Source organism: Eschrichtius robustus, chromosome 6, assembly GCF_028021215.1.
Source record: "Eschrichtius robustus isolate mEscRob2 chromosome 6, mEscRob2.pri, whole genome shotgun sequence".
Lineage (NCBI taxonomy): Eukaryota > Metazoa > Chordata > Mammalia > Artiodactyla > Eschrichtiidae > Eschrichtius > Eschrichtius robustus.
In genome coordinates, this window is record NC_090829.1 from 30,114,166 (window position 1) to 30,236,061 (window position 121,896).

Below are 121,896 nucleotides of genomic sequence, written 5' to 3' on the forward strand. Positions count from 1 at the left end.
TTAGAGAAAGCCTCAGAGATCAGAAGTGTGCCAGGGCAGAAAAGGAATAAAGGCTAATGACGTGATTCTGTTAAGGGGCCCAAAGGCCGTCCTGCAAATCCTACTGGAGTCTCTGGTGAGTCTCCAGGATCACGGTTCTAGCAAGCAGAAGCAGCAGGCTGGTGCCTAAAGATGAGGTGGGATGAGTTATACCAGCAGTGGGTGGCCACAGAAGATGAATGAAGTCCAAACATAAGCCCCCTAGGGGGTTAGAGAAAGGAGACTGAATGTGAAACCTGAATTTAATTGACTTTAAGTCTTAAAATGACTTAACTACCTGGAAGTGGCTAAATTAAGTTACCTCCCTTTAGGCAAACTGAAAGATTAAGACAAATTAAGTTCAATAAAAAATTATCAAGTTTTGTCCTTGCAAACAGTCAGTAATTGAAATTAATACATGCTATACATCCATATACACACACACATATCTCAATGAATTTAAATCTAGATATTTATAGCAGATACCTCTAGCTGGTTGATAAGGGGATTTACATTTTCTTCTTTTTGCTTATATGAATGTAAAATATTCTCTGTATTTAACATGTATTGCTTTTTTGCTGCAAGAAAATAATAAAAGATACAAACTAAATGTCGTAAAGAAATTATAGTTTTTCGGCTTCCCTGGTGGCGCAGTGGTTGAGAATCTGCCTGCCAATGCAGGGGACACGGGTTCGAGCCCTGGTCTGGGAAGATCCCACATGCCGCAGAGTAACTGGGCCCGTGAGCCACAACTACTGAGCCTGAGCATCTGGAGCCTCTGCTCCGCAACAAGAGAGGCCGCGATAGTGAGAGGCCCGCGCACCGCGATGAAGAGTGGCCCCCACTCGCCGCAACTGGAGAAAGCCCTCGCACAGAAACGAAGACCCAACACAGCCAAAAATAAAAATAATAAATAAATAATAAATTAAAAAATTAAAAAAAAAAAAAATTATAGTTTTTCAACTTTGTTTTAATTCATTTTAGACTTATAGAAAGGTTGCAAAATTAGTACAAAAAGTTACCTCATATCTCTTACCCCATTAATTTTAACATACATAATCACAGTACAATGATCAAAATCAGGAAATTAACATTGGTACAATAATATTTCTGAACCATTTTTTAAAATAAAACAAGGCAGAGGAAATGATAGAAAATAAAATCTTCTGTGACTTAGTTATTTACAACTGAATTTTCTTACACTTAATCAGGACTGCTACAGATTTGGGGGCAGATTCATGGGTAGAACAACAGCTGATGGGGTAGAGGAAGTAATGTAAAATGAATGCCAAGTAAATTATTAATTAAATAATGTAATGAATATCTAGTGCCTGCCTTGAAGTAAGCACTCAATAAATGCCCTTATTATTACTATTATTGTTGTAATAGAGTGATTATCTAATGAGTCTTCCAGCACTTAACAAGGAATATAGTTGATTGTGGCTGATCTCCTGGTGCTCATCAGCAAGTTGTTCCTAAATACCAGAATAACACTGTTTCCAGAAGCCAGTCGTTTTCCGAGGTGCAAGTCCTTGAAACAGGCTGAAATGTTTCATCAAGAACCAGAAGACACTCTGATTCCCAACTCCCACTCTGAGAAATCTGTGGTGTTCCAGATAACAGAGGCCTTTCCCAGGAGATAACTGTTTCCTCCTCCTTTAGGGCCTTGGCTCACTTTGTGCTCCTACGTGTCTGAAGACCAGAGTTGCCGCAGAATTAGGCCTGCCTGGGATCTGTCCCCTCCTTTGCCTCGTGCCCAGGATCTTTGTCTCAGCTTCAGGAAAGCACCACTCTGGACTGTTAAAAAGAAAAACGTAATCCAAAAATGGTGTCACTCATGCTAAAAGCCCATGATACCAAACTTAGTTTTAATACCTGATCTAATGGCAGTTTCAACCTCTCCCAGAAATGTCATCTTAATCCACCCATCTGGAATTTTCTGGTCAAGCACCAGTAAAGTAATCTGTCACTTGGGACCTCTCAATCCCCCAGAGGAAGAAGAGGCAATCTGCATGATAAAACCCTTGCTGTTCCCTACCCTACCCACCCTACCCCACCCCAAAAAAGATGTCCTGGCCTAAAAATAACCTTTTCTTTTGCTACTAGCTCCCTTGCCACCTCACCCTTCTTCCACTCCTTACATTAAACACCATGCAAACAAAAAAATAATAGTCCACATCAGACTAAAAATCTTACTGTAATACAACTGCATAACTAGGATGTTGTTATCCTAGTAGGATTACATAATATATAAATAGCTACCTATTTACCAATATTCCCATTCAAAGAGGAAGGGAAGAATTACACATATTACTGTTTTAGATTTCTATCCTTGAGGTGGTTGGAAGTCCCAAAACAAACACAACAAAATTACACATTTTTCTTCATCATCACTGAGGATTAATTATCCCAAAAGGCCTATAATCTAAATCCTCATTTCCTGATTCCCAGACTAGTGTAATGTTTTCCCCCAGATTACACAATTTAATCTAATAATTGAAAATATACACAAAGAGATTAAAAGCACACGAAAATTAAAAGTTTCTAAAAAATGCCAAAAAAAAAAAAAAAAGGAATTCATAAGTGGCATCACACTACAGACTAAACTTAGCTAAAGACACATAATTGTTTTTCTTAACCTACAGGTATTTGAGAAAGTACTTGAGAAATTAACAGTTTATAAAAATAAGGTAAAAATTTCAGGTGGGAGTAGTGACTGTTCTTAGGCTGAATCACACATGAGGTAAATTTTCAAGCCGTTTCACTTTGCTTTTTTCCTCATGCTGGCTTCAAAGTTATCCCTGGGGGACAAAATTATTCTCAGTTAAGAACCACTACCACCTACACATGACTTTAAATTCTATCTGTATGCTGATCACTCCCAAATGTGTATCTCTAACCGCAGCTTCTTCTATGAGCTCCAGACTCATATGTAACAGACATCTTAAATTTACAGACCTGACACAGGACTCTATTTTTTTTTTTGGTCGCAACAGGCGGCTTGTGGGATCTTAGTTCCCCGACCGGGGATTGAACCCAGGCCTTCAGCAGTGAGAGCACAGAGTCCTAACCACTAGTCCGCCAGGGAATTACCTGAAACAGGACTATTAGTTCCACCTCTCCCCTTCCTCAACGTGCTTATTCTTCTGGTTTCCCCCATTTCAGTAAACAGCATGTAAAAAAACTTGTACTCATCCTTGAATCTTCTCTTGCTCTCACACCACACATTTTATCCCTCCTATTAGATCTATCTCCAAAATATAACACAAATGTACCTAATTCTCTATTATCACCCTATCCAAACCACTATGTTTTCTCACCTGAACTGCAATATTGCCATGGTCTGAATGAACTCCTTCCTACCTTTTGTTTTCCTCATCTAACCCTACTCCTAGTTCCATTCTTCATTCAGCAGCCAGAGAGATCTTTTTATAATGTAAATTATATCATATCATCCTCCTGCTAAAAATGGTCCAATAAATTATCTTTGCCTTAAAATGAAATCCAAATTCTTCCACAGTACATTAGTATCTAGCCCTGCCTCTCTCTTTTTTTATCTCATTTCATTCCACATTTCCCTGGACTCCCGATGTTCTAGGAATACCGGCCCTCTTTCTGTTTTTATGGCATAGGTACTTCCAAGCTTGTTCAGGCCTCCAAGATTGTTCAGGCCTCCAGGCTTCTGAAATTCCTATTCCCTTTGTGTGGACCCTCAGACCTTTCCATGCTGGGCTCTTTCTCATGTTTCAGGTCTCAGCTCAAAAGCCACCTCCTGGGCTTCCCTGGTGACGCAGTGGTTGAGAATCTGCCTGCCAATGCAGGGGACACGGGTTCGAGCCCTGATCTGGGAAGATCCCACATGCCGCGGAGCAACTAAGCCCGTGAGCCACAATTACTGAGCCTGCGCGTCTGGGGCCTGTGCTCCGCAACAAGAGAGGCCGCGATAGTGAGAGGCCTGCGCACCGCGATGAAGAGTGGCCCCCGCTTGCCACAACTAGAGAAAGCCCTCGCACAGAAACGAAGACCCAACACAGCCAAAATAAATAAATTAATTAATTAAAAGAAAAAAAAACCCCACCTCCTCAGAAAGGCCTTCCTTGACTAAATGAGTACTAATGACTAAAATACTCATTGCTCACTTACCCTCTGTCCCAGGGGTTAGCAAACTTTTTCTGTAAAAGGCTAGCGAATAAATATGTTCAGCTTTGTCTACACAACTCTGCTGCAGTAAAAGAAAAGCAACCATGGACAGTACTTAAATGAATGGGAGTGGCTGTGTCCCAATAAAACTTTATTTACAAAATGGACAGCAGGCCATAGTTTGCTTGCCCTTACTCTATCACATTATCCTGCTATATCATCTTCATAGAACTTACAACTAACTGGAATTACCCTGTTCGTTTTCTTGATTACTTCCTGTCTCCTTTCCCTAGATAAGCTCCGCCAAAAAAAGGACCTTATGTTGTTCACAGTTTATATCCTGCAGTACCTAGAAGACAGTCTAGGTGCTCAGTAATTTTGTTGATTGAATCCATGAAGTAAATTAACTTTCCCTGCACTTGATATAATTAATGAAATCACTTAAAAACCAGACTCGATTCTACATAAAAGATGCTTTCTCTTATAGATGCTTACATTAATACAATTGAAAGAAGATAATTGGTAACCCCTAAAAACTTCTCAGAAACTTATCCAAAACTTTTTTTTAGATATCTCAGATAATTTATCCAAATCACTCCTGCTTCCAATCAGATCTTTTTCTCTACTTTTATACAAAATACACCTATATTTTTACTTTTAAAGAAAATAGTCATACAAATCTGACAACCTTGACAAAAGTTACATGTCTAGAGGAGAGCAAGGGAGGTCTCCTTCACCAGAGAACCTTTGAGATAAATCACATCTCCTTCTCATCCCATAACCAATTAGTCTCCCAATTCATATCCTTCTTTCCTTGTCCTCCTTCTGCCATTCCTTAGGCTTTGGCACTTAGAATTTGTACATTTCTTGCATAGACCAACTACAGTCAGCTTTCCGCTCATTCTGTAGTTTTTATGGAGGTGCTACTGATGCTTTTAAGTTTCTTGGGGGCATTTTTAGTCCTCCTCAAAGTGTTCCTCAAAGCGGTCCATGTAACATGGAAATTTTGAATAGAAGATCCCTGCGTAATTAGTGGTTAGTGTTCAGACTTAAAAGTTTCACATTATCTTTTGGGTAGAGGAAGTTGTGAGGTGGTTTTTGGAATTTAGATCTAAAGTTCATTCCACTTGTCTTCCAAATGAAAATTTATACAACTCTTAAAATAGGCATTGAATGTTACTGTATTTTTATCTCCTGAAGCTGGAGGTAGGAAAACCTGAGAATACATGCTATAAGAAATAAGGGCTACACTTAGCCTATTCAAAAAATATTAAGTCAGAGGCATAATGGATGGTTAAAGTATAATTCTTCTAGGATTTGTCAAAATTAGAGAGGTCTCTTCTCTCCAGGCGAGAACATATCTTAATTTCCCCCTCAGGCCTCTCTATTTTATTGCATTAGCTAGGACAGCACTGACTACTGTTTGTATTCAATTTTTCATTTAGTAATTTGAAAAATATTTATTGGTCACCTCCTATGTGACAGAGCCTTCTACTAGACACTGGTGGTGTTAAGTAGCTGACAATCTAGTTTATGTGTGGAGGTCATTGTACCGTCACACTGATTCAATTCCCATCTGCTTGTCACAGGAAAATAGACTGGGCTGCCCTATTGATCAGTCATTGGGAAGAAGAACAGTTTAGAAGAATAAACGTCCTGGGGCCATAAGGGCCTCCCAAGTGTTAGCTATATGGGAGGTTCTGCTGAATGACAACCCCCTCTCCCTCCATTGCCCAATGCAGCCTCTATCTGTCCTTTCCCTGACACCGCCGATACTTGTAAGGAAGCAGCTTGGACCCATTGATAGGTCTGAGAAACAAACAGTAACAAAGGCCGCCTCTATTTGGGAAGATTTCTCCAGGTGTGGAAATCCCTCAGGAACTTAAAAACCTCATACAATCCCTAGAGAAAAACCATCCCTCTACCACCATCTCCTCCAAGCCAATAGGCTAAGGTTTGCCCTGCTATAGGCCCCCTTCAGTTACCTCACATCTGGGAACCAGTCTAGAGGGGGATGGAGACTTAGGGCTTCTTCTGAAATGGAAGTCCCCCGCTCTCTGCTCAACTTGAGGTCTCCTCTGTACTCTTCTGTACTTCTGATGGGAATAAAACCATTAGCCTAGTTTTCACTTCTCTGTCCCTGTGGGTAAACTAGGTCCCTTCTATCTTCCTCCTGCCAAGGACCTGTGTTACAAGCCCTGTGGAGCCTCTCCTCGGCCTGGCCAACAAGAATCTGCCTAACAGGGAAGGCCCTTACCTGCCCTGGCTCAGCCTGGCATTGTCTGTGGCCCCAGCCTGCCTCTGGGAGAGCATGAGAAGAAAACAACTTTTTGGTTTCCCTGTCATTTCCCAGTTTGTCCCCCACCTCCACCCCAAATATGTATGCTGACAGTTCTGTGGTTAGATGGAAGCTGTGTTTGTTAACTTCTTCACCATAACCTCCATCTGGTTAAATCAACACAAATAAATCCTGATCTCCCGCATCCCCACCTCACCACCATACTTGCATTTCCAAATCTTGAAAGATGTGTTATCTCAACCCTTCTTTCCACTTCTCCTTAAACTGTCATACTGGGTTCCTCTCTTCTAAGGAGGCATCTCTTATCTCCAGGTGCCATCATCCATGGACAGACACACTAGAAATCCTTTAGTATTTAAGAGTCATGTTTAAAGTGTCACATCCTCCTTACAAAGTCACTCCCTAAGCAGTTGCCTTTTGGAAGCTAAACCAAGAGAGGTTAAATGACTTGCTCAAGAGCACACGGTGAGGGACTTCCCTGGCGGTCCAGTGGTTAAGAATCCACCTTCCAATGCAGGGAACGTGGGTTCAATCCCTGATTGGGGAACTAAGATCCCACATGCCTCAGGGCAACTAAGCCTGTGCGCTGCAGCTACTGAGTCTGTGCGCTCTGGAACCTGCGTGCCGCAACTACTGAGCCTGCGTGCCGCAACTACTGAGCCTGCGTGCTCTGGAGCCTGCACCACAACTAGAGAGAAGCCCGTGCGCTGCAGCAAAAGATCCCACGGGCCGCAACAAAGATCCTGGGCGCCGCAACTGAGACCCGATGCAGCCAAATAAATTTTTTAAAAAAAGAGAGAAGCACGTGAGGCTAAAGCCAAGTTTCTAAAAAAACAAAAAACAAAAAAAACCAGCACATGGTGAAAAGGAATAGACCCTGCTGTGTGTAAGGGGAGGGGTGAGGAGCTTAGATCCCAGAAAGGGACATAAGTTTGAGTTTTTGTGTCCTCCCTGTTTAACACAACATGTGCATTTGTGTAAATGTTATGTCTGTTTATCAGGAAAATTGTGAGTCCACATACACATGTTGTACAAATGGCTAGGAATCTCCTTTAAGTTTACTTTTACAATGAGATTACTTATAAATAAGGATATCTATGTATAAGAATGTTCTGGTACACGTGTGTGAATTTCCCTATCATGAAACTGGCACCTTGATACCCCACGACGGCCCAAAGGAATCCATCATCCCCCATACATCAATAACCATTCTTTTTCTAGCCCATCTTCTACATATATCTCATTGCCATAATATCATCTATCTATCTCCATTGCTCCTACTCTAGCCCAGACCATTATCATTTCTTCCCATGCATTCCTGACTCCAACTTCAACCCCTCCAATAGGCTTCACAGTGGTGCCCGGTTTTTCTAATATCCGATTCAGAGCAGGTAAGGTCTCTACTTATAGCTCTAATGTCTCCACGCTGCCCTGGGGATAACAGTCAAGTTGCTCAATTCTGCTTTACGTGGTCCTTCTCCCCCCCGCCCCCCCTTACCTTCATCTCTCTCCCTACAAAATGGTGACGTTCTGTTGATCACTTCCGCTCTGTTCTTTGGCCCTCTGGGCGATTCCTCCACCAAGGACCTTGGCCCTGGCTGTAACGGAGCAGGACCCTATGGGGCTTTCCCGGGACAGGCCTTCCCCGGTATCCTCTGCTGTGGCTCCTCTCTAAAAAGCCTAGATAATAGTATTTGATGCACATTTCCTGAGTGGTTTTGCAGACGTGAAACCCCACCACCGCCACCGAATGGAAGAACTACTTGATGACCAAGAGCACAGATCCCCAGGCCTCCTGGAGCCTAAGCACTGATAATGTTAACCCCTGTGACACCACCCTGCTGCCTCACCATCAGCCAATCAGAGAACTGTGCACAAGCTGATCACGTGCCCTGCGACCACCCACCCCTCTCCTGGCCTTTAAAATGCTTTGCCGAAACCCTTCGGGGAGGCTTTTCAGGGCCTGAGCCACCTCTCCTCCTTGCCTGGCCTTGCAATAAACCTTTCTCTGCTCCACACTACGACGTTTCAATTTGTTTGGCCTCACTGTGCGTGGGACACACGAACTTGTGTTAATATGGCCACATGCCTTGCCGAGTTCTTGCCGATCGGGCCTTCAGGTTTCAGGTAGAACCTCAATCGCCCAAGGAAACCTTCCCCACCCACATGCTTCCGCCCAACGCAGCAATTAAAACAGCAATTAAAACGCGTGCTCTTTGACTTACACGGTTTGGTCAGTTTGCCTGTTAGCTCTTTCCAGATTGTGAGCTTTGGAAGGACTAAATCCTAACCTGTAGGAAGGTCAGATAGGGCCTCTGTTAAGAGGCAGAGGGAGGAGCAAGAGCCGCGCATGCCCACCGGCTTGCCTTCAGGCTGCACCAATCCAAGCCTCAGGGGACGACCTCACCGCCTACGGCCAGCGAGATCAAACACCAGGCTCCAAAGTGCAGTGACTCGCAGGAGTTGGGCAGGCTAACCAGAGCCCGAAAACTACTGTTCCCAGAATCCTCTGGGAGTGCATCTTCTTCATCCAGAGTTATATTTCTCGGACTTCCCCGCAGGGTTTCGCTCAGAGTTGAAAGTTCGTTAGGTCATGGTGTATTAGAAGGTCCGGGAAACGGAGATGGGAGAAGGAGTACAAGAGGTGGGGATTGCCACAGCTGCGCCTGAAGCTGCCTGGTGCCTGGCGGAGGCATGGGTAGAAGACCTGGGGTTTTTCTCCAACTCACGCTGGCCTGAAAGGTTTTATTGGTTCCCAAGGGTCCCAGTGCCCTGGGTATCATGCCTTGGTGGCCACTGGGCATCTGTTGCAGCAGGAGAGGTAGAAGCAGTGGCGCTGCTGGCTGTTCTCAGTCTCCAAGGAAGCTACCTGAATGGGGCCCCAGATTCCCCTTCTCCCTTGCACTTGCTCTTCAGTCACAAATTCCACTCCATTTCTGCTTCAGGGACTCAACTCTGCCAGTGTGGGTGCAAGGATCCACCCTACCCCCACCCTCCAGTCCCTAAAGCTTCAGCCTCTACGGATATACTAGCTTCTTCCTTCAGACGCTACGACCCCATACTTTGCCCTTGTACTTACCTCAGCATCACTCCATATTACCTCATAGTGAGAATGTCACACCTCTAGGGTCTCATTAGAGCTGGGGCTCTAATGAGAGATTAGATTAGCCAGGCGTTTTCAGCAGCCTGCCTGGAGAGGACAGTTCTGTACTTGGGCCTCAGTTTCCCCACCTGATATGAAGCCTCTTGGATTCAAGAGAGAGAGAATGGGATGTGTTGAGATGGATGGTCTAGGCAATACATTACGTTGAGCCTTATTCTCTCCATTTGTAAAATGGTTATCCTTAACCAGAAGGCCCAGTCTGTCAGACTTCCCTTGCCAACAGTACAACCTTTGTCTTCTACCCCACAGGAGAAATCAAAACCGTAGGCATAGAAGAGAGAGATCATCACTCCTCTCCAGGCACTTCGGGCTCAGATCAGTTATTTGACTGTGTTTGGCATTTGCAGGAATCAAGGTCATGCTTAGGAGCTAGAAATAGAACTTGGAAACTATTGATGCACACAGGTGGTGCTCATACTGGGAAGTTGTGAAGATGAGACCACTCTGAGGGAGGATGCCCTTGAGAGGAAGGGGAAGTTGGCGGACCAGTCAAGTTTCAGTTCCACAGCTATCAGTGATTCTTGTGTGATCTTGGTCAACTTACTCTCTAGGTCCGTTTCCCCTTCTGGATAATATGTGTATGTGGCAGAGGGGCATGGAGTAGTGGAGACTGGTCACTGACACCTTTTCCCTGTGTTAACAGCATTCCCACAGGGACAAAATTAGATTTTTATTTTAGGTTCTCATCACACCACCAGAGGTCACCATTGACTATTTGTCTGAAAAGCAGTTACGCAGTTCACAATTTGAAGACAGCCCTGGTACTTCAATAGTTTAATACACATTACTTAGAAAAATGAAACAATGTCCCAGGTAAAGGCTTTGATTTATACAGCACCCTAAACACAAAAGGAAAAGGAGTCTGTTAAGACAGTGGTTCCCAAACTTTGTTGCAAACGGAATCTTTAAAAGATACTGATGCCTGGGCTTCCCTAGTGGCGCAGTGGTTGAGAATCTGCCTGCCAATGCAGTGGGACACAGGTTCAAGCCCTGGTCTGGGAGGATCCCACATGCCGCGGAGCAACTAGGTCCGTGAGCCACAACTACTGAGGCTGTGCGTCTGGAGCCTGTGCTCCACAACAAGAGAGGCCGCTCTAGTGAGAGGCCCGCGCACCGCGATGAAGAGTGGCCCCCACTCGCCGCAACTAGAGAAAGCCCTTGCACAGAAACGAAGACCCAACACAGCCATAAATAAATAAATTAATTTTTTAAAAAAAGATACTGATGCCTGTGAAAAGATGCTCAACATCACTAATTGGAGAAATGCAAATCAAAACTACAGTGAGGTACCACCTAATACCTGTCAGAGTGGCCATCAATCAAAAGTCTACAATCATAAATGCTGGAGAGGGTGTGGAGAAAAGGAAACCCTCCTACACTGTTGGTAGGAATGTAAACTGGTGCAGCCACTATGGAGAACAATATGGAGGTTCCTTAAAAATCTAAAAATAGATGTACCATATGATCCAGCAATCCCACTCCTGGGCATATATCCGGAAAAGATGAAAACTCTAATTCAAAAGATACATGCACCCCAATCTTCATAGCAGCACTACTTACAATAGCCAAGACATGGAAGCAAGCTAAATGTCCATCAACAGATGCATGGGGCTTCCCTGGTGGCACAGTGGTTGAGAATCTGCCTGTCAATGCAGGGGACACGGGTTCGAGCCCTGGTCTGGGAGGATCCCACATGCCGCGGAGCGACTAGGCCCGTGAGCCACAATTGCTGAGCCTGCGCGTCTGGAGCTGTGATCCGCAACAAGAGAGGCCGCGATAGTGAGAGGCCCGCGCACCGCGATGAAGAGTGGCCCCCACTCACCGCAACTAGAGAAAGCTCTCGCACAGAAACGAAGACCCAACACAGCCATAAATAAATAAATAAGTAAATAAAATTAAAAAAAAAAACAAAAAAAAAACAGATGCATGGATAAAGAAGATGTGGTATATATATACACACACACACACACACACAAACACACAATATAATGAAATATTACCCAGCCATAAAAAGGAATGAAATAATGCCATTTGCAGCAACATGGATGGACCTGGAGATTATCGCACTAAGTGAAGTAAATCAGACAGAGAGAGACAAATCTCATATATCACTTATATGTGGAATTTAAAATATGATACAAATGAACTTATTTACAAAACAGAAAGAGACTCACAGATATAGAAAACAAATTTATGGTTACCAAAGGAGAAAAGGGGGAGGGATAAGTTTGGAATTTGGGATTAACAGAGACACACTACTATATATAAAATAGATAAACAACAAGGACGTATTGTAGCACAGGGTTGATCAATGATATGGGCATGGTGTGATTTTGAGAGAAACTCTCCATTTCTGTAGAAGTCATCAAACTGACCTAAACAGTAAAAGTAGTAAGATTTACTTGAGTTAGAGTTTAAGATCTTTGAGTCACCTTATTGTCCAAGTGCCAGCCTCTGAATGCCCTAGCTTTGCACATTCTGGGGTCTAAGTGCCAGACCATCAGTGGAGGTGAGGGGTGCCCAGTGAGTCCCTGGCAGTCTTCCAAGATCTCCACAGCCGGAACCCACTTCTGCTTGAGGCCTCTAAAATTCCTATTAATAACAAGGGTTCTATTAAGATAATATGTCTGTAGAGTTTCAGTTGTGATTATTGCTCTTGCTTTCAGCAAACCCATAAAGAAGAAAAGCGGGTCTATATGGCCTCTAGGCTGGCCTCTGCTGAGATGTTTGTCTTCTCAATTGATTTTCCATAGTCAGTCTTCTGCCTGTGACAGCAAGGCTTTCTTCACGTTGTTTCCTTCCTTATTTCCTTCCCCTCCAGTCTAGGACTGTGGGAAACCAAAGGGGCTGAGTATGGCCCTCCCCACCTCCCCACTCTCCTTGGCTGCCCTGGGGTACACAGGGAGGCATGAGGCTGCTCAGAGCCCACTGTCTGTCTATCCTCACCTCAGTACCGCTTCTGCAGGGCATTTGGCATCTCTGCCTGCCAGCTCTTTATTTTGCTTTTGTTGTTGTCTTCTGGTCCTCACCTCTTGGATTCTTTAGAGTTTTTTTTTATTTCATCGTCCCCTGGGCCCCTCTTGTGTGATGGTGGGGAGGCTGGGTTTGGGCAGAGCCAGGACCCCTTCTCAGGGACACATACCTGCTTTTAACTCCTTTGCTTCCCTCAAACTCTCCCTCTCTCACCTCAATTTAGCACACTTTGAACAGTCAATGGTTTGGGAGGCAACTGGTCCCACCTGATGGCATAATTTCCCAAATCTTTTTGTCCTATAAATCCATCTAAACTTCTAAAACTTAAAAGACATGAATTAGATTCTCTGGTTCTGCTCTGTCATCCTTTCCCTGAGGGCGGTGAGTATATAATTTCCTGGTTCCTACTGCCTAAATTGGGGGAAAGAGTCTTGGTCACAGAAATATCATAGAAATAGCAGTTAAGATACCAACATATAAAAGAATAAAGGAATGTGTGAGCCACCTGCCATATGCCGAGCACAGTGCTAAATGCTTTAAATGAATTATCTCATTTAATCCTCTCAACAACTCTTTATGGTAGAAAATGAGGAAACTGAGGCAGTGAGACATTAAATAACTATGAGACCATAAGGGTCCCATTCAACTGGGTCCAAGCTCATTCATTCACCAAATACTTATCAAGCACCTAATGTATGTCAGGCAATATTCTAGGTGTTGGGAATATAGTTGTGAAGAAGATAAAGTCCTACTCCCAATTTGCTTCTTTTCTAGTGAAGGAGAAAGACAAAAAGCAAACATGTTTGTATAATACATATTATATATATGTATAATATGATGCTAGATAGTGATAAAAGGTAAATAAGAATGAGAAAAGTAAGATAGGGTGAGGTGATAATACCAGAAATCTGGGGTGGAAGGTATGTTACATGGACTGTCAGGGAAGTAATATTAGGAAGGACCTAAAAAGAAGCAAGGCAGTAAGTCATGGGAAGGCCTGGGAATAAGTTCTAGGCACAGTGAACAGTAAGTGCTAAGATCCTGAGGTGAGAATGAGCAGGGGACATTCAGGGCACAGAGAGAGGGCATCTGTGTGCAGGGTGCAGTGAAAGAGAGTGGTAGGAAATGGGGTTGAAGAGAGATAATGAGGTTGGACCGATAATGTAGGGTCTTTCAGGCCGAGCTAAGAAATTTTAGTGTTAATCTGAATATCATGGGAAACCATTAAAATGCTTTGAGTATGAAGGTGATACTCTCTCTTTTTTTTTAAATTGAAGTATAGTTGATGTACTATATTATAAGTTACAGGTTTATAGTATAGTGATTCACAATTTTTAAAAGTTATACTCCATTTATAGTTATTATAAAATATTGGCTATATTCCCCCTGCTGTGCAGTATACCCTTGTAGCTTATTTTATACCTAATAGTTTGTACCTCTTAATACCTTACCCCTATATTGCCCCATCATTCTTATTTTGAATGTTTGAAGAAACATTTATGAAGTACCTACTACGTAATTGAGGTTCATACAATGATCTTTACTTTGCCTCTAAGTAGCAGTATGATTTGGGGTAAGTCTCTTAGCCATTATATGTCTTGTGGTCTTTAAAAGAATTCCACATATTCAAAATATACAATCTGATAAGTTATGACATATGTAAACACCCATAAACCCATTACCAAAATCAAGATAATGAGCATATCCATCATTTCCAAAAGTTTACTTGTGCTCCTTTGTAATCTCTCCCTCACATCCCTGCACCCCACTCAGACCCAGGCAACCACTGCTGTCTGTTACTATAGATTAGCTTGTATTTTCTGGAATTTCATATAAATAGAATCATTTATATACATAATAGTAAGTGCTATTTTTGTCTGGCTTCTTTCACTCAGCATAATTATTTTGAGATCTATCCATGTTGCTGTATTTATCAAGAGTTCATTCCTTTTCACTGCTGAGTAGTATTTTCATTGTATGGATAAAACAACCACTGGACCACCAGAGAATTCCTGAGATTAGTACTTTTATGAAAGAGATCCCACAGAGTCCCTAGCCCTTTCCAGCAAATGAGTACAGAGCAAGAAGTAAGCAGTCTGCAAACCTGAAGAGGACCCTCACCCAGCTATTCTGTGCACCTTGATCTCGGACTTCCCAGCCTCCAGACTGTGAGAAATTTCTGTTGTTATAAGCTGCCCAGTTGGTGGTATTTTCTTATCGCAGCCCAAGTGGATTAAGACAGTGGCCATCTGCAAGCTAAGGAGAGAGACCTTAGGAGAAACCAGAACTGCAGACACCTTGATCTTGGACTTCAAGCCTCCAGAACTGTGAAAAAAAAAGTTTGTTTTTTAAGCCATCTATTCTGTGGTATTCTGTTATGACTGCCCTAGCAGACTAACGTAGCTTCCCGTAAGGAAATGATGACACGCCCACTGCTGCCCCTGCATTTGTAACAGGAATAGACAGCTCCTGTTTACAGCTATGGACAAACACGGAAACCAGGCACATTCCCCACCTTCCCTTGACTGGCATGGCTGGCATGTCTAGTCCCTAAGAATCTTAGATGAGCCAGGTGCAGGTGTAAGGGAGAAGTGGCTATCTCTAGAAGGGACTGGTGTTCCAGGCTTTGAGCAAATCTCACTTCTTTCTCCAAAATAGACATTTTTAATGTAGGTGAAATTACAGTAAAATTGTAATTTTAGTCTTGAAATTTTAATTTAGTACTGAAATTGTCATTTTCAGGCTTGAAGCAGAAAATTAATCAAAAGAGGGTCATAAGGCAGGTATTGGTGGAGACGGGGGTATTCATGAGTGTCGTATCTAAGAGAATGAGTTGCGGGCTGTGTTAGGCTGGTTGTTTTCAATAGGAGCCTTCTATGAGTTTTCGGCCCCAGCTGGGGCTGACCAGAGCAACCTCCTTATCCACTTCTTGGCCTCACTGAGTTTGGTGAACTGTTGTCTCCCAGAGAATCCCTATTGGTTGGGTGAAGGAGAGGATATTACTTAGGGTAACTTTATTCATCTAGAGCAGCGGTCCCCAACCTTTTTGGCACCAGGGACCGGTTTCGTGGAAGACAATTTTTCCACGGACTGAGTTGGGGGGGATGGTTCAGGCGGTAATGGGAGCGATGGGGGGCAGCAGATGAAGCTTCGTTCGCTTGCCCGCCACCCACCTCCTGCTGTGCGGCCTGGTTCCTGACAGGTCGGGGACCAGTACCGGTCTGCAGCCTGGGGATAGGGGACCCCTGATCTAGAGGGTTTAGGAAATGGAGGTAGAGTTTAATTGACTTCAATCCAATCGCACCTAATCTGTAAATTCTTAGAAGAAAGAGCTCATGAGGGTGACGAAAGGAAATTTTGCTTTCTCTTTTCAGTTCTCTCCCTGCATGCCAAAAGGAAGACAGCATCCCTCAATCCATACTGTACTTACATTTTTTTCTGGATGAATTGGAAAGAGTAGCTCCAATACCCGCTTCATCTAAATCTGTTTTTTTTTTTTTTTAATTGGAATTTGCAACCAGGAGCTCCACATTGAGATGTCAGGAATAGGTACAGAATACAGATTAGAGGAGAGTTGTAGGAGCACTGGAGTGAGAACCAGTGGATTTCACCCCTAGTGCATCTATCCTCTGGGGCTCGGACTAATCTTCTCAAATATTTGGAGTTCATTAGATGACATCCACAATTCTTCAGCAAATTTTTTTTTGCCAAGCATGTTCTAGGCGTTGCTCTTTCCAACTAAACAATTCTGAAATTTTCAGTACTTTTGAGCAACTCTTCAGTGTGTTTAGCCTGGAGATGAGCTGTGTGCACTCCACTTCAGTTTTTTGGTTTTTTAAAAAATATTTATTTATGTACGGTGCATTGGGTCTTAGTTGTGGCATGCATGTGGGATCTAGTTCCTGACCAGGGATGGAACCCGGGCCGCCTGCATTGGGAGCACGGAGTCTTACCCACTGGACCACCAGGGAAGTCCCTCCACTTCGGTTTTTGCAGCCCTGTTCTCCAGAAGCTCACAGGCTGAAACAAGTACAAAATGGTACAATACACAGATGATCAAGTGTTTAAATGTACTCAAGGGTCTAAACATCTCGCCTGGCCCAAATCAGTAACGTGAAAAGACGAAGGGAAGGACACAGTGACCCCTGTGCCCAGCAACTCCTGGGCGCGGAGGCGTGGTCAGCACTGAGCGGCCTGGTCCAAGGCCAAAGAACTAAGGGCCCGCGGGGCGCCGCGGTGGCCGGGCGGGGCGGGCGCGACCTCGCCTCCGGCTCCACCCTCGCCCGGTAGCGGTCTCTTTAAGAATCCGAGCCGCTAGCGGGCCTCCTGGCACTCACGTGACTCCGCTCAGCTCAATCGCTCGCGGAAGTGGTCCAGCCTCCGCGTCCCGCGAGGGGGTCTCCGGGTACCCCGCGGGGCGGGCTGGCCGGAGCGGGCACTGCCGGGCGGCCCGCAGCAGGTTGCTGCGATGGTGCAATTGTACAATCTGCACCCGTTCGGGTCGCAGCAGGTGGTGCCCTGCAAGTTGGAGCCTGAGCGCTTCTGCGGCGGGGGACGCGATGCGCTGTTCGTGGCGGCCGGTTGCAAGGTGGAGGTGTTCGCAGTCGCCGGCCAGGAGCTATGCCAGCCGAGGTGTGCCTTTTCCACGCTGGGCAGGGTGCTGCGCCTGGCCTACAGTGAGGCCGGTGAGTAGCGGTGAGGTTAGGGGGCGCTTGGGCCCCGGACTGGGGCCTCCTTCGTAGAGGACCGAGCGACGCCTATAGCTCTGGATGGGGAAGTACTTCGTGCTTGCCGGACAGTCTTGCCTGGTCTGGCGGCTGATGGAAGGTGTGCGCTGTGCGGTTGTCCTGGCAACCACAGGTTAGAGCCCGCCTTTGGTGGGCGGGGGACGCTGATTGTTCCTGCTTTTCTGGCGTCCTCGCCGGGAAGTCCGTTGGTTGGGTGGCTGGATTCCACTCAACCCAGACACTTCAAACCAAATAAACTTCTTTTAGTATAGAAAACAAGTACACACAAAAGTAGGGAGAATAGTATCCTGAACCCCCAGTTACTCCCATCTTCAACAGTTATGCCAACTCATGGCCAGTCCTTTATCTACTTCTTGTCGATTTTTGAAAGCTCGCATTACATGCCGATTTTAAAATCTGTATAAATAGAACTCAGGTCTTAGACCCCTTTTTCCCCAAACAGGGTAACAGCATCCAGTACTCTTTTTCCACCAGAAACGTGAAGCAGTGCCAAGGGGGTACTGTTTAGGTGTATCCCTATTTTAGAAAAATCCAACATTTAAATATAGGTACTTCTTAAGATTACAGAAGAATTCCCCATAGGATTCTTTTAACCGCCTGATAATACACTTAAAATTTGAATCCTGCTTTTCAAGAGGGGTGTAAAAGTGTAAATTGCAGTATTTAGGGTGGAAAAGCCTTTGGTTGAGGTACTTTACTAATAAAGTGGAGAACATGAACCTGGAGGATTGGAGATCTCTGCCTAATCGCTACTCTGTCTGCAACTGATTAGGTGTGAGTTTATAGAAACTTTTGGGTCTCAGTTTCTGTTTAAAAAAAAAAAAAGTAATTTGAATGCTAGATCAGTGACTTCCAGACATTGGAATTTTGTGGATCAGCAAAGAATTGTGGGGCTACCATACACAGTATCTGACTGTTCATTTTGTCAAGTAAAGATATATATTTAAAAAAATGAAAAGCCCTACTGTTTACCGTCATCGTTATTCATACTGATAATAGGAGAAACACTTAGCTCCAAACACTGGATGTCTTTCTTTATGAGCAACTTACTACACTGTTATTATTTTTTCTTTTTGATTAGTGAAGACATCAATAGGGGCCTGCAGGCCCATAGAACAGTTTGAAAACCACTTATTAGATCTGTAAGTTCTCTTTCAGCAGAAGATTCTGATTTTGGTATTTTTTATGATATTATTCTCCTAATCATTTCACAGTATTAGTAGTTTTCCCCATCCCACCTCCTTTTTAGACCTAGGAGTTCTCATCTTCAAAGCTCTGCTGAGTGGCAAACTCACCAGTTTCAACATTAGTATGTGTGTGTCTGCTCGTGAGGGAGAGACAGACAGACACTGTTTACATGATTTGTACCATTTGTCTTCCAAATGGACATTTAATCTAGAATTGGAAGTGGCAGGCATTATGTAAACCTCTAGCTTTCTTGCCTGTCAGTAGTGGTGATTCTGGGGAATCCTTTGATTCCGCTACTTGTGTATAAGAATCACCTGGGGGAATTTTAAAAAACCCAATTCCTGAACCACAACCTCAGAGAAAGTGTCAGTTTCCTGGGGTGTGGCCCAGCATTGGGTGAGTCTGGTGTTTAGTCAGGATTGAGAATCACTGACCTAGAGCCTTACTGGCTCCTGTAGGCAGTGAGTAGTATGGTACTGAAGCCTTGAAAAACAAAGATATTTTTGTAATTCAGTTGGCTGTCTTAAAAAACTTCAGGAGTCCTGTGGTATGGCATTAGCATGTCAGATAGCTCAAGGGTAACTTTCAGCTTGAACTTAATGCCTGGGTACAGCTTCTATCAATCCACAGGTAGCGGACTCCTAGCTATGCTGATATCCAGATAACTCGTCTTACACTTCTCAGCTTTTTCTTTTTGGTCTCTGTCCTTTCACTCACAGTAACGTGGACATGGGGATTCCTGCTCTAAGCCCAGGGTCTCCTCCAGCCCCCACCCTGTCAAAAACAAAGTGAATCTTGATCAGGGATTTATATTTACTGTAAATGCTTTGCAGGTCTCTTATCCAAACAGAAAACATTTTCAGTTTTTTTTTTTTTTCCATTTCTAATTATCAGGATGCCAGTCTTCTTTCATAAATTTTGGGGGTATTAGAATGTAGGTCAAAAATTTGAAGGATGGGCCCTAAATATCATCATCAGTAATGGAAATTTAATATAGGTTTTGTGTGCGAAGGGAGGAAGAGGAGATGTGAGAACTCGCTCTCGAGGGAGAAAGACCTGGTGGCCAGGGTTGAGTGCTGTGTGGGGAGCCCTGGTGCTGGACACTTGCTTATGGGGTGTCTGGAGGTGGTGAGGCAGAGAGGACAAGACCTCATGGCCCTCATTGCCTGTCCTTTAGCACAAGTGCATTAAAGAGCCCTGGAATGTCTATTATCTCCCCCCAAGCCCTACCCTCCCTCAATTTTTTTAAAGTCATAAAACATATTTTCATACATTGTATGTTATTTCTGCCTTCTGTTATCCATTTTTTCATAGGAGTGCAGCCTTTTCCTTAATCTGGTATTAGTGTTAACCAGGTTTATGATCTTGCTGCATAAAAGGAAAAGTTTACTTATTTTTTTAAAAAATCAATGACTCTCAGCTTAAGGATAAATATAAGAATGATTTCTTGATTTACTTAATGAAGACAGGCTGTTGTAAAATAAGTAAAATAAAGCCCTGGGCACATAATACCTTAAAAAGTTTAATTCCTTTCTCTTATAAAGGGCTATAACCTCCACAGAATCCTCTAGACTTATATTTCCTTTCGAACATTTTGAGAGACAGCGTGGAATGAACATTGGCTTTTGAGCCAACTAGATCAAGGTTTAAACCCCAGTGCCATCCGTTTGTTGGCTGTGTTGCCTTAGGCAGGTTACTCAGCTTATCTGAGTCTCAGATTCCTGATCTATAAAATGGAGAAAGGGATAATGTCTTGAAGAGTTGTGAGGATTAACTGAGAGAACTCTAAAGCTCTGTTCAAAAGGCTTACCAGGTAGACACAGCAAGTTCTAGTTCATCATTTATAAAACAAGTTATTAATTTGAAAACATATTAATACAAGACAGGATAGGCACTATCTATAGTTTGCAAATTATATATAAAACAGTTGATATATAGACTTTACCAATGAAATAAGCATATATTTATAGACATACGATAAAAAGCTTTTATTATAACTAAACAAATATTCTTAGTTTTAAAATTCATTTAGTAACTTGAATATGACACCAAAGCACTGACAAGAGAAAAAATAGAAAAATTGGATGTCATCAAAATTAAAAAGTTTTGTGCATCAAAGGACACTATCAACAGATTGAAAAGGCAATCCACAGAATGGGAGAAAATATTTGCAAAGCATACACTCGATAAGGGATTAATATTCAGAATATATAAAGAACTCCTATAACTCAACAGCAAAACAACCCAATTCAAAAGTGGGCCAAGGATTTGAATAGACGTTTCTCCAGGTGGCCAACCAGCACATGAAAAGATGCTCAGCATCACTAATCATCATGGAAATGCAAATCAAAACCACAATGAGATACCACTTCATACCCATTAGGTTGGCCATTATCAAAACAAATAGAAAATAACAAGTGTTGATGAGGATGTGGAGAAATTGGAACCCTTGTGCATTGGTGGTAGGAGTGTAAAGTGATAGAGCTGCTGTAGAAAACAGTATGATGGTTCCTCAAAAAATTCATAGAATTACCATATGATCCAGCAGTTTCACTTCTGGGTATATACACAGAATAATTGAAAGCAGGGACTTGTGCAGATATTCGTACACCAGTGTTCATAGCATTTTTCACTAGAGCCAAGAGGTGGAAGCAGCCCAAATGTTCATTGACAGATAAATAAAATGTACGATATCCATACAGCCTTAAAAAGGGATGAAATTCAGACACAAGCCACAACACAAATGAACCTTGAAGACATTTTGCTAAGTGAAATAAGCCTGACACAAAAAGACAAATATTGTATGATTCAATTTATGAATTCAGAGAGACAAAGTGGAATGTTGGTTGTCAGAGTCTGTGTACTCGAGGCACTACTTCTGATTTATAGCAGTGTTCAGTCCTAGTTTTCTGTTTTATTCTTTTTTTTTTTTAACATCGTTATTGGAGTATAATTGCTTTACAATACTGTGTTAGTTTCTGCTGTATAACAAAGTGGATCAGCTATATGCATACATATTACCCTTTTGCGTCTCCCTCCCACCCTCCCTATCCCACCCCTCTAAGTGGTCACAAAGCACCAAGGTAATCTCCCTGTGCTATGCTGCTGCTTCCCACTAGCTATCTATTTTACATTTGGTAGTGTGTATATGTCAGTGCTACTCTCTCACTTCGTCCCAGCTTACCCTTCCCCCTCCCCATGTCCTCAAGTCCATTCTCTACCTCTGTGTCTTTATTCCTGTCCTGCCCCTAGGTTCATCAGAACCATTTTTTTTAGATTCCATATATATGTGTTAGCATATGGTATTTGTTTTTCTCTTTCTGACTTACTTCACTCTATATGACAGACTCTAGATCCATCCACCTCACTACAAATAACTCAATTTTGTTTCTTTTTATGGCTGAATAATATTCCATTGTATATATGTGCCACATCTTCTTTATCCATTCATCTGTTGATGGACACTTAGGTTGCTTCCATGTCCTGGCTATTGTATATAGTGCTGCAGTGAACATTGTGGTACATGACTGTTTTTGAATTGTAGTTTTCTCAGGGTATATGCCCAGTAGTGGGATGGCTGGGTCATATGGTAGTTCTATTTTTAGTTTTTTAAGGAACCTCCATACTGTTCTCCATAGTGACTGAATCAATTTACATTCCCAACCAATTTACGTTCCCTTTTTGCCACACCCTCTCCAGCATTTATTGTTTGTAGATTTTTTGATGATGGCCATTCTAACCAGTGTGAGGTGATACCTCATCGTAGTTTTTTTTTTTTTAATAAATTGATTTATTTTATTTATTTATGTTTGGCTGTAGTGGGTCTTCCTTGCTGTGCGTGAGCTTTCTCTAGTTGCTGTGAGCAGGGGCTACTCTACGTTGCAGTGGCTTCTCTTGTTGTGGAGCACGGGCTCTAGGCATGCAGGCTCAGTAGTTGTGGCTCGCCGGCTCCAGAGCGCAGGCTCAATAGTTGTGGCTCATGGGCTTAGCTGCTCTGCAGCATGTGGGATCTTCCTGGGCCAGGGATTGAACCCATGTACCCTGCATTGGCAGGCGGATTCTTAACCACTGCACCACCAGGGAAGTCCCCCCTCATTGTAGTTTTGAGTTGCATTTCTCTAATGATTAGTGATGTTGAGCATCCTTTCATGTGTTTGTTGGCAATCTGTATATCTTCTTTGGAGAAATGTCTATTTAGGTCTTCTGCCCATTTTTGGATTGGGTTGTTTCTTTTTGTGATATTGAGCTGCATGAGCTGCTTGTATATTTTGGAGATTAATCCTTGGTCAGTTGCTTCCTTTGCAAAGATTTTCTCCCATTCCTGAGGGTTGTCTTTTCATCTTATTTATGGTTTCCTTTGTTGTGCAAAAGCTTTTAAGTTTCATTAGGTCCCATTAGTTTATTTTTGTTTTTATTTCCATTTCTCTAGGAGGTGGGTCAAAAAAGGATCTTGCTGTGATTTATGTCATCGAGTGTTCTACCTATGTTTTCCTCTAAGAGTTTTATAGTGTCTGGCCTTACGTTTAGGTCTTTAATCAATTTTCAGTTTATTTTTGTATATGGTGTTAGGGAGTGTTCTAATTTCATGCTTTTCCATGTAGCTGTCCAGTTTTCCCAGCACCACTTACTGAAGAGGCTGTCTTTTCTCCATCGTATACTCTTGCCTCCTTTATCAAAGATAAGGTAACCGTATGTGCATGGGTTTATCTCTGAGCTTTCTACCCTGTTCCATTGATCTATATTTCTGTTTTTGTGCCAGTACCATATTGTCTTGATTACTGTAGCTTTGTAGTATAGTCTGAAATCAGGGAGCCTGATTCCGCCAGCTCCGTTTTTCTTTCCCAAGATTGCTTTGGCTATTCGGGGTCTTCTGTGTTTCCATACAAATTGTGAAAGTTTTTGCTCTAGTTCTGTGAAAAATTCCATTGGTAGTGTGATAGGGATTGCACTGAATCTGTAGGTTGCTTGGGTAGTATAGTCATTTTCACAATGTTGATTCTTCCAATCCAAGAACATGGTGTATCCCTCCATCTGTTTGTATCATCTTTAATTTCCTTCATTAGTGTCTCATAGTTTTCTACATACAGGTGTTTTGTCTCCTTAGGTAGGTTTATTCCTAGGTATTTTATTCTTTTTGTTGCAATGGTAAATGGGAGTGTTTCCTTAATTTCTCTTTCAGATTTTTCATCATTAGTGTATAGGAATGCAAGAGATTTCTGTGCATTAATTTTGTATCCTGCTACTCTTCCAAATTCATTGATTAGGTCTAGCAGTTTTCTGGTAGCATCTTTAGGATTCTCTATGTATAGTATCATGTCATCTTCAGTGACAGTTTTACTTCTTCTTTTCCGATTTGGATTCCTTTTATTTCTTTTTCTTCTCTGATTGCTGTGGTTAAAACTTCCAAAACTTTGCTGAATAATAGTGGTGAGACTGCGCAACCTTTTCTTCTTCCTGATCTTAGAGGAAATGGTTTCAGTTTTTCCCCATTGAGAATGATGTTGGATGTGGATTTGTCATATATGGCCTTTAGTATGTTGAGGTAGGTCCCCTCTATGCCCACTTTCTGGAGAGTTTTTGTCATAAATGGGTGCTGAATTTTGTCTGAAGCTTTTTCTGCATCTATTGAGATTATCATATGGTTTTTATCTTTCAGTTTGTTAATATGGTGTATCACATTGATTGATTTGCATATATTGAAGAATCCTTGCATTCCTGGGATAAATCCCACTTGATCATGGTGTATGATCCTTTTAATGTGCTGTTGGATTCTGTTTGCTAGTATTTTGTTGAGGATTTTTGCATCTATGTTCATCAGTGATATTGGGCTGTAGTTTTCTTTTTTTGTGACACCTCTGTCAGGTTTTGGTATCAGGGTGATGGTGGCCTCGTAGAATGAGTTTGGGAGTGTTCCTCCCTCTGCTATATTTGGAAGGGTTTGAGAAGGATAGGTGTTACCTCTTCTATAAATGTTTGATAGAATTTGCCTGTGAAGCCATCTGGTCACAGGCTTTTGTGTTTTGGAAGATTATTGATCACAGTTTCAATTTCAGTGCTTGTGATTAGTCCGTTTATATTTTCTATTTCTTCCTGGTTCAGTCTCAGAAGGTTGTACTTTTCTAAGAATTTGTCCATTTCTTCCAGGTTGTCCATTTTATTGGTATATAGTTGCTTGTAGTAATCTCTCATGATCCTTTGTATTTCTGCAGTGTCAGTTGTTACTTCTCCTTTTTCATTTGTAATTTTGTTGATTTGAGTCTTCTCCCTTTTTTTCTTGATGAGTCTGGCTAATGGTTTATCAATTTTGTTTATCTTCTCAAAGAACCAGCTTTTAGTTTTATTGATCTTTGCTATTGTTGCCTTCATTTCTTTTTCATTTATTTCTGATCTGATCTTTATGATTTCTTTCTTTCTGCTACCTTTGGTGTTTTTTTGTCCTTCTTTCTCTAATTGCTTTAGGTGTAAGGTTAGGTTGTTGATTTGAGATTTTTCTTGTTTCTTGAGTTAGGATTGTATTGCTATAAACTTCCCTCTTAGAACTGCTTTTGCTGCATCCCATTGGTTTTGGGTCATCGTGTTTTCATTGTTATTTGTTTCTTGGTATTTTTTGATTTCCTCTTTGATATCTTCAGTGATCTCTTGGTTATTTAGTAGCATATTGTTCAGCCTCCATGTATTTGTATTTTTTACAGATTTTTTCTTGTAATTGATATCTAGTCTCTTAGCGTTGTGGTCGGAAAAGATACTTGACACAATTTCAATTTTCTTAAATTTACCAAGGCTTGATTTGTGACCCACAATATGGTCTACCCTGGAGAATATTCCATAAGCACTTGAGAAGAAAGTGTATTCTGCTGTTTTTGGATGGAATGTCCTATAAATATCAATTAAGTCTATCTTTTTTAATATGTCATTTAAAGCTTGTGTTTCCTTATTCATTTTCATTTTGGATGATCTGTCCATTGGTGAAAGTGGGGTGTTAAAGTCACCTACTATGACTGTGTTACTGTCGATTTCCCCTTTTATGGCTGTTAGCATTTGCCTTATGTACTGAGGCGCTCCTATGTTGGGTGCATAAATACTTACCATTGTTATATCTTCTTCTTGGATTGATCCCTTGATCATTATGTAGTGTCCTTCTTTGTCTCTTGTAATGGTCTTTATTTTAAAGTCTATTCTGTCCGATATGAGAATTGCTACTCCAGCTTTCTTTCGATTTCCATTTGCATGGAATATCTTTTTCTGTCCCCTCACTTTCAGTCTGTATGTGTCCCTAGGTCTGAAGTGGGTCTCTTGCAGACAGCATATATATGGGTCTTGTTTTTGTATCCATTCAGCCAGTCTGTGTCTTTTGATTGGAGTATTTAATCCATTTACATTTAAGGTAATTATTGATATGTTTTTTCCTATTACCACTTTCTTAATTATTTTGGGTTTGTTTTTGTAGGTCCTTTTCTTCTCTTGTGTTTCACACTTAGAGAAGTTCCTTTAGCATTTGTTGTAAAGCTGCTTTGGTGGTGCTGAATTCTCTTAGCTTTTGCTTGTCTGTAAAGGTTTTAATTTCCCTGTGGAATCTGAATGAGATCCTTGCTGTGTAGAGTAATCTTGGTTGTAGGTTTTTCCCTTTCATCACTTTAAGTATGTCCTGCCACTCCCTTCTGGCTTACAGAGTTTCTGCTGAAAGATCAGCTGTTAACCTTATGGGGATTCCCTTGTATGTTATGTGTTTTTTTTCCCTTCCTGCTTTTAATATTTTTTCTTTGTATTTAATTTTTGATAGTTTGATTAATATGTGTCTCGGCATGTTTCTCTTAGGGTTTATACTGTATGGGACTCTCTGTGCTTCCTGGACTTGATTGACTATTTCCTTTCCCATGTTAGGGAAGTTTTCAACTATAAGCTCTTCAAATATTTTCTCAGTCCCTTTCTTTTTCTCTTTCTCTTCTGAGACCCCTGTAATTTGAATGTTGCTGTGTTTAATGGTGTCCCAGAGGTCTCTGAGACTGTCCTCAATTCTTTTCATTATTTTTTCTTTATTTTGCTCCCTGGCAGTTATTTCCACCATTTTATCTTCCAGCTCACTTATCCATTCTTCTGCCTCAGTTATTCTGCTATTGATTCCTTCTAGAGTATTTTTAATTTCACTTATTGTGTTGTTCATCACTGTTTATTTGCCCCTTAGTTCTTCTAGATCCTTGTTTAATGTTTCTTCTGTTTTCTCCATTCTGTTTTTGAGATTTTGGATCATCTTTACTATCACTACTGTGAATTCTTTTTCAGGTAGGTTGCCTATTTCATCTTCATTTATTTGGTCTTATAGGTTTTTACCTTGTGCTTTCGTCTGTAACATATTTTTTTGTCATTTCATTTTTTTTTGATGGGTGGGGCTGTATTCCTGTCCTACAGGTTGTTTGGCCTGAGGCATCCAGCACTGGAGTTTGCAGGGAGTTGGACAGAGCTGGGTCTTGGTGCTGAGATTAGGACCTCTGGGAGGCCTCACTCTGATTGATATTCGCTGGGGTCTGAGGTTTTCTGTTAGCCCAGTGTTTCGGACTCGGAGCTCCCACCACAGGAGCTGGGGCCCAACCTCAGGTCTGGGAACCAAATCCCACAGGCTTTGTGTTGTGGCAAAAAAAAAAAAAAAAAGAAAAAGTGATATACTTTTCGATAGTACTGCTACAATATTGAAGAATAAAAAACAAAATAAAATTAGAAAGATAAAAAATAGATTAGGAAAAATAAAAATACAATTGAAACAACTGCAACAAGGTAAAATAAAACCACAACAGAAAAAAGAAAAACAAGGGGAGGGGGGGGAACAAGCCAAAAGTAGAGAACAATAACAAAGTATAAAGAATAAAATAAAATTAGAAAAATAAAAGATTTATTAGGAAAAATAAAAATATAAATGAACCAACAATAATGAATCAGCAAGGTAAAACAGAACCCCAATGTTAAAGAGGAAAGAAGAAAAAAAAAAGCCTTGGCTATGGGGGCGGAGTTTAGGCAGGGGTGGAACTTAGGCAGTGGCAGGGTTTAGGGTGGGGCAGGACCTAGGCGGGTGGGGGGGTGATGTTTTAGCATGGGGCGGGGCCTAGGCTCAGGACCCGGTCGCTGGTGGTTCCTCCTGTCCCCTTAGGTATCTGTGATCCCCCACCGGTGCCAGGTAGGTGCCTTGGTCGTGCGGAGACGCGAATTCCATGTTCTCCTAGTCCTCCATCTTGACTCCACCCCCTCACTTTTATTCTTTTTTTTGTTAAGTACGCTTTATTTTTATTTTATTTTTATTTTTTTTAATTCAAGGGCAAACTTTATTTATTTATTTATTTTTGGCTGTGTTGGGTCTTCGTTTCTGTGCGAGGGCTTTCTCTAGTTGTGGCAAGTGGGGACCACTCTTCATCGCGATGCGCGGGCCTCTCACTATCGCGGCCTCTCTTGTTGAGGAGCACAGGCTCCAGACGTGCAAGCTCAGTAATTGTGGCTCACGGGCCCAGCTGCTCCGCGGCATGTGGGATCTTCCCAGACCAGGGCTCGAACCCGTGTCCCCTGCATTGGCAGGCAGATTCTCAACCACTGTGCCACCAGTGAAGCCCTCACTTTTATTCTTAACGCACTTAGTTTTGCTTTCAATTTTATGTACCTTAGTTCTGAGTTAAATCTGCAGATGTGTACAAATAGTTCATATTTATGTATTGCACATAATCATGCTGTTCAGCATTGATGCTATACTGTATTATGTAAGTAATAAAAGCCATGTACAGAGGGTAGGAATGGGGAGTTATTGTTTAATGGAGTCAGAGTTTTGGGAAGATGAAAAAGTTTTGGAGATGGTGGTAATAGCTGCATAACAGTGTGAATGTACTTAAAGTCGTTGAATTGTACACTTAAAAATGGTGAAAATGGTAAGTTTTATGTATATTTTACCACAGTAAAAATTTTTGTTTAATGTATTTACTGAGGGAATTCAAGGAAGATGGAGACCACAAGGCATCTTTTGCCCCCAACTCCATCAGACTGCTTCTCTGGAACAGAGTGAGCAAATGTATGGGGCCTGCAGGGTATATTTAGGCATTCCACCAAGATCTCCGGGGAGAGAACAGGTACAGGCTCCACCTCTGTGACATCAAAGGAACCAGCACAGGAGAAGGTTTGCTTCTGTTGAAGGCTGGTTCATTCTGGAGGAGGAGGGGCTTGGCCAGCCCACTTGGTGTTTGCAGAAAGGGGCTGCCCCTGCTTGCTTGCTGCATCTGTATATGGGAAGTTCGTGTGCTAACAGCAGCATTTCAGTTTCAGTTCATTGGAAAAGAGCTTGTTTACCTAATAATGTTTAGCATATAGTAAGTTTTCTTTTTAGAATAACACTGACTTATCCCCTCTGACCCACAAAGTTCTAAAGATTAAAAATTTAAATGAGGACTTCCCTGGTGGCGCAGGGTTAAGAATCCGCCCTCCAATGCAGGGGACCCAGGTTCGATCCCTGGTCCAGGAAGATCCCACATGCTGTGGAGCAACCAAGCCCATGCACCACAACTACTGAGCCTGCGCTCTAGAGCCCGTGAGCCACAACTGCTGAGCCTGCGTGCCACAACCACGGAAGCTTGCATGCCTAGAGCCCATGCTCCACAACAAGAGAAGCTACCACAATGAGAAGCCCGTGCACCGCAATGAAGAGTAGCCCCTGCTTGCTGCAACTAGAGAAAGCCCTCACGCAGCAACGAAGACCCAATGCAGCCAAAAAATAAAAATAAAAAAAATAAAAAAATAAAAAAACCACTAAAATAGAATACGTAAGTGTGTGTTTATGTAACTGGAGGACGTAAGAGACTGTTTAAGCAAGTTAGGAAACACAGAAGCCAAGAAGGAAAAGATACATAGCTGGTTACATATTGTAAAAGATGCCATACAAAGTCAAACCATAACAAAGTCAAAAGTCAAACTATAGACTACCAAAAATGATTTGCTATTGATGGCCAATGAAGGATTAATTATCACTTTTACCCAGAGAGCTGCTGCTCTTCTTCGATAAGAAAAATCAACCTAATAAAATAGTAGATAACTTGCAGAAGAGAAGTTATACATGGCTGAATAAACATAGGATAAGATGGCCAGCTTTATAAGTGGTCTGGAAAATATAAATTATAATAACCATTAGAGTCCATGTTTCCCCCATCACATGGAGTCAGTCCTAGTGAAGATGTGGGGAAATAGGCCTGTTTAAACAGCGCTGGTGACAACATGAATCTCTATTACATAATTGTGATTGTAATCTGGCAATATGTGTTAAAATTAAAAATGTACCTGCCCTTTGACCTAATAGTCTTACTTTTGAGAATCTATGCCATTGAAACTTACCACCCACTAAATAAATATATAGGTATAGGCCTATTTATTACAGTATAAAGTATAGTAGCAAAAAAAACCTGGAAATACTTGAATGTATTGTTGAATTGTTGAATAAATTATGGCACATGTACATACAGGATATTTTGCAGATATTGAAAAGGATGTTAGATATCCATGTATCTAACCTGGAGGGAAAGATATTTGGTAATCTTTTGGTAATACATTGGTAATTTTTTAAAGTTGCAGATTATTAAATATATTTAGTGTGATTCCATTTTGGTAAAAACAAAAACGACAAACTACCACCCTATGATCTAGGTTTATGTGAAAGAAAGGTTTAGAAGGACACGGGTTTAGGCTATGTGTGTTAACATTGTCTCCTCATGGATCGGACTGCCGGGGAGAGATCATTATGCTTTTCATTTTGCACCTCTTTATCACTTTGACTTCTCACGACAAAGAGTAATTCCAAAATTACTTTGTAATTTAAAAAAATCTAAGAAAATCAACAATTAAGGGAAAATTAACTTGGATTGAAATTTTATTTAATATGTATGGCTTTATCCTATTTCTCAGAGTTGACATGAAGATATGACTTTTGTGGGAAGGGGAAGAGTTGTAGTATAAGTTCTGCTAACCTCTTCAGAGTTCCTGAATTTATACCTAATTTTAACATCACACTAGTACGAAACTCTTTATGTCAGGAGAACTTTGTTAGAGCTGTAGATTCAGAGCTACAATAACACTTAGAGCTATCATAGGAATAAATCGTAGAATTTCTCTGTAAACTTCATGAGTAATTAATGGATTATCTTAAGACATTAAAATGGGGGGAAATTGTATTTCAGAATCTAAATGTCTGTTAGTTAAAAATACACCTAAGATCCTGTTACTTAGAGTTTCGTTCTAGTCAATCTTTAATTCAAACATTCACATTAGATTCAGTTATAGTTCCTTTTCATGGTGCCAGGTACGTGGTGGTTTCTAATTACAAATTCTAAAGATAATCTTATTTCTTTCTCAGGAGACTATTTGGTAGCAATTGAAGAGAAAAACAAAGCTACGTTTCTACGTGCTTATGTGAACTGGAGAAGTAAAAGGACTGAAAGCTCCCGAGTGTGTATCCGAATGGTCGGACATGACGTGGAGGCACCCTTCAGTGAAACCTTCAGAGACCAGATGTCTATTGTGGAAATGCCACTTTCTGAGGCTCCCCTGTGCATTTCCTGTTGCCCTGTGAAAGGAGACCTTCTTGTTGGCTGCACAAATAAGTTAGTTTTATTTAGTTTGAAGTATCAGATCATTAATGAAGAATTCTCAATATTGGACTTTGAACGTTCTTTAATTATCCATATAGATAATATCACCCCTGTTGAAATTTCTTTTTGTATTGGATATGTCGCTGTCATGTCAGACTTAGAAGTTTTAATCCTAAAACTGGAGTCAGACCCCAAAAATGGAGAGAGTGTTAACCACCATCCACGTAAGACCAACAATCCAGTGAAACTGTCAGAAGGTAAATAATGAATTTAGCTTACTTTCCTGTTTTGGGTGCAGAGAAAACCCTTATTTCTGGCAATGTCTGAAAGGCTCTAGTATGTATATTGCAAGCCACATTATTTATGATGTAGTTGTTCCTAATACATGGGATTTGGATTTATGATCTGGCTGCCCATATCTTATTCTGTAGCATGTAAATGTGTTTCAACATATATTTGTCATGAGAAATAATGAAACAGCTGCTGCTGGATGAGGAGTTTCTAGTCCCAGCCCTCATATTTACTAGCTGAATGACCTTGGGTTAGGAATACCATCTCTGAGTTTCAATTTCCTCATGTGTAAAATGGGGATGATGATAATATCCCATTGTACTTTATCAGTTGTGAGGGATAAATGAGCAAGTGCTGAGACTTTTCAGAATCATAGTGCTTTATAAATATGTGAGATGTGTGTGCCTCAATTATTACTATGTCTGTTTAATTGGTGGGGGGATATTGTGAAATCTAATTTGCATTGGAGGGGTACTTGGAGTTATTAAATAATTTTCTTCAATTTTATTTTTTAAGACATCAGTAATGAAACTTTGCAGCTTGAGTCAGATGATTTTGTTATCTGCCAAAAGCCCATGGAACTTCTTGGTGAAAAAAGCCAACAGTCTGGAGTATCTGTTACGCTGGAGTCAACAGGATTAGCTGATGAAAAAATAAAATATTTCCACGTTCAGCACCTGCTCTACAGGTATTAGAAAGCTTTTTATTCACCAGCATTTAATATATATTTACCTACTTAAAGTACATGGAAATTAGATCTCTCCCCCCTCTCTCTCTTTAAACTCACAGACGTTTTGCTCCTGATATTTCATCCTATGTCTTGTCGGATGACATCAAGTTGCATTCACTTCAGCTGCTACCCATTTACCAAACAGGTAAGTATGGGAGGGGAGCCCGGTGTGAGAAATAGATTAGGTTCTTCTACTGAGGCTCCCTGTGGCCTTGGGCAGGTTCCTTAGCAAATAACAGTGAGTGCTAGAAAGGGAAGTCGTGACTCCTAGGAGAAGCCATGGAGAGGACGTGACTGGCAGAACCCATTTCCCTTTTTGAAATGGTCACTAGTCCCAAAAGGGAAATGGAAGCCCTGTTATAGCTGAGGTTCATCTGGGTCCAGCTGGGTCATTTGCCAGAGCTGCTTATGATGGCCTTGTGAGCCAGGTGGGAGAATGTGGACTGAATGGAAATCCATTTAGAGCGGTGGTTTTCAACCTTACTGCACATTGGCCTTACTTGGATGCTTTTCAAGATACTGTTGCCCAGTCTTTACGTGTTGGAGATTCTGACTTAATTGGTCAGCTATGCAGCCTGGGCATCAGTATTTTTTAAAACCTCCCCAGCAATATGATGGGCAACCGAGATTAAGAATCACTATTAAGTTTCGTACTTAGTCCTGGCCTGCTTAATATCTTTGGGAGTTGCCTAGGGAAAGATATGAATATTTTTCTGATTAAATGTGTTTATAACCTTCATTATTTTTTTCTTTCTTTTAGTAAACATTTACTGAGTACCTACTATGTCGGGTATTGTGCTGAATACTAGGGAACCAATAATGAGCAAAAAGTAGGCAAAGTACTTGTATGCAGGGAGCCTGTTGTCTTGCGGGGGGGAGGCAGACATGAATGGAATGATCACAGGAAGGAGTACACAATTACACTCTGACCTGAGTGCTCTGTGAGAGAGGAACCCTGCCTTGAGAGTGTGTAACCAAAGATCCTGACCTCCTCCTGGGGTCAGGGAAGGCTTCCTGAGAAAGAGGACCTGCATAGGGGCTGATTTGGGGATAGGGTTGGTACAGAGGAAGCAGTACAGTTGGTACAGTGAAGGCCTTGTGGCCGAGGGAGAATCTTTGCTTGCGGAACTGAGAGAAGCAGGGGAGAGGGAGGTGTAACACGAGGCAGGAGACCAGAGGGCACACAGCCACCTTAGAGGGTTAGCTCTTTATCCAGGGGTTTCCCACAGCACCTGGAACAAAAGCCCAGATCCTTTTCATGGCCTCCATGACCCTGACTCGGAGCTCTTCTTGTCCCACTCACCCTCTTACAATTCTCCATCCATGTGGCTTTTCTCTGTTCCTCAGATACACCGAGCACACTCTTATCTAAGACCTGTTAACTTACTCTTCCAGTGCTCAGAAGGAACCTCCCTCAGAGCTTGCGTTACTTGGTGTCTTCCAGTTCTTCACTTCACAGCTCAAGTATCACCTCGCCACAGAGAACTTCTCTGACTTCTCTATTTAAACTGTTCCCTCTCCACATACTGCAGAGTTTGTTCATTCTCCACCCCACTCCCCCTCACTAGAATGAATGCAGTTACTTTGTCTTGTGCACTGTGGTATACCCAGAACTTGGAACAGTGGCACGTAGTAGGTGTCTGAGGTGTCTGATGGATGTTTACTTAGTGGACAAATGAGGAGATGGGTAGTACACGTATGAGCTGGGCCCTGATGGATGAGTAAAATTTTTAGAAGTTGGACATTTTGGTAAGGTATTACATAAAGGGAACCAACACGTGCAAGGTGTAAAACCACCATGTGTGTTTGGAGATGAGCAAGCAGCTCTGTCTAACTAGAGCACAGATGTGTGTAGGAAAGAAGAGGAAGTAGAAACTGGATCAGTTGCTTTGGGCCAATTGTGGAAAGTGCCGTAATTGAACTTTCTTCTGTTATTGATGGGTGTCCTTGAAGGGTATCAATCAGAGCATATGTTTTTTTTAAACACTTTGATTATGAAAAATTTCAAGCATACAGATGTAGAGAAAATAGTACAGTGACCCCTATGTACCCATCACACAGCTTCAACAGTGTAGCCTCATAACCACACCCCACCCCATGCCAGATTATTTTTATGCAAATCCAAGAGTTTATACCTTTTCATCTCTAAATATTTCAGCATGTGTTTCTAAAAGAAAAGGATTCTTTTATTTAAACAAACCCCAAATGTAATTTCACATTTTAAAAAAATGGCTTGATATCATCAAATACCCGTCAGTTGTTCAAATTTCCCTGATTGTCTAAAAAAATTTTTTCTGCAATTTACTTGTTTGAATCAGATTCCAAGTAAGGTTCATACGTTGCAATTGGTTCCGATGTCTTCTACGTCTCTTTTAATATGTAGGCTCTGCCTTCCCCTCTCTTTTTTCTTTGCAATTTAGTTAGCAAGAAACTGGACTATTACTGCAGAATTTCCCACAATCTGGATTTTGCTGATTGACTCCCCACAGTGTCATTTAACATTTTCCTGTATCCCCTGTATTTCCCTCTGATCTAAAACTGCATTGTTCAGTATGGTAGCCATTAGTCACATGCTGCAATTGAGCACTTTGAAATGTGACTAGTCTAAATTAAGATATGCTGTAAATGTAAAATTAACACTAGGTCTTAAAGATTTAGTACAACAAAAAAGAATATAAAAATCTCAATTTTTTATTGATTGCTTATTGGAATGATAATATTTTGGATGTGTTGGATTAATACAATATATTTTTAAAATTTGGCCTGCTTTTTATTTTTTAAAAAGTGACTACTAGAAAACTTCAAATTACATATATAACTCACATTATATTTCTATTGATGGTGTTCTAGACAGGCTTGATCAGATGATGGTGATGATCATGATTTTTTTTTTGGTAACACAAGTAGTGTTGAGTTCTCTTGGAAGGTACATAGTATTAGGTTGGCTCTTTTTGTTAACAACCATTGGTTAATCAATGGTTAACAACCATTGATGGTGATCACCTAGATCTGTTAATTTATTAGGTTTCAAATGGTGATATTATATCACTCCTTTTTCTTTTTTTACTGGCATTCTTATATAAAGAGCAACTTCCCCTAAGCAACTCTTTGGTTCTCCATTGATAGACTTTTTTGCATAGAAAAGTCAAAATATTGGTTCCCTTTATTTACTGGTTTCATGGTTGGTTTGTTTTTTTGTTTGTTTTTTTCATGCAGGGTCTCTTACTTCTGAGAGAAAAAATTCATCTCAGGAAAAAGAGTTGCTGAGCCTGTTTTGTTTTTTCTCATTACCTCATGTGGGCTATCTGTACATGGTTGTCAAATCTGTTGAATTAATGTCAGTCTACCAGTATCCTGAGAAGTCTCAGCAGGCGGTGCTCACACCACAATTTTTGCATGTCATCACGAGGTATGTTCCAGTCACTTGCTGGCTTTTGCGTCACTTATTTCTCTGTAAATTCTTGAGGTGCTTTCTAAATCCTTAAATGAGAATTATGTGCACCGGTGTATAGCACTGTAAATTAATGATATACATCTGGGGTTTTTTTTTGTTCTTTTTCTAATGGCCCATACCTGCCTTTTCAATGTCAGAGATGTAGATTCCGGTTTTGCCTTTGTTTTATTTTCTTAGACTGGATGGGGATCTTTCTAAGGAAGTATAAAGTTCTTCATGAGGGAAGATTTTCATAGGGAATTCTAATGAAAAGTCAGTGGGGCCAGTCAGGGCATCTCTTTAGACTTTGTTTTAGATTTCCTAATTTTTTTTTCACTGCTGTCCTATCTTTTCCGTATGAGTTGAGTTAATTGATAATGGTGTAGGACTGTCCAGAGGCCAGAAAGACTACCTGATTCTACCCTCTGAGTAGTGTAGATGGGGAAAGAAACCAGAGGTTGGGGGTGGTCAAGGTCACGTGGCTAACTGGTGGTGGACGTCTTCTGAGTTGCCTTACCCTAGTAATCTGGCATGTAAACTGGGTTCCTGAGCAGGGCTTTAATGTCATTTCCTTTTATCTCAGCAGTAAGTGATGCTTATGGTTTTATTTCCTGTTTTTTGTCAGTTTAGATTATAGTCAAGGCACTGCATTAAGCCCTCTGGCCAACCACCTGTGAATAAGGCACACCATCTGCTTTCTGAAGCAACAACATAAGAGAGGGCTAGAGACAAGGGACACATACACTAGGAGATTAGTGGAAAATGTCTTAAGACTTCGTGAAAGGGGCGTAGGCTGTGGGAGGAGGGAAATTACTTCTGGCTGAGTCACACAGGTAAGGTTTTTGTGTTTGAAGTGAAGCCCGAAAGCTAGTTAGAATTTGACAGATAGAGATTGGAAGAGAAAGACATTCTAGATAGAGGGAAAGCTATAAACAAAGCTATGTCCAGGTTTGCAGGAGTGTCCAATAATTAATCGCATAGGACAGTGATTTTTTTTTTTTTTTCAACTGAGTGGTAATATCAGAATCTCCAGCGGGTGCTGGAGTGTATTTCACACAGCACAGGACCCACCTGGAGATTCTGACACCCACTCCTAGCGGAGGTACTCCCCTGTCTTCTCACTCTCTGGTGTAGGGAGAAATGCTATTGTGTGTTCCTTAAACGAACAGTGTGGAGGTAGCTAGTCTTTTTAATTTCCAAAGTGTTGTGTAGTTATGTCCTTTAAACGTAAAGGAGCTGAAACAGAGAGAAATGGGGAAAACAGTGCTTGAGAGAGAACTCAGGGCTTTGGAAATTAAGGAATTTTTTGAGATTTTGACCAAAGAAAGGGATGTGAATAGAGCATTGCTTTAGGAAAATGAGTGGTGGCCACTGTGGAGGATGGTTTGAACATAGATAATGAGCTATTGGGATGGTTCAGTAAGGATAATGAGGGATTGCATTTGGGCAGGGCAGTAGCAGTGAGAAGAGAAGAAAGCATGGATGGGAGAGAATTACAAGACTTGATGTCTAGTGGGATACTGGGTATGGAGAAGACATGAGAAAACCCACCAGTTTTGAGCCTGCTTTTATGAAAGAATGGAGGCTGCTATGGCATGGGGTGAAAGAAGAGTTTGGTTTAGACATTGGAGTTTGAGGTGCTTAGGGAATACCAAGAGGAAATGTTGATAGGTTTTTGGACACATAGGACTGAAGATTAGGGAAAAGGGAAAGCTGAGATATTTTTATTACCAACAAAAAAGAGCTCATTATCAAAGTAGTGATCATGACCCCAAGAATGTGTAGACAGAGGAAAGTAGTTGGAGAACTAAATTGGTGAAAGTCATGTTTAGAAAGCGAGGGGAAAAAGAGAAGGGTCTGTAAAGATGCTGAAGAATCCAGAAAACTATAGCTTCTCAGAAACCAAGGAAAAATTAGAGGGAGAAAGAAGGAAGAAAATATTTATTTCTGCCCCCAAATATTTATACAACAGACTATCTTTTATCCATCTGATTGCATAAATGTACAGGACACTGAGAATTTAGTGAGTGGACCCTCTAAATGCCCCTCCACCCAAAGTATAAGTCATGAACTAGTTTGGAATATAGAGTCCTGAAAACATAGTATAGTGAGGGCTTGAAGAGACTTAAAATCTGTGGGCTTTGCCTGCTTCCAGGTGGGAAATTATTGAAGCTTTTCTCAATATTAGCACCAAAAGATACTCTGACATCATTAACCTGACTATGGAAGCATTAGACATTAGAATAGCAGTTGTTATATGTAAATTCAGATTCTTAATAAAGATTCCCCACCCCTATATTTAAAATCCTATATTGTTGAACTAATTTTTACATATTTTTTATTTTACCCAATAGATATGTATTTTAGAAATATCTTGATCCATAAGTTTGCCTTGAAAAGTTTCTTGAATAGTGATGTGTTTATATACCCTAAAAAAAAAGCAATAAAATATTTTTTAAAAGACTCTAAGAACAATATAAAATTATGTAATAAAATGTTATCCTTGTAGACATACATGAATCGGAAGGCCTCCCATAATCTGCCTTCTCAGAGTCAACCTTGTCAACACTTGGTCTATATTCATCCAACTTTTTTTTTTAAAAAAGAATACGTACACAGCTATGGTTTGTTTTTTACAGAAGTGGATCATATGATGTCCACTTTTCAGCACCTTTCTGCTTCGCTTAGCAGCGTATCCTGGTCGTCTTTCCAGGCCAGCACACTTCAGTTCACTTTGTTCTTCTCTTATACTTCTGCTTAGTATTCCAGCGATAGCTAATAGCTGGATTAATGTTGCTGGAGGTGAGTCGGAGGATGCAGCCTTTTTATCTCTAGAACCTAAAGGTCATCTTTGTGGTCATAGCTACTCTGACCCCACTGCAGGTACTTCTTTTGGTTCCCAGTATCTCAAAGTCCCTTCTGTTCAGTTTCCTTCGTGAGGGCACCCTCTACCCCAGATTTCTAAGCGGTGGGGCTGCCATCCCAGCTATTGTCATGACGCCAGAGGTCACATCCTAGATCTCTCTGGACATGGACACAGTTGACAGTGGGCTGAGACCAAAGTGGAAGCCCCAGCAAACAGATGGAGAGTCCTGACTGATGCCTCTACATCGTGCCAAGTCTTGCAACTGTGAAAATGTCAGAACGATTCTCTTGTTAAAGAAGTATTTCTTCTATTTTAAGGTTATTGTTAGATTTGTTTTAGTCCTTCATTTTTTTATTTCAGTAGAGTTCATCTTTACTTCTCTCACTTTCTGATTTTTAAAAAATTTTATTTATTTTTTTGGCTACGTCGTTGGGTCTTTGTTGCTGCACACGGGCTTTCTCTAGTTGTAGTGAGCAGGGGCTACTCTTTGTTGCAGTGCGTGGGCTTCTCATTGCCGTGGCTTCTCTTGTTGCGGAGCACAGGCTCTAGGCGCATGGGCTTCAGTAGTTGTGGCTCGTGGGCTCAGTAGTTGTGGTGCACGGACTTAGTTGCATGTGGGATCTTCCCGGACCAGGGCTTGAACCCGTGTCCCCTGCATTGGCAGGCGGATTCTTAACCACTGCGCCACCCGGGAAGCCCTCTGATTTGTTTTTAAAAATCATTCCTGGGAACCCACGACAAGATGGGTTTCGTAACAATTTCTAAGTTAACCATTGATGGTTTTCAATGTCAGTGTTGGAGGGTTGACTTGTAAGTCTCCAAGCACTTACTGTGGGGTCTCCAGGTTGCTTTGCTGTGCAGACATAGCCTGGGGTTGTGGAAAGAGCTAGAGGAGTGTGAAGAGTGAGGAGACCTGGGGTCTAATTTAACTCCGTTCTCCAGAGAGGACTTGGACCAATCATGTACCTTGCAGGCCCTAATCTTTAAAAACAAGCTGCTGGACTAGGTAATTCTGAAGTTTCCTTCAGACAGTCTCTGATTTTCTCTTCTACCGTTGGATTGGGTTTGCATAATATAAGTCTGTCGCCCAGCATAATCCAGGCTCCATTACATCCTGAGATAATAATCAGTAAACTTGGGTTCTAACCTTGGCTTTAATAGTCACCTCTCTGTACTTCGGGCAGATCCCAGGGGCATGATTTTGTCTATAAGATGAGGGTATTGACCCAGATCCATGGTTCTTAACTAGGAGTGTACGTCATACGAGGAGCTTTGTAGAAATATACGTGTCTAGATTCAGCCCCTAAGAGATTATGATTTGGGTCGGAGTGAGGTGGGGACCAGTCACATATTTAAAAAGACACTCCATAGGGTTTCTGAGGTACTCTCCTTGTTAAGAAGTAGCCTAACTTGTCAGCATCTGACAAATACTTGGGTCTTCCCCCACCCCTGCCATTGCTCTGTGCTCCTGTGAAATCCTCCCAACAGTGGGCACATTGGTTCCTGGCCTCCACTTTGTTCAGTGGCATCTCTCCTCTTCCTCAGTAACAACCTGCAGTGTTACACAGTGCGGTGCAGTGCGGCGGCCGCTCGGGAGGAGGACCCGTATGTGGACACCACCCTGAAGGTTAGAGCTGGCTTATGACAGTGCAACCTAAAGATCACAGTATGAGTGCTTGCAAATTTGCTCTTTGTGTCTAAGCTTGGCAAACATTAAAGTCTTGTTTTTTCAATTAGAACGTTGGAATGTAAAATGATAAGCATTTTGCGATTTGTGGTTTAGATGGTAATTTTTAAGATTACTTTGAAAACATTTTACTCAGAATTTAGATATAATGCATAGTTTTAAAAATTTGGTAAAGAATATATATATAGTGCAACTTCAGAGAGAGCACTTCACAACTATGGTATACTACAATTTTATTCATTTAATAGAAGTATTGGTGGCAATTGTATAGAGCTGTTAACAAAACAGTACAGAAATCAGTATATTCAAGAGCACAAAAGTGAATACAGAGCATTCAGATGATTTATTTATACTGTTATCAGATATGCCTTTAATTCTTTAATCGTTTTACAAAGCCTTCCACAACTTTTCTGTAGTTTTGTAGTTTTGATCTAGTGTAAATGGATATTCTAGATCAGTAACCTCGTTTTTAGTGAGTAGTAATACGCTTAGTCTCTGAAAAGCTCTTGACCGCCAAATAAACAGAGGCAGTTTTATGATGAAATTCTCTATTTTCTGACCTTGAATTTCTGTTCTCAGAAATCATTTGCATCATATTCCTCATGTGCAGTTTTACCTCTGGAGCATAAGCTATTTGAATGGGTGTTTGCTGTGCATATCCGTGCTGTAGGGAACCCCCAAGTTATGATGGCCTCTATTTCACATGTTAACGTCCATCTGGCAGCTGGAACGCCTTTTCCTGGAAAAATGAGTGTTCAGTGATGATGGTGTGTAGTACTTAATGTGTCTGAGGCACTCTTCCATTATCCCTGTCACCCAAATTGTGATATGCACTGGCGTTTTCTGGAAATTGTGTCTGAGTTCTTTTTTGCTATGGGCTGCCTATCGCTTTCTGCTGCTGACCAGGCTTACTGCCTACCTTCAGCCTCTTGGGAAATCAGAATCATAGCTTTCCCATGCCTTTCTGTCTGTGTTTAAGATATACACATAGCCTTTTCAGGAGATTATTTTAAAAATAAATGTTATGTCTCTAGTAAGAATGGAAAGGTGACAGATTCTTTGTCTCTTGCTTCCTCTCTCCGCACCCCATCTTGCCTTGTTTTTTGTTTTAAACCTCAGAGAGACATAGGCTTGTGTAGGTAGTGATGGTGGAGTGAGGGGTACATAACAGATTGAGGTAGGATCAATCTGCATTTGGAAATAAATCTCAGTTCTAGGCCTTATCAGAGTCTCATAAAACCAGAGGGAAGGAACACAGAAGAAAGGAAGGTAGAAAAGAGGAGAGATGGGCAGCTGGTGGGGAACGCTGCCCCTGAGGCCAGTCCTCCTGAAGGTGGCGGAGGGAAGGTCGGTGATGATCACACCTCCCGGCTCCCCCTTCCCTGCGATTCCACCATTCTGAAATCCTAGATGCCCCTGAATGAGCACACCATCATTTTGCTCCCTTGCTGACTCAGGCTTTGGGAGCTTCGGTGTCTGAGAAAGGTTTCACAACCTCAGGGTCGGGACCAAAGTACACGCGATCTTCATTTCCCTTTTCCTCTGAGATTCTGGCTCAGCATCAACCAAGGCCACCCGAGCTATTCTTAGGAATGTAAACAATAGATGGAGGTTTTCCCCCATGTGCTTTGTACAAAAGGGACAATGAAGATGACCTCAGAATCAAAACCGCATTAATGGAGGAGAGGGGAAGGCCTGGCAGCACCATTTTGTGAGTCGCAGAAGGAGCTCTTCCATTATCTTTCGTATCCATTCTACATGACTGAATGGTCCCTTATAAGGACAGGAGGCTGGCTTCTGGTCCAGGATTTCCTCCAGTTTGCCTGACACACCCCAGCCTGTTGGCTGTTCCAGGCAGTGTTCACATCTACAGAGCTAACAGAGGCCATCGGAACACGAGAGTGTTTCTTTCGTACACACGCATCCACTAAGAAACCATTTTATGTACTCTACCTGAAAGTACAATGTCCTTTTATAGTGTCTCATTTTGTCTAAAGAGGCCACTCGAACGTACCCTGAGCCAAACCACTGTTAGTGGGGAATTTCCTGGGTGGCAGGTAATCAGCCCAGGGCTGGGCTCCTGGAAGGTTTCTGTAAGGCAGAGAGTTCCCGCAGCTTTGAGGGGCCTCAGGTGTACCCACTCTCTGCATTCCTTAAATCAAAGTCAACAGATACTAAGTAGCTCTTTGGCAGACACATGGATGAGATAGTTGGTTAAATAGTTTAGATAGGATAACCTCTTACTCTGATAAGAATAGGAATTTGAATTATTTGGGGGGAGAGTGAGGCTGAAGGAGACATTGTATCAAATAGATTGATTTTTGAAGATTAAAGTTCATGCACTTTATTCCTTGGCTAAATTTCCGATTTTTTTTCCTTATTAGGCTTGCCCACCTGTCAGTATGGATGTCTGTGCTTTAAGAATACAGCTTTTCATAGGCTTGAAAGCCATCTGTCACTTTAAAAACCACGTTATACTTCTGACCAAGGCAGACCCTGAAACAATTCCAGAGAGAAGAGAGTCACCCAAGAGGCTTCTGTAAGCATCCCCTCAACCCCAGACATTCCTGCGAAAGTTTCTGGAATGAATTGTTACTGCTATATTTTGCATACATCTTTGTTGATATTTTTTTAAATAAAAGCTTTGAATGATCAGATAGCTTTTCTAGGCGTTCTTTTTCCAGAGTAAGAAAAGAAGTTTCTAATGGGCTCTAGAATATCCTTTATAATTGACCTTGAACTTTTAGAAGAAGATAAAGTATGAAATTAGTTCAGTAAATATCTGTGGTGTTTTAGATAAGAAGTTAAAGGGCATGCCTTTTTGTGTAATTAACAAGTAAGACAGAGCCTCTTATGCTGATCCAAATGACAAGGCTCTTTATTATTTTTCTTCTTTGGCCTTTAAGTGGCTACATTTTTATCCAAAGATTATTTTCTGGTATTTCAATGAAAAAGAAATTAACAATGCATTTCTTACCTTAAGGCACATTCATGATGTATAGATTATGTGTTAATCTACCTTAGAGTAAAAGTGCATTATTCTAATCTCAGGTTGACACTTCGGTTTTCTGCTTTCACATTGTTTGGAATAGAATACTTAATTCCAGAGTAGTTATGCTTCTGAAATTCGATGTTTTCTATACTGTGAACTTAGTGGTAGGGAATGCAATCTAATTTGAACATTCCCCTATGGAAAATTAAGTAGGAAAGAAATCTGTTTGCAGGGGAGGAACACAGATTGTATTTCAAGTCGAACATTGTTTTCCATTTTTAACATAAGTTTAAGCTTTTTTGAATTATTTGCGCCTGTGCTTTGTTCCACCAGCAGGAATAACCAGGTTCCCTTGGGTAACTGGTCACTTAGAGTGTGCACAAAGTGGTCTGAGACTGACTGATCCTAAAAGCTTTCTGGCGAGAGGAAAAATAGCTTGTAATCTCACACATTTGACATCTTAAAAGTATTGTATATTTTTAGATGATTTTTTTAAAAATTCTAATTTATTTGAAAATTCATTTGGTCTAGGGTCTGCATTTTTAAAAGATTGCATACTACAGAAAATGCATCATATAGTGAAAGCAAGAGATAATATAGTGCTTCCAGCTGATGTTCAGTTCTGTCTTTTACATTTTCCCAGCAGCCCTGGCCTCATGAAGGCCATATCCAAGTCTTTCTTCCTTTTGAGGGGTCTTGCCTGTTCTGTGAACTTATTGCCTATTTAACAATACTTGTGGAATGAATTGGAAGTGCTTGGTTTATCAGTCCATGAGACTGCAGTATGTTAAATGCTGTTAGGCCTATGTAGCATTGTGCACTAATGTTCTCTAAAAATCGACTGTGTAGTTAATCAACAAAGAAAATGCTAAATGAAAATGATATCATAGTTACAATATTTTAGGTATCTAATATTTACCATTTAAAATTCCCGTGTATTAATAATATGTCTTATAATTCTTGTCCTTTGTTTTGCTTTTAGTTCTAGAAAAGGTACCAGTGTTAATCTCAAAACACCTCCTGTAGCTGAGGCTGGGTGGAATTTGTATATTGTGAATACGATCTCACCAGTGCAACTGTACAAAGAAATGGTACTCCTTTCAGACTTCTAATTCTGATTTGTAGAAATTTTTAGAGTCTAACTGATGACTAGAAATTGATTCTAATTATCGTACATTCAGAATGCCACAGCCAACCAGCTTCCAGGCTCTGTCTGACAGTGGAGTGTATATCTTCACCTTCTTGTTTTCACAGCTCCTGATATTTGAGGAGCAAGGAGAAATTCCCTTCACTAAAATAAGACTCCCTTGTTCATACCCATTCACCTATGAGAATTGATTAGCCAGTGTAAACATAAGTAGCCTTTGACGTTTACTTTGAACCCTAGCAAAGAGAACCATGAAATGGAGCCAAAAGAAATCCTAGATCATATGTCCCTGTCTCACGCTTCTTTGAAATATTAGCAGATAGTCCCAGGGCACTGCAGCACTTGTAGCATTGTCCCATAGGCATCCTTGTTCCTTTTCTAAGAGTGACAACTGCCTACTCATCTCTACAATTTTTATAAACTCTTTATTTTGAAATAATTTCAAACCTACAGAAAAGTTGCAAGAGTAAGAATAGTACAAATAAAACCTGTGTATTCCCCACACAGATTTGCCCATAGCCAGCATTATACTCCCTTTGTTTCTCCCTCTCTTTTCTTCTTTTTTGCACTCTTGTACTTTCTAAACGCGCAAGCACGCATGTATATTTTCTCCTGATCCATTGGAAGGTATACTGCATACGTCATAGCCTAAGGCCCCTAAATATTTCAGTGCATGTTTCCTAAGAATTGAGATATTTGCTTATATAACCACAGTGCACACATATGCTTCAGAAAATTTAACAATGACATAATACTTTATCTAGTCTACGGTTCATATTCCAGTTTTGTCAGTTTACTCAATAATGGCCTAGTAGAATCCCCCAGCACCCCCCACCCCAGGTCCAGGATCCAGTCTAGCATCAAGTAATGTATTTAACTGTCATGTCTCTTTAGCCTCCTTTAATCCAGAATATGTTCACAGCCTTTCTTTGTTTTATTTAAAAAAAATTTTTTTTTTTTTTTTTGTTGAAGTATAGTTGACGTACAATATTATAAGTTACAGGTATAAACATAGTGATCCACAGTTTTTAAAGGTTATAATCCATTTGTAGTTATTATAAAATATTGGCTATATTCCCTGTGTTGTGCGATATATCCTTGTAGCTTATTTATTTTATATGTAGTAGTTCGTACCTCTTAATCTCCCTCTCTTTATCTTCTCTGGTAACCACTAGTTTGTTCTCTGTATCTGTGAGTCTGTGTCTTTTTTGTTTTATTCACTAGCTTGTTGTATTTTTAGATTCCACTCTTTGTTTTGTAACAGACAGTTTTGAAAAATATTTCTCCCCCCGCCACCTTTTAAAAATTTATTTTTTCATTTCATATCATTTCTCATGATTAGATTCAGGTTGTATATTCTTCTTCTTGGCCAGAACATTGTGTAGGTGACGTATCTTTCTCAGAGTGTCACACTGGGAGGTGCAGAATATTCATTTGCCCTTCACTAGTAATGTTAATTTTGGTCATTGGGTGAAGGTTTTGCCTGATTTGTCCCTGGCATTTTAATGCTGATAATTTTATCAGCTTTGTTCTGTGTTTTCAGTCTTGCTTAATTGAAAGTCTTCGACATCATCTAGGTGATTTGCCTACTGGAGTCTAAAAATACTGATTGACTCAGATTAGCTAGTGATAATTTTTTTTAAAATTTTATTTATTTTTAGCTGTGTTGGGTCTTCATTGCTGTGCGTGGGCTTTCTCTAGTTGCGGCGAGCAGGGGCTATTCTTCGTTGTGGTGCGCAGACTTCTCATTGCAGTGGCTTCTCTTGTCACGGAGCACGAGCTCTAGGCGCTTGGGCTTCGGTAGTTGCAGCACGCGGGCTCAGTAGTTGCAGCACACGGGCCCTAGACTGCGCAGGCTTCAGTAGTTGCGGCACATGGGCTCAGTAGTTGTGGCTCGCAGGCTCTAGAGCGCAGGCTCAGTAGCTGTGGCCCACGGGCTTAGTTGCTCCAAGGCACTTGGGATCTTCCCGGACCAGGGATCGAACCCATGTCCTCTGCCTTGGCAGGCAGATTCTTAACCACTGCACCACCAGGGAAGTCCTAGCTAGTGATAATTTTTATAAGCCCACTGTGAGTTACAGAAATAGATGTAGCAGAACCTAAATTCACAGATTGAAACTAAGATAAAGGAAGCATACTCAATCTGAATTTGAGAAAGATTTAAATCATAGAACTTAAAAATAAAGTTAAGGTTTTCAGATATGTTCATTAGCCTTATCAAATTGTGATCAAATTATTGCTAAGTTAACAGTATTATTAGTATTACAGTATTAATTGTACCTTCTGTAATGATTAGCACTGTTTAACAAGAGAATATTTACAATCATGTGTGTGTTAAACTGGCTCATAGGTCGTGGGGGAAAAGAAAACCACTTTAGCTAGGCCTTATCAGAATGATAAATAACCACTTTTTATTTTTTAGGATTTAGTGTGTTCAGATATTGACTTTAGTAACCAACTGGATAGATATTCTTACGAACTGGGAAACTTTGGGGAGACGTCTTCAGCAACATTAGCTGCTTGCCTTTTTTGTGTTAGGTAGACTACAGTAACACCTACAAGACTGCAAAAACGCAGAGCTGCATCCACCTTCTCAGCGAGGCTCACCTGTTAGTGAGAGCTGCCCTGATGGATGCCAGTCAGCTGGAACCTGGAGAAAAAGCAGAGCTTTTAGAAGCATTTAAAGAAAGCTGTGGGCACCTTGGAGACTGCTACAGCAGGTTGGTGATGCTACTTGGAAACTTGTCAGAGAAGCCACCCTGAGCTTCAGGTGTGCTTACTAACTTTTCCACCTCTGGCAGTTACCTGACCAATGGGAGGACGCATGAGGGGAGGTGGTTTAGTTATTCATTCATGCCACAGCATTTGTTTAGCACATCCTGTGGGTCAGGTACTGGGCTAAGCTTAAGAGAGATGAACACGACCTGTTGCCTGCCTTCAAGGACTTACAGTTTATTAGATGAGCAGTTCGTGAGTCTCCCATCAGTTAATTTAGGAATTTGAAGTTTCTTTTCAGACCTTTGGGCGGGGGTGGGGCATGACCAGTGAACATCCCTGAGACGACCATATTACTGTTAGCTTTAAGGGAGAGATACTAGTTGGACACTCTGTGATTTTAATCTTAGTAGTCAGTGCTTTTATGATGTCACAAAAGGACACTAGGATCAATAGTGATTTCTCTTTTTTAGAATGATCTTTATACTTTTTTTCATATATTATTGTTTCCAAGGCTTACTTGACCCATGGGAGTCATTATAAATTAATAAAAGACTTTTCCTACTTATAAACACCATTATTTTAGAGCCACATTATGAATATTAAAATTCACTTAATGAATTGTTTTTGTTTTTCTTATGAGCAAGCAAAAAGAAGCTACATTAATTAGAATGACTTTGCAGAACAAAACTCCAGAGTTTGTTCCAACTCCTAATGGCCGTAGAAAAGTATTTTGAGATTTATATCTTCTGGAAATCATGATCTGTTTTATTATTAAATGTGTTAGACATCCAAACTTAAACATGACAAATCTGAAGTGGTTTTTTTTTTTTTTTTTTTTACTTCCTTCCCTTTAGGCTTGACACCCAGTATTCCCACCTCGCCTTGCCATACTATAAGATGTCTGGTTTGTCTATGGCTGAAGTTTTGGCCCGAGTGGACTGGGCAGTAGAGGATGGATCGCAGAAATACGAGAGGGGATTAATCTTTTACATTAATCATTCACTTTATGAAAACCTGGATGAAGAATTAAGTGAAGTGAATACAGTTTTCTATTTAGTTATATCTAATATTTTTAATTTTTCATTTTAGCAATTTATTTTATGTAATTCTGTTGAGAAATCAAGTTCCAAGTATTTTTCATTGGCATTATAGTCTTTTTTTCCTAAAAAAGGTAACTAGTGTGCCCTTTTCTTCATTAATAATACTCAGAATTACAGCTTGGAAAAGAACTTATAATCATCTTCTCATACTTTCTCATTACATAGACAGGGGGGTGTGGTCCACTGTGGTTGAGTGACCTGCCCAATGTGACAGTGGCATGTCTTTAGAAGAATGACACAGAACCTGGGCTTTGCCTGCCGCCTTCTCATCCGCAGCCCTTGTCACAACCCTAGCTGCCCCACTCTCCAGGTGTCCAAAGTTTCCCTTATGAAATCCTGGCCCAGCAACCTTCAGACATTATTAAGGATCATTTTTAGCCCCTCATGTATTTTTAAAGAGTTGAATGCCAATATGCAAAGTTGGGTATTGTGATACCAAGTGTTTTAAGGTTTTAAGAGAAATGAAATTTTCTCTTATAAATATTAAGTATATTTTATACATTAAATATAAGTAAATTTTGTATTAAGCAGTAATTTTCTATAATGGACTTTTGAGTATAATTTAATCCAACATTTGTTTTCTTCTTCTGAACTCTTGTTAAAATTAGAAATGCTGGCCACAACTTGGTATACACTTTCCCTGCTTTTTCTTCATTATAACTCAGCAAAGAGATCACTTCAGGTCATCTCAGCTCTCCCACGCTATCACCATCAACTCTCTTTTTAAATCGAAGCATAGTACTGTAATTTTATCTTAATTGGAATGTTTGTATCTTGGCTTTTTATCCTTTTTTTTTTTGCTGATTTTGTTGCTTTCTATCGGCTGACTGACCTTTTATTTCTCGTTTACGCTCACCAAAGGAATTGGCAGCAAAAGTGGTTCAGATGTTTTATGTTGCTGAGCCGAAGCAACTGCCCCATATTCTCTGTAGTCCTTCTATGAAGAATATTGATCCTTTAACTGCCATAAGCTATTTAAGGAAGCTGGATACTTCTGGATTTTCATCAGTCTTAGTGACATTGACCAAGGCAGCAATGGCTTTGAAAATGAGAGATCTTGACATGCACAGAAATGAAATGAAAAGCCATTCAGAGGTACGGTGCCCTGCCTGGTATTAACAGCAAGCTGAAATAGGACTCAGTGGTCCTGCGGTGTTTAGTGTTCTTCTGGCTTCTGTGTAGCTCATTTTTTTCTTAGTTGTAATGGAAAATAGACTTAATATTAAAAAGGAAGTGACCCAAAGTGGGAGTGCTTGGGCTTTGGATTTGGCAAATGAAAAAGAAAAATGAAAGATAAATGGCAGCAGTGGGTATCCAAAGAGTTTTCAACTTAGTGTCAGGTATGTTCAGAACACAGTGCGTGGCACTGAAGAGTACACAGGCTCTGCCCTGAGCCGACAGTCTGACCTGGCATGAGGGGGTGGTGTGGTTTGTCCCTGAAAACAGAACAGTGATGTATATTCAAGTACAGCAAGTAGGTTATTAACCTTGAGTCTTAGGAGTCCAGTAGTTGCAGAAATAGCCTGCATTTGAGAAGATCACAAATGACTGTGTGGGAGATTAGGCATTTGAATGGTGTATCAAAGAAAAGGTAGCTTCCCCTTGGAAGAGAGGCCATTTAGGGACATAAGCTAAAGAAGTTAATCACTAGAGGAAGAAATTAAGAAGTGACATTAATTGAGCACTTATTATGTCTCAGGTCTAACCAAAAAGAGCAGGAGTGCTTTATTGCTGTACAAATGGCACATTTTATTATGATGAGGAGAGCAAGTCAACACTGAGATGTCCTCTACTTTGAAGAGTAGAATTCTAGAAAGATGAATTTTCTTTTCATAATTTTGAAAATCCTATATAGACCTAAATTTAAAGCTGTCTACAAAATAGGACATCTTGATGCTTAATTAAGTAATAGTAACTTCTACAAAGACAGTTATCAATGATGTCCTTAGAACTCGTCTTTGTAAAGAAAAAATTAAGATTACAATAAATTATTAATGGCTTATCATTGATTCTTGAATTCACTAGTGTGTATTTCCAAGATGAATGCAATGTTTATTCTGTTCCTCAATTTTTTTTTTATCTGAAGATGAAGTTGGTATGTGGCTTCATTCTGGAACCTCGACTATTGATTCAACAGAGGAAAGGACAGATCGTTCCAACTGAATTTGCAGTTCACTTGAAGGAGACTCAGCCTGGATTGCTTGTGGCTTCAGTCCTTGGCTTACAGAAGAACAACAAAATTGGAATTGAAGAAGCAGATTCCTTCTTTAAGGTTTGTCACTTTGAAAATGTAATTGTTCTGGATGGCCTGATGAAGTTGGTGGGGGGATGGGGAGCAGAATAAGAGAAGTGAGTTTTCATTTGTTTATTGAAAAATGAGACTTACACATAACCATTTATAAAAGTACAGATTAAAAAAATGTATCTACAAAAATTCCGTTCATGCAACCTGGAGTCTGTTAAACTGTCTAAATTCGCTTTTGCCACGGCACTAATGCTACTGATAAATTATTAAATACATGGCCCACGTGACGGAGTGCTGTTCAGACCAGCTGTAACTTGATCAGTCCTATATTTATCTGAGCTATGGAGGCTTGTCTCACTGTTCTCAAGGTGCTTTGTGGTAAAGATGAAGATACGATTCCTCAGCTCTTAGTAGACTTTTGGGAAGCTCAGCTGGTAGCGTGTCTCCCAGATGTGGTACTTCAGGAACTCTTTTTCAAGCTCACATCACAGTACATCTGGAGATTATCTAAGAGGCAACCACCTGACACCACACCATTGAGAACATCAGAGGACCTGGTAAGATAATGGAATAGGACAGTGAATTAAACTTTATGTACATTACATATTACGATAATGACCCTTCTTATTTTTTTTGTTTTGTTTTTTTTGTTTGTTTTTGTTTTTGTGTGTGTGTGTTTTATGTTTTTGTTAAATTTTTATTTCTTTCTTTTTATTTTAATTTTTGTTGACCCTTCTTATTTTTAACGGCATAAAATCAGTCGTAATTCGTATTACCGGATATCTCTTTAAAGCAAGAGTTAAAAATACATTTAAAACTTGTCTGTGAGTGAAGTTGCCCACATTTTAAACACTTCTGTATGCTAAAGAGCACCTTCTACTGCTCCTATATTACTTATACCTACAGTGGTACTTCAGTAGCCAAAGTGTGGGAGAAAGGGCTTTTCCCCAAATCCATCTGTGCTCCCTCAGGCGACAGTCATGAAGTGGAACATGAGAGAAGAGACATCTGCAGACCTCCCTGCTGGGAGAGGAACTGCAGAAGGCTTGTGGGAGAGAGACTTCCTTACCAGACTTGCATTTCCTGTCAGCTGCACAGACGAGCTGTTCCGCAGTCTGCAGCAGCCCTAACAACTCTACTCTTATCCTTCCCGTTCCCCCCGACCCCCGGCAGCCCCTTTGTCCCTCACAGTGACAGAGTGGCTAATGTGGGTTTGCTTGAATAAGGGAGTCTTTATGGGAATTGTCTTGAGAACTTATGGAAGAGATTTTGCCTCCCAAGGAAAGCAGTAGAAATAAAAATTATTTTCAGTATTACTGTTAACTTTTTTTGAGTGTAATTAGCTTAAAGGAAGTATTGCCCTTTTTGTGAGAAAGTGCCTCTTTGCAGTTTTTTGAAAGTTAAAATACTAGGAAATATTTAGTAAGGATTTATTCCGTGAGAAGCAGCAAAACTAAAACTTTTTCCAGGGGAATACATTCTAAGACTTTCTTCCCATTACCAGGAAAATGTATACCTAATTTTGGGACACGGCAGAATGTTAGGGATTGCTTGCTGTTTGTGCGATGGATAAGTCTTGTTCTGTTGTATTTTTGTTTATGATAAATTTCTTTTACATTTTAGATAAACACCTGTAGTCATTATGGCTTAATCAGTCCATGGGTTAATGTCTTAATATCATCCGAATCCTTGGCTGATAACAATTATATGGAAGACCTTTCAAAATTACAGGTAAATAAAAATGCCTCCTTTTCTTATGAATATGCATATTACCATATAGTATAGGACTTAAATTTGGTAAGACCCTGGGTGTCCAGTTAATTTAGAGTGTATAATTCTGGAGACAGAATCTATAATAGGCATACTCAAGAGCTCTGGAAGGAATTCCTGTCTCTGCCTGAAACTGCTGACGGGAAGTCTGGTTTTGTTGCCAGTCGGTGACTGAGAGCTTCCAAGTCCTGTGACTCTTGCCTCATTCCCAGGATGTGCTTGAAAACACGTTGTGAAATGAAAGTACGGCAAATGTTTCGCGGTGTTTTCATTGATGAGATTCACTTTTATTTTAGTGTTCACTCACACAGTTTAGGTCTCTAGCCCAAACCAAGCACTACTATCTGTCTTACAGGAAATAGGTCAAAGTAGCTAGCTTATCTGGCTTCTGAAAGGATTTTTTTTAAAGTAAGAAATATGATCAAGAGAATGTAGACCATCCTGCAAGAATTCTGAACGTGAGTGTTTTTGACTGAGAATGAGAAATAAAGTCCACATTTGACTTGGTGGATTGGGCTGGGCTCAATGTGGATGTGATTTTGTTTAATGTAATCAGTGGCCCAAGGACTGAGTATAATCCTCACATCTGTTGTGTTTGGTCTTCCCAGTGTAGCGGCCAACATATGAAAATCGAGATTTCAAATTCAGAATTTTGAGTTTCAAGTTTCTCTTTGAGAAACTCAGCAGAACTTTCATTCAGCAGTAACCCTGGGCCCTCACTGCCTGAGACCTGAAGGTTGGAGCCACCTACTGGCTCCCCTCCTTGGGCAGTGCTCGTGCTGTCCTGTCTACCACAGTTCCACCTCCGTGTCTCCCTGGTCCAGATGCTGAGTGTCTGGCATCCATTTTCCTTATACCCAGCCGCCTTCGTGCGTTTTCATCATCTGGTTTTCATCATCTGGTTTGGCCTTGTTAAGCTTTGGAGTTTGTAACCCCTGATTTACTCTGGGAACTTAGTGGAAGTGTGGTTATTGTTTATAGAAACCAAAATGTCAAATTGGGGATGGGGTGGCAGGATGTGAAGCTCAAAAGACCATATTGCTTAGTCTTAGCCTCTAGACAGCCTGTGATGTCACCAGGAATGGAGTTACTTACATTTTTAAAAAATTGCCAAAGAAGGTTCTTGTTGGTTCTTATCTCTAGTACCCTTATGATACAGAGGCTGCCAAGCACTTAGTCTCAGATTTGTTCATTCCACAAATATTCCTCAATCATGTACTGTAAATGTGATTGATGTACAGCATTGGATAAGGCAGGCAAGACCTTGCTCTCCTATAATGTATGTACTAATTACATATTTAAAATGCTAATTGTAATAAGTGCTATTAAATATCCCCTGATAAATGTTCAAAGCATATTTATAATCTCTGCTTGAAAAAGTATAATTCAGTGATCTTTAGAATCCATTTTAAGGTATTTAAAAAGGGTATCTTGGGACTTCCCTGGTGTCACAGTGGTTAAGAATCTGCCTGCCAGTGCAGGGGACACGGGTTCAATCCCTGGTCCAGGAAGATCCCACATGCCGCGGCGCAACTAAGCCCGTGCGCCACAACTACTGAGCCTGCACTCTAGAGCCCGCGAGCCACAACTACTGAAGCCTGTGCACCTAGAGCCCATGCTCCGCAACAAGAGAAGCCACCGCAATGAGAAGCCCGCGCACTGAAACAAAGAGTAGCCCTCGCTTGCCGCAACTAGAGAAAGCCCACGCGCAGCAACGAAGACCCAAGGCAGCCAAAAATAAATAATAATAAAATAAATAAATTTGTAAAAAATAAAAATAAAAATAAGTAAATAAAAAGGGTATCTTCTTTCTGGGACTCCTTGCCGTTAAAGGATAGAAAGTTTAGTCAGTCTAAACTTTTCTAAATCCTTTTCCTAATTATAACTCTTTCTAAATTATCTGGGGTCAATTAGTCTTAGTCATTAAGAAAAAACTAACCATCAAGAAACAAAAAGATCTCACCTGCTCTTACCTAGAGGAACGGGGGGTCGGTTCAGAATCACTTGGAGAGCTTTTTCAAAATTGCATGACTCCCCTCTACCCACCAGCTCACCACCACCACACAGATTTGATATAAATCTTTGTCTCTTGTTCTTAATCACTGTAATAGTATATTTGTGCAAGAATTAAAAACAATCTATAAATCATCTATGTGTCAAAAAGCCACTATTCAGAACAACACAGTAACTAGTAAATGCCCCGCCTTTTACCAGAATTGTCCTGGTCCCCTCTCCCCGCCTCCTTGCCATCCACCCGTCTTAGAGCCACAGGTGTGACTGTGTAGAGAATTCTGTGGGTTCCAGCCCTGCAGTCAGCTGAGCATGAGGGATCTAGATCAGAAAAAAGGAATAAATAGTGCCTGTGTTGGGGGTGGAGAGTCCATTTCCAATATTGAAAAAAAAAAAGAACACACTGCTAAGAAGCAGACAACACTAAGAGTATTTTAAAGAGTAGTAGTAACCTGTGGGCCTTTTTTTATCCAGTGATATATGTGTTGTCTGGTGTTTCTTATTTTGAGGGTTTTTGTTTGTTTTGTTTGTTTTGGCCGCCCTGTGTGGCTTTGGGATCTTAGTCCCCCGACCACAGATTGAACCTGAGCCCTCAGCAGTGAAAGTGCGGAGTCCTAACCACTGGACCGCCAAGGAATTCTCTGGTGTTTCTTATTTTTAAACTTCTTGATGATATGGATATAACTACTTAAAAGTTCATGGGTAACCCATTTTGTACCAAGCTTTGACTCATTTCACTTTAACCACCTTATTTCATATTTGCTCTCTTATTGTCAGGAAATTTTTCAGATGAAGGTGAATGTTAAATTTGCAGGAAGGAAAGGGACCAACCTTATTCTCCTAGCCATTCCTTGGTAGATATTTGGAATAAAATCACGATGCTGACTGTAAATGGATAGTTCATGTTCCATATCCTCCTGTGAGTCTGAGAAGATGCTGTAGTAAAAAGGATACAAGAAGAAGAAAATCAGGATATGAGCATTTCATTTTTATCCAGAAGAAAGGGAAAGCAGAGATTATTTTGGTGGCAGAATCAAAAGTAGTATTTATAGTTTAAATGTTTAAAAGTAAAATATTGTCAAGTTCTGACTACTGAAATAATAGCTGCTCTGTGTCATTCAGGTTGTAGCAAATGGTATTGATACAAATTATTAAGTTCTTAACGATTGCTGTAGTTTTCTTAAATGTTAAATTTTATTTTTGGTTCTATGTGTAGTGCATGCTTATTATAGAAACCTTGGAAAATACAGGGAAGTATGAAAAAGAAAAAAAATTTGGCTTTGTCCTCCCATTCCAGTGAACTGGTCTCTGTTTCAAATTTCGATGCTCTTCCAAAGGCATTTCTAGATGTGCATGTACCTATGTAGATTTTATAAAACTGATCATGCTCTGAATATAACTTTGTATTGAGATTTTTTACTAATTTTATCATGAGCATTTTGTCCTTTGGCCTTTGAAAACAATTTTGATAGCTATAAAATATTCCATCATTTGAATATATCATAATTTATTTACTCATCCCTTCTTATTTTTTTTTATAAGATATGTGAGATACATCCTTAACTTTTTTTTTTTTAATTTTATTTATTTATTTATTTATTTATGGCTGTGTTGGGTCTTCGTTTCTGTGCGAGGGCTTTCTCTAGTTGCGGCAAGCGGGGGCCACTCTTCATCGCGGTGCGCGGGCCTCTCACTATCGCGGCCACTCCCACTGCGGAGCACAGGCTCCAGACCCGCAGGCTCAGTAGTTGTGGCTCACGGGCCCAGTTACTCTGCGGCATGTGGGATCTTCCCAGACCAGGGCTCGAACCCGTGTCCCCTGCATTGGCAGGCAGATTCTCAACCACTGCACCACCAGGGAAGCCCCATCCCTTCTTATTTAATGTTTAGATTTTTTCTAGTTTTTCAGTATTATAAATATTCTTGAGGTGAACATCATTGGACATAAATCTTGACCACCATGTTGATTATATCTTTAGGATAGAGTCTTAAAGCATTCGCATTAGTTTAAACTTAGTCTATTCAGAGCAAACACAATCATGTTATTTTAAAAAATCATAGCTTTGTATTAAACAGATTTTTTTTTTGTTTAAACTAGAGGTGTTTTCAAGATTATTTAATACTTTGGTCTAATTAGACTTACTAAGTAAATATATGCGTGTGCTCTAAAATTACATTCTTTTTTTTTTTTTGGCAAGTGAGATTTATTCTTTTTAAAAACTGTGTTCTGTATGTTGTGCTTTAGTTTTTTGGGTGCCTCATTCCATAACATTTCACTTTTCTGTTCATAGTCTCTCATATGTGGTCCTTCATTTGACATAGCTTCCATTATTCCATTCTTGGAGCCACTCTCAGAAGACACTGTTGCTGGCCTCAGTGTCCATGTTTTGTGTCGTACGCGTTTGGAAGAGTACGAACGGTGCATAGACAGGCTGTTAGAGAGATGCCCGGAGGCAGTCATCCCATATGCTAATCATGAACTGAAAGAAGAGAATCGGGTATGCTTTTCAGATTACGGTTTTAGGCTTTATCAGTGATAATCAAATGTTAATCTTGTCGCCTTATCTGCAAAATGGGGACAAATTATGCCAGTCCAACCTCACAGGGCTGTGTGGGTTAAAAGAGCATATATGTTACATGTTTTGAGTACCATTAGACGCTGTTAAAATTTATGGTGCTTGTATGTTATCTTCACTAAAGGTCTCTTGTTTGGAGATGAAGTAGGCTATTACCTGAAGATTTGGAAAACATAATAAATGTTGGGAAAATTCTTTGTGGACTATCTGGTCTTTAGAAATTAGAAGAGTTTTTGACTTCAGAACTCTCTTGCTACCTAAGAGATGAAAACAAGACACGTCTCTGCTTCTTCTTGAAAATAGCGGTGTACATATGTACAGTGTATATATTATTAGATTTTCAAGTTACAGATCTGACTTTCATGTTCTAGCTTAAGCAGAAGACTGTTCTAACAAAGTCTGTTCCTTAACCAAGATGATGTATTTTTGCCCTGGGCTTCCCTGCACAATCTTTTTCTTCTTGTTGGAAATCTGAATGTAAAATGCATCAAACTTAAAAAGTATTCATTTTTCCCTAAGATAGACTTTGTGGTGGAAAAAACTGCTGCCTGAACTTTGTCAGAGAATAAAATGTGGTGGAGAGAAATATCAACTTTACTTATCATCACTAAAAGGTAAAATAATCTTTTTTGCTTGATTATAAATTGAATTGAGGGTACTCATTTCCATAACTGGCTGAAGCCTTGCTGTCTCTCGTTTTTCACGTGATTCTCAAGTGTGGGGAAGAGGGTCTTCGCATAATCAACTGGAGAGCTTATTTTTAACATTCATGTGTGCTCCCGCCACCACATTTGATATTCATTTATCTCTTTTAGCTCTAGAGCTGATGCTTTTAAGTTAATCTTTCCAAACACTTAACAAATTATCACAGTCAGAGAAACTCACAGCCTCAGTATTTTAAAAATTGGAATAGCCATTAAAGTTCGTTTTATATTAATGGTCTGGGTGCTTAATTTACTTCATGTAGGAAATTAAAATTATTATCATTATTAATCATAATTGTAAGCAAGTACTGAGGAATGATAAATTTCTCAAAGATTTATAAGTGTAGTATGTCTAAATTATGCAGTATTTTACAGCGTAGGTAGTTATTGTTTGAATTTTTATAATTCATAGTCATTTATAAATCTTGATAGCTATATGGTTATCAGTTTTGCTACTCTTGTGTGTTAATATCACCAGTTAATGGTTGGCCTGATGACAAAGGTATGGTTATACTGATACCAGTGTGCATAAAATATTAGAAGTTGACAGTGTTGGAATTGTATTTTCCAGCTGAGGGAATTGACTTTCAAAGTGTTAGGCAAAGCCAAGTGGCCATTGGATGGTGTTTTTCTGGAAATCCCCATTAAGTAAAGTTGTATGTTTGTGATTGGGAAGACAAGAAGGGGCCTTTATACTATTTGTCCTACCCATCTCTCTGCGTGATTTTTTGGTTGTCAGAAGGTGGAAGTGTCAGGTGTTTGATTGCCCAGCCCCATCTGCATCAAATTTATCACATAAATTTGAACTGATTATTCTTGTTGGTCGATCACTTTCCGGTGCAGATAGCCCACATCTTCACACCCCGGTAACATCATTATCTTAGTCAAACGACTCTTTCTTCATCCTTTTCTGATCCACACCCACAAACTCATAACTACCCCATAATCTTTCCTCCAAATGTTCCATTTTTCTGTGTCTTTAATATGTGTGTATTCACACACATGTGCATGTATGTATGTGTGTGGCTTATGGGACTAAATGCTGTGTGTGATTTACCTTTATTGTAATACCTCCAGAGCTGGTATAGTGTTTTATTCATTTTTCATGTTGCACTTTCCTTGCCAGCAATGTGCTTCTCCATACGGCGTATTCTATAACTATTTATTGATTTGAAGGGAAGACACCTGAATAACCTCAGGTCCGTTTTCATGGGGAGTCTCTCTGTTGGCAGCTGTGGTATACCAAGAAGGGACCAGGATTGGAATTAGGAGAATTGGAACTGAGTTTCAAGTCTGCTACTTACTGAGTATCCTGAAGCAAGCCAATTTTTTAAATTGCCTGGGACTAATGGGAGGTTCAGGACTGACTCTAGAGTAAAATGTTAGGCAAAAATTGCAAGATGGTGAGGTTGGAGATGGAGGTCAGGGACTTACATAATATGCTTAGGAGCTTGGATTTCTTACTCTCTAATGCAGCGTTCCTCAGCCTTGTCACTGCTGACATCTTGGACCAGATAATTTGTGTGTCAGTGTCCCCTGTGCATTTTAGGATGTTACCAGCATCCCTGGCCTCTACTCACTAAATACACTAAATACCAGTAGCACTTGCCCAGTTAAAACAGAAATGTCTCCAGCCATCACCAAATGTCCCCTGGGGGACAAAACTGTACTAGTTGAGAACTGTTGCACTAATGCAAAGCCATTGAAACTGGGGTTAGTGGTTGACTTCTTTGTTTCAAGGCAGTACTTATGACTGTTTTTGTGACAGTGAGCTGCGCTTATTAATAAAAATTCTAGTACTATAGTAAATTACAAAGTTTAAGAAGTCATTTTAAACTTCACCAGCCAGAAATAACTATTTTCAACATTTGACACGTATTTTCTAGACACACTGGAGGATTTAAAGTACTCTATGGATTTAAGATATTGACCTTGTTCTTGGAGTTGTAACCTGTATTAGCCTTTCACTAGTTGGCAGAAGAGGAGAATAGAGCAGTGGCAAGATTTTTGTTGGCTCTATACCTACTTTACACTGGCCCCCACCTCAGTTTTTTGTATCTAGGATACTACTTACAGGTTCCACATTTAGGCAAAATAAACTAGTTTGATAGGAAAACATTGGTAATTCATGGGTTTTACAAATTAGTTAGCAGTTGTTGTTTATTAAAGTTCTATTTTGTGTCAGATGTGCATCATTGTATTTTAAATTAATTCACAAAGGACTCTGGAAGCTAGCAGATGGTACCACTACATTATAAATGAGGAAACCAAGACCGAGGAGGTTGACTTTCTTAAAGTCACCCAGAGCATAAGTAGAAGAGTGTGATCCCTGCCCGAGTCTGTACGATTCCAGAGCTAGGGAGCTTTCTCATACGTCACACTATTCATTAACTTTTTAGCAACAAGAGCATGTCATTCCTTTGTGTAAGGGATGGTTTAGCTTGCTGGATATTGGACAGATGACTTTGGACGGATGCACACACACACCTGAGCCGGAGATTTTATATTTCGGTTACTCTGCAAATAGAATAAGTGGTGGGCATGCACGAATCACACACGGAATGGACTGAAGAAGGTTTGGGAACATTGTTCTTAAATGTCACCCCCTTCTCTTCCCAGCAGAGGGCAGCATGCATGCATCGAGAAACAACAGAATCATAAAATTACATAGCTACCTTTACAAAAATGTTTACTAAATTCCTTAATATTTAAAATATTCATTAGAACACATTAGTTTGCAGTTTGAGAATAAAAGTAAATGGTCTTGAAAACATATTTGTGCTTATTAATAACATAAAAATCTTATAATAGGGAGGAACTGATTTAGGAAAATGTCATCCAATAATTAATAGTATTTCCTGTCCTAGCAAACAGTCTTTATAAATCAGCTGCAATATAGTCCTAACATTAAAAACAGTGTTCAATTGATTGTATTTTCCTACAAATGATTCTAGAAAGAATAAATAAGAAGTTGTTAGGACCATAAAGCAGTCTGTGGATTTAAAAGACTGGTTTTTTGGGGGTTTTTCCCTCTCTCTCTCATAGTTATAACATCTTGTCACCTGAATTAGCTTCTAATTGGTTGAGTGATAAGAGAATAGGATGAAAGACAGAATTTCAGTTCTAACTCAGATATTCTTTCCTACAAACAGAAACACTGTCAATTGTTGCTGTGGAACTACAACTAAGGGATTTCTTAAATGTCCTCCCAGAAGATGGCACTGCAGCATTTTTCTTGCCATATCTTCTTTACTGCAGTCGAAAGAAATCATTGACTTGAAGGTATCATTTGAAATATACCACAATGGCATATGAGACTGAATTTTTCAAAACTGAATGCCAGATAAAAAAATATATATAAAGGATTTTTATATTGAATATGTACATATATTGCAAATGCTTTCAGGCTGCTTACCTCAGTGGTATTATTAGTTTCATAATTTATGACCTGAGTCCATTTAATTGTCCAGAATGTAAAAAAGCTACAAGATGTAGGAGTTTCCTCAAAGAAGGCATATATTTTTAAAGGTAGAGACTGACTTCTATTCCAAGGAACATCAATTTACTGTTGTTGGGGACATGACAATCTTTTTCATCACGGAAACACAAACAATTTTTAAGTATGCTCGAAGGAATGTCATTCCAAGTGGTCCACAATTTAACCTTCTTGATTTTTCCAGATTTTTCTACTGGGTCACTTTTAAAACAGTTATTTTCTTTGAGAAAGATGTTAATGTTTTCCCACAGTAAAAGATTTCAAACTTTATTTTCTTGTTACTTTTAAAATTCATGCTGAGTTTCTCTCTGAATCAAATGAAATAGAAGTTTACAAAGCTGACTTTCTTCTTGTCTGGCTATTAACATGATTTGTTGAGTGCATGTTTTTCAGCCAAAGCCTTGTTTCCATTTTTTGTTGATGTGTACTCTTGCTCTTTTAGCCAGAGTGTATGTGAAAATAAAGAAATATAAAGAACTGTGTCTTTTTTTTTAGCCTCTTATTAAATAATCTTGAGTCCCAGTTCAGTTCATTGACAGTGTGCTTTGACTTTAGTTAAGGCTGGGCAAAAATGTTACTCACCTGATGTTGCCACAATGATATTCTGAAAACTTTTCTCCTGATGGCAACATTCGTCTTTATCAGGATTTAATTTATAGATTGTTTCTCAACTCTGCCTTTCTCCAGTTCCATATTAACTTCCTTTTGATCATCTCTTTGAGGGTTCACAAAACTCAGATTGGCAACATTTTATTTTATTTTAAAAATTTGTTTTATTTTATTTAAACATTTTTTAATTTAAAATTAACAAAAAAATTTTACCAGCTTTATTTAGGCATAATTGACATCTTCAAAGGGTACCCTATTGATTTTCTATTGCTGCTGTAACAAATTATCACAGGCTTAGTGGCTTAAAACAACACAAAATTAATTATCTTACAGTTCTGTAGATTAGAAGTTCAATATTGGCCTCACCGTTTTGAAATTTTACTATTAATATTTTATTTTATCTTGTTTAATTTTTTATTTTACTTCCTCTACACCTGTGCCCCTATCCCACGGGTCCATTAGGACTGATGTATGTTAGAGGGATTGATGGGAAGCCAAAGTTTGGAAACATTTCATTGAATCTTATTTGTTTGTTTGTTTATTTTTTTATTATCGAAATCATTGAATCTTAATAGTGATCCTTTGAGGACTGTCCAGAACAACATCTGCTCATAGATTTTTTTTTTAATACAGTTTTGTGAAGCCCTAATGGTGGTGATATGTGTATTAGAGTCACTCATGTGTCGTAATACAGTCTATTGATCTTTTCATATGAAACAGTGTAACACAGTTTTCCCCATAAATGCACAAAAGTATATGTTTTCAGTCTTTTTTTTTTAATGCTTATAGCCATTCCAAGTAAGCCTTCTATTCAACACTTTCACATACATTGTTATGAATCATTGTGTTTTCTTTTTTTTTTTTTTTTTTTTTCACTTATCAGCAATTTATTTCTTTCATCCAGACTGGGTCTCTATAGAAAAAGAAATTATAAGACCATTATTAAAAATAGTATATATCATATGGTTAATAAAATTGGCACATGGTGCTTTAAATATATTGTAGTTTTTTAAAAGTTATTTTCTTTATTCTTGATTCATTTATATTTTTCTGCTCTTTATATATTTAAAACACATCTCTCACTCTAGTACTGCTTTATTTAAAGACAAATTAACTTTCCTCCCTGCAAGATCTTTATTTATTATCAAGGGAAAATTAGTCATTTTATAGTGGAGAAACCTGGCAGACACCACCATAAGCCCAAATGCTCAAAATGAACACAACCAGTAAGGGAACAAATCAACATCTTGTGTCTCTTGACATGTATGCTGAGAAAAACACAATATCCCTTCTGTGAGAATCTTGCCAAAAAGTGCATAATCCGAATCTGATCATAAGGAAACGTTAGAGAAACCCAAATTGAGGTCACATTCTACAAAGTGACTGCCCTGTATTCTTTAAAAATGTCAAAGTTGGGAAAGACAAAGACCAAGGAACTGCTCCAGACTAAGGAGACAAGAAGACATGTCAGCTGAACTCAGTGCATTAGTTGGATTTTCTTTTTCTCTGAAGAACATGATTAGAATAATTGGTGAAATATGAAAGGGGTCTGTAGTATTGAATTGTTTTTAATTTCCTGATTTTGATAGGTGTACTTTGTTTATGTATAAGAATATTCCTGTTTTTAGGAAATAGGAGTATATGTATTTACAATATCTGTAGTCTGTGTGTGTATAAAGAGATACGGAGATAGGAGAAAGGACGAGAAAGTACATGATGCTGTGCAAAATGTTAACATTTGGGGACTCTGGGTAAAGGGTATACAGGAATTTTTTTGGTACTGCTCTAGCAACTTTTCTATAAGTCTGACGTTGTGTCCAAAAAAGTTTTTAAAATTCCTTTTTATTGAGTTAATATGTGGTTAGATATTTACAAGCAGTGTATTGGATTGGATTTGTGCACCTACTAGAAGTACAGAATATACACTCCCTGCCTATGAGGAACTTAAAGCTAAGTAAGCTTTTCCCCTCAGACAGCTCCAAGAGGTTATCTGACTGTCATGGAAGTGTCAGTCTAAAAAAAGTACCTTTTATATTTGTCAGAGGAGGTCTTTATTATGCTTCCTCTGGTAGAAATAAGGCATTACATTAAGCATGACAGGATATCCACAGTTCTTTTCTAGTGATTTTTTTCTTTGTGGAGAAAATTGTCTCCCTGTGCAAAATATTGAAAGATTTCACTATAACTTGATTTCTCCCTTGTCTCTGTCATGGTAGGCTGAAATTCTTCTAAGATTTAGAATTAAGGTAAACTTGGCCAAAGCTTTATCAAACTTTCATTTAAAGATAATTCAGACTGATAAATGTGGCTCCCTATTTTTCTGTGAATAGTTCAAGCTATCTTTTTTGTTCATTACTGCTTCTTTCAGTTCCATGCAATACCTTTTCCCTTTGTAAAAGTCAAATTTCTCTTTAATCTTTTTTTCCAACATGTGTTTTGCCTTCGCATTGCTATTTGTTCTACAGTTTTTAGTAGGGCTTTTAAAACAGTCTCCCCTTTCTTAACCAAGGAAACAGTCATTTCCCTTATCTCCTCCCAGGCTTATCCTACAGGAGGAATTTTTTCATGGTCTTTGTGTGTAGGCTTAGCCTGTAGCAGCATACTCAACATGTCAGGCATTTGCACACATGAATTTCCAGAATGCCTGCCTTGGTATTCCTTCACTTTTGATTATCAATCTGAGCAGGACCATCCTTTTGTGTGGTTTACATGTGTGCTAATGTTCTTAAGCTCTACTTAAGGTTTTCTTTCTCATGTTTGACTCTTCACCTTGTTCAGCAGTTACTGGCATTAGACCCAGTGGTTTATATGTTTGTCTGAGTCTTTGGTGTTCTGGTGCTCTCAGTACCACACTTTGTAATAAAGAGTTTTAGCGGAAATTTTTCATGTTATGAGGTCTTTGTGTAAGACCCAGGAACAGAAATTAAAACTTTTCATTTGCACTGACAAGTAATCTTTCAGTGATTTTTAGGTTTTGAAATATATTTACTTCTGTATTTTCTTCCATTTATATGTTCCCTTTTATGCCAGTGTGAGGAGGAAACACGAGTTGTTTTCTCTACATCATTTCCCCTCATTGGATTTGCTATTGCCAATTCCAACAATTCTGAACTCAGAAGACTCAGGAAACACCAAATCCTGTGACCAAAAAGCAGGAATTTTACTTTTTTTTTTTTAACCTCAATTTTTAAAATTGAAGTATAGTTAATTTACAATGTTGTGTTAGTTTCAGGTGTACAGCAAAGTGGTTCAAATATATATATATATATATTCTTTTTCAGATTCTTTTCCATTATAGGTTATTACAGGATACTGAGTATAGTGCCCTCTGCTATACAGTAGGTCCTTGTTGTTTACATATTTTATATATAGTAGTGTGTATATGTTAATCCCAAACTACTAATTTATCTCCTGCCCCTGTCTCCCCGCCCCACAGTATTTCCTTTGGTAACCATAAGTTTGTTTTCTATGTCTGTGAGTCTATTTCTGTTTTGTAAGTAAGTTCATTTGTATCATTTTTTTATATTCCACATATAAGTGATATCATACGATATTTGTCTTTCTCTGTCTGACTTACTTCACTTAATATGATAATCTGTAGGTCCATCCATGTTGCTGCAAATGGCATTATTTTGGGGTTTTTTTATGGCTGAGTAATATTCCATTGTGTATATGTATGTGTGTGTGTGTGTGTGTGTATGTGTATATATATATACACACACACACCATATCTTCTTTATCCATTCGTTTGTCGATGGACATTTAGGTTGCTTCTGTGTCTTGGCTATTGTATTGATAAATAGTGCTACTTTGAACATTGGGGTGCATGTATCTTTTCAAGTTAGAGTTTTACTCTTTATATAATGCATTTCTTTAGTTTTTAGTGCTTATCCATAAAAGGGCTGCTTGTTTTCCTGTGTTTTTATTGTGTGTGTGTATATGCATGTGCCTGCATAGGAGGGAGTGTTCTTGCTGGGGTGGGCGGAGCAGCAAGATTTTAGAATCTAAAAATAGATTTTTTTTTTTTTCCTGGATCTTTGCTATGGTCTAAATGTTTGTGTGCCCCCAAAATTCATATGTTGAAAGCCTAATGCCCAAGGTGATAGTGTTAGGTGGTGGGGCCTTTGGGAAGTGATTGGGTCATGAGGGTGGAGCCCTGGTGAATGGGATTAGTGCCCTTATAAAAGAGGCCCCTGGAGAACTAGTTTGTCCCTTCTGCCATATGAAGGTATAGTAAGTCTGCAACCTGGAAAAGGACCCTAACCCAACCATGCTGGCACCCTGACCTCAGGTTAACAGCCTCCGGAACTAGGAAAATAAATTTCTGTTACTTATAAGCTACCCAGTATGGTATTTTGTTACAGCAGCCCAAATGGCCTAAGACAATCACTGACAAAACAATAATCAGTAATTCCTCCCCTCCCCCAGAAGCACAGAAAGACACTGTTCTGCCTGATTGACTATTTGAAATTATATTAGTTATATGGGTTTTTTTTTGGGGGGGGATGCTTTTTCCTGTACCAGGTACTTCCTAGAAAAAAAGTTAATGTTTTCTATTAAGAAAGAAATTAAATTTTAAATGTCTTTTGTTAAGTCACAACTACTCTCTTACACATGTCAGTTTTAGGAATATTAATTATACTGCATCAAATTGGTGTCAATTTGTATTAGTTTAGAGAGTATTGGTGCTGTTATCAGTACCAGCTATCAGAAGATAAGCAGTATCCCACACCACTTAGCAGTAAAAAAATTCCTATTTGGAGGTAGAGAAGGAAGAAATCAGGGCAGCAAATTCAAAAAAGCTTCAGTTGTGGGGAAGTATTGATATATAGGCAAAGTAGTACATCTTAATTATATTTGTGATATATACCTTCTAGAATTACTAAGTGGATATTCACCTTCATTTGGTAGAACGGTGTAAGTAGTTTCCATTCCAGCATGAATGTGGTCAGTCACATGGCAGTGGAGTAACCAGATTCCAGGTGTTTTTGGAGACATTTCTAAAGTTTGGTATGTCCCAGGGAAAATGTCAAAGACATCAGAACTATAAATGCCCCTGTGCTTAATTAGAAAAAAATAATGTTTATTATATGTGAGAGTTCATTTAAATAATCTTTCATTGGCCAGCTCAGGGATATTAGAAAATGGATAAATCCGTTAAAAAAAAGAAAGAGAGAGACCCTGCACATTGCTATGTCTAATACAAACAATGAGGTAGTAGTCTTTGCTAAACCCTTTGCACTGCGGGCTATTACATGGGTGTGAAGGAAAGATGTGATGAAAGTGAATTCATCAGTCAGGAACATCTGACTCTGGTTTGCCTTTTTATCAGAGCACTTGAGTTACACAAAGGAATTTAGCTGTGGCCTCACTTCAGTCTTAATCTCACTCTTGCTGAACCTATCCTAGATGAGCTTGTCTGTGAAACTTTAAGGCTGGTAGGTAATGAAGGGAGCAGGAAAGGAGGCCAATGGAGAAGCCAAAACCAGGGGCAGTTCAGGTAGAGTCTTGACTAGACAGATTATTTGGGCTGTATTTCGGCAGGGATGGAATTGAAAGTCTGCTAATAAGTCAACCAAAAAGCGATAATAAAATGGTTCCGCAGTGTGCTTTGTGGTAGCTTCTGAATTTTCTATGTTAACGTGAAGGTAAGACAGAAGCATTTCCAAAAGGGTTATTGATTCCTGCTGAAATCAGCACTGGGTGAGAAGTCAAAGTAGGGTTGAGATCTAGGGACCAATCAGTTGCTTGACACCAAACTGCTGATCTTGTTCACTTCAGGCCATTTAAGATGCAGAACTTAGAAGAGGCAAAGTTTATAATAAAGTCTTGTCTCTACTCTCTAATCCATCATTACGTGAACATTCCTACCCTCTCTGCTGACAATTCTATTCAAAGGCCTTGCCCAGGAAAATGTGAGCAGAACTCCAAGAAAATCCAGTAAAAACGAAATCTAAGGGAGAGCCCAAGGTGTAAAAAGGTTCGTAATGACGATTGAAATTGCTGTGTGCCACACTCTGAAAATAATTTAGTTGTCTCTTTTTTTTTTTTATTGGAGTATAATTGCTTTACAATGTTGTGTTAGTTTCTGCTGTACAACGAAGTGAATCAGCTATATGTATACCTATATCCCCTCCCTCTTGGACCTCCCTCCCATCCCCCACCCCCATCCCACCCATCTAGGTCATCACAGAGCACCGAGCTGAGCTCCCTGTGCCATATATATTTGACATAAATGCAACACCATGTGTAAAATAGATAGCTAGTGGGAATTTAGTTGTCTCTTGAAACCTTAAACTTTTCATAAGTCTCTCTGAGGAAATATTTTCTTCATTTGCTTTAAAACATTTTCAAATAGAGCAGGAATAATGACCATGGTTGGCCCTTACCTGGTATTGGAAGCTGTGGCCATGGAAATGTACCGAGTGCAAGTCTATTTCATTGCCCATTCCCATCAGATACCAGTTGACTTCATCTCCCACATGCATTGTGAGGCCTTGTAAGTTCCCAAACATTCTTCCATTAATAGCTGGGGAAGACACATGAGTTTTTATTACCTTCCAGGATATTTTAAACCAACAGCTATTACACAGAAAATAGGTTTATTAGGTTAATATATGGCATCTTTTTGAGGTAATAGAACTTATTTCACTACGGATAGGGGAAATGGGTACTTTAAGGTCAATAATATCACACTGCTTTTATAGTCACTTAGCACCAAAAGCCTTATTCCTAATTTTGCATTTAAAAGGGAATGAGACTTTGGAACTGGGAGAGAAGTTAATGGATGATTTCGAATATAGTTCCCTTTTTGCTTTGAACAGAATTCTACCTCACATGCGAAGTGTGGCAGAAGTGGTTTATTATAAAATAAAACAAATGAATAGTTTCCAAAGTAATTTTATTTGAAAGAAGAAAAGGGAAAAAATAGGTTTTAGAATAATGTATCATACCATGCATTTTATTGCTTTCTATGAATTCATCATTGGCTTTGTCTACTTTCTCAGGGTGATCAGAGTATGTTTTGATGTTGTCATCTAAGTACCAAGATTCATTCTCATCAAAAACAAGAAACAGAAGGGAAAATTCCAGTTTCTTTATGGGATTGAATACTTGCAAGTAATGTTTCCGACAAACAATCAGTGGGCCAATTAATCCACTATAGAGATCCTGAAAACAAGCAAAAACTTAGTCATCCTTGTGATATAGGTCGGGATTTCAGAGAACTGGGACCTTATCCCCCATGACCTCAGGAACTTTGGAGGGACTGATTTAGGTAGTAGACTTTGCCCAATGTGGTTCTGTCAATTCAGTAACTTTCCACTTGGAGTAGTTAAATTGGAACAATGTCGAATTTGTGTGGGTGATGCTCAAGTAACAGAAATGTGTTGCAGAGGCCAAATATTGGCTCAGCTAATGAGCAGCAGTTGAAAAGAACCCCAAGTGAACAGTGCTGGTTTGCTTATGGAATCATAAGCCAGGCACTATGCCAGTCACTAAAAATCCAGAGATGAATCAAACAAAGACCCTGCCTCCTACTAGGGAAAATAGATGAATAGAAGAAATGAACCACTTGCTGCGATGGAGGTACAAAAAGTGCCAGTGAACACAGGGAACACCACAATGGACTTAAATCTACAAGAACTTTGGTTTGGCTGGGCATCAGTAATGGCAGATTAGATCTTGAATGGCCTTTGAGCTGTATTATGTTCTGGAATTTTAGATTTTGTCTTGTAGGTCATAAGTAGTCATTGAAAAGTTGAACATGGAATGGCAGTATATTTGCATTTTAGACCAGTGATCCTGGTGGTAGAGTGAAGGAAGGTTTGTATGGGGAAGAGACTGGAGACTAGGAGGCCACTGCAGTAGTTGAGGCAAATTACTAGCACCTGATCTGTGGAGATAGAAGGAATGGACTGAGCTCTGTATAGGTGGGTGAATTGCCTGGGTGAGCCAGGGGTAAGAATTAGATACTCTATATCCAGGGTTCTAGTTTGAACAAATGACTAGGTTTGGTATTTGTGCTATTTATCACAACTGGGAATATAGGAGGAGGTGGAGGGAGATCTCAGTTTCCATTGTAGACTTGCTGAGTTTCTGTGCCTGTGGGACATGCTGGTAGAGGTGTTCAATAGGCAGGTATATAGACAGGTCTGGAACTCAGGAGAGAGATTTGAACTAGAGGTTTAATTCTACAAAAGAGTCTTGGTACATGTTCTGATTTATAGTTGTTGAGTGCTTTTTTGGCTTTGAAATATTTAATCAAACAGCAGCTGTAGCTGTGCTGTGACTTACTGCTGAGATCAGCATTTTTATTATGTAATAATGGAGCTCTGAAATCATGTACCTCAGTTCTTTAGTATGTATTTTCATATCAAAAGGGAAATAGAATACCATATTAATATTTAATCCTGTGGTACCCATAATCAGCAGTTACAGAGTTGATACATTTATAACTGTATCCGTAAACAAACCAAAAAAAAAAAAAAAACAAAAAACAAAAACAAAAAACCCAAAGTGAATTTCAGAGCAGCTTACTTTCCTATAATTTTAACAGAATTGGACCACAGGAAAACTCTAACCTCATCTTCCTTCAACTGTGTGTCTATTTTGGGAATCTGCACAAAACACAAATGATTTAAAGTTTACCTTAACCCGATCCACAGTTGAATAGTAAGCCCATGGAATACAAGGAGAATCATCTATTCCAGCTCCAGATCTTTCTGGGATTTTCCATACGTAAGTGCGAGTTTCACCTAAATTAATCAAGTGTTAATGTATCTGGTTATATTTGGTATGTATTTGATATATGTATGTCAAATTGTTATCAAAGCCTTGATAACCAATGACCCAGAAACTGGAAATGTCAAAGTAATTAGTTTTGAAAAGCAGAAGTACTCAAAGTTGTTTTCAAGAATTTAGTTTTACTAGAAGGAAACATAATAACCTCCATTATTTCAGAGATGATGAAAGTCAGGAGCACACAAGATATTTGCTCTAAGTTATAAAGCTAATAAATAGCAAAAGTACAACTTAGATCACAGGCATGCCAGTGCTCAGACCTGTGACCATCCATTACTATTTGTTGCTTCTCAGAAAACAGGCGGAAGTTTCATTGTCTTCAATGATGAAAGGAGTATTAAAAAGGAAAACTGTTACACCTCTGACCTAAATGATAATGAAGCCAACAATTAAAAAATAATTTTCTCTAAGTAAATTTTGTCTGAGTTTGGAAAAAAAAAAAAAGAATTTAGTTTTAAGACCAACTGTAAGACACACTTTTATATATTCTTTGTCAGTTATAAATTAACAAGCCATGAAACACAGGCCACACTACAAAGCCAGGAGGTGGCAATTCAGTATCACAATTTGAAGAAACTTCACAATAGATCTTTCCTTAGTTTGAAGTCTGCTTCTCTAATACACTTTTTTCTTTTCAACTCTCAAGAGATTTTCCCCCAGTGCTAGTTGCTTCCCCGCTGTCTTCTTTGCATCTGTGTATCTGGACTATCCTGTGTAATTCCTACAGCTTCACCACCACCTGCCTTTTTTCCTTTTACACCATTATCCTCAGTGATTTCACAGTTCCTGGCAAGGAACCATTAGATCGCTTGATCTCATGGGTCACTGACCTGTCAGTGACCTCTCGTCTGCCGCATTCTGTCATACCATACACTGTTCTGTCACAACTCTGTCACATACAGGACATGACCACACCCTGGACCTTCACACTTTCAAGTAGCTCCGCCCTCCTATCTTGCCAAGGTCTTTACCTTCTTCCATTTGCCCTGGGCTTCTCTCCAGGCTGATCTTTGCGGCCAGTCACCTCACGGCATCCTGTACAACTACTCACAAGACCTTGACTTTCAGCCATGGCCACTCACTGTCTATCTATGCAGACCTCACCATTATATATTCCTGCTGTCAGAGTTTTATTAGCTAGAATTTGACAAACCTTTACCAGGGAATCAAGCAGGACTTGAGGGATGGTCTCGGGATACGGTAGACTTTTTCCTTTTTCCTCAAGTCCTCCATCTTACCTGCCCCTGTGTCCTCACCCTTTTTGTAAACAGAATGTTTCACTGAAAATTTAAAGAGTAGATTCATCACCTGAACATTTTGTCTCTTCATCTAAACTCCTATTGTCTCTTCTCCATTCCCCGCCCCAACCTGCTCTGCCATCAGTGTTTGATGCCCAAGCCCTGGGCTTGTCCTTGACTCCTCCTTCCCTAACAACCAACCTTTCAGCAGGTCCTTTTAGCACCACCTTTAAAATGGAACCAGAATACAATTCACCACTTCAGCTGCTTCTACCCTGGTCCAAGTCTTACTAATTTTTTACCCAGATTATTGCGACAGTCCCCTAACGGATCCTTGATTTCTGCCCTTGTCCCCTACAGTCACTTTTTCACACACCAACCCCCAGGCTGCGGGCCGGTACCTGTCCATGGCCCGTTTGGAACTGGACCGCACAGCAGGAGGTGAGCAGGGGGCAAGCAAGTGAAGCTTCATCTGCTGCTCCCCATCGCTCCCCACCACTCGCATTACGCCGTGAACAGTCCCCCTCCACCGCCCCACCGTCCGTGGAAAAATTGTCTTCCACGAAACCGGTCCCCGGTGCCAAAAAGGTTGGGGACTGCCGCTTTAAAAAGTGTTCATCGGATCATCACTCTCCAGCTCAAACCCTCACATGGGATTTCAGAATGATATGTTAAGGTCGTAACCATGGCCTCTGATGTCCCCCTCCCTCCTACTGCATCCGGCTCCCTGACCTGCCTAGATCTCATCTCCTCACATTCTGCCCCTGTTTGCTCTGCTCTGGCCTTTGGCCATTCCTCAGACACACCAAGTCCACTTCCGTCTCAGGGCCTAGAATGCTCTCCCTCTACAACTCCCTGAGGCTCATTACTTCTCATCATTTAGGTGTCTTCACCAGTCACACCTCCTCAAAGAAGCCCTCCTGACCAAGCCCCTACCTACAATAACACCCGTTTACTTACTGTCTCTCATCTGCCTTAATCTTTTTCATAGCACTTTCTACAATTGGATATTATATCTGTATTTCTTTACTGTTTACCTTGGAAGAATGTGAGGGTCATGAAGGCAAGGGCCTTTTATTTCTATTCCCCTATACTGACAAGACCAACTCTCGAGTAATTTATTTTTTCTCACTTGATATATTTTGAGAACTGCTAAATTACTGAGAAATGGTCCTTTCCTAGAAGCCAACTTTCCAACGAATAGAAGAAAAATATAGTTTTTGGTAAAGAAAATACACATTTATGTATTTAATCTATCGCACTTTTTACTCTGTATCAATTAAAGAGACATTTACCGAGTTCCTAGTCCATGCCAGATATTGGACTAGATTCGAGGGATTTGAAATTCCAAGTGGCAGCATCTGCCCTTAGGACCCTGTCTTTGGATACAGGCATGGAAACTTTCAGCCACATGATAGATGCTGTCTGGGATGTGTTCTACCTGAGCCTGGGTAGATCATCTCTGCTGACTCAACCTTGAGTATGTGTAGGTGTTCAGTACCATCAGATTTTGTTCTTTACAGTCCTGTGGATTTTTTTTTTTTTTTTTTTTTTTTTGGAATGTGCATGTAGGCACATATCACACGGCTACACCTCTGTGTGTGCCCTCTTAACCACGTGCTTCTTCACTCTCTCAAGACGCACTCATGTGGATAACAGGTGTTTGTGGGAAGGCTGTAACATCTATTAAAATGTACCCCTCCCCACACCGTGAATACCTGGTGCGGTTGGAGTCACTGTAGGATTCTCCGTTTTCACCCCATGGGCGTGTATTGAGTAGGACCTTGTGGCCATGTTTTTAAAGATAATATTAACTTTGTCTCCAACACCCGCATGAAGTTGTGGACCTGGCAAGAGTGAAAAGGAAGACTGGCTTATATACCTGTCAGATTGGAAGCTCTAACTCAGTAATAAAAGCAAAGATCAGGTAACATTTTTATCGTTAAGGATGTTGCCTTTGTCGTGTCCCCCCTGCCGCCCCGCTTCACGCTGTAGTACTCTTGGATTGATACCCGGTCCCAGAGGATTCAGGATAAAAACACTAGTTATGGCTGTCTCTAAAGATGGAGACTATGGGTGCATCTCTCATCAAGAGTCCAAGGGGAGGTTTTGGCCTGAAAGTTCTAGACCTTCCTGTGAATTAAGGGCAGTACCGCCTTTGAAAGGATGGGTGGGGCTACCACACCCATTCCTACCCTCTAGCCAATTTTAGCTTGTCTCCTGCCTGAGAGAATTTCTTTGACCCAAAAACAACGCCACTCTCCCTTGGGTGTCTTACTCACTCCAGGGACGGAGGATAAGAAAGCCCCAGGGAATTCTGTTAGTGTAGGAACACAGTGGGCTAGGGAGTGGCTTCCCCTTCACTTGATGATTGTCAAGAAAATTCCCAAGACCAGTGTTGGTGGAGTTCTTAGACATTCTGTCTTAAAGTGATTCCTGAAAAATTGAAGTCAACTTTTCCCCAGCCTTGTGCACCGTAACACTTTTCCTTTTTCCTTATTTTCTTGTTTATATGTATACTTCTTCTTAAAGTTGATCATTTACATCTTAATTTTAAAAGTAAATAGCTATGATTTTTTTTTTTTTGCGGGGGGAGTAGTAGAATAACAGGGGGAACTTGGTTAAGAATTTCAGTAGAAAGTAATTTCTAGCAATTTCATCAAAAATAAAGGCATCAATTTGATAAACACCAAATATATACAATTTCATTAGTACATGGGATATTGATATTATACATTGTTTCTGATAGAAATAAGTAATATTTTCTTATGCCATATTTTTAGAAAATATAGGCTTCTCATTTTATTAAATAGATTTTGTTTTTCATTTTTATTTGAATAACGTTAATAAATGAACCAAGAAAATGAAGCCCACAGACGTGGACTGACTCTCACCACATGGATTACCACATCACCAACCCACACCCGATGAACTGGAGCTAGGGCAGTACCTAGAATTCCCAGGTGTTCTTCTTCAGGTTTTCTCTCCGCAGGAACTTGGAATGTGCTGTCAGTGAATTGCCGATACACAACTTTCTTGTACTTTGAGCCTATGTAAAATTCTTCCTTATCTAAAAATGCATTTGAAAGACTTAAAACACACACGCACACGCACGCACACACACACACACACGACTAAGGTTAGTATTTGTCTTAAGGAAAGTGGAAGTTGAGTTTTAAATTTTGAATAAAAATATAGTTTTTATTTAATTATGCTAGTTTTTAATATCACTGTCCCATTTGAGCAAGAAAGAATAAGGCTTTAACAATAGACAGGTGTGGTAGAGAGTGTACCTAGCTAGGAGTGGAGTCATCAGAGTCCTGGCCCTGACTCTGTCACTAGCTAAAATGATGTCTAGCTAGTCATTGCCTGTCGGAGCCTTAGTTTCTTCATCCCTAAAATGAGGTATTCAAGGGGATTCCCTGGCAGTCCAGTGGATAGGACTCTGCACTTTCACTGTGAGGGCGCAGGTTCAATCCCTGGTCAGGGAACTAAGATCCTGCAAGCCAAGCAGCGTGGCAAAACAAACAAACAAACAAAAAAATGAGGTATTCGATGAGGTCGTCTCTAAGTTTTCTATATGGTTCTAAAATGTTATGAGTCCAGATTGCATCAATGAAGTGTTCTCTGCTTACTGCAGTATTTCTGGTCTATAGGAACAGAAATGGCCCTTTTATCCAGCCATTCCCTGATCTAAAGCTTTCATTGACTCCTAACGGCTCTGCATACTTTTGACAGTTCTATCCCAATCATTGAAATAACCTTTTACTCCCTTACACCACAAATCACACTCACCATGGCCGTCAAACTGACCAGCTAGCCACCTGCCTTGCTGTAGGTTACCAGTCATGTTGTGCATTCCAGATCTGAACACAAGCCCACCCTGATCTCTCAAATCATATCCCCAAAGGGTTAGTGCATAATGGGAGATGGTAGAGGGGAGAGTGCTTGGCAAAGTATAAAAGAGCTACACCTGAAGTGTCAGGTGATGCTGCTCTAAATGTACTGTTTCTGAAGCTCCAATAACCATCCTTTACTCACATTTGTTCACTGGCCTCACTTTTACATTTCCACAGCGTGCATGTTACTGGTGGTTTTTGAAGCATATTATCCTGTAAGTTCTTAGAGAGCAGAGACCATATCTGCTCTAGTGCCCTCAAGAATTTAAAATATTCTTCCATATAGAATAAATAGTCTTAAGAATGTGAAATAACGGATTACTAGACTCATAATGAAATATTTGAGGAAAGATAAGCAACAAATAGTTGGTAAAGAAAATTATTTTAGCTCTGAATGTAGGCATTAATTTTGGTTTTAGTTTGAAAATCAGTGACAAGGGCACATGAGTATGAGAAGAGAGTCTAATAGAAAAGAAAGTAAGATGAGTAACTGCAAAGAATCAAATGAGATCAATGAAAATTTTCCTGTGAGAAAATTGAGAGAAGCAGAAATGAATGAGGAGGGTCCCTAGGAAGCATTTTGTTGTTGTTTTTGTTGTTATTGTTTAATGCAACTGTTCGTTGGTTTTTAATTTAGCATAATTCTTACTTCTCTGAAAGAGAAAGCTAAAAAAAATTAGGAATCAGAATCTGGAGAATTACTTTAGTTCTTGTAAATGATGCAGCTCCTTTTCCCATTTCCTACTTGGGGAATAATCCCATTCCACCTCCACCGCTGCGATGTAGTAGGTCCTTTCTCCCAGGTAGTGGTATGAATTCTCAGATGGCCGACTACACTGGTTCACAGTGTATTTTTGTTTCATGCCACCTGTGTAGTGATCAGTTGTGAGGCACTCAACATCAAAAGTCCCTGGAATGGTAAATAAAAAGGCAGTTCACCTCTGCAGAGTAGTATTTTTACCCACCTTTCCCCATCAGTCATCAGCCCCTTCCCCTGCCCTATTTTTCTTCATAGTACTTATAACCACTTGATATACATATTAACATACTTGCTTGTTGTCTGTCTCCCTGCATTAGAATTTCATCTCCATGAAAGCAGATACTTTATCTCTTTTGCTCACTGTTGTATTTACATTTGCCTAATAAAGGAAAGGTGACACTGAACATGTCCTGCGTTTTAGTGGCATCTAATGAACCAAATTAAGCCTGAGGCAAGTTAGCATATTTTCATGTTTTGGTTAAAATTCTTTTTTGTTTTAGTTTGTTTTACTCATTCAGAGACGGTTCTGTCAGTGCCTCTGAATTTGCACGGCTAGAGTTCTAATATAGCCTATTCAATTGTAGACAACTAATAAGCCAACACTACATCTAGGGTACAGAGACATGACAAAAAGTTTAGATGCAAAGCCTTTGTGGGAGTCATTCCCTTTCTAGTCTGATTTGCCAGCTATCTTTAAAGGCCCATAATTGAAAAGGAGACCATCTTGAGGACTTGACTAGGTGGAAATGGGAGAAACCTCAGTCCACTTTTGTCACTCCCTTCCCTCCCCCCAACAAACAGGAAATGGACCTCTCTGGCATTTACTTAGCTGACAATAGCCCAGACATATCTTCCAAGGGAAGGAAGACTAGTTGGGAGGCTTGGGGAAGGGATGAGCTTATCATCCAACACAGAATTTTAAACTGAAACCACACAAATCGATCCAACAGAAACTTGTCTTGACTTTAAAGGAATATACCTTCAGTGTCAGGCTGCATGAAGAGCCTCAGACTTGTTTGAGGGAAGAGGTTTGCTGTGTCTCTCCTTTCTCCTCTTGACAGATAAGTGTTTCCTGAAAAGTATATCCCATGTACATCAACCTCATTTCCGGCACTGAATAAATACCACACAACCGAATCTCCTTGGCACATATTGAGACCAGGCTGATTCCCGTACATGAATCCATTCATGGCTGTATAGGTTGGGAAATGATATTTTGAAAGTGGTTTAATCTTATGTCCTACTTCATGACAACCTCCCAGACTTTCCAGAGCCAACTAGGTTTATTTAATTTTTAAAAGATCCATTCAGGCCTGCCCACCCCTTTACGTGTCAGGAGTGTCTCTGCAACTCCTTGCTGTACCCAGCACTTCCAGGCAGGCCTTGGCTGAAAGGCGTAGAGCTGAATGCAGGGTTCCTGACGTTCTGGGCCCTGGGAATCTCACTGTTCTTCCCAGCGAGTCACTTCTCAGTTCTCTCAAGGGCCATATCTGTGAGCACCAAAATGGGTGCATAATAACAGCTCTTCCTGGGCACTGTAGGCTGGGAATGTGTTCATTGCTCGAGATGGAAAATTCTCTGATTCATCTTGGATAACAGGGAAGAGTATATGCAGGAAGTTTCCTCTCACCACTATTTTTTTTTATAACTCTTTCACTTTACCATCCAGTTTGATAGATCCATTTATTTATTTATTTATTTATTTGTTTGTTTGTTTGTTTGTTTGTTTATTTATTTATTTTTGGTTGCGTTGGGTCTTCGTTGCTGCGCACGGGCTTTCTCTAGTTGTGGCCAGCGGGGGCTACTCTTTGCTGCAGTGTGCGGGCTTCTCATTGCAGTGGCTTCTCTTGTTGTGGAGCATGGGCTGTAGGCGTGCGGGCTTCAGTAGTTGTGGCACGCGGGCTCAGTAGTTGTGGCTCACGGGCTGTAGAGCACAGGCTCAGTAGTTGTGGCACACGGGCTTAGCTGCTCTGTGGCATGTGGGATCCTCCCGGACCAGGCCTTGAATCCGTGTCCCCTGCATTGGCAGTCGGATTCTTAACCACTGCGCCACCAGGGAAGTCCCTCACTGCTATTTTTAATAGATAATATTCTTGACTCCTCCAAAATGCAAAAATGCAAAATCATAAGAAGTATTTTAAAGATTGTGGGTGGTGTGAATATTATCAATCCAATTTAAAAAATAACATCAGTTTGTAATACAACTTTACGTTTTTTCCTTCTAGTTACAGTGATTTTCATATGTTGTCCATTAGTGGCGTGGACATTATGATCGATCAGCTCACTATCTCTAAACTCTAACTGTATTTTATTTCTTTTTTTTAAATTTTATTTATTTTTTTAAAATTTTATTTATTTTTTAAAATTTTATTTATTTATTTATTTATGACTGTGTTGGGTCTTCGTTTCTGTGCGAGGGCTTTCTCTAGTTGCGGCAAGTGGGGGCCACTCTTCATCGCGGTGCGGTGCCTCTCACTATCACGGCCTCTCCTGTTGTGGAGTGCAGGCTCCAGACACGCAGGCTCAGCACTTGTGGCTCACGGGCCTAGTTGCTCCATAGCATGTGGGATCTTCCCAGACCAGGGCTCGACCCCGTGTCCCCTGCATTGGCAGGCAGATTCTCAACCACTGCGCCACCAGGGAAGCCCCTAAAATTTTATTTTTAACAGCTTTACTGAAATACAATTCACATACCATATAAGTCAACCATTTGTTTATTTTTGGCAACGCCCTCGTCATGCGAAATCTTAGTTCCCCTACCAGGGATTGAACCCGTGCCCTCTGCAGTGGAAGCACGGAGCCTTAACCACTGGACCGCCAGGGAAGTCCCTCTAACTGTATTTTAGAATTACACTAGGAGTTAATCTGATGCTGTTTCAATTAAATAAAAGTCTCTGGAGGTTGTCCTGAGGATTTAAAAAATAGTTTTAATAGTTTGTTAAAACTCCTAGAGGATTCTTACGTGTAGTCAAGAATGAGAATCACTGAAGTTCTTGAGAGCAGAGATCATAAAAGGAGCCTGTCATTATTAAGCCATAGATGAGAAAAGCATCCAATCCAGTAGCTCTCAAATTTAAGCATATATCAGAACAACCTGGAGGATTTGTTAAACACAGATTTCTAGCCCCACACCCAAAGTTTCTGATTCAGTAGGTCAGAGTTGGAGCCCAAGAATTTGCATTCCTAACAAGTACCTGGGTGATGCTGAGGTGGCTGACCCAGGGACCACATTTTAAGGACCATGCATCTACTTGGCATATATTGTATGTTTTATTATTCTGAATTAAGTGAAACAAAGTTTCAATTGACTTATATGTTAAATAATCAACAGTATTACCCTTAGAGCACTATGGTATTTAATCATTTATTGAAAATTAATCAATGGGCAAAGCTATTAGTATTTTGATTTAATTAAAAGCATTACATGTGCAGCACTGAAATAGCTTGATATTGGTGGATAATGCAGTACTTACAGTGCATCTTATTAGATTCCTGAAAGTCTTCATTTTCCTTATCCACCTGATCAGGTGCTGTTGTAAACATTCTAATATTATCATCCAGGAGTAAACTCTCATTCTCATCAAACACTGTAGGAAACAAATAGAACTCCTTGTCTACATCCTTCTGTAAATCAAAACAAGAACAATGAGGTGAAGACAGAATAAGTAAAGCAGAAAGACTTCCATATATACAATACTATTTATGCACAAACATGCTAAAGGAAGGACAAGAACTGATGTGTCCATTCCTCTTTGTAAATGGAGTTCACAAAATACTCCTGTTGACCACCAGAGTTTTGATTGGTATCTGCGTAGTAGATTTTTGGCTCAACACGATAATCTAAGCCTCTCTCTGCACTTAAAAGTTCTGACTCTCCTCTCCCTGCCTTTCTGCCAGCTCTACCAATTCCACTTGAACCCACCCCCAAATTGTTAAATTGGGGCAGGGGTTTTGTGCTTGTGCTAGAAATTAGGGAAGGTGCTATTCACAGTCAGGAAAGCTCAAAGAATTCCTGTAAAGCAGAGCAGGTGGAAGCAGATACATCTTAAGTGAAGAAATAGCCTTCAAGTGAGTTGAAACAAGAATTCACACATAGATTGGTTCAAGATGGCGGAGTAGAAGGAGGTGCTCTCACTCCCTCTTGTGAGAGCACTGGAATCACAACTAACTGCTGAACAATCATCAACAGGAAGACACTGGAACTCACCAAAAAAGATACCCCACATCCAAAGACAAAGGAGAAGCCACAGTGAGACGGTAGGAGGGGCACAATGACAATAAAGTCAAATCCCATAACTGGTGGGTGGGTGACTCACAAACTGGAGAACACTTATACCACAGAAGTCCACCCACTGGAGTGAAGGTTCTGAGCCCCATGTCAGGCTTCCAAACCTGGGGGTCTGGCAAAGGGAGGAGGAATGCCTAAAATCAGACTTTGAATGCTAGCAGGATTTGATTACAGGACTTTGACAGGACTGGGGGAAACAAAGACTCCACTCTTGGAGGGCACACACAAAGTAGTGTGTGCATTGGGACCCAGGAGAAGGAGCAGTGGACCCCATAGGAGACTGAACCAGACCTACCTGCTAGTGTTGGAGGGTCTCCTGCAGAGGCAGAGGGGTGGCTATGCCTCACTGTGAGGACAAGGACACTGGCAGCAGAAGTTCTGGGAAGTACTCCTTGGCGTGAGCCCTCCCACAGTCTGCCATTAGTCCCACCAAAGAGCCCACTTAGGCTCCAGTGTTGGGTCGCCTCAGGCCAAACAACCAACAGGGAGGGAACCCAGCCCCACCCACCAGCAGACAAGCGGATTAGTTTTACTGAGCTCTGCCTACAGAGCAACAGTCAGCTCTACCCACCACCAGTCCCTCCCATCAGGAAACTTGCTAAAGCCTCTTAGATAGCCTCATCCACCAGAGGGCAGACAGCAGAAGCAAGAAGAACTATAATCCTACAGCCTGTGGAACAAAAACCACACTCACAGAAAGATAGACAAGATGAAAAGGCAGAGGGCTATGTACCAAATGAAGGAACAAGAAAAAACCCCAGAAAAACAACTAAATGAAGTGGAGATAGGCAACCTTCCAGAAAAAGAATTCAGAATAATGATAGTGAAGATGATCCAGGACCTCAGAAAAAGAATGAAGGCAAATATCGAGAAGATGCAAGAAATGTTTAACTAAGACCTAGAAGAATTAAAGAACAAACAGATGAACAATACAATAACTGAAATGAAACTACACTGGAAGGAATCAATAGAAGAATAACTGAGGCAGAAGAACGGATAAATGACCTGGAAGACAGAATGGTGGAATTCACTGCTGCTGAACAGAATAAAGAAAAAAGAATGAAAAGAAATGAAGACATCTAAGAGACCTCTGGGACAACATTAAACACAACAACATTCACATTATAGGGGTCCCAGAAGGAGAAGAGAGAGAGAAAGGACCCGAGAAAATATTTGAAGAGAGTATAGTCAAAAACTTCCCTAACATAGGAAAGGAAATAGCCATCCAAATCCAGGAAGCACAGAGAGTCTATACAGGATAAACCGTAAGAGAAACATGCTGACACACATAGTAATCAAATTGGAAAAAATTAAACACAAAGAAAAATTATTGAAAGCAGCAATGGAAAAACGACAAATAACATACAAGGGAACTCCCATAAGGTTAACAGCTGATTTCTCAGCAGAAACTCTACAAGCCAGAAGGGAGTGGCATGATATATTTAAAGTGAGGAAAGGGAAGAACCTACAACCAAGATTACCCTACCCGGCAAGGATCTCATTCAGATTCTATGGAGAAATCAAAAGCTTTACAGACAAGCAAAAGCTAAGAGAATTCAGCACCGCCAAAACAGCTCTACAACAAATGCTAAAGGAACTTCTCTAAGTGGGAAACACAAGAGAAGAAAAGGACCTACAAAAACAACCCAAAACAATTAAGAAAATGGTAATAGGAACATACATATTGATAATGACCTTAAACATGAATGGATTAAATGCTCCAACCAAAAGACACAGGCTTGCTGAATGGATACAAAAACAAGACCCATATATATGCTGTCTACAAGAGACTCACTTCAGACCTAGGGACACATATACACTGAAAGTGAGGGGATGGAAAAAGATATTCCATGCAAATGGAAATCAAAAGAAAGCTGGAGTAGCAATACTCATATCAGACAAAATAGACTTTAAAATAAAGAATGTTACAAGAGACAAGGAAGGACACTACATAATGATCAAGGGATCAATCCAAGAAGAAGATATAACAATTATAAATATATATGCACCCAACATAGGAGCACCTCAATACATAGGCAACTGCTAACAGCTCTAAAAGAGGAAATCGACAGTAACACAATAATAGTGGGGGACTTTAACACCTCACTTACACCGATGACAGATCATCCAGACAGAAAATTAATAAGGAAACAGAAGCTTTAAATGACACAACAGACCAGATAGATTTAATTGATATTTATAGGACATTCCATCCCAAAACAGCAGATTACACTTTCTTCTCAAGTGCACATGGAACATTCTCCAGGATAGATCACACCTTGGGTCACAAATCAAAAGACTCAGTAAATTTAAGAAAATTGAAATCATATCAAGCATCTTTTCTGACCACAACGCTATGAGATTAGAAATCAATTACAGGGAAAAAAACATAAAAAACACAAACACATGGAGGCTAAACAATACATTACTAAATAACCAAGAGATCACTGAAGAAATCAAAGAGGAAATCAAAAAAATACCTAGAGAAAAAGGACAATGAAAACACGAAGACCCAAAACCTATGGGATGCAGCAAAAGAAGTTCTAAGAGGGAAGTTTATAGCAATACAAGCTTACCTCAAGAAACAAGAAAAATCTCAAATAAACGATCTAACCTACACCTAAAGGAACTAGAGAAGGAAGAACAAACAAAACCCAAAGTTAGCAGAAGGAAAGAAATTATAAAGATCAGAGCAGAAATAAATGAAATAGAAACAAAACAATAGCAAAGATCAATAAAACTAAAAGCTGGTTCTTTGAGAAGATAAACACAATTGATAAACCATTAGCCAGACTCATTAAGAAAAAAAGGGAGAAGACTCAATAGAATTAGAAATGAAAAAAGGAGAAATAACAGCTGACACTGCAAAAATACAAAGGATCATGAGAGATTACTACAAGCAGCTATAAGCCAATAAAATGGACAACCTGGAAGAAATGGACAAATTCTTAGAAAAGCACAACCTTCCTAGACTGAACCAGGAAGAAATAGAAAATATAAACAGACCAATCACAAGTGCTGAAATTGAGCCTGCGATTAAAAATCTTCCATCAAACAAAAGCCCAGAACCAGATGCCTTCACAGGCCAATTCTATCAAACATTTAGAGAAGAGCTAACACCTATCCTTCTCAAACTCTTCCAAAATATAGCAGAGGGAGGAACACTCCCCAACTCATTCTACGAGGCCACCATCACCCTGATACCAAAACCAGACAAACCTGTCACAAAGAAAGGAAACTACAGGCCAATATCACTGATGAACATAGATGCAAAAATCCTCAACAAAATACTAGCAAACGGAATCCAACAACACATTAAAAGGATCATACACCATGATCAAGTGGGATTTATCCCAGGGATGCAAGGATTCTTCAATATACGAAAATCAATCAGTGTGATACACCATATTAACAAATTGAAAAATAAAAACCATATGATCATCTCAATAGATGCAGAAAAATCTTTTGACAAAATTCAACACCCATTTATGATAAAAACTCTCCAGAAAGTGGACATAGAGGGAACCTATCTCAACATAATAAAGGCCATATACAACAGACCCACAGCAAACATCATTCTCAATGGTGAAAAACTGAAAGCATTTCCTCTAAGATCAGGAACAAGACAAGGATGTCCACTCTAACCACTATTATTCAACATAGTTTTGGAAGTCCTAGCCATGGCAATCAGAGAAGAAAAAGAAATGAAAGGAATACAAATTGGAAAAGGAGAAGTAAAACTGTCACTGTTTGCAGATGACATGATACTATACATAGAGAATCCTAAAGATGCCACCAGAAAACTACTAGAGCTAATCAATGAATCTGGTAAAGTTGTAGGATGAAAAATTAATGCACAGAAATGTCTTGCATTCCTATACACTAATGATGAAAAATCTGAAAGAGAAATTAAGGAAACACTCCCATTTACCATTGCAACAAAAAGAATAAAATACCTAGGAATAAACCTACCTAGGGAGGCAAAAGACCTGTATGCAGAAAACTATAAGACACTGATGAAAGAAATTAAAGATGATACCAACAGATGGAGAGATATACCATGTTCTTGGATTGGAAGAATCAATATTGTGAAAATGACTATACTACCTAAAGCAATCCAGAGATTCAGTGCAATCCCTATCAAATTACCAATGGCATTTTTTACAGAACTAGAACAAAAAATCTTAAAATTTGTATGGAGACACAAAAGACCCCGAATAGCCAAAGCAGTCTTGAAGGAAAAAAATGGAGCTGGAGGAATCAGACTCCCTGACTTCAGACTATACTACAGTAATCTACAGTAGTATAGTAGATATACAATAGCCAGTAAAGCTACAGTAATCAAGACAATATGGTACTGGCACAAAAACAGAAATATAGATCAATGGAACAGGATAGAAAGCCCGGAGATAAACCCACGCACCTATGGTCAACTAATCTATGGCAAAGGAGGATATACAATGGAGAAAAGGATATACAGTGGAGAAAAGACAGTCTCTTCAATAAGTCATGCTGGGGAAACTGGACAGCTACACGTAAAAGAATGAAATTAGAACACTCCCTAACACCATACACAGAAATAAACTCAAAATGGATTAGAGACCTAAATGTAAGACCGGACGCTATAAAACTCTTAGAAGAAAACATAGGAAAAACAGTCTTTGACATAAATCACAGCAAGATCTTTTTTGATCCACCTCCTAGAGTAATGGAAATGAAAACAAAAATAAATAAATGGGACCTAATGAAACTTAAAAGCTTTTGCAAAGCAAAGGAAACTACAAACAAGACGAAAAGACAACCCTCAGAATGGGAGAAAATATTTGCAAACGAGTCAACAGACAAAGGATTAACCTCCCAAATATATAAACATCTCATGCAGCTCAATATTAAAAAAATAAACAACCCAATCAAAAAATGGGCAGAAGACCTAAATAGACATTTCTCCAAAGAAGACATACAGATGAGCAAGAAGCACATGAAAAGCTGCTCAATATAACTAATTATTATAGAAATGCAAATCAAAACTACAATGAGGTATCACCTCACACCAGTTAGAATGGGCATCATCAGAAAATCTACAAACAACAAATGCTGGAGAGGGTGTGGAGAAAAGGGAACCCTCTTGCACTGTTGGTGGGAATGTAAATTGATACAGCCACTATGGAGAACCGTATGGAGGTTCCTTAAGAAACTAAAAATAGAATTACCATATGATCCAGCAATCCCACTACTGGGCATATACCCAGAGAAAACCATAATTCAAAAAGACACATGCACCCCAATGTTCATTGCAGCACTATTTACAATAGCCAGGTCATGGAAGCAACCTAAATGCCCATCGACAGACGAGTGGATAAAGAAGATGTGGTACATATATACAATGGAATATTACTCAGCCATAAAAAGGAACGAAATTGGGTCATTTGTAGAGACGTGGATGAATCTAGAGACTGTCATACAGAGTGAAGTAAGTCAGAAAGAGAAAAACAAATATCGTATATTATCGCATATATGTGGAACCTAGAAAAATGGTACAAACGAACCGGTTTGCAGGACAGAAATTGAGACACAGATGTAGAGCACAAACGTATGCACACCAAGGGGGGAAAGCCACAGGGGGGTGGGGTTGGTGGTGTGATGAATTGGGAGATTGGGATTGACATATATACACTAATATGTTTAAAATGGATAAGTAATAAGAACCCTCTGTATAAAAAGATAAAATAAAATTCAAAAATTCCAAAAAAAGAAAAAGAATTCACACAATCTCCAGCCATTTGGACACTCTCACTTCCCCTTCCCCTATCCCTGGTGAAAAATAAGGAAGCAAGAACGCTATCTGGTCTATGGAATGATTCAGTAGTTGACAAGAAGGCAATTGGTCTAAAGAATCAAAGCATATGAATCCCTGAGGAAAACTTATTCCCTTAAAGAAGAGAAAACTTGAGAGATTATTGCATATCTTTTTCCTGAGATCATTTCTTTGGATGAAAAACATGCTTATCAAATTTTAAAAATCCAACTAACCTGAAGGTTAGATCCTGCAGATAACTGAATCAATGATGCAGATGGTCTTAAGAAAGCTCCCATAAGTCAGAAGAAAAGATTCAAAGATGAAAAATATATAGCTAGTAATGATTTTAGAGAGAAGTTATAAAAGGGTGAGACATAATAATAATAAATAATGGTGGAAATATTCACCACTATAAAGGGGAAAGACTAGAGTATTCAAATTCAAAAACTTCACTGAGAACAAGACAAAATTAGTAATATAGACCTATAACTAAAAATGTACTGGTAAAATTTTTGGACTTCAGAGAGACAAATTTCTACAATAATCCATTTTAAAAGTTACCATGAACATTGGACTCCTCTAGTACAATAAACGTCAGAGGAAGTTAGAGTAGCAATTACGTTTTTTGGGGAAAAGATTATGATTGAAAAATTCTATACAGGCAAAGCACAACAAAGTGACATTTTCAGATGTGTCAGGATTCCAGCAGGGAACTTCTATAATCACTTACATACTGACCTGCAGAGAAAACTTCAGTGAAAAGTTTACAGGTCACATTTCCTAATTATAATGCAACAAAACTGAAAATTACTCATAAAAGGACAAAAAGTAAAAAAAAAGAAAGATCATATTTTGTCCAAATAACTCAGATCAAAGAAGAAACAAAATAGAATTTCTAAGAATTTAGTAAGTAATGTCCATGAGAACACTACAAGTCATAATGTATGGAATATAATTAAACATATAAACTGAGAGTCTGAAATGTTTATTTTGAGCAAAGCCAAATAAAAATAAATATTGTAAATATCTGAAAATTTTAGGAAAATAAAAAGAAGAAAGGAGTTAATAAAAGCAAAAGAGGGCTTCCTTGGTGGCGCAGTGGTTGAGAGTCTGCCTGCTAATGCAGGGGACACGGGTTCGCGCCCTGGCCTGGGAAGATCCCACATGCCGCGGAGCAACTAGGCCCGTGAGCCACAACTACTGAGCCTGCGCGTCTGGAGCCTGTGCTCCGCAACAAGAGAGGCCACAACAGTGAGAGGCCCGCGCACCACGATGAAGAGTAGCCCCCGCTTGCCACAACTACAGGAAGCCCTAGCACAGAAACGAAGACCCAACATAGTAATCAATCAATCAATAAATAAATCTTTAAAAAAAAAAAAAAAGCAAAAGAACTTTATAAAAATGTAAAGGTATTAAAATTCTTCCCGATTTATTTAATGCAGATAGTACAACTATGATATATCACTAAAAAAGCACACAGAAGCTAAACTAATATCACTTATAGCTTAGATGAGAAATTCTAAATAAAACACTATCAAATTCAACACAGAAATATATTAAAAAAAACACCATGCTCAAAGTAATATTTTTTTCCCCAGAAGTGCAAGGTTGGTTCAATAGGAAATTCTTAATGTACTTGGTCACACTTATTGGTCAAAGGAGAAAAGATAGGTAATAATTCAAGGAAATCTAAAAATAAATTTTTATAAAATTTGACATTCTGGCAGTAGCTGTTCGTTTTGTGTTTCCCTCAGATTTTTGCAAGGCTGCCTCTTTAAAATTTAGATCTCACCTCAAATAATACTTCCACATTATCTAAACTGTAATTTCTATTCACTATCACATTACCCTATTTTGTTTTTTTAAAACACATATCACTTTCTGAGGTTATTTTTATTTTTTCTGTTTGCTTATCTCCTCTCCTTTCCATGCCATCACTCCCTTTGCCCCTTCCTCTCTGCTACACCACACACTAGAATATAAACTCTATTAGAGCAGGTCTTATTTACCAATGAATTCTGTGCCTAGCACAGTACTTTTTTTTATTTTTGGTTTTTTTTTTTTTTTTTTTGAGCAGCTCAAGTGATTTTAAACAGAAAACACAGTGCCAGCAAACCAGAAATAGAATAAAAAGTAACAACTAATACCCAATGTCATATTTAGTGGTAAAATAATAGAGATATTTTCATTGATCTCAGACGCTAAACAAGGAACTATTTAACTTACTCTGAATATTTTATCCAATCTGAAGCCACATGGCTAATACGTGAAAAAACCAGGATAAGGACTTTTTTTTTTAATTTTCTGGCCACACCTTGCAGCATGTGGGATCTTAGCTCTCCGACCAGGGATCAGACCTGCACTCCCTGTATTGGAAAGGCAGAGTCTTAACCACTGGACTGCTAGGGAGGTCCCCAGGATGAGGACTTTTAATAGTTCCTGTAGACCTTCCTGTGTTGTGACTCTTTCATTTGACAAATGAAGAAAACAAAATATGTAGAGAAAAAAACTCACATTTTAAATCTCAACTCACTGAGTATCAGTTCCTCTTCTGTAAAAATGGGGATAACAATACTTAGCCTCTTGGGTTACTGTGAAGGTTAAATGAAGTAAAATGTGCAAAGTGCCTAAACGGAGTTCAATAAACATTAGTCTCCTTTTATTCCTTTCCAAGGTAAGCACAAGATAAAAGAATGGAATTTAAAGGTAGAAAACCAGGGACTTCCCTGGTGGTCCAGTGGTTAAGAATACGCCTTCCAATGCAGGGGACACGGGTTTGATCCCTGGTCGGAGAACTAAGATCCCACATGCAGTGGGGCAACTAAGCCCGTGCCACAACTACTGAGCCAGCGCTCTCTGGAGCCCGTTCGCCACAACCAGAGAGAAGCTCATGCACCACAATGAAGAGCCCATGCACCACAACAAAAGATCCCACATGCCGCAACAAAGATCCCGCATGCCACAACTAAGACCCAATGCAGCCAAATAAATAAATAGATAAAATTTTAAAAAATGGTTGTAAAAATCTTTAAAAAAAAATAAAGGTAGAAAACCATTTTTTTTCAGTAACATATTTAAAAATTTTAAATGATGGCATTACCGTTTATAATAGACAAATAAAAATAAAATATCTAGGCATACACTTAAAAAAATCCAAAACCTATATAAGGGGAACTATAAAATACTCCTGAAAAACACAAAAGTAGACTTGAACAAGTGGAAAGACATATGTTCTTGTGCAGGGTTACTCAACTTTATAATAATGGCTGTTTTTCCTAATTTAATTTGTATATTTGAGACAATCCCAATAAAACACTCTCAGGATTTTTTTTTTTTTTTTCTGGAGCCAGGGTAAGTTTTTACAAGCTTCATTAGAAAGAATAAGTAAGCAAAAATGGCCATTAAAATGATGAAAAAAGTGCCTTGAGGTATGGCTACAAGTCATTTAAACACATTATAGAGGCTCTGTAATTATAATAGTATGGTATTGGTGCATGAATAGATAGAGAACAATGGAATAGAATAGAAAGTCAAGAAATGGACTCAATTGTGTTTGAAAATTTAGTATCTGATAAAGGGGAGCATTTAAATCAATGGGCTAAAGTGTGACTTTTTTTAAAAAAATTTACTTATTTAGGCTGCGTCAGGTCTTAGTTGTGGCAAGCGGCACCTTCATTGCCACGTGCAAGATCTTCATTGCGACCACTGGGCTCTTAGTTGCGGTGTGTGGGATCTTTAGTTGTGGCATGTATGTGGGATCTTGTTCCCTGAACAGGGATCAAACCCAGGCCCCTGCATTGGGAGTGCGGGGTCTTAGCCACTAGACCACCAGGGAAGTCCCCTAAAGTGTGACTTTTTAATAAATGGTGTTGAGATAACTGGATAGCCATTTAGAAAAAGATAAATTTGATCTATTCCTTAACTGTACACCAGCATAAATTCTAAATGGAACAGAGACTTAAAAGTGAAAAATGAAACCTTACAAGTACTTGAAGGCAGAATGGGTGAATTCCTTTATAACCTGAGAGTTGTGAAAACTTTCTTAACTATGACTTGGAATCCATTAACAATAAAGGAAAAGATGATAGAAATAAAAATTTCACATGGTAAACAACAACATCCATAAGCAAAGTATAAAGGCAAATGATAAACTAAGATAAAAAATATTTACAACTAATATCTCAAAGACTTTCTATAACTAATATATAGAAAGCTTCTAAATCAGTGAAGAAAAATAACCTTATAGAAAAATGGGATAAAGTTATGAACAATTCATGGAAAAGAAGTGAATATAGTTCTTAACGACTTGAAAAAATGTTCAACAACTAATAATAAGAGAAACACAAATTAAAATTACAGAGGTACTGTTTATGTCCTATCAGACTGGTAAAAATCCCCAAATTTGATAATACACTTATGAACTGTGGAAAACAGATAATCTAATCTCATACCTGGTGGGAGTATAAAATGGTACAATTCCTATGGAAGGGAATTTGGCAATATCTAGCAAAAGAGTACATGTGTTTATCCTTTGCCCCAGCAGAACCAAATTTATCCCAAGGACATGTTGTCAAAATACAAAGAGACATATGAACAAGGCTACCTGTTACAATGTATTTGTAAGAGCAAAGACTGGAAAGAGTGCAAACACCTGCCAAATAGTGGACCGATTGTATAAACTGAGGCATGTCTACACCAGGGAGTAATATCCACTGGAAAAAAGAATGAGGAATATTTCCATATATTACAGTATAAAGACTTACAGATTATATTGTTAAGTGAAAAAAGAAAGTTAGAATATGAATACATACCCACACACGTTTGTTTTTTAAATAAAATAAATAAAATAATTCTTTTATTCTTTAAATAAAAGAATAAGAATTAGAGAAGAAATCAATGACATTGAAAACAGTAAATCAATAGAAAAAAATCAGTGAAACTAAAAGCTGATTATTGGAAAAGATCAATAAAATCAATCAGTCTTTAGTCAGGCTAACTAAGAAAAAAAGAAAGAGAACACGAATTACTAATATCAGAAATGAAATATGGGATATCACTACAGATCCTATGGACATTAAAAGAATTATAAAGGAATACTATGAACAAATCTATGCCCATAAATTTGATAACCTACATGAAATGGATCAATTCCTTGAAAGACACAATTTGCTAAAACACACAAGAAGAAATAGACACTCTGAATAGGCCTGTATCTACTAAAGAAATTGAACCAATAGCTAGTAACCTTCCAGAACAGCCCAGAAGTGTTCATTGGTGAATTCTACCAAATATTTAAGGAAGAAATTATACCAACTCTCTTTAAATCCATCAGAGGACAAAAACAGAGAGAATACTTCTTATCTCATTCTAGCAGGTATTACTCTAATACCAAGACCAGACAAAGACATTACAAAAAAACTAGAGATGAATAACTCTAATAAATATAGATGTAAAATACCTAAAAAAAATTAGCAAATAGAATCTGAAAATGTATAAAAAGAACTATACCGTGACCAAGTGGGATTTATCACAGGTATTCAAGCCTGGCTTAACATTCAAAAATCAGTTAATGTGATCCATCACATCAATAGGCTAAAGAAGGAAAGTCACGTGGTCATATCAATAGATACAGAAAAAGCATTTGACAAAATCCAACACCCATTCATTATCAAAACAAACAAACAAACAAACCTCTTAGTAAAATAAGAATGGGGGAACTCCTCAACTTGATAAAGAATATCTACCAAAAAACTACTGCTAAGATAATACTTAATGGTGAGAAACTAGAAGCTTTCCCACTAAAATCAGGTACAAAACAAGGATATCCCCTCTCATCACTCCTTTTCAATATCATACTGGAAGTTTTAGCTAGTGCAATACGACAAGAAAAGGAAATAAAACGTATACAGATTGGGAAGAAAGAAAGTAACTGTCTTTATTCACAGATCACATGATCACCTATGTAGAAAATCCAAAAGGATTGACAAGGTAACTCCTGTAACTAATAAGCAATTATAGCAAGGTTACAGGAGGCAAGGTTAATATACAAAAGTCAATCAATCTCATATATACTAGCAATGAAAAGTGGAATTTGAAATTAAAAACAATACCATTTACATTAGCATCCTCCTAATGAAATACTTAGTTATAAATCTAAAAGAATATGTACAAGATCTTATATGAGGAAAACGAAAAACTCTGGTGAATGAAATTAAAGAACTAAATAACTGTTCATGGATAGGAAGACTCAATACTGCCAAGTTTCAGTTCTTCCCAACTTGATCTATAGATTCAATGCAGTCTGAATCAAAATCCCAGCAAATTACTTGTGGATGTCTACAAACTGATTCTAAAGTTAACCTGGAGAGGCAAAAGGCCCAAAATAGCCAACACAATATTGAAGAAAAATGAAGTTGGAGGACTGACACTCCCCAACTTCAAACCTTACTATAACACTCCAGTAATCAAGACAGTGTGGTATTGGTGAAAAAATAGATCAATAGATCAATAGAAAAAATAGAGAGCTAAGAAACAGCCACATAAATTTAGTCAACTGATCTCTGACAAAGGAACTAAGATAGTCTTTTCAATAAATGGTGCTATAACAGATGGATATCCACATGCAAAAAAATGAATCTAGACATAGACCTTACACTCTTCACAAAAATTAACTCAAAATGGCTCATAGACCTAAACGTAAAGTGCAAAACTGTAAAACTCCTAGAAGATAACATAGGAGAAAGTCTAGATGGCTTTGGATATGGCAATAGCTTTTTAGATACAACACCAAGGGCACAATCTATGAAAGAAAGAATTGATAAACTGGATTTTATTAAAATTAAATTCCATGCTCTGAAGAAAATATTGTCAAGAGAATGAGAAGACAAGCCACAGACTGGGAGGAAAATATTCACAAAGGATACACCTAATAAAAGACTGTTTATCAAAACATAAAAAGAACCCTTAAAGCTCAACATTAACAACCCAATTAACAAATGTGCGAAAGACCTTAACAGACAAATGTACAGATGGCAAACAAGCACTTGAAAAGATGCTCTATGTTACATGTCATTAAAACAACGAGATACCACTACACACTTATTAGAATGGCCAAAATCTGGAACATGACAACACCAAATTCTGGCAAGAATGTGGAGCAATGGGAACTCTAACATTCACTTTTAGTGGGAATGCAAAATGGTACAGCCACTTTGGAAGAGAGTTTGTAAGGTTTTTTTTTTAAAACTAAACATACTCTTACCATATAATCCAGCAATTGGGTTCCTTGGTATGTCCCCAAAAGAAATGAAAACTTATGTCTACACAAAAACCTTCATATGGATGTTTATTCATAAAGCAGGTTTATTCATAATTGCCAAAACTTGGAAGTAATCAAGATGTTCTTCAGTAGGTGAATGGATAAACTGTAGTACGTCCAGACAATGGAGTATTATTCATCGTTAAAAAGAAATAAGCTACTGAGCCATGAAAAGACTTGGAGGAAACTTAAATGCATATTATTAAGTGAAAGAGGCCAATCTGAAAAGGCTACACATGGTATGATTCTAACTATATGACAATCTGGAAAAGGCAAAACTCTGGAGAGAGTGAAAAGACCGGGTTTGCTAGGAGTTGGGGGTTGGAAGGAAGGGATAAATAGATGGAGCACAGAGGAGTTTTAGGGCAGTGAAAATACTCTGTATGATACTGTAATGATGGATACATGGATCTACTTTGTTGGGGATATTGATATTGGGGGAGGGCGTGTGTGGGGGAGTAAGAGGTATACGGGAAATCTCTGAACTTTATCCTCAATTTTGCTGTAAACATTAAAGTGCTCTAAAAAATAAAGTTAATAAAAATAATAGTGAAAAATAAATAAAAGAATAAAGCTTTTAAAAAGTTATCTATAGTGAGGGAATAGGTGACTGGGAAGAAAGGATAGATGCTAGATTTCTTTGAATCTGCTTCTTTTTGTAGATATGATGTTGGAGTCAGGTAAATGTTTTACATAATTATAAAATAATGTTACAGTTTAAAAAGCAATCCCTAAAAAATAAAAAATAAAATAAATAAATACATTAAAATAAATAAATAAATAAATAAATAAATAAATAAATAAACCTGTGTACCCAGTGGGTGGCAAAACTCCACAGGGAGGAACTATTCCAAGTGACTTTAAATCTGTAATTTGACTGAACATCCTTAGTGGGATCCACTCTAAAGACAAAAAGGGCTGCAAAACTGTTTTCAGTAATTATATTGTTGGCTGTAGTGTTGTAATTGTAATCCTGAGACTGTTGTGTCTATATTGTGGGATGAAATGAGTGCATATTTATGCTGGTATTATTGAAAACTCAGCTTTTTCAGTGCAGCTGAAGGGAGATACAGATATAAGAACAATGAGGTTAAGTAAACAAACAAACAAACAAACAAAATCCATAGACCTGAATTTGAATAGAAAGTATCAGTATGAACTCATGATGAATTATATTAAAAAACGTTTTTTTCAATTCTGCTCACTGAAAAGGCTTAGGAACAACGATTAATCCAATAGCACTGAGCACCCCTAATGCCCTGACTGTAGTTTTAAAAATAATTTCTTACTGAAAAGAACCAGGACTTTTTGGGAGAAATGACTGATTTCAGGTCTGGCTCAGAAAATGTACAATATGAACCTGAAATAGCTTTTTATACTAGAAGTCAAAGAAGCTTCAAAGACTACTAAGTTCATGTAAAAATGAAGTCAACCTGAGCAAGTCCCCCAGTGGCAAAAAATAGGACATTTTGAGCGTCAATAAGTATAATAGCAATGAATTGAAGCATACTAAATATGCTTAAATCCATCAGTTTACAATAGTACTTAAAAATAAACTATTAAAAACCTTTGAAGTATGCTAGGAGAGAACTAGTAATTCTAAAACTTGTAAATAAAAGGAAAAAATCAAGCATTTGTCATTCCTTTCTTATATAACACGTACCTCAGGGCAACCAAATAGTCCAATAAGAGACGTTTCTGTTTATACAAGTATAGTAGCTAATAAACACAGAAGGAATGATGGAATCAAAATATTACTATTGTGCAACACCTGATTAGTTTATGAATCTAGGAAATGTTTATCAATAGCTGACAACATCCCCGACTGAGAGACAAGTATACATTATATACTCCTTGATCGAGGTACCCAGTACCACACATGAAGTGCTATTGCAAAAAATAAAAAAAATCTAACCTGAATCTGATCAAGCTTGTAGATCTAGCCACTGATTTATAGGAAATAGAGTAAAAGAGAAAGAAACGTGTTAGATGACACCACAGGAATGCAATCAGTAAAATCTAGACGTGAGAACTTCTACAGGATAAAAGACTTTTGCAACAGAAAAACGCAAGAAAATATCTTGAGGAACATATCAACTGATTGTAATGTGTGTAATTATTTGAGTGCCTATCCACACAACAAACTTGAAACAATTAAAGGACAAATGTTCAATTAAAATGTGAACATTGATTGGAAATCTGATGATATTAAGGAATTATGATGATGCTTTAAGATGTGATAACTGTATTGAATGCATTTTTAAAGGAATCTTTCTCTTTTAAAGATTCATTTTAAAATATTTATTTTAGAGCTAAAAACAGTGGTGGGATTAGGGATTTCTATTTCTAGATCAAAGGGTCATTTTCCCATTTCATTTTTTTTAACTTTATTTTATATTGGAGTATAGCCAATTAACAATGTTGTGATAGTTTCAGGTGCACAGCAAAGGAACTCAGCCATACATATACATGTATCCATTCTCCCCTAAACTCCTCTCCCATCCAGGCTGCCACATAAAAAATATTTTAAGCAATATTTCCTTAGTGAATGTTGAGTGACTTATTATCATTAATAGGTGATTTTTAAAAATGTGTGTGTTGAAGTCTAATGGTATCATAATAGACTTTGGATTCCAAGGAAAATCTTGTTTCCAACTCATCTTGGAACAATCATGTTAGCCAGAGAATCTCTGCACAATATAGATATAAGCCTAAGAAGAAATTACAATAAACATTATGCGTGGAACCCTCACTGCCTCAAACCCCAGAATTTTCCTTATAATAATGATAATTCAAAGGGATTGGAAAATCATTTTCATTTTCCCTCATTGGACTTACCAGTCTCCCATTTGCAAGTAAACTTCCTTTCCTGCATATTTTCATTGGCCCGATAAGCCCAGTAAATATATCTTTGGTGGGATCCACAGCAGAATAATACATCTTAGCTAGACAGACAGGGTCTTTGTAAGTGGGTCCTACTTCTTTGGGGACAGTCCATTCATAGGTGAATGTTCCTTTGGGTACCACATGGGAGGCTGAAGGAGGAGGCGCACCTGTAAGAAAGGTCACACTGGAGAGGTAAAGTATGCTTTCTAAGGTCATCACTTGAGCCATGGAGTAGACTACATTTAGTCTAGGATAACCCACTTCTGTGCTCCTTTTATGAATTAGAGTGGAATCCTACCAGTGTCAGGTCACAAATGGGAATAATTTTCTGCAGGAAGTCTCCTCTAAACCTCTGTCTGAGATTGGTGCCTGCTATAGTCTGAATGTTTATGTTTCCCCAAAATTCACATATTGGAATCCTAATGTGCAATATGATGGTGTTCGAGGTGGTGTTTAGGAGGTAATTTGGTCATGAGAGTGGAGCCCTTCTGAGTGGGACTAGTGCCCAGACAAAAGAGATCCCACAGAGTTCCCTAGCCCCTTCCTCCACGTGAGGATACAAGAAGTCTGAGACCCAGACTAGGGTCTTCATTTGTCAGCCTTGACATACAAAAATGCCTGAATACTTTCATGTAATGGAATATTTTGTATCACTAAAATTATATTCATAAAATGTTTATAGTGCTAAGAAAGCAAACTCTGGGTACAAAATTATAGTGATAAGTATATTTATATTCTATGATCTCAAACACATGTAATTATTATTTACACAGATCAAAGAGTGGAGGACATACAAAAATATAATAGTGGTTGTCTATAGAAATATGGATAATATTTTTGGCTACACCTTTTTATATTTTTTAAATATTCTAGAATGTACAATCTAATCTTATAATTGCAAGAATATTTTTCAAATCTAACAATCACCCAAATAGAACTCTGGAAATGTATAATTGATGCAATCCAAATAAGTTACTAGCAGCATTATCAATAATCATCCAATTAAGGTAGGATAAAATTCCACAAACATATTGGAAATGGTAGGATGAGATTTACTTGCTTCCTGGCATGATGCTGAGAACGGTATATGAGAAGTTTCCTCAGAAGTTCCTGCCTTTGGTTTTTGCAGGACAATTTTCCCGGGGGTGGCCAGCACAGTAGGTCATTAAACATTATTGTTTGGTTACAGAGTGTTGTACTCACTTCTGCTTGAGCTGTAGTACGTGCCCTCGTTGCTTTTATCGACTCTCACCCCAATCGGCTCAATACTGAGGGGATATGTTCCTTTGTTATGGAAGGTGACTCTGATGGTGTCTCCCACCTCTGCCGAAATGACAGGACCTAGGGACAAAGAGAGAATTATTATCCTCCCTGATATATAGCATACAGAATGCATAAGACAGTTGTTTTCTTTGCCTTGTCCTCTGGCAAGAACCACTGGAAGCAACATGCTTATTGTTGCAAATGGAAAGCTTGGTTTTTAAAAAGTCCATTATCAATTTGACATGCGGAGACCAGAAAAAGATGAGAGGGGCTTTCTTACTTAACTTCAGGTAATGAAATTTGTTACCATTTTTATCCAAGTTAGTTCACAAGCTTCATACATCTATAAAATACTATTCAGAGTATCTACACTCTCCTCACCCTATTTTTCTGTGGACCAGATGTGTGTTATTTGTCCCAAGAGTCAGGAGAATGCCATAAACCTTGACCACCCAAAGGGGGTAAGTTAAATTGTCTTGGCTGTGAAAAGTAACACCACTGTTGTGGATTTCCCATCACCAAAATCAATATTATTACTAAATATAGAACAAAAACACAGAAATATAGTACAAAAATACTTTATGTAATACATTAAATGATACTTACTGAGAGCTTCTTATGTGCTCTTCTGAGTGTTTATGTGAATTAACTCATTTAATCCTTACAACAGCTTTATGAAGTAGGGACTATTGTTATTATTGTTCCCATTTTACAGAAAGGGAACAGGCACAGAAAGTTGAGTACTTTCAAAGGTAACACCGCTAATAGGTGAAGAGTGAGGACAGTCTGAATCCACTCACTTGCTATTCTGCCCAAGTGCCTGAGCAAGAACAGGTCTCTGGGCTCTGCCTGGGGGCAGCCTGCAGGAGGCTCGAAAACAAACCCAACCTGTCTCATTAGCAGCTGAATTTCATTTCTAAGGGAATGTACATTTGGCTAAAAGCGGAAACTAATAGCTTTACTGTCTATTTAAACAAAGTCACACAAACCCCTTACCTCTTTGAAGAAAAAAAAAAATCAATCATTTGAAGTCAGCCTGGCTTTTAATGATGAAGATTTACTAGGGGTAATTTACATTTGGAAAAGTAATTAGCTGCTGCATTTTATTGATGATTCCTCTTCCATGTCCATAGTTTATACGTAGAAATCATGCCACAGGTTCTGAAGCTTCTGTTCTTTCTGAGGTTGATTGTAGCTCAGGGGAAGAGTGCATTAGTCATATGTATTCTGCACAAACTCACCCAGGATGCCAAGATGTTCCTCTTCAGGGCCTCTCTCCTTTCGATTTGTAAAGGAGCCATCTGTGTACTCACGATAAACCAGCTTTTTATATGAGCCTCCAATTCTTGTAGAACCATGTTCAAAAAATACCTCTGAATCACTGCCAAAAGAAAAAAGGTTTAATTCTGGAGTTGAAAGCAGAACAGAGTCAGGTCGTCACATAGGATACTAACTGAAGAGAAAAATTCTGACCTGTGCTTAGAAATTACCCATTATTTACCAAATACTCCTCAGGGGAGCAGATAGTACTAGGCACCTTATAGAAGGATGTTCAGTTAAGGGGTGGAGACTCATGGCATAGAGATGTTATTTTTTCAAGCGAAGTGAAAACAATTTCAAGAGGGTCCATGTCAACCCCTGACAGTTAATCAATTGTCCTGCAATAGAATCTTTTTAATAAAGTATGAAATGTCTAAAAATACAGTAACTATTGTTTGTTGCATATTAGCCTTCAGAAGCTTTCATCTATTGTCTGCAACTCACATGACGATGCGACAAAGTTGGTATTCTCCCCAGTTTACAGTAATCTGCATTTCTGTCAATAGTCTTCCTTAATTGCTTCAGGATTTTCATTACCTCCTTTTTGAACTCGGTGTCTATTAGACTGAAGAGGTCTGTTTCATTGTTTGTTCCTTCAGGGGAATTCTCCTGGTCTTTTAACTGGGAGTGGTTCCTCTACTTCTTCATTTTGCTTACATTCCTCTTACTCTGTGAGTTTAGGAGAAGCCGTTACCTACCGTAGTCTTGGAAGGTTATTTATATGCAGGAGTATCCCTGCGTAGCTTGTGCGGTTTTACTATTTTCTGGTGCGAGGGCCACTTTTACTTGGGATGCCTTCTACCTCTTTCCTCAGCACGCGCTGGCCCTTATCCCCTGGATAGAGGGCGTGCAGATGTGGTGACCGGCGTGCCACCCGCCCCCCCCCCCCCCCCCCCCCGCCGCCCCCGGCCCTGTGAGGGCGGAGGCGGTGATTGGCTCCCGGTTCTCTCGGTGGCGGAGGCCCAGCCCGCCCCCACCCCTGGAGCTCGTGCAGGCAGCGTCCTGTGGCCTGAGAGCGCATGCTCGGGGGAAAAGACGCTCCTTTGGCAGTACTGCCCCTCGCCTCGAGCAACCCCCAACGATGGCACCCTGCCTTCAGGCTGTCCTCGCGCAGCCAAACCCAGTGCTCTCCCCGGGTCTAACCTCCAAAGCCTGAGCTTCAGCCCCCACCCACATCTGTGGACGAATGTCTCAGGCTGGGGAGCTCAGGGTGGAGGTACCAACCATCCCTGCAGGTCTCTCTCCATTTTACCTTCTGCAAACTGGTTGCTGTGCTCCCCTCCAAGGCCCCGAAGCTCCCCCTCTGTCCTGGCTGATCTCCCCGCCAGTCAGGGGACTTCCCAGGTTGTAGGAACCTTTCTTCTAACCCAGCTCTCTCCCAGGGGCACAGGTCCTGCCCCAATTCCTTTCTCTCTCTTTTTTTTGTTTTTTCTTTTGTCCTACCCAGGTACGTGGAGATTTTCTTGCCCTTTCAGAAGTCTGAGGTCTTCTGCCGGCGTTCAGTAGATGTTCTATGAGAATCGTTCCACGCGTAGATGTATTTTTGATGTATTTCTGGGAGGAGGTGAGCTCCACGTCCTACTCCTCTGCCATCCGCTCCCCATTCTCCCCATTTTATAAATGAAAAAATGAAATCTCAGAAAGGCATTTGACTTGCCAAAGCCACCCCACTCATCTCTTCTCCCATTTGACAAATGTATGGAACATCTGCTCTTTACCAGGAACCCTGTTATATGCTGATGACATACCCATAAGCAAGCTGGACCCGTCCCCGTCCACATGGACTTTACATCTGTCCCAGAAGACAGACTACAAATCAATCAATGTAATAACATGTAATAAGCACAGAGTGTTATGAAACATTTCTCCTGGGGTTGGGGAAAGTGATGGGGAGAGGCCCCAAAGGCTTTCCAGAGGAAGAGTTTCTTTAAAATTATCTAGAGGAGAAGTGGAGTTAAAATGATAGAATATGTGTGTGGGAAGAATGGGGCGGGTATTTGCAAAGAGGAAACAGCCTGTGGGAAGGCTCAGAGAAGACAGCAAGCATGGCATCTCTTATAAACTAGGGCAGGAGCATAGCAGGCAGGGTAGGGAAACAGGTCAGCAGCCGGCTTTTAAAATCTCAATGAGAGGAAGTGGTGACTTCAGAGGTATTAGCAAAGAGGTTGGAGAGAAGCAAACAACTTTCCGAGATATTTAGGATATAATGAGGCAGCATTTGATGAGGAGAGAAGGAGGGATTAGTGAAGGGGGGAGGGAGTCAAGGGTGGTGCTCAGCCTTTGGGCTTGAGCGGTGGATGGATGGCGATACCATTCATGCAGAGAGGGAAACTCAGATTTGTGGGGAAGACAATGGATTCAGACTTGGACATATTGATTTGGAGGAGCCTCATCCAAGTGGAGTGTCCACTAAGCAGTTCAAAATGCAAATCTGCAATTTATAAGAGCCTTCCGGGCTGGAGATACAGCTTTGGGAGTCACTGCATCTGAATGTCAGTGTGGCAGGGACTTAAATCTCTGCTTCAGTAGTCACACGCTTGGGTGGAGTCAGGCCCAGCTATTGACCTGCTGTTTGCCGTTGAGTGAATCACTTAACCTTTCCAAGTAGATGTGTGGCAAACAAGGCTTCTCTAAAGAGGTGATGTTTGGGCAGAGACATGGAGCAGGGGTGTGGCATAATCTCACTGACATTTTTGAAAGATCGCTTTGGCTGTTTTATGAAGAATGTACAGTAGGAAAGGAAGACTGAGGCAGGAAGAAGAGCTGGGGGGCCATGGAAGTCATCAGACATGTACCAAAGGTAGCTTGTATGCATCAAAGGACACTATCAAGAGAGTGAAAAGAAAACCTACAGAATAAGGGGAAATACTTGCAAAGCAGATCTATCTGGTAAGGGATTAATATCCAAAATATAAAAAGAACTCTTATAACTTAACAACAACAAAAAACCCCAAATAACCCAATTAAAAAATGGGCAAAGGACTTGAACAGACATTTCTCCAAATTGCCAACAAGAACATGAAAAGATGCTCAGAATCACTAAGCATCAGGGAAATGCAAATCAGAACCACAATTAGATACCTCTTTGCACCCGTTAAGTTGGCTATTTTTTTTAAAAAAATGGAAAATAAATGTTGGCAATTAAAAGAGTAATTAGAACCCTTGAACATTGCTGATGGGAATGTAAAATGGTGAAGCTGCTGTGGAAAACCATATGGTGGTTCCTCAAAAAATTAAAAATAGAATTATCATATGATCACGCAATTCCACTCCGAGATGTATACCCAAAGGAACTGAAAGCAGAGACCTAAACATATACTTGTACTCCAGTGTTCATAGTGGCATTATTCACACCAGCCGAAAGGTAGAAGCAACCCAAATGTCCATCAACAGATAGATGGATAAATAAAACATGGTATATGAATACAGTGGAATATTATTCAGGCTTGAAGAGGAATGAAATTCTGATACACGCTACAACATGGATGAACCTTGAAAACATTATACTAAATAAAATAAGCCAAACAAAAAAGGACAAATATTACACGATTCTACTTGCATAAGCTGCCTAGAATAGGCAAATTCATAGAGACAGAATGTAGAATAGAAGTTATCAGGGGATGGGGAGTTTTTGTTTAGTGGACACAGCATTTCTGCTTGGAACGATGCAAAAGTTCTAGGAATGGACAGTGCTGATGATTATATGACCTTGTGAATGTACTTAATGCTGCTGGATTTTACAATGCTATGTTTTCAGAAATGGAAAGCAAATGAACTGATCTAATTGTATTCAATGTTTTCTGAGAGTTTTGTTGAGCATTTGAAAACTTTTAAATCTATTCTTTTTCATGGACTCAGAAGTCCTATTTCTCAAACTTGGACTCACTACCAAACCTTAATAAATATTTAGCAGTCTAGTTACTCAATTTCAGGTACCAATTAAAATTTTAATCACTGAATCAGCCTTTTATGATTTTTTTGGGGGGGAGGCATATTTTGAAATAATATCTTTTTTTTCTGAATTACCTTCCAGGTGCTGTTAAGTTTTCCTTGGTGAAGGTGTCTATGCCGGAGGGTGCATAGTTCCAGATGATTTCCTCAGCAGCAATGTAGTAGTGTCTAACATGTTTGCCACGGATATCGTTCTCAGATGAAGGCTTCTGACAGTCTTGTACCCAGAAAAAGGCCTGCAAACCAGCTGAAAACCACACAGGAGGAGACACTGGTTAATGAAGCCAATGTTTGTCTCTCCTATTGCCTTGTAAATGCTGCTGGTGAAAAGACAGATGGAAACTGAAGAAATAGATAGCTAGAAACAATACTATAAACTAGAGTAACCAGTTGTATATAAATCACTCATGGAAAATTCAAGCAGTGAAAAAGAAATCTCTATATGGCACAGAGAAGTGATATTTCTAGTGTTTTCAAAAATGTGGAACCAGTTTCTGTGGGGTTTCGCTTGGGAAGTCTTGATGAGGAAGAAAAAAAAAGGACACATTAATAGATAAGTGATGTGGGGAGAAATGAACTTTCACCATTTAATTTCACTTTTTTTGGGGGGGCCATGCCACGTGGCTTGTGGTATCTTAGTTCCTGGACCAGGAATTGAATCTGCACCTTTGGCAGTGAAAATGCAGAGTCCTAACCACCAGACCGCTAGGGAATTCCCTCGCTGTTTTATTTTATCAGTGAGTCAGCATTGAAATAAATAATGCTTTAATGAGAAAATATAGATAAGTGATGAAGAGATGCTCTGCCATATTTTAGGGGCTATGGTGGGGTGGAGGAGGAGGAAAAGAATGAGCATGTATTATTATTGTTCTCTTAGATAAAATGGTTATGCACCTGCTGTGCTGTGCCGTCTGCTGCCATGATCACATTTGATGAATAAGATCATGTTTGAAAGTCAAAGTAACATACTCAAAGACCCAGATTAAACCTAATTTCTTCAGAAGACCAATATTGCAAACTAATATTTTTCAAGAACTGGGGATATTTTATTGCCTTATATTAAAGAGATGGAGGAGAGATTTAGCATGTTAAACTAAGGAATAGCTGGACTCAAATAAAGGACAAAGTTGGTTATATTTAATAGAACAAGTCAAAAAAAAAAAAAAACAAGCTACTTTTCAGCACAATATACAAATCTTCTGGTGTTTAAAATATTGTGTATTTTACAAATCTGGGAAGCTGTATGCAGTATTATACTTTTAGGGTAGAACTATACATCAGGACCGATTTTTTCTTTTCCAAAAATTAACATATTTTCAATGTTTAATTACTTTATAAATGCTCCAGTCTTTCAGTCTTTTTAAAAAATTACATTATGATGCATACTGTCAGAGGAATAAAATTAAGTTACCAGTTCAAAGCTCAGATCATTCCAAAGTTATTTAGCTTTTACATTCTGATTTCCAATAATCACTCCATTAATAGTGTAACTGAGACATGACTCTTTTCTCAACTGACAGCTAATTTCAGGTAAAGATGCCTTACCTTTCAGATGGTTTAGATTCTGACAGCTAAGCATCCATTCTCCAGGGTTCTGGGCCACCATAAAAGCATCAAAGAGGGTAGCAGGAAAGAGATTGATTGTATCAACACGGTAGTTCTTATTAGTCAACACTTGCCCGTGGAAGAAAGCTGCATGCACATCAACTTCATTACCCATACCAAAAAGATACCATTTTACTCTGTCCTCAGCACACATGGAGAGTCCTGGGAGACTTCCAAAAGCATATCCATTCACAGCTGTAAGTCAAGAGCAAAGATTGTGACTAACAGACATTGGTGACTGGGATATTGATTGTTACCTCTAAATAAAATCAATTTGGGATTGAAAATACCTGGCACACATGCTGCTATTCTTCCCTCCTGTACCCACATCAGACATTGTTAATCAATCACAGTACTCTTTCATTTTGGACCTGAATTCAGCCTCAAGATTTTTGTCAACACAATATTAGCACATGAACACAACACTGAAGATGAAATCTATTTGCTGTCTTTGTTATAAACTCTACACCTCGGTATGTTCATGTGTATATTTGTAAATACAAATGTGTACATATATACATACATATATATAAATGTGCACACATATAGTAAATAGAAAAAACACTGAAGTTTATTTAGGAATCAATCATGTATCGTTGGTGGTGGTGGTATGGATGATGTCAGTGTTTTTTGTTATTGTTTATCAGAACTTTTCCAATTTTCTACAGTGAATGTGAATTGCTTTTGTAATAAGAACACAAGGGAAACTTTTTTTTTTTTTAAAGATTGAAAGACAAAATTGGAAGAAATGTGAAGGAGGAAAGAAGAAATGCAGGGGAAGGACAGTAGGAACAATTGACCAGAGCCACAAAGACCTAAGAGGTCAAAAGCAGGATAGCCTGATTCTTCAAAGAAACTAAGGGTCACTGCTCAAACTGAGAGGTCCTAGAGTTAAGGTAGAAATCAGTTCTGGGAAGTATTGCGAGGTAACCAGATGCAACAGGGATACCAAACCAGGCTTAGCCAGACTAGAAGTTTGAGTCTCTAACACCTATTTTGGTTAGCACATAACAGAGGCTGTATTAAAATATGGAAAGAGGATCTTTCAGCCAGAAATAAGCAAAAGTTGGAAATAAAAATCCATACTTTGTTAATTAGTTAATTTTTCTTCTTTGATAGTACAGTTATTTTTGTGTCCTCATTTTCTGAGTAAGGGTTATCTTTAAGAAGCTATACACAAACTGACGAAAATCTATACTTATTGGTTTAGTTCTTATTAAGGGATTTGATTTTTTTTATGCAAATTCTGAGTGATAGACTATGTTACTAACCCCATTATTTTGTGTCTGAGAATCAAGGAGAAGCCCAGGCAGTGAAGAAAGCATTTTTAGAAGAAATAAAGTGAACTAAAATATAGGAAAAAATGATGCAAGTTTGGGGGGGGCGGGTGTTGAAGAACAATATGTATGTAAAAGAAATACCTTTTAGAACTAGTGGTTTGAACTATTTTCTTAATTATAGTGCAATACTTTACAATATAATTTAACAATTTTAGGCTGCCTCAAATAATTTTTAGAATGAGTTGGGAGAATAAAAAATATGCAAATATAACATGCATATACATTTAACCATAATTGATAATGTTTTATCCTTATTGGTTTGGAAACAATTTGATGTATCCAGCTTTACCTGGCTCAGAGTTTTGATTGGACATGTTTAGCTGAATATCAAGTTGCACATCCAATATGCTTTGTTACCAAGGGCATAGATTAGAAACACACTACTTATTCATGTGAGGGAATAAGAGTAGCAGAATTAATGGACCGAGAAAAATAAGATAAAGTTAACAGATCTTATGTAATCTTACAATACATTCTGTTACTCTCCTGGAAGTCTTCATTGTCTTTGTCAACCTTCTCTGGTTCAGAGCAGTAGGTCTTAATGTTGTCTTCTAGGTACCAGCTGAGATTTTCATCCACAACAGAAAACATCACCACAAATTCTTCGTCAATATTTTTTTCTTTTTCTTTATCCAGAGAATCTGAAGTGAAAATTACTATTTCAGTAGAACTTAATTTTTAGCATGAATTTTAGCATGTGATTTATAGTTTAAAAAAATTTTTGTATTTATTTTCCTAATAAACCAGAAATCTAAACCAGTCACTTCTGTTTTATAGACTTGGAAACATTTAAGGAATTTACGTTCAGTAACCTGAATGTTGTTCCATGTATTCATTTTTCTCCTTGCTCTTCCTTGCTCTTCCTTTCCTTTTTTTCTAGACTGACTCACTGCCTCTCTACCTTACCTACTCAATCATAACACATAAGACTTAAAGTATATTTAAAAAAACAAACCTCCCTCTCTACTGTCTTTAGTCATTTATTGTGAGTAATAATGAAAAAATGTACCTTTTTTACAGTGTATTAAGGGTCCAATGAGTCCTGTGGCGATATCTCTTGGAGCATCAATGTGGGAATGGTAAATCCTGGTCACACAATTGCTGTCTTCCTTACCAGGACCTTGTTCTGGGTTGGCATGCAATATGTACATACACTGTTCACCTGGCCGCACTTTGTCATCTGCTTTTTGAAAATCTGTGGTGTTATCAGGGTAGATGGCCCCTAGGAAACAACATGCAATGAAATTACAAATTGAATGTGTTTGAGCTTGAATGAGAAAATAGATGGTCTATTAGTTCATTCAGCAAACATTTATTCAACATCTAGTATGTATCCCCTTGGGAACGCAGTGGTGTTCTATTTGAGCACAGAAGAATAAAAGGCAAATGGCTACAGGGTCTGGAAGTTTCACAGAAAATGTTATCATTTTTTATACTTGACTGAGTCTTCAAGGAGCAGTAATAGATATGTCAGCAGCATAATGACTGTTGGTTTGCAATTTAAAGAACCACATTTGCCCTGGGGTTATGGTATGGAAGTAAGAGCAAAATGGCTGCTTTCTCCTATCACTTGAAGCTTCTTGTATGATATCAGATTTTTGCCTGTGAAGTAATCATGGGATTGTTTAATTTTGTAAATTTCCAAACATATGCAAAAGTTGAGAGAATAATATAATGAACTTCCATGTGCCCAACAACCCAGCTTTAACAATGATCAACTCAAGGCCAATCTTGTTTCATCTATACCCTCACCCACTCTTAACAATGAATTAGTCATCATCAGTGAATTATTCTAAAGCAAATCCCTGACATCATATCATTTCATTCATAAATAATTGAGTATGTATCTCTAAAAGAACTCTTTTTTCTTCTAACATAACCACAATACAATGGTCATACCTTAAAAAATGATTAAAACCATAATATACCATGAAATTGTAAAAAATAAATAAGATGACAGTCAGCTTTTATGCTATGAATGTAATTGTTTGGTTTAGAAAAACAAATTTAAAAATATAGAAGATCAAAATATTCACCCTGTAAAGCAATACCTCTTCTAAATAGAAAACCAATAATTAATTAAAACTAATTTTATCCTAATTTCCAAACTTGATCCTTATAATTTCAATGAACATGGCCTCAGCATTTTTGCCTATGATAATAGCTGACATCTATTGAGCTATTATTGTGTACTCTCATTGTCCCTATTTTATAGATGAGAAAACTGAAGCACAGAGAATATAAGTTAACTTGTCCAAGGTCATTCAGTCAATAAAAGGCAACACTGCACTCAAACATCGGTCTATTAATTTTGAAGCTCTTGTTCTTAATCACAACAAAACACCATCTCCCTTCATCATCATCACCGTCATCATCATCATCATCATGATGTACTAAGAATGAGATCACAAGCACCAAATCTAATATTTGTTCTTCCTGTACCATCTTTAAGGATTCCAAGTCCTACATTCAAATGACCTTTTGGTTAACTGTGTCTCAGATGTGACTCTGGGACCATCCAGCCACCTGCACTACTTGGCTACTGTATGAGACTACTCATGCTGCCTTAGCTGGGACAGAGTTTATCCAAAGTTAGGATGGAAGGTGACAATGGCTACAGTATGTTCACATGTAGGAACTTCAGAGAGAAGACAATCCCCATCTTGAGTCCTGTTTCTTCCTTCTGGATTTTTGTCTTTTCCAGGCTTTAATGCACACTGCCCATTTCTCTTATTTTGACCATTTGTCTGGAAAGGCGTTGGGCACTGGGAAGGAAGTCCCAGGTCTCACTGACTCTCACTACATGAGTCCACACAGAAATTCTATGACATTCACACTTCACACAAAACAAGCACAACCCAGAGAAACACAGCATTATTAGGATGAACCAAAATACTTATTCATAAAATAGTTTAGAGCTAAACAACATAGTACAGGTCTTATCCAGGAGGAAAGTCCATAATCTCAGAAGTTAAAAAGTGTTCCTACTGAAAAGGAAGAGGAAATTCCAGCTAACATACGAGCTGAACTTACCCTCATGTTCCTTATAGTAAGTCATTCCATGTGCATGAAAAGTATAGGGCCTAGAGGCAAAGTTTTTAAAATGTACATAAACTCTATCTCCAGTTTCAGCTTTGATAATAGGGCCTAAAAACCCCAGCCAGACAGGTTTCTCTATAATTGTCTTAAAGGTTTCATCTGTGTACTGAAGATACAGGGCCTTCTTGTAGACTTTTCCAATTCTATTGGGGCCATTTTGAAGATAGATATTGGAATGTTCCCTGCAAAGGAGAAGAAGACAACTCTATTAGAAGCCATCACTTCTGGGGATAACATTATAATGAAAGAGAAATGAATGACCATATCATATTAAATGTTTGCCAGTTGTTGTAGGGATGCCTCCAAAAAATGAAGAGGAGAGCTGGCACTTAGCCCTGTTATTTTAGTTATGTGAGGTGTCACACATCAGCTATATGGCAGACCACCATGGGTGGATGTGCCATAAAAATGTAATGCATCTTACCAGAGTATTTCCTGTAAGATTTTCATGGTAAAACACAGAGGCATTGTGGAATAGAATACAAAATTAAAGTGAAATATTAAAATAAAGCAGTTAATGAAGGCATTTCTCAGTTATGGCGTACCTCTTTCAGCCACTGGAAAAATCTGAGTTTATAAGCATTCAATCTGGATATGTGAGATGTGAAAGTGAGTGGATATTTTTTTCCTAAAGTAAAACTAATAATGCTAAAGTAATTCCATCTTTTTAGTTTCTTTTAGCAAAAATAAATCAAAGTTGGAATTGATTCATCAATGTGTGTGGGTCTTAAAATTATCTTTGCATTTGAATTACCCCTGTGGTTTTTTAATCCCTTGCTAGCAAAAATACTTGAACATTGAATGTTTATATTCTGGTTAGTGGCTGATTAATAGTTGCTTAAAACTTTCCTAAAAATATCAGTAAATTGAATAGTAGCCAGGAAAAAAAAAGAAAAGAAAAGAAAGCAAGTTTGATATTCAAACTTTTGAACTGATTCTTAAGTTGTTGTCCTTAATGCAAGCCCAGAGAGTTCAGTGGGATTTACTTGTGCGCAATGCCATCTAGCCATTCGGGGAAACCCACTTAAAACCTGGACTTTGGCAAGCCCTTCCACAACCGAGGTCCCCTCCACTAGAATAAAAACTGCTAACCCCAGCTGATGGTTTGGGGTTTGTGTTTGTTCGTGTGTGTGTTTGCGCGCACATGTGTGTTTTGCCTACTTTGATCTCGGTGACTTTTGATACCTTACCATTTTCCATTCAACCCATATGAGGCCAGATAACCTGACTGAGGAGGAATAAACTTTGTCTTGTCTCCTCAGCGGGAAGCTAATCAGAAAGAGTGAGGGGTACTTTTCCATTCTCTCTTCAAGATGAGGGCAGGGCTTGTCTGGGAGCTCTGGACTTTCTCTGTTGCAAGGTCCAAGTTTAAAGACCTGTTTTTTTAAAAATCTAGGGCTCTGACCTAATGTTTCTTAAGTTTTCATGTGCACAGGAATCTACTGAGGACCTTGATAAAATGCAAGTTCCTAGGCCCCAGCCCCACTGATTCTGCTTCTGTGCTGCTGGTGTGAGGGTCAGGCATCTGCATTTACTAACAAATACCCCTGTGTGTTCTGATGCCGCTCTGCGTTCATGGGCAACCTGAGTAGGGGAGGCTGCAAGGGGAAGGGGAAGAAAGCGGCCCAATCCCATAGGCAGTGGGATTCCTGGAGAACATGAGACAGTAAAGTGGCAGATTCTGTTTCCAGGCCGTACCCTGGTCGTGGTCAAACGTCTGCTGGCATGGCAGCATGGAGCCGCCAGATTGAGCCTGAGTGCTGGGACCAGTGAGCAGGGCCGCTTGGCAGTGGTCCTGGTGGCTGCGTTTGGGCATTGGGAACAGGCTTTGGAGATAGTAGAGCCCCCGTGTTCTGAATTGACCGGGGGGTTTCAACAATGAGCATCTCATAGCTGTCACACTAGGGACCCCAATTTTTAAAATCCTGGATTGTTTAAACCCCAGGATTCTCAACTTGTTCACTGAAAGATGAATGAGATGGGGTTCCCTTCCCCTATCATGGTGGGAGAAGGGCCAAGCTGGAAGTTAGAAAAATAAAGAAGTGACATTTTTTGTACCCGGGATGGCAAATCCATGCTTAGGCCTTTATTTCTCGTATTTGTTTTCATTTTCTAATTGTTGTTGCAGTTTCCATTTTGTTAGAACCAAACAGAAAAAAAAAAAAAAAAAATTAAGAAAGGCTCTGAGAGACTTCGAGGACATCAAAATACATGGGGAAACATTCTTCCCTGGAAACTGCAGCATTAGTACGGACAGGAGTATTCTTAATAAATAGATGTTTTACCAACAGCAAAATTCGGAGGTACTGAAGGCCACTGAGATTAAAGGCAGATTCATCCAGTCTACACTGCTGAGAGGAGGTCAGGAAGAGGGCAGTTCAGTCAGGCACGCAGCGGCAGCTGCAAAGCTTACAGTGCAAGGATGGAATTACTCTTGGGTCACACCAGAGGAGCCTGGACAGCTCAGTCTCACACAGGTCCGTCTAAGCCTCGGGGTAAATTTCCTCCAGTGTCTGTACACACTCTTATTGCTAGGGGATTGGCCCCAATGATATTTAAGTAGAGATTCTAATCTGTGTTCTACCATGCTCTGTTGATCCATATCTTAAATAAAGCCAGAGTTTAAAAATAGGCCTCAAGGGCTTCCCTGGTGGCGCAGTGGTTGAGAATCTGCCTGCCGATGCAAGGGACACGGGTTCGAGCCCTGGTCTGGGAAGATCCCACATGCCGCAGAGCAACTGGGCCCGTGAGCCACAATTACTGAGCCTGCGCGTCTGGAGCCTGTGCTCCGCGACAAGAGAGGCCGCGACAGTGAGAGGCCCGCGCACCGCGATGAAGAGTGGCCCCTGCTTGCCACAACTAGAGAAAGCCCTCACACAGAAACGAAGACCCAACACAGCCATAAATAAATAAATAAACAAATACTTTAAAATGCTGTATAGTATTGCAAATAAATATTATTAAAAAAAAATAGCCCTCAAATTCTTAAGGCTTCATTTATAGTGTGTATTTATATTTCCTAAATGTGCCTCTAAAGCATTAAGGAATATGTGACATCCCATTTCAATAAACTGTAGCAGACTTTGTCAAAATGCTTTCATTGTATTGAAATTCTCCTGTATTCATCATTTCCTGAAATAGGAGAAGCATTGTCTAAGTTTTGGGATTCGTTTTTTTGTGTACAAAGATTTTTGGGGGAGGAGTGTGAAACTTACTTAAAAAATAATTGATCTGAAATTATAATCTATCCAGTATTTTTAACATTTGGAATTCCTTTTATATACATAGCAATATGCAAAATGTGTTTACCATCTTGTCTTTTTTTCTGAAACAAAATTAAATCTTAACCAAATTGGGAAATATATCATATCATGTGATAGCGTGGGGGAGGCCTGTTTGCTTATGCTCTGTCTCCAAAGGAACATCAAACTGTCATTAGGGAATGTCTATTTAACTTTAAGAGCACAGCTTTGGGGACAAAGCATCAGTTACTGGAAGCTTGCAGGAAGTTTGCCAGTCAGATATCCAGTCAAAAAAATCTATTATGGTTGTTCTTTGACCCAAACAAGTAATTCACATCAATCATAGTTCTTTCTGTTGGCAACTGTAACATGTTCTTTTCTATTCATTACAATAGCTATGTCCCCCTCTCAGTAAACACGTCGTTCCTTTTTAGCACCCCTAATTCCTATAATCCTATAGCAATTCCTCTAATTTCTGGTAGATTCAGACCCAGAAGTGAGTTTTTAATGGTAGGGGAATTAGAACATTTTTTACACTGCCTTAGTAAGATAATAATAATGCTACTCCCTCCCATAAATTCAGAATGTACTCAAGGGGGCCTTGGTTTATGTTTAGCCATGGTTACTACAATGTGGGTAATACACGTGAAAGGTTTCTGGATTCTTAGCTTCGTTAATTGAGACATAGTATATTAGTTTTCTCTTGCTGTGTAACAAATGATCATAAAGCAGCTTAAAACAGCACCTATTTATTATTTCACAGTTCCATGGATCAGAAGTCTCGCATGGCATGACTAGGTTCTCTGCTCAGGTTATCACAGCTGGCATCAAGCTGTTGGCTGGGCTGAGTACTTGTCTGGAGGATCTGTGGAGAAGTCCACTGCCAATCTCACTCAGGTGATTGGCAGAATTCAGTTCATTATGGTGGTAGGACTGAAATTCCTGCTTCCTTGCTAGCTACCAGATGAGGACCTCTCCCAGTTCTTTAAGACCACCCATATTCCTTCCCAGTGGCTTCTTCCATCTTCAAGTCAGCAACAGTTTGTTGAATCCCCCTCAAACCTCTTTGAATCTCTCTTACTTCCTTTTCTTCTACTAGAGAATTCTCTGCTTTGGACTAGACCCACCCAGATCATGTCCTTAGTTTAAAGTCAACTGTATCACTGAATATAACATAAATCGTGGGAGTGATATCTCACCATATTCACAGGTTCTGGAGTTTTAGGGTAGGATATCTTTGCGGGTCATTAAAAAAATTCTGCCTACTGCACACAGGAATCACAAGGAAAACAGTCAAAAATTAACTGGCAGGCAAAGACAACCTGGGTATGCATAGCACAAACTCAAGTGAATTATAGGTTCTCACTAGCCTGGTTTCACTAGCACAGCATGAAAATGGTACCTAGGTGTCAGCCCTCTTTTGGATATGTTCTTGGGGAAAATAGCTGCTGTGACAATAAATTGTATAGCCTGAAAAATATAAAATGGTGTAGTTACTTCGTTAGCTCCTGCACACAGGCTGTCCTATATGAAGTGTTTATACCACACCAGATTTTGCTTACTATTTTTTATTTGGCAACCTTGGAGTATGAGTCGTCATAAGTGACTTTTCCAGATAACTTTAGCTCATAATTATACCTCTTTAAGAATTATTTAAAAATTTAAGACCATTTTTGAAGGGGTAAAATGAATGCCTTCAGTGCAAGTCTTTTCTTTAAAAATGTTTTGTTTGCTTCCTTGTTTTCTTAAACAGGGCGTACTGGGAAAAAAATCAACTTCTTTTCTGATAATGATAGTAAACATTAACATTTATTGAATATTTATGGTATCCTGATCACTCAATATTATAATTATAATACTTATGATTATACCATAGTGTGGAATGTTCTTGGTTTTTTCTCTATTTCTTTGGGTAAAATTTGAGCTGTCATTTCTTCTGGTCATTGGGTCTGCTTATGATGACATCTTCACCATAATATTTCTGATTTATTTCTCAAACCTACAATGGGCTGGAAAACTAGGTAACAATGTTTGTAAGAACTGTGTGTTAATTAAGCGTCACCAAGCCTGAGTGAGAGCCTATGAAGTTAGTGTAAAAGGGTTTTGTGATGGCTCTTCTTGTGTTTAAGGATTTTTTTCACTTATTTCTAACATCCTATAGGTCACCAGGAAAAAAAGTAACCTGAAGAGAACAGGAGTATTGCTACTTATCGCTACTATGTAACCAACAGTCAATACATATTTAATTAGTGTCTACCATGGGCCCAGAACAAAGTATTGCATTTGTTAATTGTTTTAATATGTACATCTTTTATTCTCATTTAAGTACAAATAACTTAGGAGCAGGAACTATATTTTATAGATCTTTACTTATTGATTTGTTGAAATGACAGATAAGGCACGGACCTAAGTAAATGGCAGTGGAGCATAAGGAAATTACTTTCTACCTCACCCCATTAGAAATAAATATTACTGATATAATAAAAAAAAGTAAACTCTATTTTCCTAGTTAAAAGAAATCCATACATTTTTCTCTTTTATATCTGCCAGTATTTTCAGTTCCACTAACCCACGTACAACTCCATAAACTGACTTTTCTTATTTCGTTGTATCTTCTGATTTATTTCACGGTGTGAATCTGTCCGTACTAGGAGCAAGGGAAAATTCTTACAACACAGCCTATAATTTTGTCTAGCTTCCTATATACTTTTATTCATTCACTTTCATTTACTCAAAAATATTTATTTAGTGTCTCCTATGCTCTAGGTACTAGTGATCACTGGTGCATGAAACAGATGGAGTTTCTGCCATCTCAATACATACTTTCGTCTTCATTGTTCCAGACCTTCAAGGTCAACATCAGCTTAAACCTAATTCTCTGCCTAACAACTATCTTGCACTCTTTCAACCTGTTTCTCAGCCTATTTATCTCCACTCCTTTTTAGCCTTCACACAACGAGTGTTAGTAATCATGCCTGGTGATATCACATCAGTCTTTGCCATATTTATGTCCTACCCCCCACCAATTCATATGTTGAAATTCTAATCCCTAATGTGATTGAATTAGGAGGTGAGGCCTTTGGATGTGCTTAGGTCATGAGGGTGGAGCTCTCATGAACAGGGTAAATGCCTTATAAAAGAGGCTCCAAAGAGATCCTTAGTCCCTTCCACCAAGTGAGGACACAGTAAAAAGGCTATGATCTCGGAAGAGAGATGACCATGGTGGCACCTTGGACTTCCCAACCTCTCGAACTGTGAGAAATTAATTTCTGTTGTTGAAAAGCTACCCAGTCTGGTGTATTTTGTTATAGAAAGCTGAATGGATTAAGCAGCTGGACATTTCGCAAATCTGAGACAAAAAGAGGAAGCAAAAAGTTGCTACCTAAACTCATCTATACAAAAAGGTTAGCATAGTACTGGCAAAATTGCTAAAGACCTATTCAATATTCGCTGTTCAGATGTATTAAAAATTTCACAGACAGAGTGAGCATTGTCATCTAGAGTTTGCACAATTCTAGGCTGTTGTTGAAGCAAAAGGAGATGATCAAGCCAATGCTGTATAACCTCTCCAGCACACACAGGACACTAGAGTATTTAATCTTTTTTTTTTTTTTGATTGTGCTGTGCAGCATGTGGGATCTTAGTTCCCCAACCAGGGATCGAACCCACGCCCCCTGCATTGGAAGCGGGAGGGCTTCCAATCTTAACCACTGGTCTGCCAGGAAAATCCTTAGAGTATTTAAAAATAAAGGAATTCTCTTCCCTCCCTGCAAAAAAATTCTTAACAAAGCCTTCTTCTCTTCTAAATTTCTAGAATTAGAGAAGACTTTACTAAAGCGTGCTTGGGGCAATGTCTTGTACTTAGTTGATGCCCAATAAAACTGATTTGATTTTTGACCATGAATAATGGCAGAAGGATGGTGGGTGAGGGCGTGGAGTAGGGCAGTCTCCTAATATGTCCCCTAATATGTCTGACCTTTTAAAAAATGTGTCTAGTTTCCCTATTAAAAAATGCATAATTTATATTATGTTTAGTTAGGGAAAATGCTGAATGCATACAAAATAATGGTCCTTATGAAGCCATAAAAATATGTCATGTCCCTAAGAAGAGAACAGTAGCTCAAAACCAGGCTTAAAAAAAATATTTGCAAGATATACTAGTTTTATTTACAATTAGTTATCTTTAGGTCAGTAACTTTCCTCACTGCATATTACTGAATTAATAACTTAACAATTAGGTATTATTATCAACTTTGAAAAATTTCAAACATACATAAAATTAATGAGAATAGTGTATACCCATCAATAGAGTCAATGTTATGAAATTTGGCATACTTTATAGCCAATTTTTAAAGATACAATCTCAGCAGTTAATGGTCATTGGGTTCATTTGTCACCATTAACATACATTTTTAAGTATCACTATTAAGATACATTTATCATCTTTAAAATACATTTTTACCACTAAAATACATCTTTAAATGTTGTGAATATTGGTTTTGAATAACAAATTTCAATTTGGTGTTAAATGTTTAACTAACATTATTAAAAGTGATGATCTCTGTATAGATAAACTTCCATCACAAAAAACTTCAAGGAAAACTATACCCCTGGTTTTTCATGTGGTGGATGTTGCTGGAAATAAGGGACCTTTCAACTGAAACAAGAAAACCTTTAAGTTACATAGAGCTTTTTGAGGAAGCATTATAATAACTATCTCACATTTTTTTTTGCACTTGTATTATGTGCCAAGGACTGTACGAAGAGCTCTACATGCACCCACTCTTTAAACAACCCCCTAAAGTATTCTCATTATCTTCATTTTACAGATTAGGATGCTGAGTCTGAGAAAGATGAATGTAATTAACAGTCCAGAGTCACCCAACAAGTATTAGGCAAAGTCATATTAAAATTGTATTTGAAAAAAAAAAAAATTGTATTTGAGTTCTATAAATGATTCTTTGAAGGATTAAAAAACCTTTTATTTTTACCACTAGTAATCAGTAAACGGTATAGGAAATATAAAATTTTATACAGTCATTCTTTAGATGAAAGAACTTCTGCATAAACAGACAAAAAGACTGAACCCTGATGAGAGATGTGATACGAACCAGAGGGGGTAATAAGAAGCCCACACTGTTCCTCAGGACCAAGTGGAAAGGAGTAAGGCAGCCTCTCAAAAAACAAACAAACAAAATCCCAGGAATTAGAGATTTATTAAAGTGTCTAATGTTTCAAGTCCATATTTTGCAGTTTTTGTATATACAAATTAAAGAAATATTTCATCTTATTGGCTTTATTTTTTTAATCAATAATTTATAAATTTGGTCTATAATCAAGAAAAAATAGTGACTTACGTGTCAACTGAAATAAGTTTCTTTTCCCCATGGTCAGAGGCATAGTCCCAAGTTGTTTCAATAATTCCAATGTAATAATGTTTATCTTTCGCCCAGGCTGAGGTACTACATAAAATTAGAAAAATACAGAGCAAGGAAATCTTCATTTTTTTTTTCCTCTTGGAGCCTGAGAAGCAATGGAATGAAATCAGAAGCAGGCAACTTTATAAATAAGCCTTTCTCCCTTTATTTGCTTGATTGACAGAATTTTTTGTTGCACAAGACGAAATTATTTCGTTAAAGCAAATAACATTTTCCACTTCAGTTCAGTTCTCGTAAACCCAGGGAAAACTTAGTCGTCCATTGCCAGGATTCTCTGATTGCAAATAAAAAGTCAACAGTTATTGTTGGAGGTGCTGGAGTGTGTATAACTCTGTGCTTCTACCATTCATTGTGTAAATTCCAGGAGGGCAAAGATCATGTCTAAATGCTCCTTTTGTTCTTCCAACAATATGCTACAATACAATGCCCTCTTTCCTTTCGAAAAGCCTAACAATACCTAGTTACAACTTTAAGCTACAAAACATGATATTTAGCATGCCAGATTTAAGTACCCTCAAATAAGAATTTATTTTGAAGGCTTTATTTATTTTGTAAGCTCCAAACACATCTGCATAGAAAGTTTATCAGATTATTGTGTATTGCTATATGCAAATAACTAGCAGAGAATAACAGGGGTTGATGATTCTGTTTTAATTATCGAAGAAATCAGACATAAATAAACCTGTCTTCAAAGGCAAAAGTTGATTTTAGTAAAGAGAAAGACCTCTAGTTTATTAACCTGAGGTTTCTCTCTCTGATGTGGACATGAATTTGGGGGTAAAAGACTTTTTATTTTTTAGTTGAAGAAAATCCTGATGATAACAGTGCACATTTTGTGCTGATGTAATCTTTTTCTCTAGAATACCTCAATGCATTATGTAAGTATTTGCCAAAAGGTGTTTATAGAAATGGGTTCGTATAGGAGAAGGCACCCCGATGTTTGAACGATTCATTCATTTAATAAGTATTACTGAATGAGCCCTCTGTGTGCCAAACACTGTTCTAAACACTGTGGGGATACAGCAGTGAATAAAACAGACATGAATCTCTACCCTCGTCAACTTACATTCTACTGGGGAGAGACCAACTATATACAAATGAAGAGTGAAATATTTATTATTAGCAACAAGTGCTACAGAGAAACATAAATCAGAGAAGGAGACTGAATGCTAAGGAAAACAGCAGGATGAAGATCAAAATCTGATGACACCATGTGACCCCAGGCAAGATACATACTTGACCCCAGCCTCAGTTTCCTCACCTTTAAAATCTCAGCCTCAGAGGGCTATTGTCCAAATTAACTGAAATGACCCATGTTAGGTCACACAGTGGAGATTCTCCTTTCACCAGCTAACAATAATCTTAACTAATTATCTTGATACAGAAAATTGGGTCACAATGCCCAGGATGTCCCAAGACCTCCTTCTTGAGGCACCTTAAACAATTGTGCCCTCATGCCCACTGAGAGAACCTGAGTGGGACTAAAATCTTGCCCAGACTCCACTGGCCAAACCCTGTGTCTTGCAAGATGTTGTTCCTTTTAAAAATTGGTGCCCAGAAAGGTTCCTTTTTTCCAAATGGTCCACACAGAGAGAACATCTTTTAGTAGTTTATTCTTGTAGAGGGGGCACTTTTCTTTTGAGGGGGCACTTTTTAATTGGCATGAAGCCCCTTTATGAGCCAGTGTATGGCTGATGGTGTAAATGATGCCATCTTGGGACTGCACAGTTCTTGTTCTTCCACTGACCCTACCCAGGGCTGTACTATGCAGGAAATCACTTAGTCTATCATCGAGGGCTTTGTAGTTAATAGATATTTTTTTTTTTTATACATACAGTAGTTAGTTTTAATTTTTTTTTTTATTTTTTTTTTATTTTTTTTTTAATGCTATTCTTGTCTGCTTACATTCTTTTTATTTATGTATGTATGTATGTATGTATGGCTTTGTTGGGTCTTCGTTTCTGTGCGAGGGCTTTCTCTAGTTGTGGCAAGCGGGGGCCACTCTTCATCGCGGTGCACGGGCCTCTCACTATCGCAGCCTCTCGTTGCCGAGCACAGGCTCCAGACGCGCAGGCTCAGTAATTGTGGCTCACGGGCCGAGTTGCTCCGTGGCATGTGGGATCTTCCCAGACCAGGGCTCGAACCCGCGTCCCCTGCATTGGCAGGCAGATTCTCAACCACTGCGCCACCAGGGAAGCCCAATAGATATTTTTTAATGATCTTTAGATCCAGGTGGCCTCTATGCCCTGAAGACCTTCACTGATATATTGCCAGTGCCCATGAGACTAGTTACCCATTCATAAATCTTGACTTAGAAGTGTGCCTCCTGTTTCCAAGCAACTACCCCCATACCCTAGGTTAGCTATAAAATTGTCCCATTGGCCCCTGGGTGGTGTGGAGAGCAGCTGTGAATGCTTCTGGATCCTTGTCTGCCAATCCTACCCTGTGAGGAATTTACTCTAAATAAATGAATCCATTGATTGTATGGAGCTGCCTGCCTCGATTTCTGGTGTCAAGATACCTTCTCAGTTCGTGGGCACTTTCTGTCCCCTCCATCCTCTAACAATTGGTGAGCCAGCCAGGAGACAGAAAATGACACAGGAATGGGTAAAGGGGTCGTGCTGGGGGAAAGCCCACTGTGGTGGGGGAAATCCCAGGCTGCCAGCCTCTTCCATGTGGGGTGACCTGGCTAGGTTTGTGGGACGCTTTGGGCCACTGTGTGAGTACAGGATGCCTGGAAAATGCCAAAGGGCTTCCTAGATATATTGACTGAAGCAGCAGGAAAGTGAAAGTGGAAAAAAAAAAGTGAGCAATCTATTTCAGCTGTTGCATGGCCTTCGTTATATGCTCTAAGGATTAGCACAGAAAAGGAATTCTAGCTCAGCAGGAAACTAGAGAAGACTAAAGAGATTTTGTTGTTAGAGAGGGATGTCCAGAGGGCATGTTCTGCCACTTGTGACCTCATGTCAAAGAAAATACAACAGGAAGAGCATATTGTAGTGACGGCATGTAAGATAGCTAAAATGCAGGGTGGTAGGCTGCCCCACTCAAAGGTGAGGACTGTTATTTCACAGCAGAACTGGGACTCCAAGAGGTGTGATCCTTGGGATAATGACTTGTCAGAAGATGAAGACGTAATTATAGAGGAGGAAAAGGAAGCACAACCTCTGATCCAAACTAAAACACAGGCCACTAGGGAACCAGGAGATAATTGAGAGGAGATCCCTACAAGCCCCAAAACAACAGTGCCAGAATATTCCTCCGTTGAGTTAATGGAATTAACCAGCAGGTTTAACCAGAAGAGTAGGGAAGGAGTAGCAGCCTGGATGCCCCATTTATGGACTACTGGGGGAGATGGCATCATGTTAAATGGGTCAGAAATGTCTAAAATGGCCTTAGTTATAGTGCAGCCTGGCCTCTGGCAACGTTTTTATGTGGCCAAGGGCGCCTAGCCAACTTGAGTGAGATGTGCCGTCCCCACCCCTAGGATGGCATCTATAGAAGAGTTACAAGAAATAGCACGAGAATTAGGAATGAAGCATGCGATCAATGTCCCTAATTTCTGAGGACCTGATAAGGAGTTATTTACAGCAGGTATGAAGGATCGTGTCCAGAAGACTACTCCAGGAGCTTGGTTAATGACCTTGGTTAGGGACGTTAGTTTCAGTTTTGGCCCCAATTGTTAATCAACCCATTTAGATGATTGTGGCCATGATAGCTGATTTAAGTGAGACTGAAAAGATCTGACACAGGGGAAATAGATGGGTAGATAACACCAAAGAAAAAAACAAAAACAAAAAAACACAAATAGTGAGGAAATTAAAGAGACCCAACTAGAATTTCCCACAGCAATTATGGCAAGAACTTGTATTAACCAGGACCCCTAAAGGGAATATAAATAAATAACCTAATTTGGTCCTTTTAACCTTATAGAAAGCATTACCCAAAGAGTACCAGTTTACTCCCCTGACAGCAAGAGGAAGGGGCAAAAGCCCACACTCCACCACTGTGGAAAGATGAAGATCAGGGGTGGATACCCCCAGTTCTAGGGATCAGGGCTAGATACCAGGGTTGCTCCTTGGTATGGTCATAAGGGGTGACCAGAGACCCAATGTTGAACTATTTATTGGTCCTGCACCAATAAA

General features: G+C 39.2%; 2 protein-coding genes across 6 annotated transcripts; one reads left to right on the forward strand and one right to left on the reverse strand.

Moving 5' to 3' along the window:
• Positions 1–16,936: 16,936 nt before the first annotated feature.
• On the forward strand, positions 16,937–103,358 carry HPS3 (HPS3 biogenesis of lysosomal organelles complex 2 subunit 1). 4 transcript variants are annotated; one of them, XM_068546077.1, is made up of 18 exons: positions 16,937–17,278; positions 30,897–31,388; positions 31,939–32,110; positions 32,212–32,297; positions 35,369–35,561; positions 39,997–40,078; positions 42,523–42,677; positions 44,113–44,221; positions 46,816–46,997; positions 47,850–48,030; positions 48,957–49,190; positions 50,182–50,367; positions 50,709–50,897; positions 51,964–52,071; positions 56,412–56,618; positions 57,220–57,310; positions 60,553–60,682; positions 103,110–103,358. In XM_068546077.1, the coding sequence occupies exons 1-17, from the start codon at positions 17,062–17,064 to the stop codon at positions 60,678–60,680; spliced, it is 3,012 nt and encodes a 1,003-aa protein (XP_068402178.1). In that variant the 5' UTR covers positions 16,937–17,061; the 3' UTR covers positions 60,681–60,682; positions 103,110–103,358. The 4 variants fall into 4 exon arrangements, 3 of the variants coding, with proteins under 3 accessions (XP_068402178.1, XP_068402179.1, XP_068402177.1); XR_011074279.1 differs by lacking the exon at positions 103,110–103,358 and having other exon boundaries at positions 57,216–57,310; positions 60,553–60,643; XM_068546078.1 differs by lacking the exon at positions 60,553–60,682 and having other exon boundaries at positions 103,110–103,189.
• Positions 54,953–117,841, reverse strand: CP (ceruloplasmin). Of its 2 annotated transcripts, none has more exons than XM_068546075.1 (19): positions 117,671–117,841; positions 109,006–109,253; positions 106,982–107,194; positions 106,440–106,613; positions 104,573–104,827; positions 103,103–103,274; positions 98,998–99,137; positions 97,697–97,834; positions 96,446–96,660; positions 79,678–79,828; positions 77,184–77,396; positions 76,147–76,354; positions 74,496–74,635; positions 73,264–73,392; positions 70,155–70,261; positions 68,459–68,675; positions 67,895–68,034; positions 66,404–66,566; positions 54,953–55,056 (listed from the first exon to the last, which is right to left on the reverse strand). In XM_068546075.1, exons 1-19 carry the CDS (start codon positions 117,814–117,816, stop codon positions 54,953–54,955), a joined length of 3,273 nt encoding a protein of 1,090 aa, XP_068402176.1. In that variant the 5' UTR covers positions 117,817–117,841. The 2 variants fall into 2 exon arrangements, with proteins under 2 accessions (XP_068402176.1, XP_068402175.1); XM_068546074.1 differs by lacking the exon at positions 54,953–55,056 and adding an exon at positions 61,908–62,418.
• Positions 117,842–121,896: the final 4,055 nt, after the last annotated feature.

Bases quoted from the DNA above. Each gene is read 5' to 3' on its own strand.
- CP (XM_068546075.1), bottom strand. From the start codon at position 117,816: ATGAAGATTTCCTTGCTCTGTATTTTTCTAATTTTATGTAGTACCTCA. The intron at 70,262-73,263 runs GTATTCACGGTG...TGATTAATTTAG, and splicing joins AGTGACTCCAACCGCACCAG to GTGAAACTCGCACTTACGTA. The intron at 68,035-68,458 runs GTATGATACATT...TGTCTTCCCCAG, and splicing joins AGAAAGCAATAAAATGCATG to CTATTAATGGAAGAATGTTT.
- HPS3 (XM_068546077.1), top strand. From the start codon at position 17,062: ATGGTGCAATTGTACAATCTGCACCCGTTCGGGTCGCAGCAGGTGGTG. The intron at 31,389-31,938 runs GTAAATAATGAA...TTATTTTTTAAG, and splicing joins TCCAGTGAAACTGTCAGAAG to ACATCAGTAATGAAACTTTG. The intron at 44,222-46,815 runs GTACTCCTTTCA...TTTTTGTGTTAG, and splicing joins TGCAACTGTACAAAGAAATG to GTAGACTACAGTAACACCTA.